We start from the raw sequence: 140,098 nt of genomic DNA on the forward strand, positions 1-140,098 counted from the left end.
GGTCTGGTGGGAGGTGTCCCTGCCCATGGCAGGGAGTTGGAACTGGATGATATTTAAGGTCCCTTCCAACCTAAACCATCCCATGATTCTATGATTTGCCAACCCAATTAAATCCATGCCTTAGGACACAATCCTTTTTTTTTTTTTTTTTTATTTACTTGGCCTCGTGCCAACTTCATGCTCACCTGCTCACCTCTGCAAAGCTCTGTGTGTGTTGTATGTGCTCCCACAGAAGTGTTTAATATCATGATTGCCTGGATTCGCTTGGTTTTAGGACTATTTTCTTTCCTACTGCAGGTTCTCTTGTAACTCCTGGCATCACGAGCTAAGAGTTCTTCCTTCCCACTGCTCTGTTCAGTTGGAAAGGTGCAGAATCATTCTACATCAATGCAGCCCTGCCATGAAGTCACCTAATCAGTGCCTTTGTTTCTCTGGGCAAACGATCGTGACTACAGTCATGATCACAACAGGTGACCAGAGAGTAGGACCACTCTTTCAGGCCGGCACAGGTCTCATCGGTTTGAGGTTCAACAGATAAAGCTTGTTCTTTCTTGGCTTGGAGAATTTCAGTGCAAGTTCCTGCTTATTTTATGTCCTTTACTGATATCATCATGGGGGGAGCGGGGAGGGAAAGGGATGGGATAATTGCTGCAAAACCCTCTTCAACACAAAGGTTTCCACTCCAGTCCCGTTCCCTGTCTCAGTTTCATGTTGTTTTGCAAAATCTGAGCAGCAGTGGCTTAGCAGCTAGATTGCTTGGCAACTTGTGAGCAAAACCCAGCAGAAAGGGGAGTCTGAGATTGGATTTGTGTAGCAAATCACTAGATAACCATGCTCATCATTGCCAGTTACCAACGCAAGATGGACAGATACATGATGCTTGTAAAAGGTGATGTAGGTCTCACTCTCTGGCAAGCCTTACGAGGTGACAGAGGCCAGGAGTAGAGATTTCAGAAGTTTGAAAAAACAAACAAACAAACAAACAAAACCAACCCCCCCCCCCCCCAAAAAAAAAAAAAAAAATAAATTATACGGGCAAGTTAGAGAGAAGATAAACCAACCCTATTCATTTACTGGAACAGGGAACCTTGGCCATGATACAAACATACTGTGCTTACTAAGAATGCAGATAAAGCGGAAACATAACACTTTGCACTGGCAAAACCACTAAAAGTCACTCACTGAAAGCTTTGCCCAGAAAACGGTATTTTGGGTAAAGCCAACTCAGTCCACAACGCCCAAAGAGCATCAAGAGCCAACTTGGTCCACAAACCCCAAATTAAGCCCCACTCAAACATATTTTTAACTTCTTGTTGAAGTTACAGAAAAAAAAAAAAAAGTGGGGAAACTGAGCTAGTTTTCTGAAGGAAAAATATATAAATAAAAGGAAAAGAAAAGTTACACAGAAAGCAGGAATGGCTTTGTCTGAAGAGCTGAGGACATGAAGCTGTTACTTAGCAGCAATAATAGCAAAGATGGAAAAGAGTGGCAAAGGCAGAAAGCGTGGTTACTTTCTGGTGCTGAGTCTGGCTGGTATCTTCTCAGCTCCTGAAAGCCAGCACCAGCACATGGTCCCATCCCATCAACAGCTCTGAGCCCGCAATCATCACAGACATTCTAAACATTTGGGTTTTTTTGTCACCACCTTGAAACAGTGCTGTAGAAGATGCAGATTTGTCCCACACACCTTGACTCTTCTTAAGCACAAGGTAAAAAATGATATGAGAAAGAAAAGAAGAAGAATAGGGGGAAGGAGACAAGGGAAGGAGATCAAAAGTCTCACATTTTACCCCATGATGGTGACATGGGAGTAGGTTTCTGGTCTGATCTGTCAGGCCATCCCCCAGGACAGCCAGAGCTCACAGCTGATGTGGAAACTCACCCCATTATCTGTAACCATCATGCTGGCACCAAACCACAACCACAGATCCCCACAGGACTGACCAGCAAATTGCTCACCCCCTTAAAATTTTGCCTGTTAGGTCTAACTCTCAAAAAGCCACGTCCACTTCTGGCTTTTCAAGCCATTGCTCCTCTGGCTTACTGAGCACAAACACAAACAGTTCTTGGGTTGTTCCAACCTTCTAGGTTGCAACCTTTGCATTCTTTACATATTTAATTTCTGAGCACTTTTAAAAGCAATGATTTTATGGAACAGACTGTAGACCCTTTGAACACCACCCAGGAGCATCTGCCTGTTATCAAGGGTCCAGAGAAGCCTGACACACCTGCAGGCCAACACATCCACAGGTCAATGCATGGGTCTGGAGGAGACATCCACCCAGGTTCACATCACTGCTGTGCCTCACAGCCCATGCTAAGGCAGGGGTCTCTGCAGCAGAATCCCTCCAACATCCCAGGAGAGCTGCTACACACCAGGATCCCTGCTCGAGCTGCCAGAAAAGGCACAGCCAAGGGGAAGGGAGAGCAAGGGGACATGGAAAGGAGGTCAAGCAGAAAAGGGAAGGGATAGGAAAGGCCACAGGGCTCAGATACCAACCTGGGACCGTAGGTTGCTTGGCCTAGTAGCTTGCAAGAAGGCACTGCGGGACTGCTACAACACCTACAGCTGTGTCTTCTCCTCCTGGTAAAACAACCGAGTCCCCAAAGGCTGGACTTCAGAGGCAGAGATGCCCAGCTGGGCACCCAGGGGCTGGGACCGTTGCTGCAAGGAGAAGGAAAACAAGCAAAGCCTTTGACAAAGTCTGGTCCTCAGCTGTGAGCTGTGCTTGCTCTTGGTGCCGATATGAGTGTGCTGTTTACAAGAAGCATAAATTCGTTTGCCATGTTCTTAGACTGCTGGGAATGAAAGTCAACCACCTGCCTCGTCACAAAAGCCAGCATCTAAAAAACAACCAGACTCGTATTTACAACCAGCTGCACTCTAAGAACAATGCCATTAGAAGGAAATAACCCTTGTTGATCATTTAATTTAGAAACAATCCCCACGTGGAAGTGCCTGCCTTCCTGAGAGGTGTGTGGTTTGCAGCTGGTAGCGCCGGCTGCAAAACCTCATGACCCATGGGTGAGACTTCCTTAATTAGCTGCCTTCGCATTTTCTTGATTAGTTAATTCACCCAGTTAAAACCACTCTTAGGGTAAGTTGATGGGTGTTTAAGAGAAATAGCACAGCAGCTTACACCCGTTTAGCTGCAATGAACCCGGCACCCAAGTAATTATGTCTGGAGGGAGAAATGTAGGCTAGTTTTCTCCCCACAAAACAAGTGAGGACAACCCCGCGGGTGAGGTTTATTGAGAGGGAGAGAAATAGGTCAGGAGCAAGAACCGGGGCGTGCAGAGTGCGATTTCCTGGTCAGCGGTTACTGTAAGAGGAGAGCTGGTGTTACGCGAGAGTGCGCCAGAAGACGCCCCCATGGGTTTGCTCTCCACCACATGAAGAGCTCGGTGGTCATAATGAAACAGCTGCTGCCACAAATGAGTACAAGTGCTTGTAACAGAATGAGATGGTTTCCCCACCACCACCACCAGTTGCCCATGGCTCGTTGAACTGGCTCCCAGTGACCCACAGGGCAGGGAACGCACCCAGCTCAACAAACAAGCACCAAAAGAGTAATCTGGACCCAATGACTCATTTGACCTATCCAGGGGATGAAACCTGGGGTCTACCTGCACCAGGTGTATCTAATTTAAAGTAGCTTCTGTGCAGCCAAAATGAAATACGAGGTTTACCCTGGTTTAAATGCAGGTGAACAAGGAAATACAAGCTTAAACCCTCCACCAGCAGAAACCAAAGTCAGAGGTCTGAGAATTTGGCTCAGCTCTGGACGAAAGATGAGTATTGTTAAAAAAAGAAACACTGCAGCAATTTCATAAAATAATTGGTAATGAGTCTTGCTGGGCTGTGCTCTTTGTGTAGTTAAGGGAGAAACAGGGCAATTCCTCCTTTCCTCAGCTCAGCAGTCAACTCTGCCCTGGAGGTGTTTATTCCTTGTTCCCTGGATGTGGAGGGATCCTCATCCACCACTTCAAGCCCAACACCTAATATTTGGCTGGTTCAAGAGCGGTGAGATGAAACCATCTTTGCTCATTTCCCTGTGTTCCTGCTCAGCCAACCATCCAACTCGTTGAGAATTTGGGGGCTCATAACGATGACACCTTGTTTGGAAGAGGATGGGACTTTCCCAGCCCACATGAACCGGGCTTGATGCCCATCCCAAATTTCAGCTGCAGCCTTGTAGTGCGATGTCTCCCACCTCTTTACCCACCATCCTAGAGACCATCCCCAAAGTCTAGAGAACCTGATTCCACTGCGAACTCCCCCAGCGCTGCCTGTATAACCTCAATTCACTGCTTTCAGCCCTTTTTTGCATCTATTTAAGCTGCAAGTTCTCTTGTGCTCCTTCTTACTCATATCACTGCACCGGAAAAAGCCTGATGTTTGCTGAAATTGCTCGGTGTTACTGCAGCACAAGCCTATTCTCTGTGTCTGCTTTCATTTTGAGCTACCATAAAACAACACTCTTTTAAATTAAATACAAATTTTATTCAGTGGATAAGTTATTGAATAAATACAGATAAATATTTATCACTTTTGGATACTCTGAGCACATATAAAGCCATAAATATAGTCATAAATAGAACACATAAATAGAAATACAAACGCTCCCCGTGGAGCAGCAGTGAGACAAAATCAGAGTGTGATGAGGATCAGGCCTGGTGGCTTTTATGTCAGATTTACACTAGAAATACACCAGTGAGCAGTGACGGCCAGAGAAGGAAAAAGGGCTATGGGGATGAGGGAAGGAGGGAGAAGGTGCAGGAGGAGAGATTTTTTGTGGCCATGCTGGTTGGCATGTACACAGTAGGGCAATTTACTGCTGAGAACAGCTTTTGAAACTGTAATTCATTTGGTTCACCAAACTGATGTAAGCCACAATGAAAAAAAAAAAAAGAAAAAAAAAAAAAGCACTGCTTTACCCCCTCCCTGCTCGGAGTCACAAACAAAACTCTTCCTCCATCCCCCTCTGTCCCCTCCATCACCAGCCACCGGTGATTCCCATTCTAAAATCCATAAATAAATAACAGCAAGGATCAGTTCTTCCAGAAGGTAATTTGCTCAGATTTGGAAACGAAATGTCATGTTGAATTCCTGGGATGCAAGGTGGGCATCTGCGGAATTTCTCCAGAGGGATGCTCATAGGAGACATTTCCTCTTCCCAACATTGCCTCCTCTTCTAATCCCTCCTAGGATTGGTGGTGGACGACTGGAGCAGCACACGTGCAGCCCACGGTGATGACTTTCTTCTCCAGGCGGTAGATGGGCTGGCAGCCCTGCTGCTCCCGCCGGAGGACAAGGATCTCCTGTCGGATGGGGACGGAGTTAAGGCTGTGGTCCTCCTGCCCCAGTGGGTTTACGCAGCCAGAGAGGCGGCACTTGGCGTCAGCAATCACCTGGGGGAAGCGGTTGGGGTCCTCGTCAAGCCTGGGGATGGTGGCACAAAAGGGGTTTATGCACTTGCACAACACAGTTTGGCAGGATCTTCTTATTTATCTCCATGAAAGGCCCATACTATTTACCTCTGTGTCCTCATTATGAGACAAAGCCAAAGAATTTCCCTATCTTCAACATTTTTAGAATGATTTCGTAGAAACGGAATCAATTTTGGGAGGGTAATGCTGCCACATCATTCTTTAGGAGATGATGAATGGAGCAGAGCTGGGTGAAATACGGAACTTGTCACAAGTGAACTATTCATTTTTGTTTGGTTTTGTTTTAATTTCAGCATTCAAAAATATCTTTCAGCTATGAAAATGTAAAATTACAAGGTACTGACATTTTTCTTTTCCTAGAGTAATAATTCTTTGACAAATATCAGTAAGATGATTAGAAAACGTTCCAATGATGTCCCCTTGCACTGCAAACAGTTTCTCTGTCACCCAACATCAAAACGTAAGTGTGTGTCCAGAAGTGTTTGCAATATTCACAGGACTCTAGGAACATGCTGAGAACCAGCCATCATCCACCAAAAAAAGACATAGCTGCGCTGCTCAGATATCGCAATATAGATAATAACTAAATAGTTACCTGTAGTCCCAAGGAGCGAGAGACCGGTTCCTGACATCGTGGATCATCCTAGAGGCACGATCCGAGTTGCTGATACGAATGTCAACTTTCACTGTGGTAGGGAATTTGAGATCCTTTTGGTTCGGGCAACCTTCTCGAAGCCTCACAGAGCCACCATCCCTGCTGGGTCGAGGATGAGCCACCCTCCCATGGGGTGAGCTCCTTACGGTGAGTGCTAGAACCAGCACCAAAAACAGTGATCTGAACTGGGAGAGAGAAACGTGTCATTAGTTGTGCTCAGTCAAGAAAGAGAGAGCACAAAGAGCCAAGTCTTGACCGGTCTGGACCATCAACAGCCCATCTTCGTACTTGTATTTGGAAGGGACGAGCCAGCACGAGCAAATAGCACAATGGCAATGATACTCATCACAACAGATGCTGAACTCTAATTTAAATTCTGATTCATAGCTGGCTCTGAACCAGGAAGAGCATCTCTCCAACAAGCATTTCTCCTCCTCCGCAGTCAAACAGCAACGTCTTATAATCTACAAGGTGTGGTAAGGACTCAGCTGACCTAAGCCTCAGCTTTTCTAAGCCTATGCTTAGAAACCTAGTGAGCCATATGCTTTCTCAGGACAGGAAACGTTGGCCACCAAGCAGACATCTGCTGGAAATAACCCCTTTCTTGATGAAATCTGAGATTTTTGGGCAGTTTCCAGAAGCTAGGGTTTTAGGAAAAGAAGACAGATAAATGCATAGCTCTTAAGAAAGTCACAAGGGTTGACAGTGCTGCAAATACTACCCAGGTTGAAATGTAAATGCACTTCACAGTGACATTTCAGCAATTTCGATAGCACGTTGCCTGAGAAAAGGACCGTCTCTCCCAGTCCCACATCAGCAGTGCTGCCCTTGCAGATAAATAATGGATAGTCCATTGCCTCCTTGTCACCAACACCAAACCCACTTGCAAAAGCTCAGGACAGAAAGCTGTATCAGACCCAGCAACCCATTCAGCTCCCACTAAGACCAGCAAGAGTTGCTCCTAGATGACAGCATCTGCCTTCTGCTTTTTCTCTTGCAGCAAATATATCTTAACACTCATAACAAACATAAGTACTTACCAGCCCAGCGTAGTTGGCAAAAGCCATGGCAACCTCTCTGCTGCTTTAAGAGGATGCAGACTGTGAGAGAGCACCAGAGTTCTCCTTCTCCAAGACCTCTTCCACTCTGTGTGTGTCTCAAAGCCAGATGTGGTCCCCTTTTTATAGTGAAGTTCAAGCCCTACCATCCTTTCCATTGCAGCATACAACCGGCTTACCTGACCCGAGGTTAGGAGCTGATATTTCATTTTCTAGCCCACTTCCTTCCGTCTACCTCTAGAAAGGGGAGGGCAGAGACTGTCATCAGAATCCCAAATCAGCCAATACAGTTTATTCAGGCAGATAAAGAGATAAGGGAAGAAAAGGAGAAAAAAAAAAAAAAATTGTTCAAGAAGCTTTTTTTATTCATCCCCTTCCCACCCCCTCTTTCTAATAGTAATCACAATTAAACACATCTGTGGGTGCACTTCCATGTGCCTCCTACAAACCAAAGAGCAGAGATCAGCAGGCTGCAAAGTCAGGCACCCAGCAAGGGTTTCAAAAGGAGGACAAGACATAGAAGTTCACAGTTTAACTTCTCTTTGCTTCAATTGCACAACCCACCCCTGCCTCATCTCAGGGATCCCTGTGTCCTGCAGTGACCGGGCAGGTGAAGAGTAGATGCCCAGGGGATGTCCTCCAGGGGGACCTCAGGTTACCAGGAACTGGGATGCCTTCCCCACTCATTGCTGAGATCCCATGTTGACATGTTCTGGAGAGCACTTTAAAAAGCTTATGCGTGCCCTACAAGGGCCCTGAGAGGGCACTAATCAGCCTTACTGGCCTTGACCAGCATCACCATGGGTTTCCCTCCACAGCCCATCACCAGGAGCCCCATTTCAGTTCAGCTTTGGGCCCCGAGTCCCTGCCTGAGCTACACTGTAGGAGTGCTGGTTTCCTGCCCCTTCTCTGGCTTTGTCTATTGGATGGACCTCGGAGTAGCATTTCTCACGGAAACCTATTTTTATTGCAGAAAAAAGACCATGTAACCAGTTTGATCAGCTTCTCTGTGGAGAAAAGGCCCCCGAGAAGCCTCTCCCAAAGTCATGTAGCCAAGCTGGAAGAGGAGCACTGAAGAGTAGGACTCCTCACACAAATTCATCGTCAGTCCTCCAGAAAAAGAACAGATTCATGGCATTTTCAGTCCTGCAGAAAATCAGGAGCCTCTTACAGATTCAGGGCACTTTCAAACGAGAAGCGACTAATCCGGTCCCTGCTCTATCACCTCTCTTGAATAATACCAGCAGAAATCTCGACTGATGTTCTATGTCATTGCAGGATGTCATGATTTTGCGGTCTGACTCATCTGACACTTCAGAGACCAGCAACTCATCTCACATAATTTTTTTCACGTTTCAGGTTACCAAATTCACCTGAAGTAATAACAATTTTGTGACACATCTTCCTATTCTGACTGTTCGCATCTATAACCACGAAGAATCTACCGAGAGGCAGAGCGTGGAAGACCAACAGAGGGAAGAATTACCAGAAATCCACTTTTCTAACCCAGAAACTGACCCCTTTTTTTTCCCCCTGAGCCCTCACAGTGAAAGGAAAAGGGCATTGCCATAAAAATGGGTTGGATTTTGCAGGTATGGGGTTAAGCGGAAATTGTTACATGTGATGAAGTAATGATGTCATCGCGCCAAATACTGGGTTATTAGCCCCAACCACCACTTTCCACTCACATCTTCTGCCTTCAGTGGCTTGTAACTTCAGGAAGGATTCCTTCTTTGACCCAAAATTTCCTACGACTGAACTTTTCTTTTGTTGAACTTCGCTGAAAATTTGATCTAAAAGAGGTCACCTAAATATGAATCATTACAAGGGAGGAAAAATATTTGCTGTTTGAAAAAGCTGTTCACTCCCATGTTGCAAGGGTTTGGAGCAGAGACGGGGGCTTGGAAATAAAAGAGACATTTTTAATTTCACCTACAAGAACCCTTCTACACTTGAGTTGCTATAAAGGAAACCACTGTTTGCACTGCAGGATTCATTACATACTTAAGTTATGCATTGAAGGGGCTTCAGACATAAGACATGCCTCATTTCAGGTTGGGCTTGGATGCCACATCCTTCTAAGCTCCTCTGGACATTTCAGCTTTCCCACCTCACAGGAGGCACCTGTCCCACCTCCGAGGAAAGGCGGAATTAAAACTCTAGAGCAGACAGAAGCCAGAACTACTCAAATGCTGTTGAACCCAGAGGAGCAAACTCCAGGGGCTGAACCGTGACCTGCATTTCACTGACTTCGCTACTGGGCAAAGGCAACGCTGCGTCTCAGCTGCATCTCTGCAAATGTTCATAGCTGGAAGTCACGCTTCATAGAATCATAGAATGGTTCCAGTTGGAAGGGACCTTAAAGATCATCCAGTTCCAACCCCCTGCCATGGGCAGAGACACCTCCCACCAGAACAGGCTGCTCAAAGCTCCATCCAGCCTGGCCTTAAACACTTCCAGGGAGGATGCTTCCATGACATGATCATTTTCTGCTTTGGAAGCAGGTGCCCTGCCATGTGGGAGGGACTAGAGATGGCTGGAATCCTAATAAATTAACAGGATATATCTGGAAGTAATGTTTCTCTATCATTCTCTGCCCCACGACCACCCTGTCCCGTGGATGGAAGCCATCGGACCCAGTGTTGGTGTCTGCACCCCAGCAAGCCACCAGGAAGCTGCTATGAGAATAGGCAGCAATTTGAGGGCAGGTGTCTCAGCCAGCTCAGCTGAAGAGCATCAGAGGACCCTCCCGTCGCCTGCAGCAGCAAAGGAGGTAACGGGGCTGAAATCGCAACCCCTGAAATCTCTGGATGCCAGGGCAAAATAAATATTTCAGAGCTGAGCTCACCAGCCAAAGCACCTCCAGCAGCTTTCTCCTGCCTCGCTGGCCACCCCAGGTTTTCCCCTTCGTGATGAGCGGCACCATAAAGTCACCCACCTTTTGATTTAGAGAGCTGGCTGTATGCACCCATGCTTACCCCCCACACACACCGGTGTTTGCTGACAGCGCTTTATCGCCTCGATGAGGCTCGTGACCAAGTTGCAGACCGCAGCCCAGAGACGTGAACTGGAAAGACCAAATTTTGAGGGGAAATGTGGCTGGCCGAGCGTGCCACAGATACAGGCAGCAGAAACCTCTGTACAGGGCCGTCAGCATGCTCTGCTCCAGCACGACAGCGACCACAGCTCGGTGTCACCATTGGTGGCTCTCAGAAGGAACCGGCAGCACCTCCAAGTTCCTTCTACCGATGGGCAAACCTCATTTTTAGCTGTCACCCCTGGCTCGGCTTCACACTTTGGCCAGAGCTGCGGGTTGAGTGGGAGGCAGGGATTAGTTGATGCTGATGGTGCTGGTGTGGGGATTTCACTCCTATCCCACACCTGGGGTGCTCACCCATCCCGCAGCAGGAAGGTAAATAGAATCATAGTGGTTTGGGTTGGAAGGGACCTTAAAGATCATCGAGTCCCACTATCCTGCCATGGGCAGGGACACCTCCCACCAGACCAGGTTGCACAAAGCCCCATCCAGCCTGGCCTTGAACCCCTCCAGGGATGGGGCAGCCACAGCTTCTCTGGGCAACCTGGGCCAGGGTCTCGCCACCCTCACAGCAAAGAAGTTCTTCCTAATATCTCACCTCAATCTCCCCTCTTTCAGTTTAAAACCCTTCCCCCTCGTCCTATGGCTCCCATCCCTGATCCAGAGTCCCTCCCCAGCTTTCCTGGAGCCCCTTGAGGGACTGGAAGGGGCTCCAAGGTCTCCCCGGAGCCTTCTCTTCTCCAGGCTGAACCCCCCCAACTCTCTCAGCCTGTCCTCACAGCAGAGGGGCTCCAGCCCTCCCAGCATCTCCGTGGCCTCCTCTGGCTCCGCTCCAACAGGTCCATGTCTCTCCTGTGCTGAGGCCCCAGAGCTGGAGACAGCACTGGGGGGTGTCTCCCCAGAGCGGAGCAGAGGGGCAGAATCCCCTCCTCTCCCTGCTGGCCACGCTGCTGGGGATGCAGCCCAAGGTGCAGGGGGGTTTCTGGGCTGACAGCGCATGTTGAGCTTCTCATCCACCAAAACCCCCAAGTCTGTACTGTTATCAGAGGTTGCCCCGACCCACATGCAGGACCCTGCACTTGGCGTGGTTGAACCTCATGAAGTTTACACAGGTCCACTTCTCGAGCTTGCCCAGGTCCCTCTGGATGGCATCCTGTCCCTCAGGCTTGTCAGCCACACCACTCAGCTTCGTGTCATCTGCAAACTTGCTGAGGGTCCACGCAATCCACTGTCTATATCATTGATGACGATACTGAATAGCACTAGTGCCATTGTGGACCCCAGAGGGACACCACTTGTCACTGTTCTCCATCTGGACACTAAGCCATTGATCACTACCCTCTGGATGTGGCCATCCAACCAGTTCCTCATCCACAGTCCCCACACCAACCACCCCACAAGCTGTGGACCATCCACAGACCCACCAGCCAAGTCAACTTCTCTCCAAGCTATTTGCTACATCCTACCACCCGAGTCTATAGGATAGTAAAACAAACCAGCGCTTTACCTACCCTGGAGCTCCTCCTGGTGTCTTGTCATGGGAAATACAATATTAGCAGTTCCCCAGCTGCAAAGACAGGGAAAACACAAAGGCCCCAGCAGAAGGAGATGGCTCCAAAAAGCCACTCTGCCAAATGCCCTCACTGGTCCCTGCTGTGACCTGCAAAGAGGAACACCCTCCGAAAGTCAGGGAGAAGTGAGGAGAGAGGAAGGAAATGACAATATCCCCACTCCTACAAGCCAGCATCAGAGCAGCAGAAATTGCTGGGGAACTTTTTACAAGCACCCAGGGACCTTTCCAGAAGAAAAGGGTTGGTTCCTTTGCAGACAAATGAGTCAGTAAGAAACCACCTACACCCTGAAAAATGCACCTGGATACATTTGGCCCATCGCTCCTGCCCAGGAGCTTTGCAGCGTGGAAAGCACCACGGTGGTGGCCATGCAGGAGCAGAGCGTGTTGGCTGCCCAGAAAGCTCAGTGGTGGAATAAAGCCACTGAGACAGAACAATTCTGACCATCTGTGTGTTTAACTCGCCTTCACCAATCTTTGCAGTTTTATGAGCCACACACTGGCCATAGGTCTGAGGTCACTCTGCAGAAGCGCAATACATCCAACCAGAGATCTTTAGGAGGCTGCAACCACGCAAAATTCCCTCCAGACCTGAAAATCTGCTGTCACAGCTGTGTTGGACGAGGGGAGCTCAGAAATCAGGTTTTTATAATTCAACAGGTCTGTTTGCAGAGAAAAATAGGGGGTTCCCCTCCTCCATGTGCAATGAGATGCTACCAAGACCTCTTAGCCACCAGGACGCGTAGCTCCAGGTGGGCAGAAGCCACAAATCTGCTGTGGATGAGGCGGAAGTTGCCCACAACTACTACCCAGCCATCCCAAGGGCATTTCCGCAAGTGCCTGGTCCACCAAGGCAAAGGCACCGTGGTGGAAGGACGTGTCCAACACCAACCCCAAGCCCAAAGGGGGAGGCAGATGCCTGAAGGCTTTCCATACCAGCGCAGGTGCCCAGAAGACCGCAGAGTTGCATCCCCAGAAGTGGGAAGAGTTTAGACCCAAGTAAGCAGCAAGTCATGGGTGAAATGATATCTAGACATTTTTATTACTCAAATCAGTATTTACGGCATCCAGAAACAAGGACACATGAACTGTACAGGCGCCTGGAGACAGACAGAGACAAGAGCAAACAGCCTGTGCTGATGAGGGTCTTCTCCAAAGCTTAACCTCAAACTTGCCAAGACCAAAAAGAACACAACCCAATTAAAAAAAAAAAAAATCCCAATTCAGCAGCTCTGGCATCACGAGCAGCCAAGACTGGTCTGACTGCACGTTCGGCTTTTCTTGAATACCATCCCAAACCATAGGAGCTTGGAACCATAGGAGCTAGGAACAAGCTTTTTCCAGGAAATAGGTGACGATGTTTTCACAGAAAGCAAGATGATACAACCTCAGTAGGTGGTGGTTGCCAGCAGGACAGATGCAGGATCCCAGCTTCCCATAGCTTTGATCTTTCTTTGCTACAGGGTTTTGCCCATTTGTGGTGGCCCCGTTATATTCATACAAGCACGATCCCAGACTGGAGGCAGGAGCAGCTGGAGACCAAACCCACCTGCACCAGGGACATGTCCCCTGGGCAGCTCTGAGCATCCCAGGTCCTTCCCACCCACTCTGTGCCGAAACTCCCACAGTAGGGCTGTGAAATCTAAAAATCAAACTGACCCTCGGACGATGGAGTGGGTCAGACTACACTTGTCCCCGCATCACCAGAAATCGTCTTCTCCAAGGCGGGTGGCAAAAGAAAGAGGCTGGTCATAGCCAACAGGACAGGCATTAGGCATCTCTGCTTGCGAGACAACCAAATCTAGGCTACGTAATGGGAAAAAAAGGGAAAAAGGGGGAAAAATAAAAGCTTCACTACTAACAGTGGAGCTTCCATAATGGTTCTTACCACCACTGCTACTGAAGGCTGGATTCCTAAATCCAGATATTATTTTTTTTTATTTCAAAGGCTGGAACTAATATGACCAAAGCTAAAAACAATACAATAAGAACAATGATAACTTGCACTTAAGTTTTTCCTTTCAGCTCCTTGCAGAAACAAACCTCCCCAATACTCCAGTTTGGAGGCAGCAACAGTAAGAGAGCTTCCAGAGCTCCTGGCTTTTTTGGTGCCAGCAATGCACAGCGAGGAAGGAACGTAAAGTGCACAGACTCGAGCTCCCCAAAGTTCACCTTGGCCAGATGAAGCGTTCAGGAGAGAGTGGAAGGCAAACACAAAGAGTCTCCAGACTGAAAGTCCATGAGACTTTGGGCTCTCCCACCCAGAGGCTCAGATCAAGAAGATAATGTCATCAGACACCATGATCTGGTTGTCATCCTGCATGTGGGCCAATGCCATCTTCACTTCAGCCAGTGAGAAGGGCTCAGGGTTGTCACGGTTGATGGACTCCATCATGCTCTTCAGACCCACGGACTGGGCATGGGAAGCTTTGAAGACGTCCAGGAGGGCAGCCTTGAATGCTTTCAACCTGGTCAGGAAGGCAAAGAAGTAATCTCCCCCTCAGAGACCACACACACAAGTCCTTCCCCTCCCTTCCCAGCCCAGGATGCCCCAGCCCTTCCCCGTTCTGAGTGATCCAGAGCTGGGACCACCCACCACAGATGCATCTTCAGCATTGGACAACAGCTTGGACCCCCCAGGGTGGGGTGGGACACGCAGGGACAGACACCTCCTCCAGCCCCCGCTCACCTTGGCTCAGCCAACTCCGGTTTCTTGGCTTCGGCAGCAGCTGAGGCTTCGGGTGTCTTGGGAGTGTGTGCCTGGACTGGAGCAGAAGGAAGAGTTACCTTCAACCTGCCTGGTGTCCAAGCACCCAGAAAGCAAAAGCACTTAGCCACAGGACGGGGTGGACGATGCCAAACTCCCTCCCAACGTTGTTGCTTCTGCAGCGGTTTGGAAATGGATGGAAAAAATACAACTCTCCTGTCGCACATGGACATGGAGGGTTTCAAAACGAATTCATCTGGATTTGTGGGGCTGGATGGTGCCGCACAAGGGACCCCAAGTGACCCCAAGGCATTGGTGCTCCCCAGGGTGTGCAGACCCACCAGGGCACCTCGGGAGTCGGGTGCCAGTGAAACCCCAGGGACTCACCCTCCGGCATCTCCTCCTCAGCATCACTGAAGTCGTAAGGGTCGTAGGAGTCTCCCTCGCCTCCTGTGCGTGCCTTCTTTCTCCTGGGTGGGGGAAGAAGACATCACCCCTGCTCCAGCTGAACTGCAGACCTCAGGATCACACACCAAACCCCAAACTCTTGGAGATACTTGGCCAAGACCACGCAGGATAGCTGCAGCTCACAAGTCCAGCCACTAAGCCCTGCCCATGGCGCCGGACCCAAAACAGCACCAGCCCTGGTGGTTGTGGCCACAACCAGAGGGTTATGGACTGTGAAGGATCACAGAAGGGTTTGGGTTGGATAGCCCAAACCCCCTGCCGTGGACAGAGACATCTTTCACTAGATCAGCTTGTTCAAAGCCCCATCCACCCTGGCCTTGAATGTTTCCAGCGATGGGGCATCTACCACCTCTCTGGGCAGCCTCTTCCTGTGTCTCATCACCCTCATCGTCAAACATTTCTTCTTGATGTCCAATCTAAGTCTACCCTCCAGGTGGGGTCTCACCAGAGCAGAGTAGAGGGGCAGAATCACCTCCCTCACCTTGCTGGCCACGCTTCTTTTGATGTGGCCCGGGATGCAGTTGGCTTTCTGGGCTGCCAAGCACACGTTGGTGGCTCATGTCCAGTTTTTCACCCATCAGTACCCCCAAATTCTCCACCAGGCTGCTCTCAATCCATTCACTCCTTAGCCTGTGCTAAAGCACATCAACTGCACCAGTCAGTTTGGTGTCATCTACAAACTTGCTGAGAGTGCACTCAAGCCACTGTCTATGTCATTAATGAAGATATTAAATAGTACTGGCCCCAGTACAGGTGCCTGAGGGACACCACTTCTTACTATCTCCATTTGAGCCGTTGACCGCAACTCTTTGGACATGGCCAACCAGCCAACTCCTTATCCATCAAACAAGGATGTCCCCATATTTCAAATGTGTGGGAATGATCCACTAGGTTGAGCAAAACGTGGACTATTTCCCCAAGGCCAGCCCTGCCTGACACAACCTCAGAAGAGGATGGTGACCCTTGCAAGGGCCTTGCCCTGGCACCCACCTCCTCATGCTACGCTCCTCCTTGGGCTGTGACTCCTGGTCCTCCTCCTTCTCGGTGTCCGAGTCATCTTCCGCCTGCTTTCTGCGCTTCTTCTCCTTCTCCAGCACCTGGGTGGCAAAGGCAGGATGGACTCAGCCAATCAAGCTGCTTTTCAGGGGCCAACCCTGAGATCCCAAGATCCCACCACTGCCCCATCCCCATGTGGTCACCAGGAGAGGGCCCCATGCAGCCCAGGGTGCTCAGCCTGCACCAAATGACAGTTTTAGAACCTCTCGAGCACCAAGGGACACCTTCCCCCTACCTTTTTGAAGTAAGCGAACTGCACCAGCTCCAACGCCGCCTCAGCATCCTGCAGATCAACCGTCTTGCTCATCCTGGCCTTGGCGTGGGCCGTGGAGAGGCGAATCAGGGTCTCCAGGGTACGGGCCGTGACGGGGGAGGTCTGGCGGGAACAGAGAGGCATCTTTGCAATGCTGATCCCCACGGCAGCATCCCACCAAGGGTGGAAAACACCCGTAAGGGGAGAGGGGAGGCTGTGCCTCAGTTTCCCTTCTCCTGGCATGAGAATGAGCTGCTCCTGGGGCTCACCCTGGCGATGTCCGAGTTCATCTGGCTCTGGCTGCGCAGGCGAGAGTACTCCTCCGCGATGTAGCTCGCTGACTCCTCCGTCAAGACTGGCTTAATCATCTTTGCAACATGGATGTACTTCCTCATGAACTCCATGCTGACGATCTTCTCCCTGCGGGGGAAGGCGTGCACACCCATGTCCTCCAAGGTGGGGATGGGCAAAGGGTGTTTGCAAAAATGGGGGCTGCAACCCTGAAAGAGCGGTACTCTTCATGGGCATCCAGGCACATGGGGAATTCAGCTTGAGGAGATGTTCCCTATCTGCCTGGCGTGAGAGATCAAGCCCAGAGCAGGGCTCCCTTGGCATCCTGCCTATATACCTCCCCGCGGACCACCTGGAGCATTGCTGGCACCAGCTATCAGCCACTGCCTGGATGCTCAAGCCAAACCCAACAACTCACAGTGCTGGAAACCCCCAGGGAGCTCCAGGACACGTGGGATGGAGGACTCACTTGCGGCGGTTGGGTCCATGCAGGAGGTCATCATGTTTCTCATACACTTGGAGCTCCTGCTCCTCCTCCTGCACAAAATCGGGATCCTCCGTAGCCAGGATCTCCACGGCACTGCCCAGGGGCATGGCTGGAGAGGGAAGGGTCACAGAGAACGGGCTTTTAGCCTCTTGCAGTATTGCTGGAGTGACTTCCAAAAGCCACCAAAAGGAGCTTTCAACAAAGTCAGGGTTGCTGAACCCAATGAGCTCTCACTAAGAGGTGACAACCCACCAAGGAAGGACAGGACCAAGCAACAAGGCAGCTGCACAATTAAAGGTGACTCACCGTCCCCGTCCTGCTCATTGGGGTTGCGGTAGCGGTGCATCCGCAGGACGTGGTCTGAGATCTCCCTGTCCTGCTCGGGGTCCATCTGGTCCAGCACAATGAAGAGCAGGTCGAAGCGGGAGAGCAAGGAGTCCTGCAGGCCAATGTTCTCCATGGGCGTCTTGTACTGGTCATACTGCAAAAGCATGAGACAAGGGGTTACAGGAGACCCTCGTGGGCCAGTCTTGGCTGCCAGCAAGGCTGGGAGGACATCCTCAAGCCAGGCCTTAAAGGATGGATGTCCAGGCAGCTGGACACCACGCTAAACCCAGCAGTAAGGTCTCTTTTCCCCATCCTGGAAGGTGGGTGTAGCTCTCGTGTGCAAGGAATACACATATTTTTTGTGATCCCAGATCAGACACCAAGATTGAGGCTTGTCACCAGGGTAAGAGTCCACTGGGCTGCCTTGAGACACCCAACAGAACTCGGCAGAACCAAGCCAGGATAAGAAACCCCATGAGCCCCTCTCTCCTCCAGGAGGGCCATGAGCAGCAACAGAGACCAAATCAACCAGGTCTTCACTGTCCTACAGATCCCAGTTCAAGCAAGAACCAAGTCACTTGGTTTGGGGGATCTTTTGGGATCTCCTCCACCAAGACAGCTCCCAACATCCCTCCCTATGGAGAGGATCGGCAAATGCCAGCACTCACCCGGCCATAGACAGGGTTGGCCGCCGCCAGGACGCTGCAGCGGGAGTTGAGGCGGGCGTGGATGCCAGCCTTGGCGATGGTGACACGGCCCTGCTCCATCACCTCATGGATGGCTGTGCGGTCGATGTCGGACATCTTGTCGAACTCGTCAATGCACACCACCCCCCGGTCAGCCAACACCATGGCCCCCGCTTCCAGGCGCCGTTCACCTGGGGTAGGAGAAAAAAGAGGGTCAACCACCATTCAGCAGCTCCACACATCTCCTGCCCTGCCACCCTCCTCCACCACAGCACCACCTCCTCTGTCACTAGGCTAAGCCTCAAAGACCAGCAGCACCCTTCAGGGCTGTCCATCTCCTACCCAACTTGACAGTAGAAGGAGGACACTTAAGGATGAGGAGCAAGCCCATGAGGAAGACAAGATCCAGGATGCTGCTAGTCCTCACATAGGGTCCACCAAGTAGAAGAGGAGTGGAGAAGACCACCACCTAACAGAGGTGGACTAAATACCCTGAAACACCACTATCATTGCCATAAAGCTTCTGGATGGATCAAGCGTCTCTGCAGAACAAACAGCAGCCCTGGATCTTGCAGAGTCCCTTCCAGGTACTAACAAGCATCCCTCTGCCAGCTCCCATCAGGAACCAGTCTGCTCCTCACCAGTTTCTTGGTCCGTGGTGACAGCGGCTGTCAGGCCAACACCAGAGGAGCCTCTGCCAGTGGTGGGGATGGCACGGGGCGCAGTGCAGAGCACGTACCGCAGCAGCTGAGACTTGGCGACGGAAGGATCTCCTGAAATGGAGAAGACTGCATTCAATAATCACACATCACCTGGATAACGTGTCCAGTTTGGGGCTTCTTGGTGGGGGAAAAAAGAAGGGGACAGAGAAGTGGGTTTGTTCAACCTTCAGAAAGGAAGGTGACCAGATGTCTCCTTGCCTTCCTCAATGGCCCAATGGGAAGAATGCATGGTGACGGGACCAGACACAACAGGGACAACTTGGAACACAGGGAATCCCAATTGGATGGTGGAAGAAAAAGAAATCTCCTTGAGGGTGGTCAAATGTCAGGGTAGTGGCCCACAGAGTTTGTGGGATCCCATCCCTGGAGATGTTCAAAACCAACCAGACAAGTCCCAAAGCAACCAACCTGATCAACTAGTGACACTAGCTCTGCCTTGTGCGCATGCTTGGACAAGAAGCCTCTGGAGGTCCCATCTAACCTCAATTACTCTATGAAACTAAGTCCAGAAAGATGCTTCTTCATTTCACTCCCCAACAACAACTGAGGGTGCCTCTGCCCAGCCTTTCCAGACCTATCAGCAGGATGTTGATGTCTCCTCGGATGCGGCTCCCATTCTCCAGGACCTTCTCCACCCCTCCAAGCAGCATGCAGAGAAGAGCCTTCTTGATGTACTCATGCCCATGGATGCTGGGAGCCAGGGATCTCGCCAGCTGGTTGAAGATATCCTAAGGCAGAAGAGACACGGCACAGCCTGTCAGATGGACTGCAGCTAATAAGAACAAGGAGCAATGGTCCACAAATCCATTTCAGAACAAAAGAAGGGGTTAATTCCCATCATAGAACCACACGGATGAAAATTATTTAGAAAGGAGAAGACCGTTTGCCAGAGTTTTCTTTCAGTGGGGGTCTGAGGTCCTAGACCATCCTGACTGTCACGGTCACCCAAGCAAGCGCCGAAGCAGCAAATCCTGTGAGAGCAAGGCTTTCTCCTCTCCGCACTATGAAGCGAAGGCATGAGCAAAGGACCAGTCTGGGGCAGACACTTATTCCCTCCATATCTCATTCTGGTTTGGGGTTTGCAGAGGAAAGAGGGAGGTGTTCCTCCTGCAGAAGAACTTCTCTGGCAACCAGCTGGCAGGGTCAGGAGACACACAACACAGACCAACTTCTGTCCCAACAGTATTCTGTCCAGCAGGCAGGAGGGATACTCTGCGAGCAGCACAGAAGCAATGACAAAACCACCAAGGACCTAATCAAAGCCTAAGCAGAAAACGCAATGAAAACAAGTGGAAAAATCCAGCAACATCACTAAGAAGGTTGAAGAGTTACTTGGAACCCAACAAGACACCTCCATAGACACATGTCAAGCCTTAAAGCTGCTCTAGCTGAAGCCTCACGCTTGGCTACAAGCCCGCCTCCTAGAACTAAGGCTTAAATACCTTGGAGTGACTCTTGCTGAATCTCTTGATCTTGGCCACATCAGCAGCAGAGTAGAGAGGCCGGACATCTTTGCTCATCTGCTTCACATGGCAGGCAATAAGGATAGTCCTGGAGAAGGGACACAGCCACGATCAGGTCTGAAAACCCCAAAGAGCCTACAGGTCACAGCAAAAACACAGAAGAAACTTCCACAGGGTCATCATTTGCTCTGGGAAGTCCTGGGGTAGGGCTGGAAAGCTTCAAGAGCTGTAGTCCCCTCTATCTGACTGCACCAGGCCATCAATGGAGCATCTTTTAAGAGCATCCAACCCCCTCTGTGCATGGCTTGGAGCTCACTGATGCTAAGGAGCAAGGTGCAAAAACACTTCCAAGTGATTTAAGCCAACGTTTGGCCCAGCTCTGTGATGCCCACCTGCCTGCCCTAGAATCATATAATTGTCTGGGTTGAAAAGTACCTTTAGGATTGAGTCCAACCATCAACCTCACACTGACAAAACCACCACTAAACCATGTCCCTCAGCACCACGTCTGCCTGACTTTTAAATACCTCCAGGTATGGCGATTCCACCACTTCCCTGGGCAGCCTGTTCCAAGGCTTGACAACACTTTTCATGAAGAAATCTTTCCTAATATCCATCCTAAACCTCCCCTGACACAACTTGAGGCCATTTCCTCTTGTTCCTTTGCCTGTTCCTTGGGAGAAGAGACCGACCCCCCCCTGGCTACACCCTCCTTTCAGGGAGTTGTAGAGAGCGAGAAGGTTTCCCCTCAGCCTCCTTTTCTCCAGGCTGAACATCCCCAGTTCCCTCAGCTGCTCCTCACAAGACTTGTGCTCCAGACCCCTCACCAGCTCCGTTGCCCTTCTCTGGACACGCTCCAACATTTTAATGTCTTTCTTATAATGAGGGCCTCGAAATCTCATTCCCTCATTTCTCATCTTCCAGAGATGTGACCCGACTGAAAAGGGTGGGAGGGTTGAAGTCAAGCCAAAAGAAGGCTCACCTGAAAGTCCCTGAAGTATAACCCCCCTTCTTTCCTGGCAGGCAGCGGTACGTCCCCACCACCTGGATGCGGTCCCCAGGCTTCACCTTGTCCACCAGGTCATCATCCAGAATGACATCCACCGAGCGTGGCAGCTGCCCTGCTGGTGCCTTCTCAGGCATCTCCTGGATAGTGATGGTCTGATGGTCCTTGTAGACCGAGAGGCCGAACTCTGTCTCCAGGGGGTTATTCTCTTCATCCTAGAGGAGGAACCCCAATAAAAAAAAGGCTAGCACCATTTTTCAGGAGCACGGGGAGAAGAGGTGGGTCAGCTGAGCACTGGGAAGACAGGCTGCATCACCCAACATACACAGGACTGCTAGAAAGGGTTGCTTCATGAAGACTTGTGGAGGCTAGGGTTCACCTACTCCACAGCCCCCTCCAGTCTGAAGCTGCCAATACCTACCACGCCTGGTATGTTAGGTCTCTCCAAGCCCTGTCCCTACTGCAGGCAGTGGTGACATGCCACCCACGCAGAAGGCTGCGTGCAACAGGGACAAAGCTCAGGTCAACCTTCTTCCATTCCCTAATACAGGGAAAACACTCCAGGACAGCACAGGCCTACACTGACCTGGGTCCCAGGAGCAGCAAGACTTGCTGACACCCCCCCAAGAAACCACGCAGAACCAACATCATAACTAACATCTGAACTAGGGGGTCTGGTGGCTTTGTGTCCAACAAAGTCTTTCTTCACATGTTGCTAGTAGCTCTCTGGGACTGTCACACATGTGATGTGCCCCCTCTCTCTCTCTCTCTCTCCAAGGGCTATGCCGGCAGAGGGAGAAAGGATGCACACAGATATGAGATCCTGGGTTCAAAAATGGCATGTTCTCCGTGGAGGAACCTGCTGATGCTTCCCACAAGGCTGCTTCACCTCACCTTTGTAGGGTAGATGGAGCTGGATGGGAAAGCATCCAGGGAGGTCATGTCCGTGTATCGACGCTCAATAGTCTTCTTGGTAGCTGGGCAATAATGGACGCTCCGGACGATCTTTGGACGAACCAGAGAGCCTGGGGTTGGAAGAAAGAAGAGTTGGAGTCAGGGATGTCCCACCCCTCTGTCAGCAGACAATCCCCAAAAGGGTCTCCACCACTGAACTGCACTTGGGACACAATTTGCTGTCAACCACGGCCAGGATCTGCTGAGCTTAAAGACCATCCCAACGCTCAAGACCTTCTGCCAAGCCCCCTGTTTCCTTCACCCAGGTTACCAGGATGTACCATGGCTCCTGGGCGATTCCAGCCCCTCCGCAGCCAACACCTGGATCCACCACCCCCAAAGCCCTTGGATCTTCCCCCAGGCTCACATTTTGTCACGATGCCCTCCACGCAGACAATGCAGCTGAGGAAACAGGCCGTCAACGTCCGCGGTGACACGTGCTTGGAGCCAAAGCTGCCCTCCAGCCCGATGTAGAAGTCCTCATACTGCTTGGCGTAGGTGGCATCAACGGAGGCGACGAAATCCTTCAGGGCGCGCTGGAAGGCGATCAGTTCCTCAAAGGCATTGCTCAAGAGCCTGCGACAGAGGGAGGCGACGATGAGGACCCATCAGCAGCCCCTTCTGCCTTCCTCCTCAACGCCTATCCGTAACCTCCACACGCTCTGAGAAGTCACTAGGAGCAAGAGGCAAAACCACCCCAAAGCCCATCATAGCTCTGCATCAGGTCCGTTGCCACCAACGGCCGGGAGCTGAACAAACCCAAGCACACCTGAAAAAACTTCACGTGTCCCTGAGCAGACAAGCCTGGTCCAAAATGCATCCCCGAGCATCCCAAAAAAAAAGATCCACCTTTTACAAGGAATCTGCTGCACAGGACAAAGTTAGGACCTTCCTTTCCACAAAGGAGCAGCAAAACTAGGGCTGGACCACTGCAAACCCACCGAGGGCTCGGTGGGAACCACCACCACCACCACCCCTCCCCCGGCCCCACACCCACCGGCTGGCCCTCTTCTCGTTCTTCCGCCGCAGGTCGTTGATGCTGACGAGGAGGCGATACTGGTTGTCGCTGATCATGTCCCGGACTTTGCTGTGATAAATCCCTTGATCTTCCTGCGAGAACGGGTGGGGGAAAAACACCCCAAAAAAAACCCCAATTTACTTCGCATGCCTGAGCCATCCCTCCCTCCCTCCCTCCTTCCCTCCCTCCCGCCAGGAGCTGATCCCTGCAGAGCTTCCTTCCCTTTCGTCCCACCGACCGAGTACCGGGGGGGGGGGGGGGGGGGGGGGGGCGGGAGGGAGAGAGGGACCAGATGCTCCCCGACGCCCGGGGACACTTGGGGGTGGAGGGGGGGGGTGGAGGGGGGGGGGTGGGGGGGGGTGGGGAATGCAGCACCCCCCTCTCCCAGCGCACCCCCGCTCCCGGCCTCACCTCATCGTCCAAAAAATCGAGGTAGTCGCGCTGCGCCTCCCGCAGCTCCGCGTCCTCCAGCCCGCCCGCCGGTGCCGCCATGCTGCCGGCCGCTCGGGGAAGCCGGTGCGGGGGGGGGGGGGGGGGTCCGGAGATCCCGGCGGAGATCCCGCCGCGGCTGGAAGGGAGAAGGCGGTAGGAGCCGAGAGGAACCGGCCTGGCCCCGGCAGCACCCACGATCCGATCCGACCCGCCGCGATCCGCGCCCCGCGCTACCGCTTGGCGCCAAAACCCGCCGCCTTTCCCGCCACCGCGAGACCGTTCCGCCTCTCTCCCGCCCCGCGGCGCTTCTCATTGGCCGGCAGCGCCCCACGCCCGCCAATGGGGCAGCGAGACAGTGATGCGCAAGAGGTCCAGCCAATCAGAGCGCGGGGGGGCGGGGAGGAAGCCCGTGGGGGAGTCGCGCGCTCTTCTGCGGCCGCGTGGGCTGCGGCGGGTGGGAGGGGGCCGGGGCGTACCGGGGATCGGCTTCGGGGTCCCGTTGGCCCCGGAGTCCCGGGGGTCCCGAGATCGGACCCAGAGTTCCAGGGACCCCTGGAATCCCCGGGATCGGTCACGGCGGTTCCCGGATTCCCGTGATCAGTTCCGGGGCTCCCAGGGTTCCCGGGATCCCGGAGGTCCCGGAATCCGTCCTGGGGCTCCCGGGGTCCTGAGGGTTCCGGGGATCCCGGGATCGGCCCCAGGGTTTCCGGGGTGCCAGGGTTCCCAGAATCGGCCTCAGGGTCCCGGGGTTGCTGGGATCGGTCCCCGGGGATCCCAGGGGCCCGGGGTCCTGGCGATTCCGGAGGTTCGAGGATCCCGGAATCGTGTTCGAAGGTCCCGGGATCAGGTCCGGGGGGCTGAGGGTCCCGGGGATCCCGGGATCGGGCCCAGCAGTAAAGGGATCAGTCCTGGGGGTCCCAGGGGTGCTGGGGCCCGGGGTCCATCCCAGCGTTCCCGGGGTCCCTTGCCTCGCTCCCAGGCACTTGAAAGTCACCAATCGGCTGAAAATACCATTTTATTTTAAAAAAAAAATAACAAACGAAAACCACCAACCAAACCTACTTTTTATTTTCCTATGGCATTTTGGGGAGCTCTGTTTCCGGGCGGTTTTGCCCCAAAGCATGCAGCCCGGGCATCGCTTTCCCCCTTCACATGGGCCGGGGCGAATCCAGGGGTTTGGGGCCAGAGACACAAAAGCACCAGGTTTTGAGGTTTTTGCTCCAAAAAGGACCATTTGGGATGCATCCGAGGAGATGTGAAACCATGGGAAAGCGGGGACAGTCTCCGGGCGGGAAAACCGGCCGTTCCCCCTTAAAAAATATTTTCGGTATCCCTTAAAAAATCTTTATCTCAGTTTAAAAATAGAACAAAGAACCAGACAAAACTATTTTGATGAGCGAGGCATTGAGATATTTGAACTTGGCTGAGTCCCCGGCACGATTTTACGGCTAAAAAGCAGGTTTTCCAGGGTTGGTAGTAAATATTCCCCCCGGGAGCCGTGTAAAATTCCGAGGCACAAGCATTCCCGCTGCCGGATCTCACCCGAGGAAGCCGCTTCCACTCGTGTTTCGGAAGAGGAGCAGGAAACAGCCTCTGCCCTGTTTCCCATTTTCCTTTCGTCTGCCTGGACCCAGATCCCGGTAAAATCATGGGAGATGTTGCCGGTAAGGGCCGCGGCCGGTTGAGGACGGGGTCAGGCCCAGTCCTGGGTGTCTGTCCCGCTCCTGCCAGGTTTGCTCACGTTGTTCTGCATCACAGTAAAAGCTCAGATTTTCCTTCTCAGGCGCTTGGAGCATTCCATGTGATGGAGCCGTAAATTTGGCAGGTTGGCGGGAATGAAGGGTCTTGTGTTCTCTTGCCCTTTTCTTTCTTTTTTAATTTTCTTTTTCCTTCTTTTTTCTTTTTTTTTCCTCTTTTTCTTTTTTCTTTTTCTTTGAGTTTATTTTTATTTTTTTCTTTTTATTTTTTCTTTTTCTTCTTCTTTTTCTTTGAGTTTTTTATTTTTATTTTTCCTTCCCTTTTTCTTTTTCTTTTTCTTTTTATTTTTATTTTTATTTTTATTTTTATTTTTATTTTTATTTTTATTTTTATTTTTATTTTTCCTTTTTTATTTTTCTTTTATTCTTTTTCTTCTTTTTCTTTTTCTTTTTCTTTTTCTTTTTCTTTTTCTTTTTCTTTTTCTTTTTCCTTCTTTTTCTTTTCCTTTTTCTTTTCCTTTTTCTTTTTCTTTTTCTTTTTCTTTTTCTTTTTCTTTTTCTTTTTCTTTTTCTTTTTCTTTTTCTTTTTCTTTTTCTTTTTCTTTTTCTTTTTCTTTTTCTTTTTCTTTTTTTTCTTTTTCTTTTTCTTTTTCTTTTTCTTTTTCTTTTTCCTTCTTTTTTCTCTCTTTTATTTTTATCTTTTTCTTTTATCTTTTTCTTTTAGTTTTTTTCTTTTTCTTTTCCTTTTCATTTTCCTTTTTATTTTTCTTTTTTTTATTTTTCTTTTTAAATCTCCAGGCTGTCCTGCTAGCCCCAGAGCCTCTCTCCGCAGCTGGAGAACCCTCCCTTGCCCCTGCACACTCAGCAGCACCCGTTTCCCTTCACGTGCTCCTCAAATCCACCTTCTCCCCTGATTTCCTGGAGTTTTCTCGCTTTCATTGCAGCTGGCGTGAGCCGGGGCGGCACAAGGAGGAGTGAACAGAAAAAAACCTTTGGTGTGGCCGTGCCACACTCACGGGGTCATGGCAAGATACTTCAGTGGTCCCATCAGCTGTGAGGATATAAACTGGCTGGAGGAATCAATCTGTGTAAGTCTCCAAAGGAAACATAATGCATCCTATAGAAGTTTTCAGAACCCGGCATGAGATTCCACCTCTGGAGACAGTTTTTCTCTCTCTGCAGTAAACAGGCGATTAAATCCAGCAATGAACACATTCTGCGTGCTTTACTGCAGATAAAATATGGATGGAAAAGATAAAAGTATGGATAGAAAAAATAAAATATGGATGCAAAGCAACCTGTGAGTACAGCTGGCAGTGCACAGAGTGGGGCCAGGGTGGGATTCAGACACCTATATCTAAATCACGTATAGATCTCACCTACATTACAGAATCACAGAATAATACGAGGTTGGAAGGGACCTCTGGAGATCATCTAGTCCAACCTCCTGCCAAAGCAGGTCCACCCAGAGCAGGTTGCACTGGAACGTGTCCAGGCGGGTTTTGAACATCTCGAGAGATGGAGATTCCACCACCTCTCTGGGCAGCCTCTTCCAGGGCTCTGCCACCCTCAAAGTGAAGAAGTTCCTCCTCATGTTTAGATGGAATTTCTTATGTACAATTTTGTGCCCATTTCCTCTTGTCCTGTCCCTGGGCACCACTGAATAAAGACTGGTCCCATCCTCCTGACACCCACCCTTTCAGTATTTATAGGCGTTGATCAGATCCCCCCTCAGCCTTCTCTTCTCCAGACTAAAAGGACCCAAGTCTCTAGGCTTTTCCTCGTAAGAGAGATGCTCCAGGCCCCTCATCATCTTTGTGGTCCTCTGCTGTACCCTCAACAGCAGTTCCCTGTCCTTCTTCAACTGGGGAGCCCAGAACTGGACACAGAGGGGATCCCAGAACTGGACACCTACATTTAGGTGGTCAAAATGAATCCCAGCCCATAAAGACATGTCAAATCGCTGCGGTGCTCCTCCTGGCGAGCTCTGTGTGAAGGGAGCTGGTGGGGACCCATCGCTCCCGAGCGCAAGGTAACAGGAGTCAGGGATAAAAATAGCCGCCTGTTGTTATTCATGAGGGTGCCCTATGGCAACTGCTGGCTCCTGCCTGAATAATTAATGGATCAGGCCAGGGAGGACAAAGGGATGGAGAGAGATGGAGAATGGCTGGGATAACAGGCGCCTTCCCTTTTAGGACTCCCTTGGATGCTGCCCAAGATCTCCAGGGATTCACCTTCCAGCGGTTACGGGGTGGGGAGTGCAGAACAGGCTCTCAGAGATGTGTAGAAAACATCTGGAAAAATGGGAAAAAACTGGGAATTTCCACTGGGAAAAAAAACAGTAATTAAGCACCTAAACAGACAGAGGGCCGGGGCCGCAGAGCCCACAGAGAAACAGCAGAATCATGGGTGGGTGCAGGAGTAATTTCCACGGGTGATTTGCACAGGCAGGAGTTGGGGTGCTGGCAGGAGCACCCCAACTGCCCCTGTTCACAGGCTGCGTTTTCTCCTCCCTTCCTTACATCTCTGCGCGTCTCCATCCACACGTGCACTAGGTTTCTGAGATCGTGCTATTCAGAAATAAGAAATAACTGGGCTCATTTTTAATTAGGGAGGAAAAAAAAAAAATTCCCTTTACGGGTACCCTGCGGTCCCTCCCAGACTCTTTTTTTTTTTTTTCCCTTCAGTTTAACTAAAAGTCAATTTTGAAGCCACAAGTCAATTTTCAAGTTGCCACCTATTGGCTTTCCCTTATGCTGAGCAACCTCGTGTGACCCACGGAGGGGAAAGGAGCAGCTTGTGGCTCATTCACAGCTCCAAAAATAGGGCGAGAGTATCCCGAGTTGAATGGAGCGTCAGCTCATCGTCGAGCAACACGTTGGAGCTGAGGCTACAAATATATTTGTAGTAAACCAGCAGGATAACAACACGGAATGAAATGTTTCGAACAAAAAAAAAACACAAACCCCTCACTTTTTTTATAATCGAAACAACATGGAGAAGGGAGACCACCTATGAGTTGGTTTTGTCAGCGTGAATTTTAAGTTTTCCAAGGAATAAAAAGTGTGTCTCCCGCGGCTGCACTTGCAGGAGCTGAACCCAAATCAGGGAATTGGCTCTCGCAGGAGGAGACTCGTCCTGACCACATGCGGAAGACGTATAATTTAATGCCAAAGGAACTACTTCTTAATCCTCTAATCTGCCCTTTTCCCTAAGACAGGCTGGAGAATTTCACCCGATCGCATCTGCACCCAGCTCAGGCATTTCTGACGTCATTTTCTTGAAGTATTTGCTATTCCCACGCACTCTGGTAAATCTTTAAACTCATCTAAGCTCGTTTTTTTTCACTAGCGCCGGGGAAGAAAAACACGAAAAACAGCTATCGGTGAATATTAATGGAATTTCTTTACTCAAATGCACGGGGAGCTGCTGGTATCTCACCAGCAGAGCAGAGTAAAGTGGGTAAGAAGTTAAGACTCTGACCTTCAGCGCGTTGGGATGGATCGGAGCCACCTTCTCGCTTCCCAGAAGAGGAGCGGGGCGTATACGGGGCTGGTTTTCCTCCCGGATGCCACCGGCACGGTCTCCCCACCGCAACGGGAGCGTAAAATCTTGTTGCGGTCCTGTTCCTGACGCACCAGATCCCGCGGGCGATTCATTCTCTTCTCCTACCGTGCAGAAGATAAATAAATAAATAAATAAATAAATTTAAAAAAAAAAAAAAAAGAAAGCAACAAAACAAACCCACGCAGGCCCGTGCCCCCAGGCCCTATGAAAAATAAATTTGCTCGGCAAACGAAACCGGAGGAGCGGCTGAATCAACAAAGCTCCGGGGAGCGCGGCCGGGAGCGTGTCTGTGTAATGTGGCAACCTGTTCCACGTTTCCAGGGAAGTCCGAAAGACCCAGATATAGATCGCCCGAGGTTTGGCGTTGCTATTTCCGTCTGCTCATCTGCTCTCATGAGTTCTGGCCGTCACTAAAGACAGTGACAGCTGTTTTCTTTTTTTTTTTTTTTCTTTCCATTTTTTTCCCCCTCATTGTCTCCACCCCCAAGCCTGGAAATCACCCGTCTGTATGGAAAGCATCGTCCCCTCTGTGTCAGGATCTCTAGGATCCGCTTACAGCCACAGAGCAGGATCCGCTGGTCACTTCAGGAAGCGGTGGCCAGCTTTGGAAGATGGGAGGCTGCAGCAATGCCTGTAAACCACATTAGCAATCGTCATCTGACTGTCACGATCTGACTTCCCTGCTCTGGGGAAACCACAAAGAGGCAGGAAAGTCCTGACCCCAAATGGCCACATGTCCCTTGTGCAACATGGGGGGAGCAGCTGAAGGTGGCAAAATTAACTAGATCAAGTGGACGAGGGGTAATGGTTTTAAACTGAAAGAGGGGAGATTTAGATGAGATATTAGGAAGAAATTCTTTGCTGTGAGGGTGGTGAGACCCTGGCCCAGGTTGCCCAGAGAAGCTGTGGCTGCCCCATCCCTGGAGGGGTTCAAGGCCAGGTTGGACGGGGCTTTGAGCAACCTGGTCTGGTGGGAGGTGTCCCTGCCCATGGCAGGGGCTGGAACTGGATGATCTTTAATGTCCCTTCCAACTCTAACCATTCTATGTTCTAGGGATGCTCCATGGCTGTGAGATGGAAGTCATGGCATGGCTTCTCCTTTTCTACCTGACTTTCCATCATTGCTCACGTGGGAGAAGTGGGAACACTCAGCTGAGCACTGGCGATGGCCACGGCAAGGCTGGAGACGAGGTGAGAAGAAAAGTACAACCCAAACAGAAGGGGATGGTAGGGTGGGACATCCCAGCCACAACATGCCCAATGCAACGCTTCTGGGTCACCTGCCCTTCTTTTCTGCTTTGAGTAAAGGTTTTTCTCCCATTTAAATTCATGGAAGACCCTGGGGCAGACTTGAGAAAGGTGAAGGGCAGCTCCGTGCAGGGATAACTGCTCTCCTGGGTGGGTGCTGACAGCGTGTTCTGCACACCAAGCTTGGTGGATGCTGCACAGAGAGACCTTTTTGATCGCTGACTCCATGACCTGCTCCCAGGTGACCGGTACCTGCCGGTACCTGCCAGCACCAACTGCCTGCTCTGTAGTTCACCTCAGACTCGCCCTGCTGCGCTGCAGTCCCTGTTACTCCCTATCTTTGACATTTTACACCCTGAAATGAATCACCCAGTTCCTTTCAAGGCATATCCCAGCTGTGGTTGTGTTTGCCCAGGAGGTTGTTCCCAGCAGGCAGTAAGGACTAGGTTGTACCAGGCTGGGCTCTCCCTACCCTTCACAGTCATCTGATACGACCCAAGCAGGCTTTGCACCCTCAACCAGCCCCTCAACACCTTCATTCTCCACCCAGATCCACCTGCACCCGCGCTGTCACGCAACGCAAACCCCTCTTCTTTCAGGCTGCAATCTGGTTGTCCCATTATGGGACTTTGAGCAACCTGGTTTAGTGGGAGGTGTCCCTGCACATGGCAGGGGGGTTGGAACTGGGTGATCTTTAAGGTCCTTTCCAACCTAAACCATTCCATGATTCTATTTTGGGCGCTTTGAATTATCACCCAAAAAGCGGAGCTTGTTTTGGGGATGGGGGTCTCTCTTCGTCAAGATGCATCCGAACCCACCACATGCAGGTGGTGATCCTCAGCAGCAGCTTTACACCAAAGACAACTGAGATACTGAAAACACCAAACCGGTTGCAGAAACCAGGATGAGTCACCTTTTCCCTGTATTTGCTTGTAATAAAGAATATTGACCTGTTGTTATCATAACTAGGTAAAAGAGATTTTTTTTTTCCGCCCCCTGCATTGCTGTCTGTTGAACTCCTTCCTGCTGGACAAGAATTGATACTCGTGGTTTGTCAGGTTTTAGACAAGATCGTGCAGATGCATAATATTGGGGAGGGCAAAAAAAATAAAAAATTAAAAATTACAGTTTTGGAGAGGATATAGACCTCCTTGCTTCAAGATAAAATCTCCAGCTAACAGGGCTTAGGAGGGAAATTTCTTTGTGATCCTCAACTCTTCTATGGGGGTTTCACTGAATTTCACTGAATTTTTTTTAGAGTTGGAAGGGACCGTATAGATCATCTAGTCCAACTCCCCTGCTGAAGCAGGATTGCTTAGAGAATGCTACTCAGGACTGCATCCAGGCGGGTCTTGAAAATCTCCAAAGAAGGGGACTCTACAACCTCCCTGGGCAGCCTGTTCCAGGGCTCTGTCACCCTCACCGTGACGAAATTCTTCCTCATATTCGAGTGGAACCTCTTATGTTCCAACTTGTGCCCGTTGCCCCTCGTCCTCTCACTGGGAACCACTGAAAAGAGTCTGGCTCCCTCCTCCTTCAACCCACCCTTTAGATACTTATAGGCATTAATAAGGTCTCCCCTCAGCCTTCTCTTCTCCAGGCTAAAGAGTCCCAGCTCTCTCAGCCTTTCTTCATAAGGGAGATGCTCCAATCCCCTAATCATCTTTGTTGCCCTTCGCTGGACTCTTTCCAGTAGTTCCTTATCCCTCTTGAACTGGGGAGCCCAGAACTGGATGCAATACTCCAGTTGTGGCCTCACCAGTGCAGAGTAGAGGGGGAGAATGACTTCCCTCAACCTACTGGCCACACTCTTCCCTATGCAGCCCAGATAGGGCTTTTATCTTCCAGTTTCTTTTACCTTCCTCTGTAATAACACACGCCGGCAGGTCTCAGGGCGATGGGTTACATGGGTTCCTTGCAATTGTTTTGAATCTTACTTATACGCTTTCTTTAATAATTCAGAAAAAAAAAACAGCCCTAAGAACCCTGACTTACCAAGCCCGGCCCCTGCAATCAGAGGGAAGCACTTAGAATCATAGAATGGTTTGGGTTGGAAGGGAGCTTAAAGATCATCCAGTTCCAACCCCCTGCCATGGGCAGGGACACCTCCCACCAGACCAGGTTCCTCAAAGCCCCGTCCAACCTGGTCTTGAACCCCTCCAGGGATGGGGCAGCTGCAGCTTCTCTGGGCAACCTGGGCCAGGGTCTCACCACCCTCACAGCAAAGAATTTTTTCCTAATATCTCATCTCAATCTCCCCTCTTTCAGTTTAAAACCCTTCCCCCTCATCCTATGGCTCCCCTCCCTGATCAAGAGTCCCTCCCCAGCTTTCCTGGAGCTCCTTGAGGGACTGGAAGGGGCTCTAAGGTCTCCCTGGAGCCTTCTCTTCTCCAGGCTGAACCCCCCCAACTCTCTCAGCCTGTCCTCACAGCAGAGGGGCTCCAGCCCTCAGATCATCTTTGTGGCCTCCTCTGGCCCCGCTCCAACAGGTCCATGTCCAGGTCTTATGTTGGGGGCCCCAGAGCTTTAGACAGCGCTCCAGGTGGAGTCTCACCAGAGCGGAGCGGAGGGGGAGAATCACCTCGTAATTTAAGGAACAGAGAGGGGTGACAGAGCAATATTATGGGTATTATAAGGGGAGGTATATTAGAGGGGTGGAAAATGAGTGCAAGATGTCACTGAGGAGTTGGGTCATATCCAAACCCCATCCCTGAGAGAGATGACATGGAAAAATGGAGGTCCCCTGCCCACCTTCTTCACCTTAGAGGTTTCTCCTCCTCACTTTGGGAGCGCTGGCTCTCCTACATCCTGGCAGGTGGGCACCAGGGTGTGCCAGAGCTTCACCCAGGCTGGAGTTATCTTATCAGAGACAGAAAGTTCCATTCCTGGGCTGTCTCTTCTGCCATCTTCTCCCTGCAGAACAAGAGGTCCTTCTGTTTCCCTCGTAAACCCATCAAAAAAATGGATTGAGAGAGACTGGAAAAGAAAAACACGCATGAACAAGCAGACATGGAGACAAGAGGAGGGAAATGGGTCCTCCATATTCATAAATTAACCCGCTCCTGGGGTTGTGGTGACTTTACAGCTGAACCAGTTGTCGTGGTTTTGGCACAGTTTGGTCCCAGGCATAGTTCAAGGGTCCAGAGACAGCTTCTGAAAGGCCATTTTGGTGCAAACCCCTCTTTTCCTGGAGGCCAAAGATTTTGGTGCTGGTTTTATGGCATAAACCTCACTGGCCCGGTGGTTGGCTCAAGGCCGTATCCTCTTTAGGCTGCAGATCCGGGGGAAAATCACCCTCTCCTCCATGTTTGCATGTCCACAGCAGCAAAAATCAGGGGGTTTGCCTCAAATGGGAGCCCAGAAACTGGGCAGTCGGCAGCAGAACTTGTGTTTTTCTTCCCATTTCTCTCATTTTTACCTCCACCGGTGTCAGCTTGGGGTCATCATAAAACCAGCTCTCAGGACTAGGAGTTTTTTTATTTGACACCACTGTCCTAACAGTAACACCTGGAAACCTGGAGCTCCAGCAGTCACCACCCACCACTGCATGGAGCCCTCCCTGGCCTCTCTGCTGCGTCGTGCAGCTCCTCAGCTCAGAATCACAGGATGGTTGGGGTGGAAAGGAAGCTCTGGAGGTCATCTGGTCCAATCCCCCTGCTCAAGCAGGACCACCTAGAGCTTGTTGCCCAGGACCATGTCCAGATGGCCTTCAAAGATCACCAAGGATGGAGACTCCATTATCTCCCTGAGCAACCTGCACCAGTGCTTGGTCACCCCCACAGTAAAAAAGTGTTTTGTGATGTTAGAGGAACCTTCTGTGTTTCAGTGTGTGCCCATGGCCTCTGGTCTTGTCTACTTTGAGGATCTCCATTTTTGGGAGAGATCTTAATCTGTGAATCTCCATTCGTGTGATCTCCATCCTTGGGAGAGATCTTAATCTGTGAATCTCCATCCATGTGATCTCCATTCTTGGGAGAGATCTTCATCCGTGAATCTCCATCCGTGTGATCTCCATTCTTGGGAGAGATCTCCATCCGTGTGATCTCCATTCTTGGGAGAGATCTCCATCCATGAATCTCCATCCATGTGGTCTCCATCCTTGGAGATCTTCAAAACCCATCTGGACATGGTCCTGGACAGCTGGCTCTGAGCCACCACTATATGTAAAGAAGAATTTTTTTTACAATGAGGGCGATGAGACCCTGGCCCAGGTTGCCCAGAGAGGTGGTCGATGCTCCATCCCTGGAAACATTCCAGGTCAGGCTGGACGAGGTTCTGAGCAACCTGATCTCGTTGAAGGTGCCCCTGTCCCTGCCCCTGTCCGGGGGTTGAATTAGATGCCCTTTAAGTGTTCCTTCCCGCCCAAACCACGTTACGATTTATGACTCTCCACCCCGGACCGCTCGGGCTCGGCGGGGCTGGGCCGGGGCCACCCCGGGGCGGGCCGCGCATGCGCGGAGGCTCCGGTTGGCGGCGGCGCTGCCGGAGGCGGCGGCCGCGGGAGTCGGTGGCTGCGGGGCGATCGCGGGCGAGCGGTGAGTGCGGGCGCAGCCGCCGGTCCCCCGTCCCCCCCCCTCCCACCGCGGGCAGCTCCTCTCTCCCACCCCCGGGTGGTGGGGACGACACCCCGCCGTGGGGGGATCCGGTACGGCGCTTTCTATCCCCCGGGGGAGCGAGCTCCGCGGCGTCCCCGCCCGGGTACCGCACCGCGCCGCATCCCCGCCGCGGCGAGGAGCATCCCTTCCCCGCGGGGAGCCGGGGCACGCAAGGGGACGGGGAACACCCCCGAGGCCACCCCCAGGGTGGGTCCCCCGCGGGGGTAAAACACGCGTGGACCTCGAGGAGCAGGGGGGATGCGCGATCTTCACCCCCACCAAGCACAACCGGGGGTCCGTGGAAGCCGGGGGGGGGGGGGGCGTCCTGCGGTGGGGTGGGCGCTGGGGGAAGAGGGGAAGGAGGGGAGGAGAAACTTATTTTTTGCCCTAAAATTCCCCCTCAACCCTCCCTGACCCGTATCTCAAGGGCTTCCTGGAGGACAGAGGTGGGCAGTGGTCGTCCTCAGTGTTTAGTAGCCTCGGGTGGCTTTTCCTCGCTTGACTTTGACCCCTGGGGCGTTCTGGAGGCCACGGCGAGGAGCCATGGTGTAGTTCAACCTTCAGCTGGGTGAAGAACCAGCTCCTGCTCTTTGCTTCGGAGCTGGTACCTGCTCGCTTGGCTTGACGTACCCCAGCTCGTGTCTCGGAAGGGTCGGTTGAAGGGTTGTTCCCTGCTTGTCTTCTCCAGGACACTTTGGGGATTGTCGGTCGTATTCCCCTAATTTCCCATCTGGATTTTTCCTGAAAACACCACCAGCATCTCGCTTTTTTGGGCGGGGGGGAAATTGCAGACAGTCTTGAACCATTCTGGTTTTCATCGAGAAAAAAATATAATATCTATATTATATATAAGTGTGGGTAAGCGTGTAACAGTCGTTTGCTCAGTGTCAAACCTACTCATCCTTGGCAGGAGCAGGGTTGGGTACGGAGCCTCCCGGTCGCTGTTCCGGGGTGGGAAACGCCACGGATCAACTGGCTCTCTGGGTACGCAGGACCACGGGTCCCGCACCCGATGCCCGTTTAATAACCGGGCATTTCCAGCCCTTCATCCCCAGGCTGCTTTGGCTGGAGCACGTGGCTTTTTACTGCGCTGCAGGATGGAGATGAGTGGTTGTCATCGGATGCTGCGGGATCATCGCGGCAGAGCTGGGAAACACCCCGGGGTCCTTCAGGTGCCGTGAGTTGCGGGGGTGGGGGGAATTGCCAGCCACGGGGTTAGGATGAGGGTGTGTGTGATGCCGGCCCGGCAGCGACGGTTGGAAAAAAAAAGAGTGAAATCATGAAAAGGTGATGAAAAAGGATGAAATTCATATGCAGGAGTGAAATCCAGTGGGTCTAAAGTCTGGTTTTGCTCTCTGCTGGGGCAGGGAGAGGATGGGCAGCCTTGAATTATACCGGCAGACAGTGCTCCTGTCTTTATCTTGGGGTGTATCTTTGTGTCGGGGTGTGTCTTTGTGTTGGGGGGTGATACGTGTTGCAAACAATTCCTAGAAGCCCAGGGGCTCCTCGGGTTGAACCACAAGCCGTTACACACTTCCTCCCGCCCAGGCGGTGAAGGTGTGGGTTTAACGGCCCCGCTCCCTGCGGGATTTTCTGGTTTCTGGGCATCATTGCTTGTATTTATTTACGCTGAAGCCGCGGCCGGAGCCTCTGGGCGAGAAGAAGTTTGTGTCCCTCCGGACGCAGGGAGGGAGCTGCCATCATCGGGTCACGTGCGGGCACTTGCAGCTACTTGCCCGTCTTGAGTCATGCACCGGCTTAATTTTTAGCTGCCGGTATACGTGATAACCCCCCGCTCCCGAGGTCAGGCGAGTGGCCTTTCCATTGCAGTATCCATTTATGCTCAAGAAATTCCTCCAGAGGAATAAATTCCCAGGAAGGCTCCTGGAGGCTACGCGTTTGGTCTGCAGCTGGCCGTACCTTGTGTCCTCCCATCCTTCGGGCATGGGCAAGTAGAATCTCGCTCCTGGTTGCTTTTTTATTCCCCAGCGGATCCGTGGGATCGAGTAGGGATGTATTGATGACGCAGCACAACCCACATCCCTTGTCTGGGAAGGAATCTGCCGTCTAGTCCTTGCTGGGGGCTTCGTAGCCCCCCTGGAAGGGTGGCTCTGCTGGCACTGCCAACCTCGAAGCTTGCTGGGAGAGGTCACGGGATTAAATAGGAGGAGGTCCCGGATGGGGGACAAAGGCTTTCAGCGCAGGGAAGAGAAGAGCTCGCAGCTCCAGGGGGTTGGCACAGAGCTGCAGTCTCTCCCCGGCAGCCGGCTCCCTGCCCGCAGCAGCGGCGGTGGTGTGCATGATTTATATACATTTTTTTCCAATGACCGAAGCTCTAAAATCTGCAACCTTAAAAAAAAAAAAAAAAAAAAAAAAAAAAAGATGTGTTTTTTTTTGTGCAACAGGCTTTTGTGGATGACAGCAAAGCTAAGCAGCCTCAGCTCCTAGGCTCTGGGAGATCTTTTGGCAATGGATCCGGATCCCCAAACAGCGCACGGCCAGTTTGGTTCGGCGGCTCTGCCTGCAGGCACAACGTTCCCTGAGTTGTCCCACCAGCAGATAGATCTGAGCAGGGAGGGATTTGCCGGCTCGTTGAGGTCTCCCTGTGCTATCAGGAGTTCCCGGCTCCAGCAGATCTGCGCTGAAAGATTTGTCCCATTGGCTGCTGGTCCTGTGGCTTTAGGAAAGGCTCATGGCAGTGGCCTCTTGCTCGCAGGGTATGGATGCAGCTACTCGAAGGTTGAAGGGAAGGGTGCCGTATCCCACAGACCTTGCAGAAGGAAATTCATGAGGTGAAAGCTGAAAAAAAAAATCTAGGCTTCTTTTTCAGTCAATGGGGGGAAAAAAAACCAGGCACAATTCCAGTGTTGGTACATGAAATGGGTCAGTCATCCCACTCCATCGGTGGTCCTTGCGCGACTGAATACAGCAGGCGGGGACCGGGGTGGATGGCTGGACCGAAGCCATGCCCGGGAGCGGGCTATCACTTCAGGAACCTCACGGTCACCCGTCACTGACCGGGACCATGCTCTGGTCTTGATTACTCAAAACCTGTAAGCATGGGTGCCCCACCCGGGGATCTCACACCCACCCAAAATCCAGCCCCAGAGAGCCCGGGGCTGGGTTAGTGGTGTGTGGGAAAAGAAAGCGGTGAGCTGAGCCGGGAAGTGCAAAGAGCAAAGGTTTACTGAGATCAGGAGGAAAAGCTGTGGAATATTGCCGCGATCTTGAGCAATTTTTGATAGGGGAGGGATGGATTTGCCAGAGGAGGTAATTCTTAGCCAGGGTCTACGGGTAGAAATAATGAATATTAACATTTTTGCATCTGCCTAGTGCTCCAGATGCGTTTCCTTTTTCACACGTGGAGTGTGTTGCCTGTGTTATGAGCAGCATCGCCGAGTTGTAACCCTGGTTACAAACCAGGAAACTGCAGCTGTGTTTACGGCAGCAAATCAGGAACGTGCCATGGTGACCCACACCGTTCCCCAGCACGGTTTGGGAGTTACCACGGGCCAGGAGTTGTTCCTGGCAGACAGTTTGCATCTGGCCACCCGTTTCACGGGTGTCACAGCATGGGAACATCTGTGCCCACCCAGCTGGCCTTGGGACCAAGGACTCAGCGATGTCTAGCTCAAGGTTTGGACTCTTGCAGTAAACCCAGGAGACTCGTGGAGTCTTCAGCTTCCTAACTTTGGATTTCCACTGCCCTGCTTCAACGACACAAAGTTGGGCAGGACTGTTGATCTACTGGAGGGTAGGAAGGGTCTACAGAGGGATCTGGACAGGCTGGATCGATGGGCCAAGGCCAGTGGTATGAGGTTCAACAAGGCCAAGTGCTGGGTCCTGCACTTGGGTCACAACAATCCCATGCAGCGCTACAGGCTTGGGGCAGAGTGGCTGGGGCTGCCTGGTGGAAAAAGACCTGGGGCTGTTGGTCAACAGCCGGCTGAATATGAGCCAGCAGTGTGCCCAGGTGGCCAAGAAGGTCAGCAGCATCCTGGCATGTATCAGGAATTGTGTGGACAGCAGGACTGGCGCAGTGATGGTCCCCCTCTACTTGGCACTGGTGAGGCTCCACCTTGAGTGCTGTGTTTCGGGCCTCTCATGACAAGAAAGACATTTTGGTGCTGGAGCATGTCCAGAGAAGGGCAACAAAGCTGGTGAGGGGTCTGGAGCACGAGTCTTGTGAGGAGTGGCTGAGGGAGCTAGGGGTGTTCAGCTTGGAGAAAAGGAGGCTGAGGGGAGACCTTCTTGCTCTCTATGACTACCTGAAAGGAGGATGTAGCCAGGGGGATCGGTCTCTTCTCCCAAGGAACAGGTGATGGGACAAGAGGAAATGGCCTCAAGTTGCCCCAGGTGAGGTTTAGGATGGATATTAGGAAAATCTTCTTCACCAAAAGGGTTGTCCAGGGAAGTAGTGGAGTCACCATCCCTGGAGGTATTTAAAAGCCGGGCAGACGTGGTGCTGAGGGACATGGTTTAGTGGTGGTTTTGTCAGTCTTACATCGATGGTTGGACTCGATGATCTCAAAGGTCCCTTCCACCCTAGACAATCCTATGATTTTATGCTTTGCTGCCCCAAACACGGCAGGACCTCGTGGGTCCTGGTGGGACCTTGGTGGGATGCTGTTGACTCCCCTGGGCTTTGCTGCAGGGCCGTGGTATCTGCCAGCAGCTTTGTTTTCCTCTGTCCCCTCCGAGCACAGCGTTCATCGCGCCGTCTCCGCTGCACTCATCCCCTGGAGCCATCCCAACGTGCAGGCAACACCGAACCCATGTCAAGAGGCACTTGCTGCTGAGCACGGCTGAGCTGGCTGCCGGCCTGGCATCACTTCCCGGCCAGAAATCACAGGGGAGCTGACACTGCCGTGCCTTCCGTGGGGGATCCTGCCATCTCCTGCCAGCTTTAATGGCTCATCTCCCAGCATCACGGGACATTCGTTTCCTGATTAATACATGCTTGGATAAACCCCCCCCTCCAGCTACACGCTGGGTGTTTGCATGTGTGTACACAGAAAGGTAGAATTTGAGCCATATTATTTTATTTGAAATTTTCTGCAAGGTTGCTCTGACCCTTTTTCTTAGCAGGTAAGGTTTTTTTTCCAGCTTGTTCTTCAAGGTCTCCAGTAAATCACATTACATCACTTTTTACCTTCCAGAGCAGAGTCCCTGTTGGATGAGTGCTTGTAATACCCCCATTGGGCTGATGTAGATGTGACTGGGTACTTAAGTGAGTCAAGAGAAATAAAATATTCTGTGTAATGCACTGTTAAGTAGTCCCAGCAGTGCCTGGTGCGTTACAGCAGTCCATTAAGGGTCCAGTATCTTGTTCTCATTGGGCAGATGAGGACCGGTATCCCCGTTTAATCAATGGGGAGGTGGAAGCCCAACTTACAGAAGTCCCAAGCAACTGGCCCCTCTGTGGTTGTGGGGATTTCCAATTCTGTGATGCTGGAGTGTAGATCAGTCCTTCATACCCAGGGCTCATCCCTGGCACAAAGCACCAAATGCCACCCCTTCCAGTTTCTGGCCTCTGTGACACCCCCATAAATTCCAGTAACTCCCTGCGGAGGGGATCTGAGTGCTGTGTGTGTCTGTCGAACTTAAGAGGAAGGTTAACGCTGGCAGGTTTAGGTGCAGCAGGAGAAGGAAGCAGGAGTCCACAGGAATTGCTGCCACGAGCCGGTCCATGGTCTCTTAGTTTCTCATCCTTGGTGGAGCGTTTCCAAAACACCAGGCAGAATGGGATGGGGGAGCTGGCATCGTGCTCCCAAGCTGATCTGTCAGAGCCTGCCCCGAGCCCTCAGCAAGTGGTTTAGTTATAGGAGGAGATGTTTGTGCTCAAGTAGAACCAACCTGCAGGCAGCAGGCTTCGGGATGGAGCTTATCCACCACATTTCAGCTGGGTTCAGCCTCTCCCAGCCTCTACCACCCTGGTGCTGTAGGAGCGGCGACACCAAAGTTAACCCCGTTTTGGAAAGGGTCAGAATAAAACCCCAGGTTTCAAAGAGTCTCTCCAGGGAGTTTTGCTCACCTCCCAGAAGAGAAGGAATTCAGGAATTAATCACCTGCAACTCTCAAAACTGGCCTGTTGCCCACTGCTACACGATCACTGCTGTTATTTTCATGCTATTCACAACCGCTTTTATTAAAGATTTCCCCATAGCTGAGTTCCCGGGTCCTCTCTGCTTTGTTTACCAGGAATTACTGCCTTTCTGGAAGCCTGTGTTAACCTCTAACGCCTGAATACTGTTCTGCAAGCAAATACATCACACTGGTACAGCCTCAGCCCCAGCCAGTTAACGCTGAGGCCAGACTGGTGGGAAAATCAGCCGTACCCTGTAGGAAATTTTCTCATTCAAACCCTTCCATCGGACTGTGACCAAAAAGCAAAAGAGCTGGGAAAAGCTCAGGTTTCCAATTACTCGCTTCAAAAGGGAGAGGAAAAATTGGCACGGGATCGTTCTCCTCCTGTGCGGCGGTTCTTATTGTGGCTGTAATGATACAGCCTGGCCACCATCCACACCCTCCTTCTTGCCTCGAAGCTCCCTCCCCGAAACAAACGATACTTGGTTGCCGTTAATTGGGAGCAGCCAAAATAACTGAATCCCCCGGAGATGGCAAGAAGTTGGGGGGGGTGTGTGGGGTGTGAGGACAGAATCTCAACGAGATGCCTTGCCGATGAATGTGGCTTTCAGCCGCTCCTACGCCCCCGTGAAGGGAAAAGAATAGGGGCTCTGTGAAAGTGAAACAGCCAGTGCTGACCTTGGGTTTCTGGGTTGGGTGGTTGTTTTTTGTTGGTTTGGGGTTTTTTTTCCCCCCCCCACCCCTTTCTCTTTTTCTAACGTTAATTGCTCCTCGCTTTGTTCATCACATGATCGCTGGAAATTGCCAACTTGTTCTCACTCGTTAATGTCACAAGTTCGGTTTAAAATAAGCACTCTACCAGGTTCCTGATTTAGCTCTGTTTATCCGAGTATCAGATGTGTTTCTTGTGATTTCGGACTATTATTTTGAAAATCTCTTGACTCTCCCTCCCTCAGCTTGTTAAAAAACTGGCATTTTCCAGCTCTGAAAGCCTGCCCGGAAGAATCTCTCCTGTTGGCTGCTCTCGGGGAGATCTGGAGTGTCTGACCTCTCCCTAGCTCTGCTCAAAGGCGATGCTCGCTGTATACGCTGAGCTCTCGGGATGCGAGACCGTGGCAAAATCCTGGCGCTGGCACACACAAGCTGGAGCCAGCCTGTGCCTGGTACGGAAGCTGCCTGTCTCTCTCGTGTCCCTGTCAGCGTGCAAAGCAGGCAGGCCACGGACGGCGGAAGGGGCGATGTGCCCCCTCCCGTTGCCATGCATCCATACACCCAGGCTTGATTGCCGTCTTCCTGGGTGTCTTGTGGTTGCCTTTGCTCTTTACGGGCAGGTTTCAGCGTATTTCTGCCTCTCTGTATGAGATGAGTGCTCCAACCCTGCTTCTGTGCAGCTCACCTGCCCAGTCTGTGCCATATCCGAGATGGTTTTTGGTTCCTAATGTTCTGGGGTCCATATTGCATTAGCCTATGTTCTCCAAGAGGTGGGGAGTTTCCGAATGACCTTTCTTCTTGTACCTTGCCACCGTGATCCCCATCTCCAATACTAATGCCTAAAAACCTTTTTGGAGGGTTTTCCAGCATCGTGCTGGGGTGAACTGGGATGAAGATTCAGCACTGAGCCCCCTGCAGTGGGCCCAAATCCTTGTACCACACTTAGTTAAAGGGAAGTTGGGATATGGTGAGTGGGGGTCCAAGCCCTCTTGCTTGGGTTTTATCACAGAAAATGCTGGAATTGGTGTAAAACACATTATGGCAGATTAATGGACAGGGCAGAGGAGCTTAGGACACACAAAGCACTTCAGATTCTGTATTCACACCTCTGCACAGGGCAAAACCTGTAGATAAGGCCTGGAGATCATCAGCTGGAGATGTCAGATGTCTTGGCATTGCAGTGAAGGATATGCAGTCCTCAGGAGAAGGGAGCTCTTTGTGCATCTACACCAGGAAATCAAACACTGTCTTAGTACAGACACATCCGTAAGGCCTCCCTGTCCTTCCCACCCCAATGTGCTCAGCCTCCAGCCAAGTTCTGGCCAGATCATCCAAAGGAGATATAGGACAATAGAGGGTGAGTACTACAATGCTACATAGACAGGGATGGTCTCCTTGCCTGGGCTTTGCCTTATCCTTAAGCTGAGGTCTAGAGTAAGTTGGATGAACGAGTTTTTCTTTCTCCACTGGCTACAAGGAGTCAGAATAAATTGGCTGTTGCCCCTTTTTCACACCATCTTCTCATAGGAGTGCCCCAGAGTCAAGATTTTCTTTGCCTTCCTAAATTTTGGCGTGCACCCCCAGAGATCCGGAAGCTGCTGAATGAATTGCCTGTCCCCATCCCAGATCCGGACCCCACAGGCTCTTAGGAAAGAAAAACAAAGTCTTTGTGAATATGCACAACGTCAAATCCCCCCAGCAAGGGTGCTGTCTTCAGTCTTAGGCATCTGCAAAACTAAAATACCATTTGCAGAGACCATCTTCCGCCTTTTGTTGCTAAGGCAGCTCCATCGAACTCGGCGGGCAGATTCCCCTGTGGCAAACAAGGTGAAAAAACAAAACCCAGCCCTGAGAGGTGCTCAGGGAGAAAGCCTGGGAAGCGCAGGGAGAGAAAGAACTGGCTGGAAAATGTATTTCTAAGTTATGACAACTGCCATCTGCTAGAAAACGGAAGCGACGTGAAAATATTTTGTCTGTTATCAGGGGCTTTGGGTTGCGAGAGGAAGTGGGACTTGCAACCTGGTGCAGAGTCTGCTCTGACTTTGCTCTTTGTGCTGTCTCACCCTGGGACGGTTTGGTCGGTCCCATCTCTCTGCTTTCGCTCTCTCTCGGTGTTTAACACCCTCCCATCCTCTGTATCTCCAGCCTAGCATGGGTCTCCCGTCATGCGCCCGTGCAAAACTATTCCTCTGTCTCACCTCTGGCAGCAGCTGGTAACTGATGCAACGGAAGAAAAATAAGCCATTTCCCACACTCAGGCAAAACACTCATTTGCATGTACTTATTTTTGACCACCTTCATCCACCGCAGCTCTCGTCGGGCACATATAAGCTTAGGAGGCAGGCTCTGCTCCTGCAAACACGTATGTGTTGGCTGCACAAGGGTAACCACAGCCCTGCAGAAACTGGTGGGGCTCCATCAGCATCAATTTCAGTTCCAGCATGAGCATCTGTGCGACGAGTTCTCCTCTTTTTCGTTTGTGTGGCAGCAGGGAAGAGAAATATCTAGGGTAGAAGGGAAACGGAGGGTATTGGGAGTGAATTCAATGCTGTGAGGTGACCTCCAGACATTAGGATCCTGCTGTGCCCTGAATCTGAATCTTTCCAGCCAGAGCTTAGCAACTCCGGAGGTTGCCAAGGAGCAGAGCAGGCAGAGGAGTGCCCAGCGCTGGGGTTTGGCTGCTCTGAGCATCCAGGCACATCTCGTCCTGCAGGCCCTCAGCACGGCTCCGCAGATGCTTCCAAGGCTTCCATGCCATACCCAACCTGCAGCCAGGACCCTCTCGTTTCTCCGTCACCTCCCAGTCCTGCTGCTTCTTACACGTGGAGGGAGGAAGGCTGCAGGTTGGGGACTGTGGGCTTCTCCCCTTCTCCCTCTGGCCCACTCACTGCAGCAGCGCCAGGCGTGCAACCCGTGTGCGAGTCGTGTGGCAGGAAGCCGAGCTTATTTGTCACCTCCACAATTTGGTTGGGACCCTCTTCACGCAGGTGCAGAAAGGCAGGTTGTCCCTTAGATGAGTAATTACATCCCAATTTTATCCCTGAGCAGTTTGTTCTGGGGAACGGGGTGAAAAATCCCCTCCACAAATCATCAGGTGCTTTCTTGACATCTAACTGCTTCTTGTACCCTCTTATTGGCAGCTCCTGGCTACTCCTGAACATGCTGCAAGCTGAGTGGCCGAGGAAGTGGGGAAGAAGGACAGGCTTGTGACATGGCTGTGCCCATCTGACTGCAGGGACAGGGCTGTGCCATCCTTCTCCAGACTGAATTTAGGTCTGACGAGTCAAGAAAAGCCCCTTTCCCCTAAGGGAAGTGTCTTGGTAGCACCATGGCTCATCCCACCCAGGAAAGGCAGCACGTTCTTCTCCCTGATGCATCACTGTTAATGTCTCTTTTTATTCCCCTTCCTGCAGGACAACGAAGACGACGATCCCCAGAGCCGGGCTCACAGCCACCGCACACAGCGAGATGACAGCCATCCTGGAGCGGATCAGCACGTTGTCCCTCAGCGGGCAGCATCTCAGCCGTCTCCCCAGGCTGCTGGAGGATGGTTTCCCCAAGATGCCTTGCACAGTCAAAGAGTGCGAGGTGCCGCAGCTCTTCCGTGAGCCGTACATCCACACCGGCTACCGTCCCACCGGCCAGGACTGGCGGTACTACTTCTTCAGCCTCTTCCAGAAGCACAACGAGGTGGTCAACGTGTGGACTCATCTCCTGGCAGCGCTGGCTGTGCTGCTGAGATTCAAGACATTCGTGGAGGCTGAGCAGTTACCCGTGGACGCGTGGTCCTTGCCTTTGCTCATCTTTGTCCTCTCCTCCGTCACTTACCTGACCTGCAGCCTCTTGGCTCACCTGCTGCAGTCCAAATCGGAGCTGTACCACTACACCTTCTACTTCGTGGACTACGTTGGAGTCGGCATCTACCAGTATGGTAGTGCCCTGGCTCATTTCTACTACAGCTCCGACCAAGCCTGGTACGACAAGTTCTGGCTTTTCTTCCTGCCGGCAGCTGCTTTCTGTGGTTGGTTGTCGTGTGCCGGCTGCTGCTACGCGAAATACCGGTACCGACGGCCTTATCCCATCATGAGGAAGATGTGCCAGGTGATCCCAGCCGGGCTGGCCTTCATCTTGGATATCAGTCCCGTCGCTCACCGGGTGGTTGTGTGTCACCTAGGGGGCTGTGAGGAAGATGCTGCTTGGTACCACACATACCAGATACTGTTTTTCCTCATCAGCGCTTATTTCTTCTCCTGCCCGGTCCCTGAGAAGTACTTCCCTGGCTCCTGCGATATCATTGGCCATGCCCATCAGATCTTCCACACCTTCCTGGCCATCTGCACCCTATCACAGCTGGAGGCCATTCTTTTGGATTACAAGAACAGGCAGGAGATTTTCCTGAAGAGACATGGGCCTTTCTCCGTTTATCTCTCCTGCATCTCTTTTTTTGGCCTGGCGGCTTGTAGTGCCATCACAGCTTACATCCTGCGATGCAGGATCAAGGCCAGCCTGGCTAAAAAGGACTCCTGAGAGTCACAAATGTGACAGGCGTGACATCACCGGGGTGGTGAAAATCAAGAAAAGGGGCATAACATATTAGAGACTGTCTTACTTGCCTAACACGCTGTGACTAACCGGGACCCTGGGCTCGGGCGGAGGGCTGGAGACTTCATGCTGGATGCATTTTCACAGCAGGGAGTGCCCTTTGCCATCCAGGGGGACATGGGGAGTTTGAAGCCAGAACAATTCATGATTTAACCAAGGATGCTGGAATAGGCAGAGGTTTCTTGTTCATTCTGGTAAACCTGTGGGTGATATCTTGCTGAATGTCAGGGAGGGCAGCGTGAAGGCTGTGGGACTGTAGAAGGGTCTGCCAGGGCTAACAACGCAGCGGAGAATGCTCTGTGAGGACCACAGCTGGATGTGATGACCTCTCTGGGTTTTGCCATTTCTGCTATCTGTGGGAAACCTGTTGCTATCAAAGGCAGTAGCAAGGTTTCAGGAGGAGTCTGCATTTCTGGAGTTCAGCTGCAAGGGCATGTGTGACACAGTGGCTGGTATAATCCTTCTCTTACTCCAGCTGGGCTAAGCCTGGTTCTCTCTACTGTCCCCTTGTCAAGTATCTCAACGCCAGGTTGCTGAGGTGGCTTTGGCAAAGCATGTTTGAAGACTTAGGCCTGACCTTGGGTCCTCTAGGAGGAACTGGGTCTGAACCTGAGCCCTGTGTTTGCTGGTGACTGGTGTGGGTCCAGCACAGGTGGAGATGTTAGGTCAGTTCCATCTTCTGTTTCTGTATGACTGCACCATTTACAGTGGAGCTCCTCAAAACCAAGGAGTCACACCGTTCCAAGGATTACTAACAGGAGATGGGGTCTTTCTCAGCATGAATTTGATCTAAGGTAATGGCAGTCCTGATGGCTGTTTGGTAGCCTACAAGACAGGTCTTCAAAGGTTCCTAATTTTCATTTTAAGTAAGTGCTTAGTTGCCTTTGAGGAACTGGGCCTGAGTCAGGTTGGAGATGGTTTTGAACCCTCCTCAGTAGCAGTGGCAGAGGTTGAGCACCCCTGAGGCCATCCTGGCCTCAGGAGGAGACATGCTTTTGATGCTGGGTGCATCATTTTGGCTGCTTGTGTGACGGGTTCATGCATTCCTTTATGGACTGACTCTGTATCATCTGTCTAGGGAGTCTGCCCTCCAACGCTGTCCATGCACTGTAGAGCAACTTGGGTGTGACCTGTCTGATACGGGAAAGGCTCTGGGCCGTGGGCCTCCAACAGCCCTATTGTGGTCATGGCCAAAAGGGTATGAAAGTATGAAAGTCTTTATTCCCCTCTCAATGGTGCTTTTCAGGACACCAAGAAGTCCTTGGTGGGCCTTGTGGGAAAGCTGACCTTGAAGCTGCAGGGTTGATATTCTCTGACCAGTGGGGTTGTGAATCTGGCACGTTTTTATCAGCACTAGAAGAAGGTAGAACGGCTAAAGGCAGGAGCAGGGTGATGGTATTAGGGTCCTATGCAACCTTGGGATGGGTTTGTCCTTGAGATTTGGTGATTCCTGTGTGAAGTAGCAAAAACAGTGGTCAGGGACACTTAATGTCCATGGGTCAGTCCTGTCCAAGGTATAGAAAGGGTTGGTTTACTGCGGCCCCCGCTAGATGAGTCTCTTCTGTGCTTGCTTGGGGGGAACATCAGGGGGGAACATCACTGTTGCACTGAAGTTGGCGGCACTTGCAGGTCAGGATGCTCAGAGCCAATGCAGAGATATGGTCCATGCAGCCCAGACACCTTCTGCTTCACCCACTGCTTGCTTTCCACGGTAAATCCTGGCATGGCTCCTCCCAGCTATAAAGACCTGCAACCTCAAAGGCCTTGACGTCTGGCAAATTCCTGGGAGGTATGAATCTTTGCAGAAAGCAGGGAAGCCATGGGATCTCTTCCAGCCGCAGATTTGTCTCACTGAATCCAAGGGCAGGCAGATGAATTGTGATCGCTGGGTCTGAGCAGGCAGAGTTTAGGGTTGGGGATATGATTTGTCACGACAAGCACTGATTTCTGCACTTGATCTGCTTTTTTTTTTAACTTTTGAGATGTGTGTGTGTTTGTGTATGTGCGCGCGCGCATGGTTTATTATCCAGGAAGGCTTTCCTTTTGGCTTTTCCATCTGCAGAGACTTCTAGTTGGGTCAAGATTAGCCTGAAGGAGACAGTGCTGTGGTGCTGGAGCAGCAAGGTGGGCCAGACAGCGGCGTCTCTGCAGACAGATCTGTTAATAGGTGGTTTGCTGTGTCCTGTGTTTTGTGCACAAATTTGAAACTCGTGGCCCTATTGACAAATATTAAATATAAAGGGGGAGGGAAGTAAATTTTGAGTACAGGAGAAGAAACCATAGGAACACCTTCAGGAGGTCATCTAATCCACCCGTTCACATCACTCTAGGCCTCCTGGTTTACATCCAGTCCTGCTTAGTAATTAATTACTTCATTTCCTGCGGTGTATTTTGACGGTACAGCCATGCTGACCTAACAGCAAATTTCCTTCGGGGGAGTGGCAAGTGGGGATAGTCCCACTTACACCTCATCATTCCCCTTGCCTTGCACAGAAGGTCACCTTACCACAGAGCGAGCCGGTGCCGGGCGCTGGACCAGCAGAAAACCAATCCTACAGAAAAAATGTCAGTAATTTTCTGCTGGTTTTAGCTTTCAGCCAGCTTGGACAACGCTGCTGCCTGCAGGGAAGGGCCGGAGCAGAGGCCAACACTCCTGCCAATAGCAAACCCTGCTCTGCTGCTCCCTAGAGTTATACTGGTACCAAAGGAAGGGATCACCCAACTGTTTCCTTCTCCAAGGGTTTGAAAATAGATGACATGTCCTGCCCTTGTCAAAGGAGGATGAGTACAGTAATGCCATCTAGTACAGGGACAAGTAGAGGACGTGCCCACATGGTTCTTCTGAGGTATTTCTGGTCACGGGTCCTCTCCTCCCTGGTCTGGCAGAAGTGAAACTTCTCCTTCTGGAGCAATTGTGTGACAGTGGTGGTCAGTTTTTACATATTCTCATGTTGCACCTCAGGTGAAGCCACTCACGTCCCCATGTGGCCCTGCACTCAGACCTGGAGTTGACCTCCTGGTTACTATGATGGGTTGGTTTAGCAGGGAATTTCAGTGCAGATCGCTGCTGCTGTGAGGATGCACCCTTGTGTCACAAGGGGCTCACCAACACTGGAGCTTTCTTCATCCCTGTCTCCATCCTCCTCCTCTTCCTCCAACCAGCTTCTTTCTTTCCCTCTTTCCCGGACTTTATCCTTGTGCCTTATGCACCTGGTTGCCAACCTGGGCAGACTCCACATGCTGTGCACCTCAACCAGTCCAGGACTGGAAAGTGGCTGCTGATGCCCTCCTGAAAGCCCCACCGTTGATCTGGAGGAGACCGGGGCTGGGTCCGGAGAGAGTCAAAGTGCCGCTGTGATAAATGCTCAGCTTGTCTGAGAGCTTCTAAGGGCCTTCTCCTTGGGCTCACAGCTTGGAACATGCCTCCTTCCATCCTGGCGTTCCTCTAAGGAGGCACAGCTTGGTAGGGGTGTACCAGTGGCAGGGTTGGTGAAGAGCTGACCACCAAAGGTTGAACATATCCGAGATCCTGAGGGGACAGAGGTCCTAACCCTCTCCCCCAAGAATCTCTGGTCCTGAAATAGTATTTTTGCAGATCTTGCAACTTGGATCTGTGCAGGACAACTCCTGAAAATTCATCCCAATGTGCCTTATGCTATTCCTTTTTTGGGATTCATGCTGAAGGAGCCTGAGGCTCAGAGACAGCCTCTTTGCCATCTGCTGGTCGATGGTTGCTCTGAACAGCTGATCCCCACCGACAAGATTTGCTTGGTGTCCGGAGCAGAAGGGGAGGATGGAGAGAGGTGCCTTAAACTTGTATTTATGCCTAATGATTTGTGTAACAAGGCAAGGATGGGTTCCTCATGTGCCTTGCTTTTACTGACAAGATGATTTTTAAGCACTGTTTGTTACTAAAGAGAAGTACAAAAGAGTTTGTATTTTTTTTTCCTTGGAAACAGGGAAGGGTATGAGTGTTACACGTTAACCCTCCCCTTCCCAACACCCATCTGCTGACTTTGTATTGTTGAAAACATTGACAATATTTTAAGCTTTGTACTGTACTGATCATTATTTAAAAACATTAGTGAAAAAAAAGAAAAAAAAGAAATCTGTAAAACGATTGGTGTGGTGTGAAATTCCCAACTGCACAACTACAAAAGGTTATGAGTCATTAGGAAGAAAAGTGGATAATAATTATAGAGTGGATAATAATTATAACAGTAATGAACAATAGGGTGTGGGTTTTTCTGTGCATTTCAAAGCACTTTCCAGGTTTCACAGTAACTGTGATTTTTGTTCCCTTTTCACAAGGGAGGTGCAGAATGGCTGCCCTGACACTGACACATCATCCACAAATCTATTTTGCTGTCCAGTTTTCCTTAATTTCTGTCAGAGGTGAGTATATAGTGATTTGGTGGCCTGGCCCTGGCCCAAAGCATTGCAGTTTCAGTAGCCAAGTTGTGAATAGATGTGCCCATTCAAGGAAATCATTTGAGCATGTGCTTAAAAATAAGCCAAAGAGACACAACCGTTGGTGGACAGAAGGATATCGATCAGTTAGACATGAGCCTACATGAAATAAGGCCAGAGCTTCTGTTCTTTTGCTGATAGCTGTGTAGATTCACAGAATGGTCATGGTTGGGGGGAACCTCTGGAGGTTATCTGGTCCAACCCCCCTGTTCAAGCAAGGCCACTGAAAACTGGTTGCCCAGGACAATGTCCAGACAGCTTTTGAGTATCTCCAAGGATGGAGACTCCACAACCTCCCTGGGCAATCTGAGCTCGGTCACCCTCACAGCAAAAAAGTGTTTCCTGATGTTCAGAGGGAACCTCCCGTGTTTCAGTGTGTGCCCATGGCCTCTGGTCCTGGCACTGGGCACCACTGAACAGACCCTGGATCTGTCCTCTTTGCACTCTCCCTTCAGGTATTTATATGTATTTTTGAGATCCCTCCTGAGCCTTCTGTTCTCCAGGCAAAACAGTTCCAGCTGTCAGTCTTTCCTCATAGGAGAGATGCTCCAGTCCCCTCATTATCTTCATGGTCTTTCATTGGACTCAATCCAGTATGCCCGTGTCTCTCTTGGGACTCCTGAAGGCTGGTCTTGCTAGTAAAGACTGAGGTGAAGAAGGCATTCAGTACCTCAGCCTTTTCCACATTCTGTGTAACCTGCTTCCACATCTTGCTGAGCAATGGGCCCACATTCTCCCTAGTCTTCCTTTTGTCATCTATGAACTTCTATAGAAGCCCTTCTTGTTGTATTTGACATCCCTGGCCAGATTCAATTCCAGTTGGGCTTTGGCTTTCCTAATCTCATCCCTGCGTGCTCGGATAATGTCTCTGTATTCCTCCCTATCCATGTCCTTGCTTTCCCTGTCTGTGTGTTTCTTCTGTGTTTGAATTTTGCCAGGAGCTCCTTGTTCATTCATGCAGGCCTCCTGGCATTTTTGTCTAACTTCCCAATCACTGGGATGGACTGCTTTTGAGCTTGGAGGAGGTGATCCTTGAGTATCAGCCAGCTTTCTAGGGCCCTGTTTCTCCCCAAGCCTTATCCCATGGGACTCGACCAAGCAGGTAGAGGTCTTTGAGGAGGCCAAAGTCTGCTCTCCTGAAGTCCAAGGTTGTGAGCTTTTTACCCTCCTCCCTCCCCTTGGGATCCTGAACTCCACCGTCGCATGGTCACTGCAGCCAAGGCTGTCTTTGACCTTTACATCCCCAGTGAGCCCTTGTTGATCAGTATGATGTCCAGCAAAGCACCCCTCCTTGTTGGCTCCTCTCTCACTTGGAGGAGGAAGTTATCGCTGCACTCCAGGAACCTCCTGGCTTGCTTATGCCTTGCTACATTGTGCCTCCAGCAGATACCAGGGTAGCTGAAGTCCCCCATGAAGGCCAGAGCCTGCAAACATAAGACTGCTCCCATCTGCCTGGAGAAAACCTCATCCACTTGTTCTTCCTGGTTAGACAACTTATAGCAGACACCCACTACAGTGTCACTCATATTGGTCTTCTCGTTAATCCTTACCCATAAGATCTCAGTTGGTTCATCATCCAGGCAGAGCTCCATGCGCTCCACCTGTTCCCTCACATAAAGGGCAGCTTCCCCTCCTCATGTTCCTGACCTGTCCTTCCTAAAGAGCCTGTATCCCTCCACAGCAATACTTGTCATGGGAGCCATGCCACCACATCTCCCTGATCCCAGCAAGATGACAGCCCCACAGATCTCTAACTCATCATGTGTAGTCCCTGTGATTTCCCTGAAGGGGTTTGGGGGATTTCTCTTATCATAAAGGTGCCTTGTAGGCACTTCTTTCCTTACATGCAAATGCTGGAGGCGACCCCACTAAAGCCCTGTTTTGTTGATTTTATGATCCCTTTTGTCACATCACTCCGGGCCCTCTGCTCATCAGCCTTGTCCATCACTCTGACGAGGCTGCTGGTAACTCTATTCCTCTCCAGTCAACTAGTTTAAAGCCTTCTTTAGCAGGAAGATCATGTGTGATCATGCACACACCCCGTCCCCCAGGATATACACTCGGTGTGAATTTCAGTCCTCTAAACCCCTGCTCTTTTTCCTTCTATTATCACCACACTAATAACTTTAATTATTATTTCTTAATATGCAGACCAAGGCTTCCATACCGTTATGTTTTTCCCCACCAGAGGGCGAGATGACTTCATCTGTGGCCGCAGAGAGGCCTCCAGTGCCACGAAAGCAGAGCCTTCGGCGGTAACTCTCCAGACAGGCTTAGGAAAAAATGCTCCCATTCAAGCAGGCGTGCAGCCAGCTCTGCAGAGAGATGCATTTCTGAGCGAGGGATGTGCTTTGCTGACGTCTTGCCCTCCATGCAAGTTACAGGGATTTCACCAAACGAGTTAGGCCAAAGTTTTAAGTTTCCGTAAAGTAAAAGCTAGAGAGGAATGGGAGAAGATGCCAAATACAGAAAACCAGGGCTGTTAACTTTTTAATCTAGAAACAAAAATAGAGACGTGGTATGCTGAGAAGAAACTGCTTGGTGACAGTCTTTTAGGGAACATATTTACTACATGCCCGTCCTTATCTGATATACTCACACAGCCTTGATGTGTGAAAAGCCAGAGATGGTCCTTAGCGAAACAGGGAACCGGCCTGTCCAAAGCACGTGAAGCCAAATGCAAGAAGTTAAAGAGCTTCCAAGTCAGAGGAATGAGGCATTTTGTTTTGGTCATTTTGTGTGTCACCAGCCAAAGAGGAGAGAGTGGGAGAGAAGGTAATGATTTTTACTTCAAGCACCAAATACTGCAGCAGCGAGTTGCCTCAGAAGAGGTTCTTTTAGCCAACGGCAACCTTTATCTGGTCTTATCCTTGCAGCTCGCTGATAACGTGGGCTGAGGCAGAGCGTTAACCAAACAGCTCTAGAGTGAGACGGTTCCTTGTTCTGTTAACCAGCTCTTGAAGATGGTCTCAGGGACTGGGTCAGGGAAAGAATGCTTCCCAGTGTTTCCTGCTGCTCCTGGTGACTTCAGAGAGAGAAGTGGAGCCTTAGGAGCCCTGGAGAAAAAGAACTGAACATGCCCAAAGTTTAAGGCATGAAGGTGCCTGCTGTGTCTTAAGTTTGCAGCTGTTCGCTCTGCTGGCTTATCCGTTATCCTGTAGTTCTTTGCTTTGTTCTGGCTGAAGGTAAGACCTACTCTCAGTCCAAAACCAGTTCCTCTTGCTAGGAAGTGAGGAGTGCTAAACTCATTCCTTAGCATTATCCCTTCTAACACACCTGTACCAAGTATTTGGCCCTTGGATGCCAAGAGATGGGGTGGAAAAAAGGAAAAAATCCAAGCTCGCATTGCTTCATCAGGGTGCCTCGTTGGACAAATGCTGGCTACGATGCCAAAGCAGTGCAGAAAGTGGTGTGGGGAGAGCAGTCTGATCTCTCAGTCCCTGAATACTTCACTACACGTGTGGATACTCGGGCAGAAAATTTGAGCCTACTGCCAAAGAGCCTGGGCTTCTGAGTGTGTTTTAAGAGACGCGTTAGAAGTAGTCCTCGGATCTCCCAGACCACAGATAGGGCCAGCTGAAACATCCACTCTTCTTGCATGAGTCACAGGTCGGACTTTTCATTGCTGTGTATTACAGTAGCTTATATACACATAATAGCACAGTCTTTCCTCTAAAATACATAAGCCTTAAACGGGTAAGAGAGAGGAAATCTTGATAAACAGACTTCCTTTTCCCCTTCACGAATAGAGAGCAGCGATGCAGGAGGTTAAAGAGGCTTGTCTTAACCTCAGCAAGTCGGACTTGCCTGTACAGAAATTGATGTCAAAGATGATGCTGAATCCAGATGTTCTGAGTTCCACTTCAATCCTTATTCCCTGTTCCTCCTCTCTCCTGCTTTATGGTCACTATTCCTAAGAAAGTACCAGCTTCTGCTATGGCTTTCCTTAATCTTTCTTTCTTCATTCCCATCTCCCTTAAAACACACAGGATGAATGCACTGGGGTCACAGTCTTCTGATACTGTCCCTGCTTGTATCCAGAGCCTAAGATCCTACTTTGTGACCCCCCAGATAAATCCCCTGGCCCTCATTCCCCCAGAGGGGGATTGCAGCGCTCCTGCCTCATTGCAAGCTGTGCGCAGGGGCACTCTGCCGGACAGCCTTGTTAAAAAGTTGCTGTCACTCTCCTAGAGGATGACCCGTGGGCCATGGAGGCAAGTCTCCTTCTCTGAGGAAGGCTCCGGCCCTCGCTAAGTTGATGAAACCTGCTAAAGAGTGCTTGGACATTACAGCAGGAGAAATCAAAGAGAGAGCTTTGGTCTCAGCACCTGCATCTGAGTCAGCAGTCACATTAGCAGCTTGCTGTCTTTCGGATCCAGCTCTTTCAGCCCAGCTTGGCCTTCAGTCTGTTATTTTCCTTTCTAAGCTCATCATCAGACTCATTCGTTATCTCCCACCAGCTGGCTTTCTTCTCTCTCCTACACCGTGCTTAGACAGACGGTCTGGCTGCATTTCTCTCTGCTTGACTTCTGCTTACAAAACTCTCGGATCCTGCTGCCTGCCCTTGAATCGCAGCCTGGCCTGTTTTGTGTACCCTTGATAAAGAGACCAAGGGAAAGACATACAAAAAACTCCTTTTTTTTTTTTTTTCCTATGGCGATTGCATGGCTTTCTTTTATCTCTTAGGTTTGGGAGTGACTTTTGCACAACCACCTTTTCCTTGATGCCCCCCCTGCTGCTTCTTTTTGCTGCTTGGATATTGTGTTTAAAAGAAACAAAGTACATCAGTGCTACCCATGAAAGAACGCTCTATTTCACAGCAAATATATAGATAGTATATACGTAATAAACCCAGCAAAATCACATCTCCTGTTAAAATGTTTTAAGGACTTCAGGTATAGATTTGGTCCTCCGTGGCTGCTCCTCCCCCTGGATGCACCAGAGGGCAAGCACAATTCTCCAAAAGCGGCCTGGATGCCACCACCCGTTTTGGAGATGTTAATAACACAGACACAGCCCAGCTGTGCCGAGGGAGTGAGGGCCTGCCAGTGGCAATACCGAGTTTACGCTGTGGGAAGCTACAAGTCCCCCGCTGGGCGTGAGGGGGAGGAGGAACATGGCGGCGGCCTGCGCAGGAGCAGGCCGAAGAGCGCTCAAATCCGTAAGAAAACAGGATTAATGCTTTCCACTGCTCCCGGGACTGCTTCTTTTCAACACTGTGGGGAAAAGCCCCTTTCCGAGCCCGCTGGGGGAGGCTCGGCCACCGCGGCCCCCGCCCGCGGTTCGGACAGGCCCCACCGACGACGCTCCCGCCCTCCCGTTGCCACGGCAACCCCTCCCTGCGCTCGCCGCGCATGCGCGGAGCTCCGCCCGGCTCAATGCGCATGCGCAAGCGCCCCGGCGCGCCCGCGCACTGGCCGGGCCGGCGGTTGCCATGGAGACGGCGTCGCCGGGGCCCGGGGAGGGAGTGCCGCCGCCGCCATGAGCTCGGAGCCGTGGCCGGGCCTGCCTTTCCTCCCAGGCTACGCCTTCAGGGACCCCATGGTGAGCGCAGCCGTCCTCCCGGGGACTCCCTGCCCCCATTTCCCCGGGAAACCCCCAATCCCGGCCCGGCCTGGCCTGGCCTAGCACAAACCCCACTGAGAGCCCCCCTGAGAATCCCCCTTCTACACCCCCCACCTGCTTCAGGGTCCCGTCGGTGACCTACGCCCCGTCCAGCTCCCCCCTTGAACACACCTCCAGGGAACCTGGTACTCCTTTAGCCCCTCCTCTAACTCCCCAGGAGACCCGATATCCCTAAGATCACTTAATATTCCCCCAGGGGACATGTTACCCCCTAAACCCACCCCAAGGGAACCATCTATTCCCTCACACCACTGTCTAATTTGCCCAAGAGGTCTGGTACCTCCCAAATTCACCTAATTTCTCTGCGGGGACTTGTTGTCCTGTGAACCCATATCCCAGGAACCTTCAAATCCTTTAAACTCACCAGACACCCTTCAAGAGACCTGGTGCCCTGTGAAGTGACTCCCAAGGGACCTGGTGCTCTGTAAACTCACTTGATGCTCCCCAGCAGACCTAATACCCACTGAACTCTCCCCCAGGGGACTTGAGGTTTCCCAAAGCAAACAAATATCTGCTGAACTCACTTCTGGGGGACCTGAACTCTCTGACCCCACCCGGTATCTCCTGACCCCACCCACAGCAGACCTGGTACTCCCTAAAGTCTGTTATCATCTAAAGTCTGTTCCCAGGGGATCAGGTATCCCAGAGTCCACCCTCCAGGGCACTTGGTACTCTTAATCTTGTCCCCAAGGAACCCATTGCATCTTGCACCCATCTGATAACCCCTGAAGTTGTCCTGATAGCTTTGGAGAGGTAAGTTCCCCCAGCCTCATTGGAGTCCCCAAAAGCTTTCCCTGTAACTGCAGAACTACTATCTGCAAACCCATCCCATGGAGATCCAGTACCCCTGAATCCATCCAATAGTTACCCCACCAGTTCACATGGTACCCCAAAGGAAGGAGGATCCCCGTATTCACTTTACAGTCTTGAAACCTGATTCTCCCAGGGAAACTCTTGTTTCTCTGAACCATCTCAGTTTTCCCAAATTGATGTGTTCTGAAACTACTACTCATTCTGATACTGACTTGAACCAGGACCCTTAAATGCACCTGATAACCCCTCAAGTGACTTGAACTGAGGAGAACAAACACTGTCCAACACTCAAGCAGTCTTCCACTAGGAATTAATCCTCAACCCCATCGCTGTACACCTAGGGAAACAGGTATGTCCTGGACCCATCCACCACCCTTAGTGGGACAGATACATCCCAAAGTCACCAATCTCCTGAGCAACCAATACTCTCCTGATACCTCCTCCTCCAAAGCTCTGATACTTCCACAAATGCTCTCTTGGTATTGCCTGCAGAACTGAATCCTTGATAGTCCATAGGGAACTAATGGTCTGGAACTTGAGAACCTGATAGTCTTCAGAGAACTGGTAAACCTCCACAGAACTGTTACCACCACAGCCTCCAGGATCCTGCCAAGGAAGTGAGAACCCCTCAGCTTCTCAGAAGAAGTTCCTCAGAAGAAGTAGTGTTACCCTTATCCTCCACACCTGAATTGACACCTAAATGAGGAAGCAAGCTTTCCTTTTCCCCATTCCCAGTGGCCCACACACTGAGGATCTGATAACACCAGATCCTTCCAACATCGTCTTGAGGAAGCAGTACCGCAGATGAGAACTGATAGTCCCTGAGTTCCTTCCAGAACTGTTTCAGAGCAGCTGATAGCTCTGCTCTTCCTTCTCCCTGGGGAACGAATATCTTGAGTCTTGACATCATTGCTCAACTTCAACTCAATGCTACTAATGCCAGTGTGAGAAACCAATACCCTGACTGCTCCCCTCAGAAGCGATGCTCCCAGAATTTTGTAGGGAACAGATCGACCAGGCCATGCCTTACATTTCCCTGGAGCTTAATAGCTTTAAGAACAGGCTCCTCCCTTTCCATAAGGTTCAGTGTTCCAGGTGAGGCCCCTTCTTTCTCTGTCTCCCTCCCAATACCTCCAAGTTGCCTGGTCATCAGGAAAACAATGCCCCAGTGTGCTCTGGTGTTGCAGGATAAGGAACCTCGTGTACTTGCACATGAACATTTGACATAGGACATGCTCTACTGCAAAAAAAATAGAGACGTACTTTGGGACAGTACTCCTTGACCTTGATATTCCCATTGAAAACTGACACCTCCAAAACAAGTATTTCCATGTCTTCCTGATACCTCCCCTAGATTGTGCTCTACAGAAGAAAGAACCTCTTACCTATCCAGTCTACCCTTTGGCAAATCTTTTCGAGGGATGGTGAGCAGGTCAGCCCACTCTGCTGTTCCCATATCACTTAACTTCCTGGGACACAGGCTTCATGCTTATTTGATTTTCAGTGGAAATGCTTATTCTCCCAAAAGAGGAAAGCTTCCCTTCCATCTCCTGTCACCACAATGCTCTTGATATTTCTAGAGGACACTACAATATTTCCTAGGTATCCTTGTGACAGAAATTTCGGTAACTCTTGATTGCTCCTCAGACGGAGTGGGGAGGAACCTCTAGAAGATCTTAACAACACTGAAGAGATCTAGTACTCCCTTAGGATGATATTGTCCTATGTTTCTGAGATCAGTGGTGGTATTGTCACTAATTCCTGTTTTACAGTTGTGTGATGTGCTCTTGACAAGGGCTGTGTCATGATGGGCTTTGGTAAACCCTGTCCAGATCACTCTGGATGCTTTTGTGGGACCCCAGTTTTTTCTGTTTTCCTAAATAGGACCCTTTATTTTCTTTATTCTGCTTGTGTGTGGATTAGGGTTACCCAACGATAAATTGTCTCTGTACTGGTCTTGGTGGTGCCTTCCAGCATGAACGATCAAACTATTTTCCAAGTCAGCACCGACTGAGTTCTTCAACGGGAAGTGGAGTCATTCACTCGTAATGAATACTCTTAATCATGCAGTAATAAAGGTTATCTCAGAATTATTCTCATCTTAATAATATTATTTGCTCGATATCATTTGTAACGTCTCGGAAATCTGCAATGCAAATTTCTGCCCCTAGCAAAATATTATTTCCTCTATCAGTAAAATCCTGCCTGCTTTAGTCATGTGAATGCTTCTACTGACTTCAGCAGTGCCGTGTGTATGTAAGAAACACCCACGGGATTTAGCAGAGCAGAGCGTTATTTTAGAGTAACTTGAAATGTTGGTAATGTTTTAAGGAGATCTGGACTCCAGAAATGGCTTTGCAGTGTTCCTCAGGACGAGCCCTAGTGAGTAGCCCAGCAACTCACTTTGCCTCAATTTTCCGGTCTGTAAAATGGGCATAGCGATACTTGTTTTCCAAGTGAATGCTGAGAAGTGCTGAAGAAAACTTCTGTGTTCAAATAAAATGGTGTTGTTATTGCTTAGTGTTTGTGTGACAGAGGAACGGAGACACTGGGAGGGGGAACGGCCTTTGTACGAAGCGTTATAGACTTGGCAAAAAGAAGGACTTAATTCAGTGGAATTTCGTCAGATATGGACTGGCAGCAACTGAGATCAGGAGTTTACATTCTGGGTTTTCCCTTTTAAATTTACGTTAGTCACCTGATACTGTGAGATGTTATCTGGCATCCATGCTCACTTAGGAGAGCCTATCGACTTTGGGAGACTTATGAGTTTATGAGATGTTTTCTTTAGGCAACCGTGGGCCCTTAAAAGCCCGTGCACTTCTGACAACACTGATATTGCCCAATTTAAAGCCAAACTTCCTGGTTTTCCTTGATTTTTTGGTTTTTTTTTTTTTTTTCCCCCACAGCTCTCCCTTGGTATTTATTTAACAGAAGGAAAGGGCAGTTCTGTGGCAGGGCTGATGTTTATAGGACATTCTGTTAATGTCTTCAGTAAACTCTCTTGTTTTCACCTGAACCTGTTTTCCTCACTGCTCTGTCCACAGCACTGCAAGATCCGTAGTACCAGTTTAAAGAGAAAGCAGGCAATTATGTGCAATTCAAGTGGGGCCTTGAAGGTATAAATAAGATTAGAGGCTTAACCGTAAGGGGTGAGAGCAGGGGGGGAGAAGTGGTTCGTACGCCTGAGGTTGGACTGATTGCAAGTCTGGGTCTGTAAAAGGAGCTGAAGCTTGTTCCTTCAGCGCTAGAAATGTGTATAACTCTGTTTTACTTGGCAAAAGTCAAGGTAAAGTCAGGGATTTTATTAGCAGGGACTCACAATTTCTCCTGCTTTCTCTGGAGCATTAAGTGTTGAAAGCCCAGTGGGATGTGTTATTTTAAATACTTTCAGGGTTGCAGGTGAGCAACCAGGCATGGTGGACTCTACAAGTTGAGTAGCTTGGTGTCACTCAAGTCTGATCCTAATCTTGATTATGGTTCTGTGATTCTAATCTTCAGTAGTGAAGAACAGGACTGGGCTGACAGACATCAGGTCCTATTCACTGACATTTTCTTGTGTTGTGTCCTTAAGCAAAGCAGGGATCTTCCTGTGCCATCTGGATAATTATTTAGCTTGAAGAATGGCTCAGTAGCTGGTGTCAGGTAGGTAGCAAAGATAGATGAAAGGCTCCAAGAAGCTCAAAACCAAGGTTAAACCAATAAGAGAAAAAATAGCAGGTGAATCCTATAGCCAACATTATACAGTGCTTGCACGGGTACAATTCTTCTTGTCTTATAAGGCTTCTCATTAATGTGCTATAGGGGCTTACGCTGTGGTTAGGACAGGATAGGATAAACTAGACTAGACTAGACTAGACTAGACTAGGATAGAATAGAATAGAATAGAATAGAATAGAATAGAATAGAATAGAATAGAATAGAATAATTTCAGCTGGAAGGGCCCTACATCTCATGCAACTGCCTGTGTGACCCTTGCAAAAACTGTGGAGAGAGGTGGTGAAACAGCAAATGTGCTTTGGTACGTTTCATAATTGCACTTCTGTGAGCACGACACACCTTGGTTTAGCCCAGCGAAGAAAATCCTGTGGATGTCATCCCCAGGAGAGGGCTAACAAAATAAATAGTGACGGAAAACACAGAAGGTGCACAGGGTGTAATAGTCAAGGGAGCACCAAAAGGCAACAACAGAGTGAGGTTCTGTTATGTTCTGTACTGCCATAACACGGAGTAGGGAACAAAGAGTTTGTAAGATAAATACTGGAGTAGATAAAATGCTGTCACCCCGTTCTAGGCACTGAGAATGGTGGCAATAGGGAAATTAAGTAATTTAAGCTCTTGGGGAATCTGTGTCAGTTCTGCGTTCACTCTGATGCTTTATTCCTCCAGCCTCTTACTGTTTTTTCAGCCTTCTTTTCAGATCTAAGTCTGAAATCTGATTGTAAATAACTGCTGCAGTAGGTTATAATAAAATGCGGGGGGGAGAAGGCATTCTGCATATTACACACTTTTACTGTTTTTCTGTGCTTTCAGTAACCATACCTACTAAATGCATGCAGTATTTTAACAGCTGGATTTCCTTCCACAGAAAACATCTTTCCATCGGTCCCAGACACTGGGCTACAGAAATGGATTTGCCTTTTTTCGGCTGCCAACAGTGGGGATCGGTGGGGAGCGACTATACGTGAATCAGCTTTCTCAAGCTGAATTAGACGAATTATCCAACGTGAGACCCACGCTGACCTATGGGCCGGCCAGGCAGGCTCCACCTTCAGGCTTCGTTCCAGCACACGTGGCTTTTGACAAAAAGGTATAAAGAAGCTTATTCCAGGAATATCGCCGGCCAAGTCCGGAGACATAAACAGTCAGCTCCAGGGTTCACGGGACAGCGTACAGCAGTTTTCAGATGCCATAGCCCTTAGTCAGAGACAGCTGAACCCCAGACTGAAAGAGGCTTTCTTTGCTCGGGAGGAGGATTATAATACGTAAACGATGTAAGACATTCCCCACAAGTTACGCTAGAGCATTTCCAGCAGGCGTTGGAAAAGAAGTTTGATTAACTCTGAAAAGCTTCAGTTTATAACCATTGCCCTGTAAACCACAGCCTGGCCTTCTGCCTTTCCAAAACTATATTGAGATTGCAACTGAGCTTAAACTGTAAAGGACAGTCTGCAATGGGGACCTTGTCAGACCGTTAAACTGTGGTCTATTTATGCTTATGTTTGTCATCACAGTGTGTTGCGGTCTGTGTTGCTCCCTTAGTGCTCCCTGTGTTATATCTTGGTGATCGTATGGGACTCGGAGGTGGCCTTGTGTCTGCTTTGAGCAGTTCCTCAGCTGACCCTCGATTTTCCATGGGCCAGCCGCAGAGGCGGGACGCTGGCGAGTGCAGCCGCAGGCAGGGACAGGGCAGTCGCTGCGGAGCGTGCGAGGCTTAGCAGACCCGAGCGTGCACAGGGCTTGGGAAAGGCAGCTCACAGCCAACCCTCGGCCCATCTGTGAGACAGTCTGGGGAACAGATGTGCCGTGTTAATTACTGAGGCTATTCCTTTGGAGTAATGTAGATGTTGCCGTTTAATCTGTCAGATGCTTCTCTGCCCCTTCATTCAAGCCAGAGGAGCAGCAGGAGCCCCAGTGCTGCTGGGGGAAGTCATGGTCCCTTTTGAAGCACTTTTGCTAGATAGTAGGGACTTGCTGGCTTTATCATCACTTAATTACCGAGGTCTGTGGGCTGGTGTAGGCTGAGTATGCAAGGCTTGATTGGTCTGCAAAGCTGACAATAGTAAAGAAAGTCATGTATGTCAGAAAACTAGATTATTGGCAGTAACCAAGCCCTTGGCAGTAGGTGATCAGGGAGGAGTAGGGAAAAGGCTGTATTTTTAACACCTGTCTCAAAAGCATCAAATTTTCAAAAGGCAGGTTTTGATAAAAGCCCTCACAATGCCTCTGCCATCAGTCACAGATTAGGCTACATTTGGCTTTGGTGAGTTTATAGATTACAATCCAGTAAATTTGCATTGGCAAAGCATATTACAAATAAATTATTTGTCTTAATAGATTAATCATGGTCTTCAAATTGTTTCTCTCTTTCTCCCTTTGGGAAATCCCCCGTTTGGCAGATTTTGAAGTTTGATGCCTATTTCCAAGAAGATGTTCCTCTCTCCGCAGAAGAGCATTACCGGATCCGTCAAGTGTGTATCTATTACTACTTGGAAGATGACAGCATGTCCGTCATAGAGCCTGTTGTGCACAACTCTGGTCTTCCTCAAGGCAAACTTGTCAGACGCCACCGGGTGCCCAAGAATAACCATGGGGATCCTTACCACTGGAAAGATCTGAATCGGGGCATGAACATCACCATCTATGGCAGGACGTACCGCATAGTCGACTGTGACCTCTTCACACAGGTGTGTTGCTTGCACAGAGAACACTGACACCAAGAATCCTGGGTGTTACAGGTGGACAGACCCATTAGACTCCAGTAATCTGCATCTGTATCTTTCACAATATGGTTGTCTGCAATCTTTCCTTTTGCTTTTTGTGAAGACTTCTTTCTTCAGATCAATGGGGGGTTCAAGGAATGATATTTGCTGAGGGCATATTAATTGCTCAGTATTTTTGCCCCAGGACCACTGGGAGTCCATCCTTTGTCCTCAGGACTTCTCTTTACAATACAAATTCTACACACATTTCTGTAGAGTCCGGATGAAACGTTGTGCATACATGAGCGGAAAATTACTGATCCTAACTCTTTTCTGACTTCATACTCCTCTGTTAAGAATAGGGGAAGGGAATGCAGTCAGTAACTCTGCACCCATCTACAGCCAAGCCAGAAGAGCAGTCATGATCTGTGGGTTGAGAATCGTGGTATGAACTGACCTTTCTAAGAGAGCTTACTCATTGCCTGTGTTGCTATTTCTGGCTATTTCTGTACCAGTAATGAAATAATAACAATCCAATAACAAATAATAAAAAAATACCAGTATAATGGTATTCTGTTAGGTTGTCCCCGGTATAATCTCAGCCTTGGTCAACTACTATTCTTCCAAGCAGTTCCCAGGAGCAGTCCAGCAGTTAGAATGCTCCAGGGACCATTCCCAATAGATGAGTTACGTGCAGCCCACCTGTCCTGGAGGCTGAGAGGGTTTAGATGCACGCGGTTTCTTGCCAGTTGGCCTCAGTGCCCAGGAATATTTCCAAGCATGTGTAATATATTGGTATATATGGGGCTGTTGAGAACATGTGGGGCCAGCTCTGCTGGTCAGTCAGTTGACATCAAATAAAGAGCTGGTTCTCATGTTAATTTTGGTTGGTTGACAGAGAACATGAAATGAGCTAGATGGGTCTGCATCTCAAGGCCATCATTAACTGGCAACCTCCAGACAAGAAAATAGTGAGTCTGGAAGTGTGAACCTGCCTTGTGAGTCCTCAGGGTGATCTCACATGCCTGTTGGAGATGTTTTCATAGGTGCTTCCTTGGCTGAATGTTTTCATGGGCCACTTCCCAAGGCCAAAAAGGGAAGAAGTCCATTGATGGATTGTTTTGAGTGACTGATGCGAGTACACAAGTAATACCCCAGAGTTTGTTGATGTATCTGAGGCAAGCAAAAAATATCTTCATCAACAAACATTGTCCTCTTTCTGAAGGAAAAGTACTTCTCCTGAACATATCCTCATGGCCTGAGGGGCCTCGGTGGGCCTGGTATGGGTACAACTAACTTCCATGGTCTGACGTATTGGGGAGCCCTAGGTCCCTTGCAAATTCAGACTGACTACGTCCACAGTTATGCACTAATTTAATCTTTTTCATTTAAATGAAGGAGACCTACTGACAGTTTTCCTCCATTTAAAGCCCTAAGGCCAAGCAAAACTTGAGATCAAGTAAAATCTGACTTAGGGTGCTGTGGACAGGACTGCCCTAAGTAATTAAAGGGTAAGCAAAGCTTAAAGAGAAACATCTTGGTCATCTTCTATTGTATTTGCTATTGCAGTAGAACCGATACTCCTGCAGCCTGGTGGTCTTAGTGTTCCGTCAACGCTCATCTCGGCCCGTCTGTAATCTCTAGTTACCTCTTACGTTCAGAACTCATGGCAGCATTAATAGCTTAGATGACTTTTCCTAGGTGTTCCTGGAGAGCCAAGGAATTGAACTGAACCCTCCAGAGGAAATGGTTTTTGATCCTTATACCGAACTGCATCGAATGCCTACACGCAAGTACGTCACGCCATCAGATTTCGACCAGCTCAAACAGTTTCTGACCTACGACAAGCAGGTGAGAGGTCTGGTAGTGATTATCCACATCACAGACTATAAGTGTTATTGAAACCCGAGTTTTGTGATTCTAAAAAAATCTCAGTCCACTGAACAGAATCCTGTTTTGCTCCTTTCTTGGCTTTTGTAAGAAAGAAAATATTTTATCTTTTTACCGGGCTTTGGGCCTTGTGAGCAGCTTCTCTTTGGATTGCAGATCCTCCCTCCCTCTCTTGCTTTCTGTTGGGGTGAGATAAGCCACCTGCCTCAGGATGTTAGAAGATAGGGCCAGATGCAGTTCTAAAACAAATGGGTGTGCGGCATCCACTCCTCTCTTACACCAAAACACTGATGCCAGGTGCCAGAGTGAACAATTTCAGACAAACACAAATGTCACTTGCTCTGACTGAATTCTCCCTCTGAACACAGTTGACTAATGCTCTCCTCCCTGCTCCTCTGGATCCTCTTCACCTAGCAACAAAGTAAGAAGCCCTATAGACTACATCTATACTAGAGAATAAAACAGAGCCAGGACACAACCTGAGTTCTGCGTATTGTCCCTGACCAGCTATCAATCAAACAGTTCCTGCCCATCAGCTAGGTGTTAGTTAGCACAGGTCAGGGTCATATCCAGTTGTGGCTTTGGATATGGTCCTCCTGTTTTGAGGGGAGGTGACAGTTTTGCTGTGTGGATGCAAGCTGGGCCATGCCTGCCATTTTACTGCCTGTTTAACCTTAGTGACTCAAGCCTGTGTTGGGCTAACTCTGCCCGTGACAGCTCTTGGGCTGCCTGTTTAGGAGCTGTACCTTGGGGAACTTACAGAATCACAGAATCATAGAATGGTTTGGATTGGATGGGACCTTAAAGATCACCCAGTTCCAACCCCCCTGCCACAAGCAGGGACACCTTCCACTAGACCAAGTTGCTCTTGAGCATTGAATCGTGAAGTTCTATTTCTGTGGCATTTCAAGATGATATTTCCACTCAGCAGAAATAAGATGGTGTCTGCAGTGAATGCAGCCTCCCCAGGACTGCTGAGTGCCTTCCCCTCTGCCTTCCTCAGCATGACAGTAGTGAAGAATTGGCTGTGAAACCTGTAAGAGGTTTAAGAGTCAAAACAAGATTCTGCCTTGCTGTGTTAAGTCTCATTATAAAAATCACTTCCCTTAGGACTACTTCCCTACTTACTCCTGGGCAATTATTTTCTGCTACTTTTTAATCATTAGCCCCCCTCCCATTTTTCTTCATTCTTCCTGAACTAAGTTTCTTGCCTTAGCATAAACTGTTCTCTCGCACTCTCTGCTTTCAAGGTAAGCCAGGACTGTCCAGCTTTCCAGACCCCTGCTGCCATTCCCACTGCTGCCTCAACCACCCATTCATCCCTGTACACACAGTACAAGGGCTCGGTTCTTCTGTACCTGGCAGAGAAGATTGCTGAGATGCCTCCAACCACCCAACTCATTTCCACCCACTTCCTTCAGACAAAACATTAGTAATTCTAATCCATGGTTGTTTTCTCTGGCTCCTTTTTCTCCACCCCAGGTCCTTCGCTTCTACGCCATGTGGGATGACACTAACAGCATGTTTGGTGAGAATCGGCCTTTCATCATCCATTACTATTTGGCAGATGACACAGTGGAGGTTCGGGAAGTCCACAAGCAAAATGACGGTAGAGACCCATTCCCAATACTAATAGGACGCCAACGCTTGCCCAAAACCTTCGTGGACAAGAAAAGTAAGTTTAAAGTGGCCAGAAAATCTGTGCTGAAGTGTCTTGGTGGGTAGATACCACTGAATCTGGAGAATTTTTGCTGAGAACACTCCAAGTGTTGTCAGGTTTTGGCCAAATAAAAGTTCTTTAAATGATCACTAAATTCTTTATCTCTTGGGAAACAGCGGGAGGACAGCAGTACCAACAGCTTGCTTTCGTTTCCCTTTTCACCAGGAAATGTTAACATCGACCTGATGGATTTATTTTTCCTTTTGCTCCCTTGTCCTTAGAGACCTTCCCAAGCTGTGTGATGGAGATCTCCGATCACGAGGTACTTGAGTGGTTCACAGCTAAAGATTTTGCTGTTGGCAAATCTACCACCCTCCTTGGACGCACCTTCTTCATCTATGATTGCGATGAGTTCACACGAAACTTCTATCGTGACAAATTTGGCATCACAGACTTCCAGCCAGTGGAAATAAACAAGAAACCACTTGAGGAAGTTCCACAGGTACTGCAAACAATTCCTCAAAGGACAGGATGGAAGGAAGCAGTTGGTATAAGTTCTTACAGTATAGGTTCAGCATACTAAGAAACTATAGTAAACAAGTTCAGCCTAAAGAAAAGAGCAAATAACTTGAAAAAGACAGGGCAAGAATGGTCATAATCGACATTAAAGTGAAAGTCCTCTGAAACTGTTGATTTCTAATGCTGTAAAGCACTCGCTAATGGTGAGAGAAGAACTCCAGTTATGTCTATACTAAAAAATTAAACAGTGTCAGGGTTTGGTTTTGGCTGGGAATCCAACTGGCACAAGTCTGGCCGCACTCATACTGTAAAACTCTCCCTCACTCTCCAAAACAGGGTTGGCAGGTCCAAACTGCCTACTGGGGACAGTCACAGCCCTTGTTACCTCACAGATTGAGCCTAGGAATGGTTTGAAGAACTAGCTGGCCTAAACCATAAACATGATGGGGATTAGGATAACAGTGTAACCACGTAGATGATTGAGTTCCTGTGCACAGGAAGGTTTAGTTATTAGTATAGGCATAGTCACTTTATTCTGAGAAATTACCTGGCTTTCTGAATTTCAGATTTTCTTAAATATTTTCCATAAGTTAGGGGTCCAACACATGGCCAGGCTACTAGCATCTCTACTGGGCAGGATTTCACAGCTATTGCTACCTGGTGACGGAAGATTTCTATCCAAATAGATGTTTTCTGACAAGCAATCCTGCAAATAATAGTCTTGTTCTTAGTTTTGGCTGTTTATGATTGATATCTCCTCTGGATGCAGGTAATTCCTCCCTATAATGGTTTTGGCTTCGTTGAAGACTCTCTTCAGAACTGCTTTTCTCTATTTCCAAAGCCTCCCCGGAAAAATATAATTAAGATGCTAGAGAATCACCTCAAGGTGCTGCGATACCAGGTAACCCTGGTAAGTGCTTTCCTTGACAGTATAGTGCCAGCTGATGTTGTAGAGACAGAGGATGGGAGGAAAAGACAAGGCTGTTGGCAAATTCTCCTCTGTGCCAGTGTGAAAAGAGAGTTCCCCAAGCCGCCACGAGCAACCCTCAAGTGCCGTTGGGTTATTGTGTGCTTGCTGTGACAATTAGTAGCATGCAAAGGTAGGAAAAAAAAAAAAAACAAGGCCGAAAAAGTACAAAACAGTCATGCTACAAAACCACAGCCATTTATGGAAAAACTCCCACTGACATCAGCACGTGACAGATGGCCCTAACTGAAACAGCATTGCAACTGGGCGCTGTGCCTCTGCCTGCCTTCAACCACCACCACGAGTGTGAGTTTGCTGTCTCCCTGCTGCTGGCTCCAGCACCTTGTCCTTCTCCAGGCTAGTCCTGGCTGCAGCAGCCAGCAAAGGGCCGTGCGAGGAGAGCAGCCGAGTGCCAGCGCAGAAGCCGGGGAGCCCACGGGGACGGTGCTTTCCACCCACGACAACGGCATTCAGGCCCCCTGGCCTTTGTGCCAGCTTTTACAGTTGGTTTATGCAAGGAGCCTCTGGCACGTCCAGCGGCAGCGATGGCATTTCCTGCGCTGCCTGGTGCCTGCCCTCTCCAAACACTCAGGGTGAATGAGGGCTGATTTCTTTTCCCTATTGTGCAGGAGCTCCTAAAGGTCACAGCTGACGAGTTCAGATCCACTTAATTTTACACTAAGCAAGTAAACCCACTGGCGTGTCAGGGGAGTGTCTTCCTGTGACTAAGAGCTGGCACTCTCTCAGGCACCCATTATAATGAAAAATATAATTTTAATACTGAATTTTACAGCCAATCTCTCTCTGGGATGAATCATTCCATATAGGATATTCCTTTCTCTTGGGTTACTCAGCCTGTGGAAACACTGAATATACTTGTTCACTGTGGCCCGGAATCTGCTTCTCTTAGCCTGACTAGAGCAAGTAACCTTTGAAATTCAGATACTTAACACTGCCTAGGGCTTTGTTATGCTATTTCAGCACATCTGTAGCTTTTGGCCTACATCAAGAGCTTTGGTTAGTCAGCTCTAAAAACTGCTATGAACTCTGGGTGCTTATGAGCGGGTTACTAGGTGCTCCAAAACACCCCAGGAAAGAAAAACCTGGCTGAAATGTTCTTTTCCAAAGCCACTCCCTTTCCTCTAGGAATCACCAAACCCCGAGGACAGAAAGCGTCGTTTCATTCTCTCTTATTTCCTCTCCGATGACATGATCAGCATCTATGAACCCCAAGTCCGTAACTCCGGCATCATTGGAGGAAAATACTTAGGAAAGACCAGAGTTGCCAAACCAGGTTCTACTGTAGAGAATGCCACGTACTATGGGCCCTCTGACTTCACCATCGGTTCTACAATTGAAGGTAAAATCCAGCCTGGATTGATAATACTCTCTGAGCATTGCTTTTTAGTGCTTGCTCTGATATGTCATTTATTGCACAGATAGTGCATATACTTTTCTTCCCTTGAAAGATCTGTTCCTTCTGGCTCTCATCACGTTTCAGTTTCCAGATCACCAGCTGGTGTACATTGATATAACTCTGTTACTGTCACGTTTGGACCTCTGACATAATTAGGAAAAGAGTTACATTCTCCATAGTATGTGTTCAGTTTACATTTTTGGGCTGGCCAAGATTCACAAGGGTTAAAGCTATCACTACCAGCAGCAAAGGCCATAAATCTATCCTGTAAGGGAAATAAATGTAATACTGAAATATTTAGAAACACACCAGTGCTAATGGGGGAGTCATTTTAGGCCCAAGCACAGGGACTTTGCTCTCAGCAGCTGCTTTTCTTGCAGCAAAACTCCCTTTGATTCAGTGAAACTGTTCACATTTCAAGGACTGAAACAAACAGCAGAACTCGCTCAAACCTGGAACAGAGGAACCGTGCTCTCTCCTGGACAATGAAGTGACTTACCCGTGCTGAAGGGCAAGTAACGCTGCTTTCTTTAATGCCTCTTCCCCAGTGTTTGGCCACAGGTTTGTTATCACTGACGCTGATGAACACGTGCTTAATTATATGGAGAGCAACGCAGAGAGTTTCCCTGCGGCAACGCTGCAGTCCCTGAGGGATCATTTTCGCCCACGGCAGGTGGCAAAGGAGGCTGCCAACAGGTAGGCTTCAAAGGATGGAGTTGTGGAGCTAAATAAGACTCAGGGTTGACATCTAAGGGCATTTCCAGCAGCCTCCATGGGCCCCAGCCCATGTCTAATGGTTCTAATGGTTTCTCAGCTGGTTATTCAGCTCCAAGAGCCTGTGTCTGGACACATACGGAGGGGTTCAAGTGGGCACAATGTAATGTCGTGGCTGCTGCTGACTCAAAACCCTTGTGGGACAGCTCTGGCTCAGCAGCAGAGATATTTTCAGCTAAAAGTTATCTTTTTCCAAAAGACAGCCGCAGTTAACTGTAACAGATGCTGCTAACAGTATCTGCCTGAGCCACTAGATAGTTGCAGGCTCAGTGGAGGGTTGGTGGAGCCTTTTTTTTATTTCATTTGCTCTGGCTGTGTTTATCAGCCCATCAGAGCGGAGACCACATCCTCTTTTTCAGCTGTCTGGACGCATTTGGGGTGACCCAGTAACAACCCGACTGCCTCATGTGACACTTTAGAGTCAGTTACTATCTGCACTCACAGACTAAAGGGAAAATCGTTTCACAAAATCATAGAACGTTTTGGGTAGAAGGGACCTTAAAGACCATCAAGTTCCAACCCCCCTTCTACGGGCAGGGACACCTCCCACTAGACCAGGTTGCTCATTAACCATTGTTTACCTAATGCTCCAAGATGAAGACTGAGCTTCATCTCCAAGTCCAAGTGGAGATGGGTTTGCCATAAAAACCAAGCACCCCAGAAGCCTGCTGTCTATTCAGAAATACAGTCTGGCCAGCCATGGTGGGCAGCCAGCACACAAATGTCACAGTAAGGCTGCCAGAAGTAGCTTTTACATGAAATCCTCTTCTTCTTTTCTTCTACAGTGACAGCCCCACACTTGGGACCGGCAAGCGGGAACTGGATGAATTAATTGGGCAGGTTCGGGAAGAGCTGAAGCTCCATAAGTCCTTGGATGGCAAGATCATGCAAGAGGCGTTTTGTCAGTGCGATGAGGATGGCTTTGGCATCCTGGACAAAGCCAAATTTTTAGCCCTTTGTGACAGCTTGGGTGTGCCAACCAATGCCTCTCTGGTTAACAAGGTCAGAAGGAAGGGGTGCTGTGCATATTGAATTCCTCTCTTGTAGTTCTTCCAAAAGTTCTTCTACAAACCAACCCTAGCAAGGTGAGAAAAAAAGCTGCTCTACCTACAGAGGGGAACAGCTTCAAGAAAAGGGCAAGAGAGTCCCAATTCAGAAAGGCCTCTGAGCTCTTGGACTGAGCCTGTGTCTTAAAGGAGGAGATAATGATTGGTGTAAAGGGAAGACATTTTACCCAGGTTGCCCCCAAAATGAGCACCCTAGTGTTTGGCTGCCCTGTTGTCATAGAATCATAGAATGATAGAATGGTTTGGGTTGGAAGGGACCTTAAAGATCATCTAGATCCTCCTGCCATGGGCAGGGACACCTCCCACTAGATGAGGTTGCTCAAAGCCCTGTCCCACCTGGTCTTGAACACCTCCAGGGATGGGGCATCCACAGCTTCTCCAGGCCACCTGGGCCAGTGTTTCACCACCCTCACAGTAAAGAATTTCTTCCTAATATCTAGTCTAAATTTCCCCTCTTTCATTTTAAAAACATTCCCCCTTGTCCTATGGCTCTAATCCCTGATCTCTCCCCAGCTTTCCTGTAGCCCCTTTAGGGACTGAAAGGCCGTTATAAGGTCTCCCTGGAGCCTTCTCTTCTCTATGGTGAACACTCCCAAGTCTCTCAGCCTGTCTTCACAGCAGACGTGCTCCAGCCCTCGAAGCATCTTTGTGGCCCTTCTCTGGACCTGTTCCAACAGGTCTATGTCCTTGCGCTGAGGCCTCCAAAGCTGGACACAGCGCTCCGGGTGGGATCTCACAAGAACTGTTATGTGGAGCCTGAAAATACCTGCTGGCCCAGGTCTCAGAGATGAGCAGAAGAGGTTGTATATCACGATAGAGACCAGGCACAAGCTACTGCAGAGCTACTGAGGGTCTGTCATGACTTAAGCACACCTGGGCTTGAGTCGAGATGACACTGAGGTGCTGAGGGAATCAGCCTTAGGAAAGCTTAGACGCATTCTGAGTTTAACAGCAACTGAATTGAAGATTTGAGAACTGAGTATTGTACCAAGAAATAATAACAATAAAAAAGAAATTAGAATCATAACAACTTGGTTAACACAATTAAAACATAGGCTTGCTGGGCACTATGAGCCACCAGCGTGTGGAGATCACAGAGCAGAAAATGTGAGGGAAACTGAAGAGAAAAATGCATCCAGTGGGGATGGAAGATCCTTTCAGGAATATGACTGGCAAGGATGCTTTCTTAGCATAATGTGATACGCAGTAGATTAGTGGCCGATAGAGGCAGACTCGGAGTTTAAAGAAATCTAGAAACCAGAGGGAGTATGTCCCTTGCTAAAAAAACCCCACATTTTCTGAACCAGCCAACTGTGAGCATCACAGCTGTGGTTAGAAAGGTGCCCAGGCCATCTATGTCTCTGAATGGGCACTGAAAAAAGGCATTTGACCAGCACCCAGGGCTTATGCTGTACTAGAATTCACCGGGGACCACTCTGCCCTGAGGAATTCAGAGGGTAGTGACAGTCCTTTCTGCTCCCACTCCGAGAATGGGAGATGCGGTGACGTGCCCAAGAGCATGTGGGGAACCTGTGACAATTGAGGCCAAACCTTCGTGTCTGAATCCCCACCTAATCGCTAAAAGCATCCCTCTTCTCTCTTGAGATCTTAATAACGGTGTGGTCAGAGCCCTCAGAAGTGAAACATATGGGAGATGATGGTTAACTGCTGCCTGGATGGAGAGGAGCACAGCTGTCAGTCACACAAGAGCAACCCCAGTAAATCTGTCTCCAGGCGACGAGGGGAAGAAGAATCCTTTCAAGGAGCTGTGATATTAGACCTTTTCCATCTTCCTGGGTGTCAGAAGGAGATTAGTTATGCAATTAAAGAAACAAAACCCCTCTTTCTTCCCCTTAAGCATACAAAGGCTATAGCTCTGTAACACAACGCAGGGTCAGGCCTGGATACCAGGACCGGCTCATTAACATGGCTGGCGCTGAGCTCAATTACCTGTGTCTTTGCTTTACGCCATGTGCACACACCGAAGCGACATCAGAGACTGGTAACTCTTCAGATATGCTGATCCCACCCCGCTTCTGGCAGGGATTTCTATGGGGTTTCTGAAAGATTTCCTGTGCCTGTGTCGGTCTGTGGTCATGCTTTAGTTTTTTTGTGGATTTATAGATTCATAGATTGGTCCAGGCTGGAAGGGACCTCCAAAGGTCATCTAGTCCGACCTCCCCGCAGTCAGCAGGGACACCCCCAACTAGACCAGGTTGCCCAGGGCCTCATCGAGCTTCACCTTGAATATCTCAAGGGAAGGGGCCTCAACCACCTCCCTGGGCAACCTGTTCCAGTGTTCCACCACCCTCATGGTAAAGAACTTTTTCCTAATATCCAATCTAAATCTCCCCTTCTCCAGCTTAAAACCATTGCCCCTCGTCCTGTCGCTTCAGGCCTTTGTAAACAGACCCTCCCCAGCCTTCCTGTAGCCCCCCTCAGGTACTGGAAGGCCGCTATGAGGTCTCCCCGGAGCCTCCTTTTCTCCAAGCTGAACAACCCCAGCTCCCTCAGCCTGTCCTCATAGGAGAGGTGCTCCAGCCCCCTGATCATTTTGGTGGCCCTCCTCTGGACCCGCTCCATCAAGTCCGTGTCCTTTCTATATTGAGGGCTCCAGACCTGCACACAGTGCTCCAGGTGAGGTCTCACCAGAGCAGAGTAAAGTGGCAGAATCACCTCTCTAATTTATTATTAGATTATTTATTTATTATTTATTATTAGATTATTAGCGGATTTATTGCCGCTGTGGTGCTACTCAGAAGGCAATCAGGATGAAACTCAAACAAAACACTTTAATTCTTCTCCTTGCATAAATTAGTCTCACCTATAAGCATTCAATCTTACCTGTGGTTCAGGGCTAATGAGGTGGTAGGCTCTTCCACAGAGGGGAATTGGATCTTCTGCTCTGTCACACAAGGGGTACATCTGGGCACTTTCCCCGAAAAAAAAATATTTGTAGCTTCTTCCAACTCTTTACAGTGTTTGTTTTTTTTTTCCCCAGCTGATTGACCTATGTTCTTGTGGAGAAGACAAGATAAACTACAATGACTTCCTCAGAGCCTTCGCCTCGTGATCTTCGCCCAGAAGTTGAAGCACAAGACCAGCAATACAACTCTTAGCTGAGTTGACTTGAAGACACCGTACCTCAAAAAGGACGCTCTAGTCTTCACCTTTGCTTCGCTCACTTTCTCCCTCCCCTCCTCACCAAGCTAATTGCACCCTTACTTCGTTAACCATTGTTCCTTCCTAACCTCTCCCTGCCCTTTTAGCTATCACCGAACTCGACCTCACAACTGCTGGATATTGAAATGAAACTCACGGCAGAAAAAACTGCAGAGAACCAAAGCCAAGTTCTCCTCTTGATCTCTCAACTTTTGAATGCAGAACAGCAAGGCTTTGCTAGAGCTGAAGCCCGGAGTGATAATGACTTCAGATTTCTCTTTCAGAGACGAAAGGGGCCTTTCACCTTCAAGCAGTGCAGACTGCCAGTTTAAATTGTTATTTGCAACGCGAGAAGATCTAAGAGCCCTGCCGTGGACCATGATAAACTCACCCTTGCTAGTCTGAATGGAAGCAATGCATGGCTGTTATAAAAGTGTTAATAAATCTGCTTTAAATAGAAGTACCTCAATGGCTGGAATAGCTAAGGATTAAAGGGAGGGGGAAAAAAAACCCCACAAAACTGTCATTTTGTGTTTACTTGAGAGGGAATGGTGAGTTTAGCTGTCACATAGCTGTGGAGACAGCAGGTGTCTGTACCCAAATTGCTGACAGCAGCTTTGCATTTTTTTATCCAAAGGTTGGGAGGATGGTTTGGGGGCTGAGATACCATCTAAACCCATCTTAGGCAACCTGTCATCTCACCAGACAGGTCCGATGAAAAGGGAAAAGTAGCAATTGGCATAGCAATAGAGTTATGATACTCGTGCTCCACTTAAAGTCACATTGCTCATCTCCCCGTGAAGGTGAATGTGGCAGGGACCTTCTCACCCCGGATGACACCTGCCAGGTCTTGCCATTGAGCGCGTATGAAAGACAGCCACCACGCAGACAGCAGAGAGCAAAGCTCTTTGGAACAAAACGCTGATTTAAATCAGCTTTTGTGCTGTGGATTCCCACTTCCCCTCAGACAGCGTAGGGTCTCCACATGACAGCCCCCTCCTGCCTGCTCGGAAAGGTCACCCCTCTTCCCTTCTGGGCCCATTTTGCGCTGCTGCTCGCTGCCACCGAGAATTGCTACAGCTCGCTCTGGTCCACCTCGGACTTCAAAGCGTGGCTTGGCATCGCACGAGGTGCCTTCCAAGCAGCAGCTGACAAAAGGCTAACTTCTAAAGGCCACCTTAATCAGCTTTCCCAGAGACCAAGAACTTAAGAGATGAAATTACTGGAGCTGTAGGCTGTCGAAAAGAAAGTCAGAAGCTGTTCTCTGCGCATGCTATGAAACTGTAACCCAATACTCAGCCTGGGGCCAGCTGCAGAAAGTATACAATTTAGCTCACCATAAAATATGCCCCTAAACCACATCAGATAAATCAGATCCTACACATGCCCTCATCCTCCCCTCCCGACGATGAAGGCAGCCACAGATAACTCACTCAGAAGCAGCTGCCCATGGTGTGGACACAGGAAAGGCGAGAAGATGAACCCCAGCTGTGGGGAACATGAGGACACAAGAGGCTGCACCAAAGGGACCAGACTGGTCTGGTGTGACACGAGAGAGAGAGAGAGAGACAAGTCAACCCATCACAGGCTGCTTTGGAAACGCGCAAAGCTCAGCAGGGCGATAAAGCATCAGCGGACAGCAGCGATGGAAGAAATCTATGCCTTTTATTTATTTATTTCAGAAAAATACTTTTGTCGAGTTTATCACAAAAGTCATTTAACAACAAACAACAACAAACAAAATCCGTACAAAACTTTTAAGTGACAGGAAGAGTGAAACGAACGGGATAAAATATCAGAGACTGTTACTTCCCCCCCCTCCACCCCCCCTCCCCTCCAAAATTAGGAAATTTGCACTAGAGTATAAATATGGAAGAACAGAAATTTTCCTCAAGTTCCTTTGCTGAAGTTTGGTCCTTCAAGTTCAACTCTATTCGAAGAAAACCTACGTGCCTCTGCCTGGCTTCGACAGCAGCCGCTCTTCCCCGCTGCCAGCAAAACCCCACACGCAGCCCCAGGGCGAAGTAACATGACTTCACAGTTTAAAGCCTGCCAAACCATCTAGGACATACTCGTGAAGTTTGGCAGAAGGCTGTAAAATCCAACCCCATGATCTCCATCTCCTGCTGACGCAAGTCGGGGTCCATCTACCAATCCTTCATCTAAGGCAAGAGCCAGAGGCTGCTGTAAAGCCCCACGTGCTGCATTAAAGGCAGGGTATCTACAGGCTTCGAGAGTCACTTGGAGGCATCCTAGAGTAGAAGTTCTTCCCTCCAACCAGGAAGCCCGCCAAAAATACATTTTTAAATGGTGAATTAAAAGTAAAGGGGACCTACGGGGGAACCGGAACTTGTCTTCTTGACTGCTAACCCAAACACCATGAGTAAGAAGAAAGAATCCTAAACAAACAAAAAAAAATCCCAAACAAACAAACAACTGCAACTGTAATGCCCCATGAGAGTCACTCAAAAATATGTGAAATGCTACATCTGCTCTTCCTCTGCCCCTTTCTCTTCCCAAGCCTATTCCCCAACTATCTAAGACAAAAAGAGAGAACTACTGCTGGTATTTCACGGCTCTTCTAGGCTAGGGCAGGAAACCACTAGGTTTCACACCAAAAAATCGCAGACTACTCAACCCCTGACCTTCTTAGGTTGGATAATGGACACAGACTACAAAAGGAGCCTCAAGGCCACAGGAAGGGTGCAAGCAATAGCGTTACACTGAAAGTAAAGACTTACAGAGTCTCTTAACACTTGCTGCACTGTGGTGGACAACAGCTCCTGGTCGGGGTTGGACCTTTTTGGCAGAAGACACTGAGCTTGTCAAGATGGGGCACCAGAAGAGCATCCACTCAAAGGAAGTGGACTCACGGCATCTTTGTATGGAGAGCGGTCAAGGAAAGATCGACCACTAAGGGCTTGCTACGAAAATACTCCCAGTTTGGGAAAGAAAAAGCTCTTTGGGTTGAAGAGAAGGCTCGGTCTGCTGAGAAATGACACAGACGTAGAAGCAGCCAAGGGATGGTGCTGGCACTAGAAGACAGAGACAGAAGCAGCCCGTGGCAGCCCCTCCAAGGGAGGGTGGATTGCAGACCTCTGGGATGACAGCGCATATTGCCTTACAGCAAAGGCTCAGCTCAAAAAAAAAACTGAAAAAACCTGCCACGTTTGGGTATAACAGGAGAAGGATGGGGATTTCTGAGGACTAAGGATAGGGAAGGGCAAAAAAAGCCCCATCATCTATAGGTTAAGATAAAAAATAAAAAAAAGAACACATGGAAATGCTTCCAAAACAAACTGTCCCTTTTACTGGTAGCTCTATCAAAAAGAAAACAAAAAAAAAAACCCAAACACATAAATGTAGCATATGTTGTACATACGTTGTAAAGAGGGAGGGCGTTCAGCTACTGATATAGTACACAGATCAAGCGTACGGGAGACTACATGGCAACATAAGGCACTTGGGATACGAAGCGTAATTAGCTACTTTATGAAGACGCGAAAAAAGTTGTGCAAGTGGAAAAGCCGCCTGAAGCGAAGCAGGCAGGAGGAGGAATCATTCAGCAGCCAGTTTGTTTTGTTGTTTTTTTTTTTTGGAGGGGGACTGTATGTGTCACCTGTTAACAGAGTCAATACCTCAGCTGCTGCGAGGCACCGGCTTTGCAGAAAGGACCGGCTGAGGCTCTGGAGAGATGCCGGCCAGCAGTCGCTCTCGGAGGGCACGTGGCAGTGGGTGGCTGGGGATGGGAAGAGGCAGCAGAAAGGAAAAAAACCTCTCACATTAGACTTTTTCCACGTCCTCCCTAACGTAAAGCTCTTCCTCCCTACCCCGTCATCACATTGCACTGCAGGTACCGTCGCTGCCTCTGAGCCAAAAGGTGTATTATCCACCCAGCAAGGGTGATGAGGAGCAATGGAAGATACCACCAAGGGCTCTGCTCCAAAGTCTCCTTCTTCAGTTCCCCTGAAAAAGGGAAAATCCCTCTCCCGGAGTCCTGCTGACATCTCTTGTTTGGGACTCAGAGGTCGTGGGGATGGAGGAGCAAACAGAATTTGATCAACTGTCCTCGTGTCCCTGTGTATTTTCTCCTACAGGTGCCCAGCGTGAGTTGGGGCTCAAGAAGGGGAGGGGGAAGAAGGGAGGAAAGACACCTATGGAAGGAGGAAAAAAACACCTGACCCAACTCAAAGAAGGGCAGAAAAATCAACTGTCACCCATTCCTCAAAACAGGAATGATGCAAAGGACGACTGCGCCAGCCTCAAGCTAGACTTGCACTCGGACAGAGCCAGAGTTCAGCTGCCCGAAGGGCTGAGCGAGAGACACATGAAGGACCGCCCGCAAGGAAGGTGGCCCTCAATCCTGGCTTGCACATCCAAGAGCACCCGAGCTCCCCGTAACCCTGCGCCCCCTCTTCTCGCCCAGACGAGGGACAACACCGCTCGCCTGCTCCCGCCGTGGCGAAGAACGAAAGCTAGACCCGGCTTTGCTGCACAAGAGGCACCAACAGCAAAGCCCAGCTAGAGAAATGGCCCTGGAGGAGAGCTGTGGGGTGAGAGATGCCCATCTACCACATGCCTACCAAACCTACAGACTGGTGCATGGCACCCCAAAGAAGCTCAGCGAGCTGGCACTGACCCACAAAACCCTGGGCAGGAGATGCTGCTCCCCAGCAAAGAGGCGGCAAGGGACTGAACTGGCGGGATCCGGGGTTCCCACGAATCTCCTGCCACCACGTAGAGGTGGCAGCGGGCAGGAGCAAGCGGGGAAAGTGGTCTGCAGCAACAGATGGCCTCTGAGGTAGATTTGAGACAACTCCATCTGCCAACGGCTATGAGTCACAGGTCAGGCTTCTCCTAATATGCAAGCTGCTCCTCGCAGCCCCGGCTTCCTTCCCCTTCCCTGTCATCTCGTTCACAGCTCAGAAAGGGATGAAGGGGCTGGGTTTTTTTTGGAAGAAACCCTGCATTTGATAGCACCTTGGGTGGATACAAGCTCTGTATCCTTTGGAAACAAAGAGTGAAGCTGGTGGCTGCCGATGGCATGGCTGGACTGGTACGGTAGGGATGAAGAAGGCTAAGGCGACAGTCCCATGGATGCAAAAGCCTTTGCAGCAGCTAGTTTGTCATCTGGACGTGGTCACAAGCCATGAGAACACCAGGTCCACGAGGCACAAAGCAAGCTGGCAAAGGGCCTGGGCTGACAGGAGGCCGGCCAGTGCTCACAGCAGGGCAGGACTCAAGGTTTCACATGGACCTGAGGACGCTGCTGCCCCACGACAAGGCACTGAGAGCTGCGGAGCCCCGAGCCCAGCTCCTGGGGATGGGAGGTCCAGAACAACTACGGGGCAGCTCATCTCCCGCAGCCAAGAGGGTAAGAGGGACCCAGCTGTACCAGAAGGGCTGGGGCAAGCAAAGGCTAGGACATGAGTCCTATATGAAAAGAGAAATTCTCTCCCTTCTCTGCTGCCCAGCTCTCCAAAATTAGCTCAAAACCAGGGGTCAGAAAAACCCCACTTGACCAGAGGTCCCCATGAGGCAAGACATGGTTGAGGTTCCTCCCTCGGACCCTGGTCTCTGTTTGCAGCATCACCATCCTGCGGCACTTGCCAAGCACTGGCCAAACGTGCCCCAGGAGAGGCCACCCTCGCCTGAGAGCACCCCTGAGCCTCAGGGTCACAGACCCCCAGCACATTCCCCCAGGAGCCCGTTCCCACAACAGACACATGGTGCCTTCAAGCCACCGTGGGCCCTGACCCCAGGGCTCAGGGAAGCACCATGGAGAGAGGGGAGGAACATGCTGTAGAAGGGAAAAAAGGATTGTTCGGAACCATCTGCGATGCATTTGTAACAATAACCCAAAATAACCAAACACTAAAATAGAAAAAAAAATAAAAAAAAATTGCACGCTGATTTATGATGAAACAGAGGAAGGGAAAACCAGGAAGGATGGAAAAGGCTCCTAACGAGGGGAAGGGAGCAGGGGAAAGGGACCTTTTTGGTTTTATTGCAAATGGTTCAAGAGAGCAAGAAAGGAAGGGAGGAGAGCGAGAGACACCTTAGGAAGATGAGCAGTTTCCAAGCTGTTCAAGGCGACGCTCGTGAGGACCGGGAGGAGGGGCCGCTTCTTAGTCCTGGTATCTCGCCCTCCTCCCTGGGAGACAAGCCTTTGCTTCTACGGTGATTTCAGCTTCTTGGTTCGCGGCGAGGTGCCGTTCTCTGCTTTCACCACTCCGTTTTCATGGTAACCTGGGGATGGAGAGAGAAAACTTTGTCCCTTGCACAGGCCAAAACCTTAACCCTCTTGGGGCTGGCCTACAAACATAGGGAAACCCCCCCCAACATGGCACAATCCTGCTGGGGACCCCCTGGGCTCAGCACAGAGCAGGAGGCATCACCACAGCATCAGCTGCCCGAGGGGATGCTGTAGAGAGAATTGAGGTCGGTCTCTTCTCCCAAGGAACAGGCGATGGGACAAGAAGAAAAGGCCTCAAGTTGCGCCAGGGGAGGTTTAGGATGGATATTAGGGAAAGAAAGGGTTGCCAAGCCTTGGAAGAGGCTGCCCAGGGAAGTGGTGGAGTCACCAGCCCTGGAGGTATTTAAAAGCCAGGCAGACGTGGTGCTGAGGGACATGGGTTAGTGGTGGTTTTGTCAGTGTTAGGTTGACGCTTGGACTCGATGATCTGAAAGGTCCCTTCCAACCTAGAGGATTCTATGATTCTGTGCTGAACCACAGGACTGATGGCTCCCATGGTGCCATCCCACGGCACGCCAGCCCTGGCACTCACCCGAGTCCCTCTTGAGCGGCTTGGCTGGCTGCTTGGCGCCGGCAGCGGCTCGCTTCCGACTGCTCTGCTCGTTCCAGTACTCCCGCCAGCGCCGCAGCTGGAAGTGGATGAAGCGCCACATCACCGAGGCCTGGAAGAGGCACACCAACAGCAGCACACTCATTCTGGCAAGGGTGGAGAAGAGGCAGGCTGAGAACAGAGGAGCGAAGCCACCACCAGCCCAGTCTTCCACCCACACCAGGGCTGGTGGCCAAGGTCTCCCTGGGTGGGAGGTGCCATCTCTCCAGCCACCATCTCCGCTTTCTGCCATCTCGGGGCAGCCACTTTCCTTTCCCTCCTCACTACAAAGCTCTCAGGTGCTCAGGGCATTGCTGGCTCTTAAGACTTTAGAGCAGGAATGGACGAGTAAGGATCACCCCAAGCAGCACTGCCCAAACCACAGTCTGCACGGTCAAGGTAAGATGTCCCCAGTTGCTCTGTACAACTAAAAGGCGGATGTGGTTGGAAGGGAGCTAAGGAAGTCCCACAAATCCTCAGGCGTCCCCACAATCCATAGCACCAAAAAGCTTGGGAATGACCAGGCATGTGCCCTAGCAACTTCTGAACTGAACCTACAGCTGCCGTACGCGTGAGAAAGGCTCCCAGTCTTGACAGACAGATTGCAAGGCGTGAGGAACCCATCCCATCCCCTGCTTCCCACGCCAACAGGCAGCAAAACACGTCCAAGCAGAAGGGAAAACGCCTCTTCATTGACCACATCCCTGTACGTGCAGCTACGGGTGCAGAAGGGAAAGCCTGCAAGCTTTTCTCCAAGATAGACTCGCGCTTTATAACGTCACTCAATGAACAACTTATTTGCTGGCTTTTCCCTCCCGTTGTGGCTCCGCAGCCTTTAACCTCTTCTCGCTCCCTCCACACCTTCCCAGCTCACTAGGACCTTCCCTAAAGGGAACCTAGATCAGATCCCCACTGCAGTTTCCAAACTCAGCAAAAACTACCCTGGGATAACACAACCAAGGAACATACGGGAGAGGTTTCCACAATTCCACAAAAATAAAGAGGGACGCTTGATCAGGGAGGGGAGCCATAGGACAAGGGGGAATGGTTTTAAACCAAAAGTGGGGAGATTTTGATGAGATCTCAGGAAGAAATTCTTTGCTGTGAGGGTGGTGAGACCCTGGCCCAGGTTGCTCAGAGAAGCTGTGGCTGCCCCATCCCTGGAGGGGTTCAAAATCAGGTTGGATGGGGCTTTGAGCAACCTGGTCTGGTGGGAGATGTCCCTGCCCAGGGCAGGGGGGTTGGAACTCAAGGGTCTTTGAGGTCACTTCTAACCCAAACCATTCTATGATTCTAATTCAGTCTTCCTTTGAAAAGATGCACTAAAAAAAAAAAAGGCAGTAGATATGATAGGGAATTTTCCTACCTGAATAGGATATTGTTGAAGAGAAAGCTGAAGAAGTTCCCTCTCTCGGGGTCCAGGGCCTGGTTCTCCACCCGTGGTAGCCCAAAGCCGATGACCAGAATGTACAAGGTGAGGGTGAAGAGCCTGGTGACCACGAACACAACGGCCCAGACATTAAACCTGCAGGAGGGCAAGCAGAGGTGTCAGCAGGAGCAGCCTCCAGTGCTGAGCTGGAAGGTGAGAGCGAGCCCCCATCATGCTGACGGCTCTCCTGGGCACTGGAGGATGGAAGCCGTGGCCAGCTCGCCTGCTTACAGCTTCTCGTTGTTCTCATCCGTGAAGTAGACCAGCCGGGCCATGTGGAAGAAGAATTCGGCCAAGTACTGCAACAGCAAGAGGATCAGCCCCAAGCGGGTTAAGCTAGGAGGTAAGAGAAGAAAAAAACATCACTGGGCTGGTCAACCTTGGTGCTTCATATCCAGCAACAGCATCTCCCCTGCCATCCCTGAGCTGCAGCAAGCACCAGCCCAGAGCTGGACCTCTCTGCAGCAACAGAGGTGGGATTGTGATGGGGGAATCCCTGTCCCCAAAACATCAAAGCAGCCCAAACCAGTAGCGGAGCTGGGATGGGTCTGACACAAAGCCCCAGCCGCTGGCATTGCTGCTCTGTGCACCCACTCAGAGGAAGGATAAAAGGGATTCCAGTCCCTAAAGGGGCTACAGGAGAGATGAGGAAAGACTCTTGGTCAGGGAGTGGAGCAATAGGATGAGGGGGAAGGGTTTTAAACTGAAAGAGGGGAGATTTAGACTAGATATTAGGAAGAAATTCTTTGCTGTGGGGGTGGTGAGACCCTGGCCCAGGTTGCCCAGAGAAGCTGTGGCTGCCACATCCCTGGAGGGGTTCAAGATCAGGTTGTACAGGGCTTTGAGCAACCTGGTCTGGTGGGAGATGTCCCTGCCCAGGGCAGGGGGGTTGGAACTGGACGGTCTTGAAGGTCCCTTCCAACCCAAACCATTCTATGATTCTGTGATTCCCATGACATGCTAGGAGAGCACCCCAGGGTGCTTCCCCCAGCCAGGGGAGATGACCCCATCAGCCTTGGTCCCTGGTTAACATTTCCTTTGCAACGCGTTGTGAACAGAGACTGCCTGTGCACTCGCAGAACATCACTGAACTTCAAAAATCAGGTCTGTGGGTCTGTGAAAACTGTTTGACTAACAGCCCACGGGGTCACCTTCGAGACCACCTGCTTTTCACACACTCGCCTTTATTCCCCTTAAGCCCTCCAGCCCTGCTGAGGAGTCCCGGATGATTTGCACAGCAAAAGGACCTGCTCAGCCCCATCCGTGGTGCAAGACGGGAAGCTGAGGCAGCCCACTTACTTGAGGAGGTACGCGCCGGCGATGTGTACCAGGTAGAGCGCGATGCACCGCAGCTGGCGAGGAATCTCCTCCTGGATGGGGCAGAAAGCCACGTTAACCCCTCGCTCCTCTTCGCCCGCCCTCTCTCAAAGCTTGCTTGCCCCAAAGCCCGGTGGGCAAACTGCCTCGAGCATCCCCAAGGCACAGGGCAGCACCCTGCCCACCCGGCTCTCACCTTGCGAACTTTTTGGAAGTAGAGCTCCGGCAGGGCGTGCAGCCAGTACGCCAGCTGGCACAGGTAGAAAAACTTCACCTGGAACCTGAAACGCAGGGACGAGCCGCGTGAGCCAGCCCAGGGCATGGCAGGACCCCGGGGAAGTGCCCAGCCGCACAGCACCAGGCCATCCCTCCACCGCTTTCAAGCCACGGGATTTAGGAGGCATCATTTCTAGGCTGAAATTACAGGTTGAGCCAAGCGAGACATGCCTGGAGTTTATCCAGATGCTTGCGCTGCGGTCTCCATGCTCTCAGCAAACCTCACACTTGCAAAGACCCAAGAAGGGAGGATCATCCCCCCACTTCGTGTCTACTATGAAAAACGAACAGCAAAGTGACTTGCCCAAGGTGAGGCAGGCAGGAAGCAGCCAGGATGAGTAACCAAGCCCACAGGACCTTCCTCATGGAGGAAACCCTCTGGGAACGCCCTCCCCGGGGCCACAAATGAGATGTCCACCACCCCCCGGGATGTCTACCGCGGTGTCCTTGCAGCAGGGTGCCTGCAAAGGGTGCTGCACTGTCAGCACCCTTGCTCCCAGCCGCAGGGAAAACCCTAGAGAGGAAGGAAGCGGTCAGCCCGAGAACGAAATGCCCTCGCGAGTGCTTACGGAAGATAAACATGCGGGTAGTTTTCCCACAAGCTCCTGGGGTTTGATACGTATCCTTCCTGTGAAAGAGAAAAGATGCAAGCCTTCAGCAAAAGAAACCAGCAGCGCACGGCGACGACGGGGCAGGGTAAAGCTACAGCGAAACGAGGAACTGGGGGTGACACCCGAGTCCTTTCAGCCCGCGGTAAAAACAACGCGTTCCCCTGCACAAGGCAGGTCTCCAAAGCTCAGCCACGTTCATGGCTCTCTAGCACCCCGCTCAAGTTTTATGTTTGGGGGTTGCTCGGTTGCACAGAGGGTCCCAAGTCAAGGATAGGATGTTTTGGGGCCCGGGCAATGCAAGAGGGATGCTCTGGAGCTGTGGGGGTGAGATGCCAGCAGCGTGGCTACAAGCCACCGTGTGCATGGTCCAGGGGTGCTTCTTCCCCACCGGCATTTCCAACCCAAATATCACTTAAGCGAAAAGAAGTACTTCTGAAAAGAAATGGGAACACAAAACACCTACAAAAATAATTAAATATGCACTGCATAGTTTAATTTTCCACCTGCCCGCATCCCCCTACAGCCTCTTGCCTTAGGCTTGCAGGGCAGAGCACCGGATGGGGCTCCCTTCTCTTTCCACCCCAGCACCGCTCCTGCCACAGGGGTCCTGCACCGGGCTTTGCAAAGAGATGCTGGCATGGAAAACTCATGCTACCCAGGACCTATGTGTCACCATCGCCCGAGCTCTGTCTGCCCATAGCACTTTTTTAGGTTGGGGGAGCTCTGGGGAAGTGCAAGTGCTGCAAATAGTGACCTACTCTGCACATGTGGAGGGCCACGGAGATGCTGGGAGGGCTGGAGCCCCTCTGCTGTGAGGACAGGCTGAGAGAGGTCGGGGGGTTCAGCCTGGAGAAGAGAAGGCTCTGGGGAGACCTTTGAGCCCCTTCCAGTCCCTAAAGGAGCTCCAGGAGAGCTGGAGCCTGGAGCAGTGCCAGTAGATCCCCAGAAATGCTGGCCTGGAGGGACAATAGTAGTCCTCTAAGGAGGGCTGATGGGACCCACAAGCAGCAGGAAGGGGACCTGCTCCCAAGCATACATCCCCAGGGCCACCAGGGACCACAGCTGGACCCCAACAGCTACCGGTGGCAAAGCATCAGCATCACTTCACACTGCCAAAATAGTTGTATCTCTCCACCGCTGCCTGTTCTTCCCTCCCTATTCCTCCTCAAAATGAAACATTTCCACTTCCAATTTTTCTCCCAGCGGTTATGGGTTGAAACATCTCCAACGCAACCCCAGGCACAGCATGGGTTCCCTGCTCCCAGCATTCCCCTCACCACCAGCTCACCAAGAGAGGGATCACAGAAAGAAGGATCACAAACATCTGCCCATTCACCCCACATCTCTGTAAAGGGCATCCGAAAATCCCTACTCAAATAAGGAGAAAAATAAGACTAAGAAAGAAGGCAGGTCCCGGAGCAGCAGATGGAGATGACAGGGACAGGCAGGACTTCTGGGGTCCAGCTCTGAAAATTTTTTACAGCCCATTTGCTTCTACCTCGCAGGAGAAGGATGCTCTGAACTTACCCTCACTCCATGGCTGGAAAGACCCACCACACTTGTAAACTAAATTTGCTGAAATGTGCCCCATCTTGGCCCACTGCGGCCAAGGGGACAGGCTGGGGACCCACCAAGGCTCTGATTGGGGACTCTCCGCTGCCACTGGGGTTTTGTGCTCCAGAACCCCCAAATCCCACCCAGAGAAGCCAAAGCCCAGCCAGCCCCGTGCCTTACCGTCACCACGACGTACAAGCACCAGACCATGGAGGTGAGGTGGAAGGCAACCAGCTGACCCGATTCGTTGAACTTGCTGTGTTTGACCTTGGAGAGATGGAGACGCCTGTTGATTTTCTGGGAAGGAGCAGAGGGAGAGAAAAGGAAGAAGAAAACATGAGCCACCAGGTCAACAACCTTCCCTCCTCCTCTTCCTCCTCCCCACCCCAAGCAGCCCCCAGAGATGAAGGCTCATCATCACCCCAACCCCCAGACCACCTCCAGAGTGGCATTAAATTGCAGCAGGACTATGTCCCCCCACGGTATTTAAGATATTTTGGCAGCTCCAGACGCCAAACAGCACTCACGTCCAGGGCATACTCCTGCACCACCGCATGCAGGATGATGGCGATGAAGATGTAGAAGAGGATGGTGACCAGATCCTTCAGCCCGTAGTGATACTGGACCAGCTCCCCGTCTGCAAAGAGACCAAACATTGGGTCAAATCCCCAGGACCCAAACAATTTCCAGGCAAGGGCTTAAGGGTTAGTGGAAGTTCAGAGGGGAATTATTCCCAACACGCAGCTTGGATGGGGCCAAGCAGAAGAGTGACCTCTTTCTGGAGGCAGAAAGAGGTCATGGCTGTGTCAGTGGCTGCAGGGCTGGGAAAAAAGGGTCTAGCCTGGGTCAGTTAATTGGCAGAGGGTGGATGGTTTCCCCTCTAATAGTGACAACACCTCAGGGGAGGTGACAATCAGGCCACTTTAAGCTTCTCCTGCCAGAGGTGAGGGGCTGGGGACAGCCTGGCTGCGGAGACGGGGATTTATCAAGGAGGAAGACACGGAGGCAGCGCTGAAGCAAGTGATGGGCAGGCGGAGCTTGCTCCCACCTTCAGTGCTGGGATGGGATTTCCACTGCTGGGAGCATCAGGGCTCGGGATGGGATTTCCACCCCTCCCAGGTTATCATCCAACACCCTTCTCTCCCACTCACCCCTGAAAGCTGCTGGAGCGGGATTCAGGTCCCTAAATACAGATGCCTGGTGCTATTAAGAGATCCGAGACAGTGCCACGGGGCTGGCGGATGAGAAATAGGACCCATGGGTCTTTCAGAGACCCAACAGCACCCAAAATACCCCAGACGTCTGCCTTTAGGTGACTATTTGCAGCCCTGCAGCTTCTGGGGAAGAAGGAGAGTCGGGAAAGCTGCTGTCCTTGTGGCACAAGGGAGAAAGCAGCGCGATGCGGAGCTCAGCCCACTCCTGCTGCTCTCCTTTACCCTGATCCCATCCATCCTCTCCTAATGTCAATGCTGAGAAGTGACTTGTCCGTCACCGACCCTGTAATCCCTCAAACAAAGCTTCAGTCCAGATTTCTAAGACTTGAGGTACACGAATGAGGTTTGAATGGGATTTATGAAAACACCTGGAGTAAGGGTGGGAAAAGACTTGGTCCTTAGGAGCCCCTCGGCTGGGTGCAAACCCGGAGGTAAAATCCTTGCCTGGATCCCAGGGCTCGTAACCCCAGTATAGAAGAATTACAAGACAAAAGAAAATGACATTATGCCGCATGCGACTGCTCTGCCGCCTCTCCTCTCTCTAGGGCGTTTCAGGAGCTGCTCTAACAGGAGCCGTGCGTGCGCTGAGCGAGATCTGTGCCGACTGCCAGGCAACGGCATCCTTGTTGCGAGGGATGTGAAACAGCCTTGGAAAAATTCAGGTGAGCAACAACCCTTCCTGCCAGCAAGCTCGCCGCACCAAGGTCTCTCTCCCCACGGCCTCAGTTACCTCGTTCCCTATATCGACACCCCGATACCTGGTCCTGGCGAGGTGGTTATGAGCCCCCCCCTCCCGGCCCCGAGATTTCTGGTAGCAGGAAGGAATAAATCACTTAACACAAAGGCAGCGGAAGTTGTCTGGACTGTGCCATAGAGGAGCACGGACCACAATTTAATTTGGATGATTTCTTCAACCATGACACTCGAGGATTTTAAGGGCAGACCTTTTATCTTCCGCTTGCCTGCCTCATCCTAGTTTCACTAATCTCAACAACCCCGGCTCTTCCCTTGGATGATTACTCAAACATTTCTAATTAGCTGCAGTTTTCTGCCACCCAGCCAAGCGCCGTGCCCTGGGCGTTTGGCTCATCCTGAGCCCAGGGCTTTATCCAAACCACCTCCTGCTGCCCCCAGGCCGGTGCCCAGATCGCTGCCAGCCCCGGAGGGGCTCTCTGCCAGGAAGGTAACAACCAGCAGCCAAAATACAAACAGGGACCGAGCCTCCAGCCGCCTCTTGGCTGGGACCTGGGGCACGTCCTCTGGCCCACGGGGCTCGGACCTGCGCCAGCTCAAAGCCTGCTTGAATTACTCCCCATGTGCATCAGGACCATCAGCTGCCTGCAGCAGGGATGCTGTTGCACCACGTGCATCTCTGCACCCTCACCTTGCGCCGTATCCCAATAAATAAAGCCACACGGGAATTATCTGCGCAGTCCCTGCTGCTTAGCAAAGAGCTAAATCCCTCCTGCTCCTAGGCAGGGCACGGAGCTACTCCAGGCATGCAATCAGGCAATTTAATCTCTCCTGACCAGGCTTGGAGGTGGATCCTCACCCTGCAGAGCGCACAAAGCAGCCTGACTATGGCAGAAATAGGAGAGGAATCCCTAAACCCTCCGGGAAAGCATCTCTTCCCGAGCCCAGCCAGCAGCAAGAGGGCTGGCAGACACAATCAGTGTGCTCTGAGCCACTCAAACTTTGGTTTTCCCCCATATTTCTTATTTTTAAGGTCTCCTTTACTACCACACAAGGGTCTGTGCCTGTGCATCAGTAGAGGGTGAGCCCGAGCGAGGCTTTGGGGCAGACCACGACTCGACCCCCCCCTTTGGGGTGTCCGCAGCAGAAGCATCTCTTACCTGCTGTAGGCACACTGACGTTATACTGAGGTAAGATAAACAGGAAGGCAGTCTTGGCTGTAACCTGTCAGAGACACACAGAGATGGGGGGGAAAAAAAAAGCAAATCAGTTGTTGAATCCATTCCTGTGCCACCATTTACTCCCCTTTCCTACCACGCTGGGAAAGACAAATAGCCAGGGAGATGTGCAGGCACTGGCTTCACTCGCAGAAACACCTTTCAGCAAGGAGATTGGGAGGGAAGAGGTTTGCCAACAGGGACTTGGGATTTGGGAAGGCAAAAAGGGTGGATAAATGAGGGAGAAACCTGGAAAAGCAAGGCAGTTGTAAAAGCCACCAGCCAGCCTGACGGGGGAAGCTCCCCGCTTTCCCTCCTGTAGCATGGACCACCATCACGTGCGATCTGCTGCTCAGGGGACACCAGGAGCCTGACCCAGTGGGCCATTTGCGTTAATTAAAACCATCCCTCATTCCCATCCGCTCCAGGCAGCCACGCTGGGAGCCTGGCGTGGGTAGGGATGGCAGCACCCAGCATCTGAACAAGCTCAGAAGTTTCAAAGCCCCATGGGCTACACATGGATTTAGCCCCTGCATCTTTATGGAGACTTTTCTAATAACATCAGCCATGGGACTGGTGAGGTTGGACTCCTTCAGAGACCCCACAGGTGCTCAGGAGGGTGTCATGGGGCAGGGGAAAGGCAGCTTTGGCAAAAGAGCTGAACCTTGTGCTGGCCATGCACGAGATCCCAGCCACACGTCCAGCATCACAGGCTGGTCCATAAAGGCCAAAAAAAAGCCTGGGATGAGACGTCAGCCCCCCTCCAAACCAGGGCTGTGCTGCTCCTTCTTCGTTTATTGTTTTTAATTCAAGGGCATGATCCTTCCCCCCCAGTGAAACAGGAGGCTTTGGGGGGATGGGGCAGAGCATCCCATCCCCGTGCATCCGCAGGACGCCCCAAAGCGGCATCTCCGAGACCAACGCACCCTCGAGCTAGGGCCACAGACGTCCCACACCAAAAATGCCTTCATCCCGTTCCAACCCCAAGCCGGCAGCAGGTCACCAGAGATTCTGACCTTCTCAGTGGCTACTCAGCCACCTCTCCGTGGCTTCACAACCAGCCCAAAAAAATCCCGCACCCCTCAAACGCCGGTGGAGACGAGCTGCATTTCACACAGACATCGCTGCAACCGTTTGGGAGCTGCAGGCTATTAAAAACCCGGCTGGAAATATTGCTTCACGTCTTGTGGGATGTATCCCACATGTTGGGAGGAGGGGGGGGGATATGTGGGAGGGGGCTTTGCCAAGCGTTCTCATCCTGCCCCCACGAGCATTGAGCAACCGGCCGGCGGCTCCGCTCTGCCGGCGCAGGCAGCGCTGCCCATCCATCCTCTCGCAGCCTCGGCTGGGGGAAAGCAAACTCTGCGGCGTGTTTTCATGATGTTTGGGGATTATTATTGCTTTTTTTCCGCTTAAAAAAAAAAAAAAAAAAGGAATCCCACATGTTACGCTCTGCTTGCGGAGGAGTAGAGGGAGACCACGGGCAGAGTTTGGGGTGGTAATGGAAAAAGCGCGTCGCCTGGCCTCACGCTGGCTTAAGGAGACATTTCTGGCTCTTGGAAACCTTGTTGGCCAGGAAAGCAAAGTTGCTTCATCCCAGAGCGGTACAGCACAACCAGGACCTGGCCTTTACATCCAAACCTCATCACAAGCCAGCGCAGGGCATGAAACAAATGCATGAACCCAGTGGTGGCCGTGATGCTGCAGGGATGGGTGGCCTTGTCATGGATGTGCTGATGGCAGCAGACAATGAAGGTTTTGCATCCTACCTGAATACCTGGCTGATACCCAGACATGTAAACAGCTGGAAACAAGGCACCATCTCCAGATGAAGTCTCCTAATCTGCTGGAGGGGCCAGAAGCCAGACTTGTGGGTCCAAGAAAATGACCTTGGAGTGTCTCCAGGCTGGGGAGCAATGCCCACATGGTGCTTAGTTCCAACACTGTTTGCAAGGACTCTCCTAATCTTCTTTTCTAGAGGGTCCAGCAGGAAGGTTTCCTCCATCCACTCAAGGATCAACCAATGCTTTGTCCCATCTCTACACCTGCCTTTGCTTCCTGCAGGCCAGAGGACCACCAGCAGCTTCAAGGGCCACCTCTGCACTCCTTCACCCCTCCACCTTTCGCTACAGAGAGGTAGTGGGTTGTTTGCTAAAGATGCATAACATGTTTTATAGCCTAAGATAAACGTAACCTCCTGGATGTAGGCAGGCTCCTGACTGATTTCCAAAGACGAACTGCCTCTCTTCTGTCTAATGGATGGGGAAGCCCAGGCACACACATGCAGCCACTCACTAAGGGCCACCGCAGCAGCTCCAGCAGCCAAATTTGAACCTTCAGGTATCCAACCTCCCCATCCACCTCTGGACATCTCACAGACCTTACATAGAGGGAAGGTCTCCTCTTGGACATCAAAGGCGTTCCTTTCTACTGCAACCGGTCAGGAAGTGTTCTCACTGACCATGGAAATATCTGAACATGTGCAGGATTTCACCCTGGAAATGCTGCCCTGTGGGCACCAGGAGGACTTCAATGGCAGCATTTTCAGAGGTGGGTCCCAGGACTTTCCAAGGGCTCAAAAGACTGGTGACATCTCATTTTGTGAGCGCTTACACCTCCACACTTTCCTCGCTGCAGCAGCACAAGAAACCCAGAACAACACACTTATCATCCAGCTTAGCTCTGTCCTCCAGGACTCACCACCCACAAGGTCACCAGGGACCTGATCACACCACACACCCTTGGCCAGGTCACCTCCACCTCTTTGCCACCACTGCGAGGACATCTAAGTTCAGATAGGAAAAGAGCTGTGGTTTCCAGCAGAGAAGGAGATGGAGCATGAAACACATGGGATGAACCACCTTGAGCAGGACACTGGTGACACCCCTCCAGCCTTGAAGGTGAAGGACACCCTGCGTGCCCACAGAGGGACCCATGTCTTTTTGCCATTGCTCACAACATGCTCCTTACCGGCTGGCATGGAAGGAAAGGTGACCTGACAGAGGTCGTAACTGATCTCCATCAGGTCATCAGGCTCCAAAATCCCAAGCTGCAGCCATAGCATCTCCTCCACCACATCAACTGGGAGGACACGCAGTGCACCCATCGCCACACAGCCCTGTGTAGCGTACAGAGACAGAAACACCACCGAGCAGCTGAAGCCTCCTGGAAAACGGGGAACACTTGAACCATGACCTCCAGCAAGGCCACCTCCAGCTCCCCCGTCAGGCAGAAACCAGGTTTCCTCAGAAAGAGCACCAGGGACGGCAAAGCTTTAGAGCTCACATCGAGCCTTTCGCAGGCGGACAGAGAAAGGAGAAGTTCGTAACGGGAAGAGCAACGTGAGGATTATTCAGAGGCACAAGACTGTTTGCTGTGAAACAAGATGCTGGCATGGGAAAGGAAGCACCAGGCATGCTCCTGCCTCGCAGGGCAACGAGCAGAGCCGGAGCTGCCACAAAACTGCCACAGGGAGGGGCAGAATTGGGTGTCTCCAGGTATTATTATATTTTTTTGGTTACGTTGTGAGGCCACCTCCTCAGCCTGCTTGTTTGGTTTTCCCCTCTTATCTCCAGCCTTTTCTCAAGGCAGCCAGAAGCCCAAATCCTACAGAGCATCACCGTGACTCAGGTAGGGATCTTTAGAAGGTGGAAGAGGGATTTGTCTGCACGGGATGAGGTGAGCAGGGACCATATAGAAAAGGCTGTATATTCCTCTTTCGCTCCCTGCCCTGCATTAAGGGCACCTCTACACAACCCACCACTGCCTGAGGGGGTGATGGAGATGCTCCTCATCCTGCCTGGCATGACAGATGGGCCTGAACCAGCTAAATTTGGGAAGCAGTTGTCCTGAGGGCTCTCTACAGCCATGCAGAGGGAACAGCATCTTCAGCAGCGAGTGGGTTTCTGGTGACTAATGACACCAACCCAAGGACCAAAGGACAGCCAGAGAGCGAAGAGGCAAAACGCGACGTATCCATCAGGACCACAGTTCCCCGTGATGCTCGGAGCAGCCGGGACAGGGTTTGGGCTGTTTGGCACGGAATAACGCAGCCAGACATTAAATCAGCGCATCCCCCTCGTATCCCTCGGTGGCCGGGTGATGGATAATGCCCAAACAATCCCACCAGGTTAATGCACCTACTCCCTGATCATGCAGCGACTGGAAAAATTCACACCCCTGCTAGCACAGAGTTTGCTGCCTAATGCAAAGCAGCAAAGCTCCCCCCCTTCCTTTTTAGAAGATGCTGTATTTTTCCCCACCACAAAACACTGTAAGAGTCCAAAAAAAATCCCAATTCCACTTCCCCAGGAACGCAAGCTTAGCACTTCTCCCAAAATCTACCCGCTGCGACTCTCAAGCCCACATATTTCCAGGAGCGAGAGGTAATTCTTGAGCATCTTTCGCAGGGAGGTACCAGGTCACTCTCTGAAACCCGGTTCCCTTCCCGAAAGCCTCAGCTCGGTGGGATTGGCAGGGTCCGCAGTGTCTACACCCCGGCTGGGATCCCCCAGACACGGAGCCATCCCCGCGGTCCTGCCTGAGTTAAAACGGCTTCGGAGGAAGGAAGCGGCTCCGAACCTCTGGCGGGGGAGGCTGGGGGGAGTTTCTGCAGCCTGAGCCGGGAAAACATTTCCAGGGCTTGAAAAACAACTCAAACTAATTAAAGATAAAATGCTGCCCGAAGGCTTTTCTCACAACTTAGGGCTTGTTCCCCCCCCACCCCCGGAGCATTTATTGAAAAAACCCCTTGTTGATCCACGGTATGGATTGACACAAGCCCTATATGTAAACTCCAGAACAAACTTTGGACCAAAGCCTTTAAAAGTAAACAGCCGGCTTTGACAAAAAAACCCTTCCCGAGGGCGGCGCAGCCCCTCTGCTCCCACAGACACGCTCGTCCCCCGGCACGACACCACTATCATCGCCTTGTTTATTCCCTTTTTAAAAACAGACCTAAAAATCCGCTTTTTTTTCCACCCCCAACTATTCAGCCTTTAAGCCACCCGCGTGCCACAGTTCCCACATCTGGCAAAGACCGGGGGGGGGGGAGGCAGAAACACGGTTTGTTGTCCCCTCGTTAACGACGGGAAGGCCTTAATTTTTGCGGAGTACTACGGAGGGGACCGGGGAGGGGAAAGTATATTTAGCAGGAAGCCTGGAAATAGCAGCTCATTCGTCAGCTGCCTTCGTTTGACAGTGTCACAACCCGGTGTTTGGGAGACCGTGACTCACTGCCGCGGCTCCGTGCAGGGGGGGAAAGCCCGGCAAGGGCACGGCATCTCTTATAATATCATGTTTTATAACTTTTATTACCATCGCTCCACGCATAAGCATCGGGACTTGCCCTCTGCTTTGTCCCTGAGCTCGTGACAGCCAGTTCTGGGTGTAAAGGAGAAATAAGATTGAGCCTCAGTTTCCCCACCTTGCAGGGAATATGATGGCAGCCCCCATCTAATATAAAATCCCCCCAAACCAGCCAGGTTTACCCCAAACTCAACCCGCATTGAGGCTGATCGACCCCAAACCACGCACAGGAGCCGTCCCAGATGGGACACAGGTCACCGGGCAGCTGCAGGTTAAACCCAAGCCTGGCCCTGGCTTCAGTTTTCTGCAAAGCAGGGTGGAAAAAGATACGCAAAGCGATTTCTGCGCAAGGATGGAGAGCACCTGTTTCGCGCTTCTAAATGCAGTCACTTAAAATGGGTTTTGACCTTAAAAAAGAAAAAAAAAAAAAAAAGGGGGCGGGGGGGAGATTTTTCTTTCCAGGCTCCAGCTCGCTCCTGGATGAAGTGGTCACGAACACGCAGCAAAATCCCTCCCTGGCACCACGCAGACGTGCACTGGGTGTGTTTTCATACCCTGGAGGTTTAGGGCTGGCTGGGAAGGCAGAAAACCCCGCAGTTCCCAGCTCAGGGCAGTTCTTTTTGTGGGAGACCCCCTCCGAACCCTGGGTTTCCCTCCCTGAGCAACGCTATTATCACCTAAATCGCACCCAAGACTGGAATAATTAAGTCCAACACACCTGTATCACCGGCGAGCTGCCTCGTGTGCACATCTGGATGCCCACCCGCATCTGCACACACCTACTGTGCACATCTGGATGCCCACTCGCTTCTCCTGGTACCCCCTCCCTGCTGCGGAGAAATTACCAGGGTGGGGGAGCCCATTGACCCGTTTGGACAAGGAAGAGGTTGTGCATCCAAAAGGATGCTCGAGACGTATCTCACGCCGTTTTTCGGGATGAGGAGACCCCAGCAGGCCTGGAGCATCACCCCAAGCATGGTACGGGAGCAAGCAAGCACTCAACTCTTGGGGGCCGCCTGGGAAAAGGTTAAAAATCCCATTTGTGCCTTCCCAAAGAAACCTCCCCTGCAGGAAACGGCCTATTGTGAGCAGGATTCGGCCGTTTCCGCTGAGCCCAAGCTCGGCTGTGGCCACCGGCATTGGGGAAGGTGGGAGCCCAGCAGCGGGGTGGGATGCAGGAGGAGGAGGAGGAGAAGGGATGGGGACATGTCCTGCCCACCTTCAGCATTGAAAAGGCATTGAAAGGCAGAAATATCTGAGCTGCCACCAAAACTCACTGTAGAGATGGTGCAAATGGGCACGGATGGTTTGGAGGGCTGGGAAAGAGCCTGGTTTCTCCTCCAGGGGAAAAGCGGAATGAAGAAATGAAATGAAATGAAATGAAATGAAATGAAATGAAATGAAATGAAATGGAATGACCACAAGGACCAAAAGAGTTGTCCCAAACCCCATGCCAAGGAGAAGACAAGGGCAGATGCTATGGAGCGGGGATGTAGAAGGAGGAGCGCCGAAAGCCACCCTGGCACAGCGAGCATCGTCTCCCTGAGGTCTGCCAGGAGAGCGGCGGCACCAGTAGGAATGTGTTCCCTCTCCATTAGGGGAGATTTAATTAAAAGACATTAAAAAAAATAAATAAATAAATCAGAAACGCCACAAAACTCTTCCTGCCACCACCTCCACGGGGGGTTTCATCCCATCGCATTTCAACACCACCCTCGGAGCATCCCATCAACCAGAAGCCATGGCAGCAACGAGCCCGGGTACCACCTCTCCGGGACGGGGTTCCCAGCATACAACCAGCACCCCGAAAAAACCAGCTGCAGGGACAAACCCCGACGGAGATGCAACCTCGGTGAATTTTTTGGGGGTTTTTTTTTTTTTTTTTTTTTAGAAGTACGACTACAAAACTTGCAGCCCAACTTTGCAGCATTTGCATGTGGTTTTGGAATCCAGCTGGCTCTCTTGGGTTAGTTTTGAAACCTCCCTGATCCTTAAATAAATAAATATATAAATATCTATATATATATATGTGCACAATCGCATCGAAAGGTTTTGTGCACTGGAAGCGACTCGCTCATTCAGTCCATTTGCAGGGAAAAAAAAAATAAATTAAGGGGGGCGGGGGGGGGAAGAAAAAAGAAGGGGGCTGCCATCGGGAGGGTATTAAGGAAATGGATTTCCTCCTCCTGCGATTTGCTACAGAAGGAGCCTTTCCTCCTCCGCCAGGCCCCCCGGCCACCCCTTTCCCGTCCGGATTTGCTTTGAAACGTGGCACTTGCGCCGAAGGGGAGGGTTTGCGCGGGGGAAGCAGGGAGGGAGAGGGGGGGGGGGTCCGATCCAACCCAGTCGATGACCACGGCTCGTAGCCGCCCGAGGTGCCTCGGCGTAGGGTGGCGGGAGCCAGAGCGAAGCTGCAGGGTGGTGGTGGCCTCCAAGCCCTCCCCTGTCTCCTCCCCGAAAGAGGAGAGAGGAAGGGAAAAAAAAAAAAAAAAAAAAAAAGCAAGCTGGGAGGGAAAGGAGAGGGAGCAGGGAGAGAGCGGCATTCCCGGCATGGCTCCGCACGGCGGTGGGGGCGCAGCGGCCTTCCCCGGGGACTCCGGCCGCCCCAGCTGGGCGAAGGTTTCCCATTGAGGAGCTGGGGATGCCTTCTCATGGCCCGGGATGGCCAGGTTTGGGAAAGGCCAGGGAGCTGCTGGCATCTGCAGGAGGCCCAGAAGCCTCCGGTGCTCGTCCCACGGCGCGAGGGTCAGTGGGCTGCGGAGAAAACACCTGGAAAAGGGCTAATGTTAAATAAAATAAAAAAGGCAAAAAAATACTACTCTTACTTCCAACAGTTGGAAATACCAGCGAGGGCTTGACTTCTCCCTCTCCCGGGCAGCCGATGCACCCCTCCGTGCTCAGGAAGCGGCGCGGGACAGGGACCATCCCCAGCAGCAGTGGTGGGTTTGCAGGAGAAGGGGGTTCACCTCCCCCCGTGCTCCCCCTTCCACAGCCAGGGACCCCAGGCAGGGCTGGGGGTGGGAGAAGGATGCGCCACCCCAAAAACCAGCACCAAAAATCCCCACTGGCATTTTGGGGGGGGGGGGGGAAAGGGGGAAGGGGGAAGAGAGATGGGGAATGAATGGGGTGGCACTTGGTACCCCTGGGATGGAGGGGTTCCACACCCCAAGCGGGATGGGGTCACCTCACCGGGGTGCAGCATCCCGGAGCAGAGAAATTGGGGGGGTGGCGGGGGGGGGAAGAAGGAAGGAAGGTGGGGAAGCAAAGGGATGCCCCCTCCACATCGGGGGTGCACATGGGTGGGGGGGGGGGTGGGGGGGGTGGGAAACACCCAGAGAGCAGGTCCCGGGGTTGGGGTAGGGGGGTGGGGGGGAGGGCTGTCCCCCGAAGGGAAGGCGGGGGGGTGGGGGGTGGGGGATGCCTCACCTCGAACATGAGGGCGATGAGGACGCCGAGCACCAGGCAGAAGCCGATGTCGGCGTGGTTGTGGATGAGGAACTCCTGGCTGAAGAGCGGGTGGCTCTTGGTCCGCCGGCGGAAGGCCATGGCCGCTCCGGGAAGGGGGGGGGGGGGAGCGGGAGCCGCCGCCGCCGTTCCCCGCCGCCGCCGCCCCGCAAACTTCCCCGGGCCCCCGCGTAACTTCGCGGAGCTCCGCCACGGCCCCGCGCAGGCGCCGCCTGACCCCTCCCCGCCGCCCGCCCCGGCCCCGTTCCCGGCCCCCGCCTCCCCGAGCCGCCGCCGCCGCACCCCCCCCCCCCCCCCCCCCCCCGCCCCGCAGCGTCCGGGTCCCCCGCGCCCCGCACCGTCCTGCCCTCCGCACCCACCGTCCTCGGCACCCACCTCCCGTGCGCATCCAGACACCCCCCCCACACACACACACGCTTGTGCCCCACCTACTGTGCGCATCTGGGCACCCCCCCACAGCTGCAGCCATCTATTGTGCGCGTCTGGGCGCCCACCCACGTCTGCGCCCACCTACCTGCACATCTGGATGCTCCCCTGTATCTGCACCCACCTACCGCGCACATCTGGGCACCCACTCACAGCTGCGCCCATCTACTGTTCGTGTCTGGATGCCCACCCGCATCTGCACCCACCTACCTGCACATCTGGATGCTTACCCGTATCTGCACCCACCTACTGTGCACATCTGGATGCCCATCTACATCTGTGCCCATCTACCATGTATGCCCGGACACCCACCCACATCTGCACCCACCCACCATGAACATCTGGATGCCCACCCACACCTGCACCCACCTCTCCACGCCGTGACTGCACTCATCGTCCACCCATGGCCCAGCACCCACCTCCCCCCACCCTGAGCCCACTGAACCCCAAATCTCCCTCCTCATTAACTGGGGAGAGGCCAGAGGTGTGGGGCACCCTCCCCTCCCATCCCATCCCATCCCATACCATCCCATCCCATCCCATCCATCTTGTCCTATCCCACCCATCCCACTCCATGCCATCTATCCCATCCCATCCCATCCCACTCCATCTCACCCATCCCATCCCATCCCATCCATCTTGTCCCATCCCACCCATCCCACTCCATGCCATCTATCCCATCCTGTCCCATCCCACTCCAATCCATCCCATCCCACCCCAACTTGTCCCATCTCACCCATCCCATCCTGACCCATCCCATCACATCCCACCCATCCACCCATCCCATCCCATGCCATCCATCCCACACATCCCATCCCCTTCCCAAACCCCTGGAGAGAGGATTCAGCCGAGTCTCCGGTGCAGAGCAGTGGCAACTTCGCTGTGATTTATTGTAGCCAGTCCCTAAAAAAGCCCCCCAGAGCCCCCCAGGGAGGTCGAGGGACATTAAGGGGAGCGGGCAAGGTTCTTGGGTGGCTTTGCTTAGAAAAAGCAAGACGTGAAAAAAGTCTTTTTGGTTTAATCAAACAAAACGAGTGCCGGATCCTTCAGCTGGCGGGATGTGGCCCAGCTCCTCCAGCATCCCTGGATCCTCACGGATCCCTCCATCCCATCCCACGGCCGGAGGAGAGGAGCGTCGGAAAGGGAACTGAGCCGTCTCAAACCCGGCGTTGAGAGCACAAAGCGTTTTCCTCCAGCCAAATCCAGCACAGGAAGTACAGTCCCTGGGTTCTCATTAAGCTGTGGCTCCTATTAGGCAAGTCCTAATTAGCCGTGTTTACCCTCCGCAACGCCTTCCCCCCCCCTCCCCGTGTTATTGTTTAGCCTCAGAGCGATGGGCACCGAGATGCAGCCGGGGCCAAGCCATTTAGAGGAATAGTAAAAGACACCAAAAAAAGGATTTGAGACAAATCAAAACTGATTAATTAGGGAGGGGGGGAGAAAAAAAAAAAATGCCCAAAGTTTCAGCTTGGAAAAACCAAGCAAATAACAACAACCCCAGGGCAAATACTTACATTTGCTGTAATCTCCAAGTATTGGGCTTCAATATTTTTTTGAAGTTAAAAGATGGGTTTGTTTTTTTTTTTTTTTTCCAGGTAAATCTTTCCTGGGTTAGTTCAGGGCAGGGGTTACATCAGCTCAGAGCCGGAGGGAGTGTTTTTCACCGTGCGTTGGGTAAAAAAACGACCCCCAAAAGTGCCACCGGCGCTCGGAAATGGGAATGGGGCTGCGGAGGGAGGCGGAAAATGGTGCTGCTGCCAACCCTGGTGTCCTGCTGGCACCTTTCCAACCCGCTTTATTTTCTGTCACCTCGAAAGAGGGCCGAGAGTGACCCATTACAAACGACAGGGCACGGGGACGGTGCCAGCGGGCCGGACAGCCACGTCCCCAAGCCCAGGCCCTCGCCCAGGTATTGTTTGATGTATCTTGGGACGTAGCCTCCGTTCCTGCCTGTTCGCTCCTTTTTCCAGATCACCGGTGAGCGGCACGGCCAGTTCTCCTCGGCAGCCCGTGGGTCACTCCCTGCATTGTCAAAATTCACCTCTGATTCCTGCTCTCCGCTCCCTCGCTGCCTTTTCGCAGCCCATGAGAGGTCCTCTCATCGGTGGCCCTGGCCTCTCCTGGGCTGAGACACGTTCCTCTGCCTCTCTAACCCCTCTCTAAGAGGGTTTCCCTAACAAACAAAACAAAGCAAAAGGCCCATAGGAGGCAAATGAGCAGAAATCTTCCATTCTAAGGTAGGCAAGAGCGCAGGATGATCCAGCCAAGTTTGGTGGGATGGAGACATTCCCTAGTTCAGACCTTCTGCGAGTGGCTGAAGCCCAAATGCTGGTGATGAGCATCCTCCAAGGCTGGGTAGACCCTAAGGTCTAGCTCAGGATAGCATATCTCATCTGAAAAGAGCTTCATGGGAAAAGCTGAAGAAGTAGTAGAAGGTCTGGTTGGGTGCCCTCAAGTCATGAGGACATGAAGAGGAAACATCAGGCTCCCCTGAGCAGTTGGTTCATCGCCGCTCTGCTACGCTTTTCCCCAGCTGCAAGTTTTCATGCAGCTTCATGCCCTGGGCTTGGACTGGGCCTAGGATGACATTGCTCCCCTGACAGCAAGAACCTGGGCTTTGTGGGACCTCTGTTCACCACAGGTTGATGTGAAGACAGACCAAAGGGTGGAGTGACCATGTCACCCACCCAGGCACACGTGCTATGCTCCACGCATATGCCACCAAATATCAGGACTCAGCACCATGGTGGTGACAAATGGAGCCGGTTCTACCAAACCAGCAGGTTCCCATGCCGAGTCCAACACAGTTGGTGGCACCCCCTTGAACACCCACCTTTGGACCTGAAGTCACCATGGAATATTTGCAGATGGATATCACCCTTCCTGACCCGCAATACTACCTTGGAGAGACCCTGGCAGGGGCTCCCAAACTGTATCTGTGGCCTGGTGATGCCCGGGGAGGGGGAAGGAGCCTTCTGCAAGCGTGGCCACATTCCTCCAGGCACCGTATCTGCCACCTCCAGTATCCCAGAGCCCCACATTTCGCTCCCACCAGCTCCCATCTGCGATGCCACAGCAGCATCGGTCCCGTGCATCCGTCTCCTCCCATAACCTCGGCACTGGATGGTCACAGAGCGTCTGGAACAAGGCATCTGCTTTTGAGGCCTTGAGCAGCATCTCCCTCTGGTGGCCAAGGAACAAGGAGTTACGGGGAGAAACATCTCCCCAGCCTGACTTCTTCGATCTGGCAGCCTTGGAGAAAAACTGGATGTGCAGCAGGTCATTGGGGTATCTTGAGTTCCACCCATCCCAGAGATGGGAAGGGTGGGGAGGGGTATCTGGAGCTGTGATCTGCAGCTGGACTGTCCTCCTACTCCAAACAAGGCTTTAGATTTAACTAAATATAGAATCATAGAATGGTTTGGGTTGGAAGGGACCTTCAAGATCACCCAGTTCCAACCCCCTGCCATGGGCAGGGACACCTCCCACCAGACCAGCTTGTTCAAAGCCCTGTCCAACCTGGCCTTGAACCCCTCCAGGGATGGGGCAGCCACAGCTTCTCTGGGCAACCTGGGCCAGGGTCTCGCCACCCTCACAGCAAAGAATTTCCTCCTGAGATCTCATCTCAATCTCCCCTCTTTCAGCTTAAAACCATTGCCCCTCGTCCTATGGCTCCCCTCCCTGATCAAGAGTCCTTCCCAATCTCTCCTGTAGCTCCCCTTTAGGTACTGGAATCCCAACAGCCAGCCCTCCTGGGGCTGCAGGAGCAAAGTGGGGAAGAGAGAAAGCAGGTGATGTGGAGTCTTGTGCTGGAGAACAAGAAAAACCCTGCTCTATTAAACAAACAGCTTGACTGGGGGCAGGTAGAACCGGAATGGGTAGAAAATCTAAGGAAAGTGGAGTTGAGGAGGAGAGGGGAGGAGGCAATGTCACATCCAGCCAGGAACCCATGCAGCAGTTCACTTGCAAAGCAGCAGGAGATCAAGGTCCAACATCCCCTCCGGCAAGGTCCAGAGGACCTCTCCATGCTTACGTGCAGCCCCAACATGAGACACAGACACAGCAAAGCCTGGTTTGTTTTTTTTAAAGCATCGTTATACATTATCAAAGGTGGAAAAACAAACGAGATAAAAATTTCCATAATGCCAGGGCAGCTCCGCTGCCTTCTGTGTGACGCATGTCGCGAGGAGGACTCTGGAAAAGCTGCTGCAGCTGTTTCCTCCCCACAGAGAAGAGCTGCAGCATGATGGAGCCGGGCTCCAAATGGAGACACGGAGCCATCACCACGTCAGATAGTGGCTTCACTCGGAAACGACCACTAACTGGGTCTTCAGTGCCCAGAACAGCTTGAAGAAACATCTGGCCGGGTCAATCCTGAGCAGTGAATGCTCACGGAAGCATGCCTGTGCTTCCTGCTGCCTTTCCTGCCCTGTGGCACCACCAGAGTCCTGCCTGCAGAGGGACAACAGCTGGAGGATAAGGCCAGATGTGCACCAGATGGTACCCATGAGCTCTCTGGTGAACCCAGCTGACCAGACCTTGGGCACAAATTCATGTCCAACCAGTCCATGGTTCTAAGATCACGGTATTGAGGCTCCTATGTGGCCCCAGTAAATGGAGCTGGTAAAGCTCTCGAGGGAAAAATAAATCAAGTACTGCTGAGATTTACTTTAGGGCTTATTCTGCCCAGAAAGAAGGGCATCTGAGAGTAAAACTCATTATTTTTCTGGTTGAGGCACTTATTTGTCCTGAGAAGACTCCCGCTTTGGCCAGCGTTGCAGCTCCTGGAGGCAGCAGCCAGATCTCCACACTGGGACAGGCCAGCAGCTTGTAGAGGCACTTGTTAAAGGATGTGCTTCAAGCCATTGTCACAAATATTTCCAAGGCAGCATGTTCCAGCTGCCTGGCTTTTTAAGACCTTTGAAGCTCTCCAAAACTGCAAGTAGAAGATGCACCAGGAGGGAAGGTGATGTCCTGCTGATGGAGGACCGTGTCTGCCTGGCAGCAGGGGCACCATGGGGACAGTCTTCATGGCCTGCATTAACATCCCACCACCTCCTGCCATACCCTGCCAATGAGGCAGTCACCCCAGTGCTCACCCAAAGTGAGGGTGCAGCAATTTAAGGGTCACTCCAGTGACCCAGACAGGTCCGTCCCCTCTCCCAGCTCCTCCAGTCCTTGCTGTGGGCATCTAGAGTCACCCTTGGGGGTGGAGGTGAAGCATGGTGGCCTCAGCTTGCTCCTCACGACAGCCCCTTGTGAGCCACAAGGGTGGGTGTCCCGAGGGTGATGACACCCCACAAGGGCATCCTCTAGCCCCACGGGCTCTGAGACCTCTTTGTGGGGACCTGCCACCCCAAAGCTGCTCATGCTGCCGAGGGAAGAGCTGCTCTGCAGATCCTTGTGGGCACAAGCGCCCAGGATTGGGCTGATGCTCACCATCCCAAGGGATAAATCCTCTCCTCCTCCTCCTCCTTCACCCAGGCATCTGGGGGGAGGCTGGGCTTCGCTGTCCCGTTGCACCAGGGCCAGGTCTGCAGCTGTGGTTGTCCCCACACCGGGAGAGGCGATTCCTCCCGCAGTCGCGCTGAAATACACAGAGGAGCCCTCGGCCGGATCTGGGGAGAAGTCACTGGGAAAGGATACGGCCGAGTGAAAACCAGGCTCCTGCCCTGCTCCATCCTCCCGTGCCGTTCTCGCAGCGCTGTCACAGGATTTGCCACCTCCTCCGTTCCTCACTGCCTGCAGTTTCTCATCGGTCAGACCAGATTCAACACCCCGAGGACCGATTTCCCTCGTGGGGAGGGAAAGGTGGGCCCCAGGCTCAATGCCGTCAGGTTTCTCCATCACCCACCCTCCAGGATGGACCTCTCCCACACCACCATCTCCAAAAGCTGCGTTGATGGTGGACATATCTCCTGTCTTCAAGGCCAGCTTTACCAGCAGCCAGTGGTGATGGTTTGCCCAGCTGTCCTCCAAATGCTCTCCGAATTGCAGGAGCGATGAGCTGTTCCTGGTTTTGGGATCTGCTGTGGTCCCTTCCCCTGCCAAGGACCCGCTGTGTCCTGAAGTTCCCAAGCTCTGCTCTTCTTGGGAGCCGTCTCCAGCAACCTGGTCATCATCTGCAGCTGTAGCACTGCAGGTTGTTTCCAGGAAGCCCTGCCAGATCTCGGTGGACTTAGGATGGAGCAAGCTGTAATAAACCACCAGAGCTGCGGCACCTGAAAAAGAGCAGAAAAATGTCAAGGGATGAGTCCCAGCAGCGTTTCGGTGAGATGCGGAGGAGAGATCAGACCTCGCTGACACCTCCAAATCAACAGGCCCTCTGAAGAGATGCTGCTGGGCATCAGGTGTCCAAGCAAGAACCCATAAAGTCACTGCATCACCCTCCTCCATTCCTTAAACTGGGACGTGATTCTCCCTATCTACTTCGCTCTGGTAAGAACCCTCCTGAAGTACTGTGTCCAGCTCTGGAGCCCCCAAAACAAGGACATGGACCTGTTGGAGCAGGTCCAGAGGAGGCCACTAAGATGCTCTGAGGGCTGGAGCTCCTCTACTGTGAGGACAGGCTGAGAGAGTTGGGGGGGGGTTCAGCCTGGAGAAGAGAAGGCTCCAGGGAGACCTTAGAGAAGGGGGGGGAAGGGCCGTCTGTCGGTCCGGTTTTGGTAAATTAGGCCAAAACCACAACAAACATGCAATCCAGGCCCTAAAACCCAGCAGATCTTACCTATGACAGACCCTGACATGACGGCCCCCGTCACGCACAGGCTGCTCCTCAGCTCTGCCTGCAGGAACCGGGTGGCCAGCAGCAGCAGGAGAGCGTTCTCCATCAGCATTATCTGCAGAGCAGAGGGAAGAAAGACGTCACTTTTATGCTTCTGATGGTTTTAGATGTGCTTCCGACGACAGAAAACACCCAGTTTCTAGATTTTGCTGGTTTATTGTGCACCTAAGTTGTCACTTAGAACGCAAGGGTGGCTGAAATGAACTTTCTGCAAGGTCTCGACTGAAAATGAAAATAACTCTGAAAAATAACTCTGGCAGAGCAGCACAGCCGCTCCGGTGTTACTGAGACATTCTGTGGCTGGTGCTAAGATGACAAAGCCAGCACAGAAGGTGCACCCACCCTGGTGACCACGCGGCTTTGTCAGGACTCGGGAAATGCTGGATTTTTATCAAGAGGCAACGCGAGAGATGAGAAAGGAGAGTCTGAAGCCACCACTACTCTCCAGCAACTGCATCCACGTGGAACATTGAGTATCCTGGGTACTTACTGCATAAAACACGGCCACCCTGTGCTTGGAGGGACCGGGTCGGACGTTAATGTAGCAAAAGATGTAAACGGCTCCCACCAGGCAATTGAACAGCCTCCAGCGGCAGGGTTGGGCCACGATGTCCGTCTGCTGGGCCACCAGCCAGAAGGCCATTAGCAGCCAGTGGACACCTGCAAGGGGAAGGGACCGAAATCCGTTCCTGGGGGAGGCTGCAAAGCTCTCCAGTACCAGGAGCATCCCTGCGTCTGACCAGCAGGATGGGACACGGGGAAGATGATCACAGGTCTTACCTGCCACAGCAAAAACCCAGAAGGAATAGAGCCTGGCAAAGAGCACCAGGGACAGGACCCTGGTGCCCAGCATCCCAGTCCTCCAGAGCAGCAGGCAGAGGATTGCCGTGGCCGGCGGGCAGAGGTGACCAGGTTTCAGCAGGCAGGAGAAGCGGCTGTAGGAGACCAAAGCCCAGGCAAGGGAGAGGAGGGACAGCCCAGCGCTGACACCTGCACGGGGACAAGGGCAGTCAGGTGCTCTGAAGGATGCCAACTGTGTTGTTGGACCATATCTCAATGCTAAGGAGCTGTTGGTAGCATGGCACCCCAATACAAAAACCATCACTAAATCACATCCCTCAGCACAACGTCTACCCATCTTCTGAATACCTCCAGGGATGGTGACTCCACCACTGCCCTGGGCAGCCAGTTCCAATGTTTGATAACCCTTTCAGCGTAAAATTTTTTCCTAATATCCAATCTAAACCTCCCCAGCAACTTGAGGCCGTTTCATCTTGTCCCATCGCCTGTTCCTTGGGAGAAGAGACTGACCCCCCCTGGCTACACCCTCCTTTCAAGTAGTTGTAGAGAGCGAGAAGGTCTCCCCTCAGCCTCCTTTTCTCCAGGCTGAACACCCCCAGCTCCCTCAGCTGCTCCTCACAAGACTTGTGCTCCAGACCCCTCACCAGCTCCGTTGCCCTTCTCTGGACACGCTCCAGCCCCTCAATGTCTTTCCTGTCATGAGGGGCCCAAAACTGGACACAGCACTCGAGGTGGGGCCTGACCAGTGCCGACCAATTCCTGCTGAATCCGGTCTCCTCTGCATGCTTGGCATCTCCCTGCTTAAATCTTCTGACTGTTCTCTGCCATGGGCAGAGCTCTGAAGCAGCAGGACAGGTCCATCTCTGGTCACTGCAATCGGATCAGAGACCGACACTGATTTAAGCATGACCTTGCGCACGCCATGACTCCACACAGCCCAGCTTCTCTCTCTGCACACCTGAAAGTTCACCTATTCTACAGAGCAGCCCCAAACCCCAAAACACTCAGCACTGCACTGTGATTAGGGCTGAACCACCAATAGGAACATGTGTGTTGGGTTCAAACCCAGCCAAGGCACTGTCTGGCCATGGAGGTTCCCTGTACGGGGTACTGACTACTGGCTTGGAGAAGCCACGGGTAGCTCGAGACTCCTCCAGGTTCAGCCACAGCAGATCTTTAAGCCCCATTTGTTCATACCCGTGACGTTCAACCAGGCCAAGTGAAAGGTCCTGCACATGAGTTGGGGCAATCCTAAACACAAACCCAGGCTGGGTGGAGGATGGATTGAAAGCAGCCCTGAGGAGAAGGACTTGAGGGTGTTGGTGGATGAGAAGTTCAACAAGAGCCGGCAACGTGCGCTGGCAGCCCAGAAAGCCCCCCACACCCTGGGCTGCATCCCCAGCAGCGTGGCCAGCAGGGAGAGGGGGGGGATTCTGCCCCTCTGCTCCGCTCTGGGGAGACCCCCCCCAAGTGCTGCCTCCAGCTCTGGGGCCTCAGCACAGGAGAGACATGGAGCCGTTGGAGCGGGGCCAGAGGAGGCCACGGAGATGCTGGGAGGGCTGGAGCCCCTCTGCTGTGAGGACAGGCTGAGAGAGTTGGGGGGTTCATCCTGGAGAAGAGAAGGCTCTGGGGAGACCTTGGAGCCCCTTCCAGTCCCTCAAGGGGCTCCAGGAAAGCTGGGGAGGGACTCTTCATCAGGGAGGGGAGCCATAGGACAAGGGGCAATGGTGTTAAACTGAAAGAGGGGAGATTTAGATGAGATATTAGGAAGAAATTCTTTGCTGTGAGGGTGGTGAGAACCTGGCCCAGGTTGCCCAGAGAAGCTGTGGTTGCCCCATCCCTGAAGAGTTTCAAGGCAAGGTTGGACGGGGCTTTGAGCAACCTGGTCTGGTGGGAGGTGTCCCTGCCCAGGGCAGGGGGTTGGAACATGGTGCTGTTTAAGCTCCCTTCCAACCCAAACCATTCTATGATTCTAGGATCTGCCCCTGCTACTTTGCCTTAGGGCTTCCCAGCCCCTTTGCAGCATTCTCCTCCACCCAGAGCCTGCCCTGTCCCATGCCAGATGCCTACACGCGTCTCCCATCCAAACATACCACCCCTCTGCAACTTGCAGCATCCTCCTGGCAACTCCCCTCTCACCAGGGACGAAGCCTGCTGGCTCGACTGCCACTACGATGTAGGCCTGCAGCAGGAGGTGAGGCAGGGTCTGCAGCAGGGCTTCCAGGAGCCGCAGCACACACGCGTCCCCGTGCTGCGTCACCACCTCCCCGGCACAGGCACTGCCGCCCGTCTTCGCTGCCATCCGCAAAACATCCCAGTACCTGCAAGAGTCACCGTGATGGGATGTCCACCCTGGTTTTGGCAGATTTGGGACTGCCAGCTGGGTTGGTTAGGGGCTGGATGGAGCATGGGGAGCATCTCTCACCGCTTCCAGAGGCCCAGCTGCAGGAGGTGGAGCACCAGGAGCCAGAACCCAGGTGGGCGGCCGTCTGCTCTGTACCAGAGGATGCTGAGGAGCTGAGCGGCGTAGCCGGGTACCACACAGGCGATGGTCAGCCCGAACCAGCCCAGTTGCCCCCGGACAAGGTAGTGGATGATGGCGCAAAGCCCTGGAGAACGGCAGAGAGGGACCGCTGAGGGATGCCAAAGGTGCTGCCCACAACCCAACCCCAAATTCACCTCCCAGCTGCTGAGGGGGGTTCACAGTCCTTGTCTCTTGTCTTATCTCCGGCTGCCGGCTCCCAGTGTCTTGTCAGCTGTGGCACAGCCATCACCACCGAGGGGCCTGGCCCAAAGAAGGGCTCTCTGATAATAAGCCCTCATGCTCCATATAAATAAATAAATATACATTCAACTTTTCAATTAAAAAAAAAGGAAAAAGAAAAAGAGAAAGAAAAAGAGAAAGAAAAAGAAAAGAAAAAGAAAAAGAAAAAGAAAAAGAAAAAGAAAAAGAAAAAGAAAAAGAAAAAGAAAAAGAAAAAGAAAAAGAAAAAGAAAAAGAAAAAGAAAAAGAAAAGAGAGAAAAAGGCTGGGGTGTGCGTGGATGCGGAAAACCCGCGCTGCCGTCCGTGAGTCCCAGGGGCGGAACCGCGCACCCTCCGCGGGGGCGCAGGGACGGCCACCCCCCCCACATCCACCCCCGGCTGGAAGGGGGCGGGGGGTGGTGGTGTCGCAGCCGCCCCCGCACGGCCTCCCCCTCCGCTGGTGCGTAGCTCCGCGCAGCCTCACTATCTCCCCCCCCCCCACCCCCAACCCGCGCATCCCGCGCGCTCACTCACGCGCTCCGCGCTCCGCCGCCAGCAGCGCCAGGCAGAGCCCCGGGAAAGCTCCGCGCATCCTGCGCGCCCCTTCCCCCCGCGCAGGAGGAGGAGGAAGAGGAGGAGGAAGGAGCCTCCCCGCCCGCCCCAGCCCGGCCCCACCGGGCACCTCCCCCGGAGCCTCCCCCCGCCCCGCGTCTCTCCCGCCGGGCAACGTGACGTCACGCTGCTTGCGTCACGCGGGCCACTTGCCGGCCACACAAGTGGCACCAGCCCGAGAACCCCCGGGCTGTTGTGCCCCTGCACAAGCCCATCCCGATGTCCGTCCCCCCCCCCCCCCCAGGTCGTTGTCTTAACTTGCGCAAGTCCACCCTGATGTCCTCCAGGTTCTCGTGCCCCTGCACAAGCCCGTCCCCATGTCCCCCAGGTCGTTGTGCCCCTGCACGAGCCCACCCTGATGTCTCTGAGTCCTTGTGCGCTTGCACAAGCCCGTCCCGATGTCCCCCAGGTCGTTGTGAGCTTGCACAAGTCTCCCCTGATGTTCCTCTGTTTCTTGTGCCCCTGGACAACCCCATCCCGATGTCCCCCCGCTTGTTGTGCCCCTGCACAAGCCCATCCCGATGTCCCCCCGGTTGTTGTGCCCCCGGACAAGCCCATCCCCATGTCCCCCCGCTTGTTGTCCCCCTGCACAAGCCCATCCCCATGTCCCCCCGGTTGTTGTCCCCCTGCACAAGCCCATCCCGATGTCCCCCCGCTTGTTGTGCCCCTGGACAAGCCCATCCCGATGTCCCCCCGCTTGTTGTGCCCCTGGACAAGCCCATCCCGATGTCCCCCCGGTTGTTGTGCCCCTGGACAAGCCCATCCCGATGTCCCCCCGGTTGTTGTGCCCCTGGACAAGCCCATCCCGATGTCCCCCCGCTTGTTGTGCCCCTGGACAAGCCCATCCCGATGTCCCCCCGCTTGTTGTGCCCCTGGACAAGCCCATCCCGATGTCCCCCCGCTTGTTGTGCCCCTGGACAAGCCCATCCCGATGTCCCCCCGGTTGTTGTGCCCCCGGACAAGCCCATCCCCATGTCCCCTTGTGCGATGCCCAAGTGCTGTGTGCATCAACCGCGGGGACGAGCACTAGGTGGCACCCGGGACGCGACGTGCACGGAGCCGTTCATTAATTCCGTTGGTTCCCCCCCCCCCCTCCCAACGCCCCCGTCACCCAAGAGATGAAACCTTTGTGAAGTGTGACCCCAACCGTTGGTGGCTGCAGGTGCCCTGGTGTGTGCAGAGACCTGTCCCATCTGCTTGTCCCCCAACCTCCAGCCCCGCAGACTCCGTCCCCTGAGAAGCCCAAGCTTTTTAGAAAATAAATCCTCCGCAAGTTGCTACGGGAAAAGTCACAAAGGGGTTTTTAATTAGGTCTAAATCTAATTGAGGATTTTGTCATTGCTTTTGCAAAACCGAGCAGGGAGCTCCCAAAGCTTTGTAGATCAGCCGGGCTGTCGGGACGTGTGTGTGTTTTGGGGGCTTTTCCGCATTTACTGCTGGTTTTTTGAAATTTTAACGAGCTTCCACACCTGGAGTATTGTGTCCAGTTTTGGGCACCTCAATCCAAGAGAGATATGGAGGTGCTGGAGCGGGTGCAGAGGAGGGCAACGAAGCTGGTGAAGGGCCTGGAGCATAAATCGTACGAAGAACGATTGAGGGAGCTGGGACTGTTTAGTTTGAGGAAGAGGAGACTGAGGGGAGACCTCATCACTCTCTCTACAACTACTTGAAAGGACATCGTAGAGAGGTTGGTGCTGGGCTCTTCTCACAAGCAAATAGCGATAGAACAAGAGGGAACGGCTTCAAGTTGCAACAGGGTAGGTTTAGACTGGACATTAGGAAGAAATTCTTCACAGTGAGAGTGGTCAGACACTGGAACGGGCTGCCCAGGGAGGTGGTTGAGTCACCATCCCTGGATGTGTTTAAGAGTCGCTCAGATGTGGTGTTGGGGGATATGGTGTAGGAGAGAACTTTGTAGGTAGATGGTTGGACTCGATGATCCCAAGGGTCTTTTCCAACCTAGATGATTCTATGATTCTTTGCAACCCTGGGAACAGAGCCTGGACTCTGCTGCTGAACAGGACCAACGCACACTTTCAGCGGCCACTTTCTGAAAGATGAAAGCTCAGTTTCCAGGGTTCTCTATAGGTCCCCGGTACGTTATGCCTGTCCCTGCCATGCTCTATAACACCCACCCCTCTTCGATATTTGCATGTGAGCGATGAACTAAACATCCTGCCCGTGCTCAGGGCCGTGGATGTGCTGGTGGCCGGGAAGTCAAACTGCTCAGAGATGTCATTGGCTGAATGTCCCTCCTTGAGGGAGCATCACCAGGGGCTCCGCTTGGTCTCCAGCACTGGTTTTTACCAAGCATGAAAGAACTTTGCACCTTTGCAACCCCAGCTCCAGTGTTTGGATTTGGTGGCCAGTGGGTTAAAGAAGTCATGAGTGGGAGGGATAGTCTACCCCTCCTCTTGTCTTGCTGCCACGTCCCTGTTCAGCAAAGTGTTTCATTAACTAATGATGTTGAGCTGTTGGGCCCAGCTCCAGTGAAGCGAAGGGTGTAAACAGGACTCTGGAGCCAAGTGAAGCTCAGTCTTGGCTGTCTCCAAGCCACGTCCTCCACAATTGACAGTGCAACAAATACCACGGCTGCCAAATGACCCATTCCTAGAAAACCCAACTTTTTGCATGCAAAGCCCAGCGAAACCTCTAACGGGCACCAAAACCTCTTCCAAAGCTGAGGATGGGCTGCTCAAGAACCGTCTTTGCTCACAAATCCAGCAGTGAGGAAGTTGCACGGGTTCAAGGTGTCTCAAAGCCTTTTCTCAGTCTCAAAGTGACTGATGACAAAATTGGTCCCTCCTCCTGCCCAAAGGCTTTGTTCCAAGCCAGGAACAAATTCCCATGCCACACGAGACATGCCATTACTGCCCTGAAACATTGCAAAGCAGAGAAGGAGACAGCCAGAAAGCCTTCCAGAAGATATTCCCAGAGCTAGCCACCCTCCCCAGTTTCGCAGCCAACTCCCGGTTCCTCTGGCTGCCATCCAGCCACTGGTTTGGCTGCGCTTTTCTCTGCTGGATTTCAGTGCCCAGGAGCCTCTCTTGCTAAAAAAACCCTTAAGGTCTCCAAAAAAGCTACATGCAGAGGATGGGGAAGTCACCTCTCCATATTTTTAGTGAGCTTAGCAAACGAAGGTCCTCCAGCTCCTCCATACAAAGCTGTTTCTCCAACCTTCAAGTGATTTTTTGGGAGGTGGCCCAAGGTGGTTTGCTTGCAGCTCAGCTCATTTCCCGAAGTGATGCTGCAATATTTTGAAAGTGATACCTCAGTTCCTCATAGGAGGATTCATAGGACCTCCCCAATGCTCCCCAAAGCTGCGGGGACTCTGATTGGCCACCAGAAGGCTGCGAAGATCAAGCATCCTTCACCGCTCCCCAGAAACAGCATAAAGCCAAGCTCTGCTCCTTCATCTTAATGCATCTGGGTGGCTGACACTGATCCAAGGACGGTTCCAACCTAGAGCATCCTCTTACCCGGTAATGATCAAAATCTTCTCATTATTCAGCCTCTCTTCAAAGGTTCTGTCCTTCTTAAATGGGTTGGAGACTTCATAACTTTCATGTATTTCTCTGTTGCAGCCCTTACTGTGCAGTGACTCTGGTCTGCCAAGAGTCAGCTCTAGAGATTTCCAATATCGATAAGGGAGAAGAGGTTTTTTTTTTTTTTTGGCTGCGGGAAGAGACCCGAGAGGAAACACAAACACACATAAATTTATCTTGGAAATCATGCAATTCTCGAGGTGAAAGAAAAGCAACAGCCTCTAAGCAAGAATAGAGAAAAGCAGGATTTTAACTTAACTGTGAAGGAACTTTTAACGCTTTTTTTTTTTTTTTATTAGAAAAGCTTGGGAGCCCACATTGGGGTTTTTGTATAAATATAGCAAAGGTTGTCTTATTTTTCTTTCTTAATTAACAGCTTTAACTTCCGTAAGGCAAATCAAACTTATTGCAATGTACTACAAAGTATCAACCAATCTAGGATAAATATGTGGTTAATTAATATAGTAATTAAAAGGGAATTTAAAAATATATTTTTCTGCCAGGAGTTTCATCCTGCGCCACAATCCTATGTGTGCTCCAGGGAAACCCTAGGACAACAGACATTATTCTAAAGAAAGCATGTAATAGCTCTACTAGGTAACGCTTGGTCTTGAAGAACATTTCTTTGTGTCACTTCCCAGCCCACTATGATTGTGGAGGGACAACCCCCTTACTAACGTCTTGGTCTCCTTCCTCTGTAGCGACGGGAGCCCCCAGTCCACCCTCTGCCATGAAAATCCTTTCCTTTCTCTTTGCTCTCCTCTTGGTGGTGTTTCATGGACCTGCAGGTAAGGTGTAAATGAAGATGGGGGGTTATATAGAAGGAGATATCGGTCTTTTATGAGGGTCTCCTTTGGGAAGTCCCCAAGCCGCTTCTGGCAAAGAAACTTCACATGTATCGTCAAAACTTGTTGGCAGATTAATACATGAAATTAGCAGGCAAACACTCCAATCACCAATTCAGAGCTTTTGCTACTCCTCTGAAAAACCAGTCGCAGTTGAAAGCACTAAGGAAAAGCCCAAAATGCCATTCAGCATCGGCATTTTCCCCCTTCAAGCTTGCTGACTCTGTACTTAAATTACTTGCATGGTCTCTGCGTCACCCTACAAGAAACCATTCATAACCAAAGATTCTTAAGCCACACAGAAAGAAAGGAATCTGGTCCCATGCTCCCCGAATATCCTTTGCTTCAGGACCTTGTACTTGGGGTGGGGAGGCAGAAGATCGTGAGTTAAGATTGAAATGCTTACTGCTGGGTGGAGAAACTTGTGCAACCACAAGTGGTGGTGAAAGGCTGTGCCTGTTGAGGGGATGCAAGGGGAGTCTGGAAGCCAAAACCCACCCTATTGTCTAGAAAAAGGGATTGTGTTTAAACACCATCCCTGAAAATGGCACAATTACAGCGCACAAACAAGTACCAGGGGAGTTTTGGGGTTGATCTCGATGGGAAGTGCCCTCTGGAGGAGTAAGGATGGGAAAAGGCTGTGATGAATTGCAGAAGACCAGGACCATGGGAGAAGTGTCCTATAGACTTGCCTGATCTTATTCCTACCTGGGCCTCTCTTTAGGGCCGTTCTCATGGAAAGACACTGGGCAAAGTGTTCTTTTTGGTCTAGACCAGAATGGTTGTTTCATGACCTTATTTGACATACAGATACACATGGTAGACATTCGGGTTGTTTTCAGTAGGATCTATCTTCTGGGTATGGTAAAGCAAGAAATTTATCTGGAAAAAAAGTGTTTCTGAGAGCTGAGACTGCTCACAATTGTCTCTGCAATGTCCCACAGACAGATAGTTTTGGTCTAGAAGTGGTTTATTCAGCCTTTCCAGCACTCCTGTATTGCTGCCTGGGATTTTCTGGGTACTGCTGTGTGTGTGTAGGCACCACAAAACTCATGTGCTGTGAATCTAACGCACCAGGGATGCACTGGATCTACTCTACATGCGTAATATTCGTGGTCTGTTTGCAGAAACAAGCTCGCTGCTTTCTGGGTATGCTGGGCTTGGTGCGGTTGCATGGGTGAGCTGTGGAACTGGAATTAATGGGTTGATGCGCAATCAATCGGGTGCATCCAGAACGCTTCAGCCTGCCAGGCTACATCTCTGTTAATCGACCAAACGGGGGCAGGCAACGTGCTGCCTAATTAGTAGTCTGCTCCCTAGGGTAATTTTGACCCCTGACAACTAACGCTTTCATGGATAAAACCTGTTCTGGGCATAGCACAGGCTGGTGGCCATTCCCAAAAGGCAGTTTGAACGTGGATGTGCTATTTTAAGGGGGAAGAAAGTTTATCCACGTGGATAAGGGCAATGCCACGCTGCTTGGCCTCAGACCATGCCTGGAGTGCTGTATTTCCTAGCATGGAAGTGGTCATTCTGCATGCATTATTGAGTTTATCCATGTATGGTGGCCATCTATGTGGACTGTTAGACACCAGGATCTGTTTTGAGGCCTGGTGGAATTTATACAGAGGGTATAGGCCAAATTTATGGAAATCTGGATGCACAGAAATCCTCGTCTTTCTGCCTCTAGAAGTGGCAGCCTCCCAGCTGAGCTGCTGCATCTCTCCTTAATTGTGACCTACAAGACTTTAAAAGCTGGTAAGTGTCCACACTGCTGTTTTTTATCAGGTCTCTGGTGTACGTCCCTGAAATCCAAGTTTCTAAGGGAGTCCTGGGCTTGGAGACAGAGTTCTTACATCTGCAGAAGAGATTAGACCATTTGCTTGATTGTTCTGCCCATAGACCTCCTCCTCTGAGGGTTACGTTAGGACTGTCATGACTTTGGGCACCTGCATGGCATGGTGTCAGCGACCAGAAATGTAGGAAAATGCAAAACCTTGCCAGAAACAACTGAAAGAACTGTCTCCTGTTTTTCTTTCTGTTTTTTTTTTTGTTGTTGTTGTTTTGTTTTATTTGTTTGTTTTGTTTTTGTTTGTTTGTTTGTTTGTTTTTTATGGCCCAGGTTTTGCACGATCTCCAAGACCATTTATGAGATGTGGATATCGTGGGACTTTCTGCTTCCCTGGGAAATGCCCTCGTGGCAACGCTTATCTGGGGATGTGTCGTTCGGGTCATTCTTGCTGTAAATGGTAAGTTTAGGATTTTACGGGGGCAAAGATGACTTCCTGAATTTTTAAGTTCTGCGTGGCGGGGTTTTCCCCATGAACATAAGCCTGAAAACCCTGAAATATTCTTTCCTTCATGTAGGTTGTAGCGTGGCTAATTGCACAGGATCTCCAGGGCTCTGGGGAAGATGGCTTCTCACATCATTGGATTCAGGGAACCGTTGTACCAGTCATCAAGGATTTGTCATTCTTCATTCAATAAATGCAAGGTCTGGGGAGGATGTACAGCTGCTGTGTGTGGTGGTGTCATTCTTTTCTCTAGAAGGGGTATTTCCCTTTAGAAGTTTGAAAAAGAATTCTGAAATCAGGTTAAACCTACCAGGAGCGCTTAGTTCACCAAAATATTTTCCCCTCTCGGACTGCTGATTGAGTGCTGGCATGTTCTCCACCCATGAATCCTAGGAATCCTCTCCCGTGACCGAAGCTGGGGTCAGTCACCGTTTCTGTGAGGAGCATGAAATTCTTCTCCAGTGTGATGCTTCATAGCACCTCTTACCTACCTCCTGGTCTAGAGTGTCCAGACCTGGGAAAATACTCCTGTTTTGTTATGTGAACTAAGGAGACACTGAGGAGAACAAAAGGAGGCAGGTGACCACATTTTAAGATTTGAAACCTGGTTTTACCCTTGGTTATTTTGGCTGACATAAATTTGGAGTAAATCTGCAAAATTCGTATCAGCTGCAGTAGCAAAACAGGAGATCAGAGCTAGACCTACATCACTGCTTGAGACAATTACACAACATGTATGAAAGGCCAACATTCCTCTTACTTTAATCAATTCTCTTGCAAGAGGTTTCTCCTGTCCTGCCCTGACCCCTAATAGAAAACAGAGAGAGGCAGGTTCCTCAGTGAGCTCCTGTCTCTGGCTTGGTCAGGAGCATCCTTGTGCAGACAAATCACCCTTTGGACTAGCACTTGGTGGCTGCAGGCAGTAGATAGTTTTCTGTTGGATGTACAGCCAAACTCAGCCTCCAAAGCAGGACAACCTCAGCATGTCCAAAACCGTCCTGTGCTCATGTTGTCCCCTGTTGGAGCGGGGCCAGAGGAGGCCACGGAGATGCTGGGAGGGCTGGAGCCCCTTTGCTGTGAGGACAGGCTGTGAGAGAGTTGGGGGGGTTCAGCCTGGAGAAGAGAAGGCTCCGCGGAGACCTTGGAGCCCCTTCCAGTCCCTAAAGGGACTCCAGGAGAGATGGGGAGGGACTCTTGATCAGAGAGGGGAGCCATAGGATGAGGGTGACAGTTTTAAACTGAAAGAGGGGAGATTTAGCTTAGATATCAGGAAGAAATTTTCCACTATGAGGGCACTGGAACAAGTTGCCCAGAGAAGCTGTGGCTGCCCCATCCCTGGAGGGGTTCAAGGCCAGGTTGGACAGGGCTTTGAGAAACCTGGTCTGGTGGGAGGTGTCCCTGCCCATGGCAGGGGGTTGGATCAAGATGATCTTTAAGGTCCTCTCCCACCTAAACCATTCTATGATTCTCTGGGTCCTGCCCAGCTCTTGCCAGGGACTGAGCCCAGACCAGCAAGCCCTGTGCCAGAATAACCCTGGGGCTCAGCACAGGCCAAGGACCTTTCTGAAACCTCAGGCTGGATGTAGCCACCCTTCTCCACAATTTAGTAACAGAGATGGCCACGCTGGGCTAGCTGCTCTTAGGGCGCATCTTCGGGGATAAGGGGAGTACGTGCATCTCTGAAAGACAGTGGGAACTGACCTCAGCTCTCCCGTGGCCTGTGTGGAGGGCAACATCGATGCTCAGCAGAGGCAGGAGCAGCGGTAGTTGGCTTTTTAAGGGAAAACAACCAACACAAGCGCCTACATGCAAAGGGCTGACTCAAAGCCCCGAGCCTGCCATTTGTTGCAGAGCATTTGGCCTCCCTTCAAAGCAGTTGTTTCTGCAGATGATTCTGCCACCATTGAAACCACAGCCTTGTGAAGGGCAGGAAACCGGGCCAACGGCCACCTCGCAGGGATTCCCCTGGATGGGGAACCTGAGGAAGTTGCCAAGTGGAACCAAACCAGCAATTTACAGTTTATGTCCTAAGAAGTTTTGCACAATCAGCAATAGGCGAGTGTTTCTTTCACAAACTGGGATGGCACAAGAAGTTTTGCTCAAGGACTGAGGACCTTGCAGAGAGGGTTCAGCCCTTGTTATTTTAGGCTGGAGATGGTCCAGTATCTGTAGTCAGCATCACACAGAATACTGTATCATCAAACTTTTAACTCACCCCCAACAAATAGCTGCCCTTGCGTTTATCGCTGGGGAACGGCTCCGAGAACCAGCTTAGAGTGAAACACGGGCTGAAACCTCACTCCTTTGGATCCTTGCTGCCCGTCTCCTCCCTGCTTCTTACCCCAGTTCCACCTCCCCAGCACCCTGGGCATGTCTGAATTCATCTCACAGCTCTTCCCAGGAGGCAGAGATGCTGCCAAGGGTGGAATAGAAAATACCGGACAGATAGCAGCAGAGCTGGTGGAGTGGGACTGGCCACATTAAATGCAAGTGTGGGCAGCAGCTAAAGCTCATTTCAGACACACATCAAGCCCTTGCTGGAATGGCTGGTCATGCAAAATCCCAGTTTGTGCCACCAGGACTCTACTACATCCCCCATTGGCATTGCTGTCACTCTTTTAGCACAGCCCCTCTCTCTCTGCTCAGGTCCGAGAGAGGACATTGTTTCATGGCACAAAGGCGTGAAGAATAGGAGACCTGCTCGCCCCAGTGCCCCAGCAGCCCTCTTTGCATGTGAAGCTTCACTGGAGAAGACGGAAGCTCCAGCACCTCCCTGGAGGCACAGCAGTGTCTGGATCTTTCTTTTCCATTGTATTTTTGCCCAGTCACAGCTTCTCGTTGTGGACTCCCATCTATCATGGACATGATGAGTGTGGAGCAGGACGTGGAGTTGTGAGCTCAGCCTGACCTCAGGGTGAACACACACACGCCTTCAGGGAGGGCTTGGGTGCATGTGGTGCAGGACCAGTCCCCATAAATAGTTTGGATGCTGCTCCCAGGTTTAAGACTGAGGTGGCCGGCCCCAGGAACAGGCTGGTTTAGTGTTGGTTTGCATGACTCCAAAATATCATGGGAGGTAACTGACTTTCAGTGTCCTTCTTGCAATCACAGCACACAGGAATAACGTTCCCTTAGAAGTGGGCTGTGGAATTAGCAGTTTTCTTGCTTCAGGAGGGACTGGCGGATAGATAGGATGCCATCTGAGGTGATTTCATCGGAACTTTACATTAGATGACCATCACATCTGTATCAGAGCTGGTCATACCAAGTTCCCTTCATAGACCACAGCAGAGAAACAGGAGGTTTTTAAGTGAGATTTGCCAGGACTCTTTGGGACATCACCATAAGGATGATGTGACTTGTGCTGTGTCTGCTGTGGAAGGAGTGGGAGGTGAAGAGCTCAGCCTATCTGCTTCATCACTGCAAAAATCCGCATGTGGCCAGCTGAGTCCTGCACCTGGAACGTGGTGACAAGTGCTCTTTTTTCAACTGTATCACCTCAGTCCCCTTGCGCACAGCAGCAGGCATTGGCAAGCTGCTCTGCTAAGCAGGATGGTACTTTGGAAGAGTGACAGCTGGTGGCCTCTTCCTGGACCCTTCATGGCTCCCAACCTTGTGTGAGTCCCTGCGAGAAGACATCTGTCTCCTGGCAAAGTCCTGGACCAACCTGCTGGGTCCTCTGCTTCTTCCAAACATGCAGCGGCTGTCTTCCACCATTTCTGCAGTGCTTGGATTGCACAGGCACTTGGCATCTCGACGAGGTGGGAGAAGGAAAGGCCCAGCTGCTGATCCCCACTGCTGAAATCCCCAGCCCCTGGTAGCTGGGAGGATCACGAGTACTCTTCCGAACATCAGAAGAGGCAACCCAAACCTCAGGGAAGAAGCACAGCCCTCTCCAGACAGGCAAGGACTGTCACTTGTCCTGGTGACACACTGATCCTACAACTACAAGCAGAAAAAGGGCTTTGGCCCCTATTATTTTTATGTCTGCTGACCTTTCATGGCACGACGACATGCTGAGACCAGCTGCGTCTGGTGGTCAAGCTTCGTTAAGGTGGCAATTAACTACATCACTGCGCTGTCGCTCTTCAACACATGCACTAGCTCAGTTTTGGGGTGGTGGAGGAAATGAGAAGTTGTCTTGAGCTCCCTGCTCCTGACCAGCATGGCAGAGTAGCGTCGGCTGCCAAAAGATCCCCCCCTAAAGTCAGACCTTAAAGTACTTTGAGCAATTTCCCTCACTGGGGAGAGAAATTGAGGCAGGAAAGAGCAATGAAATATGATGAGGCATTGGGATAAAAGATGTATTCATGCAACTACTCAGCGAATATACATTATGTATGAGTATGTTTTTGTATATATACACACACATATGCATACACATACGCTTGATGAACGTGCAATAAGGCTGAAAAATTATACGAAGATGGCACCATCAGAATGCTGAGAACCAATAAAGGGTTACATCCAGCAAACTCTTATCACAACAAAGTCACAATTAAAGCCTGTCACTCATGGGACTGCCAGTTGGACGGGGATGTCATCCCCAGTGGCGTCTTCCCAGTTATTTTCAAGTGAAGCATAGAGACCACGCTTCACTCGGGGGGAAGAATACAGAGCTCCTTTGTGTTGCGAAAGCGGATTGCTTGCCAAGGTCTAACGAACAGGGATGCAGTGTGTCCTGAGACGTGTCCAGCAAACCACAGCGCTGAACAGCCCTTACGCAAGTCGAGATGACACAAGATCCCGGGCTGGAGAACTTGGGAATCCTTCTCAGAGGTGTCAGAAGAGGAAAAAGTTGCCTCATTTTCTCTGGCGGCGGGAGAAGCAGGAAAAGGAGCTTTTGGGTTGGATATTTTGAGGTGTCAGCCACCCCAAGGGACAGTTTGCCACGTGGGGAGACCAGCTGGCTGGGACCAAACTGCTGCTGCCGGGAGCTGAGAAGCTGCGGGACGCTCCTACCCCTGGGCTTTTGAGAGTGAAATCCCACTGGTGACTGGTCACATCTCCTCCTGGACGGGCTGTCCCCTCTCCTCAGCCCCATCTCTGTGCTGGTGCTACGCAACACGCAGGCAGGGACCCTCTCATTCATCTCTGCCTCCTTTCTCTTCCCCCCAGAGCTGTGTCCCTGCCGGCGACTCCCAGCCATGCGGATCCTGCCTATCCTCTGTGCTCTTCTCTTCCTGATGTTCCAAGCAGCAGCAGGTAAGAAATGTGGGGGGGTGGTGGGTGAAGGGTTTGTCCTTTGTCAATATTTTGTAAGGAGGATTTGCCAGCTGAGACGATGAGTCACATGCGACTTCTCCTGGTTTCTGTGGCAGTCCCCCTGGGGTGCCTCACACCCCATACCTTTGAGAAAAGGCTTCTGCTGCAGGTTTTGCATCTGGGACCTTGTAACAAAGCTCTTGCGCTCCACAGATGAGGTTTTGCCACCATCTCCGTACCTCCTGGCCCTTGCCTTTCCGAGTCAACAGCACTGGGCACAGCAGCCCTGTTGGAGAGGAGGAGAAGGGAGGAAGGCAGATCCTACTTCCACCCTTGGAGCCCTCCCTTGTGTCAGGAGGGAGCCAGTAGACGTGTTGGAGAGCCTCTCCCAGAGGCTGCTGTGGGATGGTAGAGAGTGTCTCCCATCCAAGGGCCACAAACATCACCTTGATTTCTGCTGCAGATGCCCACCTGGACATTTGTGGCAGGGGACAGTCAGGGGTGGGCTAATGCTGTCCACGCAGGGACCAGGGGCTGCTCTCAGCATCTCGGCAGGGCTATTCTGGAGGTGTCTTCTTTCTGTGCTCTGCAGGGCTGTACCGCGCTCGAGGATCACCCCAGGACTGTGAGCGCCGTGGGGGCTTCTGCTCTCACAAGTCGTGCCCTCCAGGGATCGGTCGTGTTGGCATTTGCTCTGAGCAAGACTTCTGCTGTCGGAGGTAGGTCAGGGCTGTTGGAGAAAGAGAGGAGAATACGCAGCCCTAGGGCACGGGGACACCCCTGAGCCCTCACTGCTGCCCTGGTTGGGACAGGCACTGATGGACCTTTCCTCCTGCAGCCGATGGTATCCGTGATGGTCTCCTGGGTCCCTGGCACCGATCTCCGAGCAGTCCTCTGAGACCACCCTGTGCCCTGCAGTGTGGTCAGGACAATACTGTGTGGAGGCACCAAACACTGCCAGGAGTGGCAGTAACCTCGGACAGCCAGACCGTGGTCCCATGGGAATCCTTTACCCCAACATTCCCAATACAAGGTGGTGGTTTGCATTCCCACTGCCGAGATGTGTGTGTTTTTTCCTGGGGAGTAACCTGTGGCTGTGTGTCTCTTCTCCATGTGTGGGGAAGAGCAGAGAAGACAGGGTGAATGCCTGATAGGCACGGACAGCCCCCCCACACCCTCACCTGTCTTCTCTAGAAGTTGGCCCTGACCCACAGGGACCCTAACACCAGCCTTCCCTCTCAGCAAGGGAATCCCCACACCCCACACTGAGGGTCAGGGATGGGGGCGTGTGTTGCTATGAGCCCCCTAACTTCAGTGGGTGCCTGCTGGTTGTCCATTGGGTCTCAAACTGGGTCAGGAGTCCCTGTAGGGCTCTTTCACAGGATATGCCACTCTGGTGGCCTTGGATCCATTCCCAGCTGTGATGCATGGCACCAGGGGGTGTTGTAAGGTCCAAGGGTAGCTAGGGGGTGGAGGAAGTCATCCTGTCCCTGGGGAAATAGGGGCTGGTGGCAGGACCACGGGGACACTCAGGAGCTTGAGACTGAGTTGGGGGTCAGAGCTGTGGGGGGGAGTTCAAGACCTGGGGTTGGGCTGAAGGAGGTCAGTTAGGAGCCTGGGGTCAGGCTGTGCATCAGCATTGCACACGAGCCTTGGGGCAGACTGATGGTGCTCAGATCAGGAAGGCTGTGGTGGGGGCCCCTGCATTGCCATGGGGCATTCAGCATGGGCAGTGGGGCTGGGAGAAGCCTCAGCCTGGGGTATTGGACACCTCTGTGGCATTGGCCAAAGCCAGGTGGGTACGTAAGTTGTAGGTCAAGGACAAGGTCTTGATCAGCAGGACCAAGTTACAGCTCTGCTGCGGTCCAGTACAAGACCCCCAGCACAAAGCAGCTCCCTGTTGACCCCAGCCATGGCCTCCCTCCTCTCCATACTATAAGCAGCAGCCCCTGGCTGTTGTGGCCCTGGAGGGGTCCTGAGCCTGGTACCACACCTCCAGCAGTGAGGATGCTCCGGGGACTCTTAGACCCACAAAGACACCACCACAGACACCTATTCCTCCTTTTATGGCTTGCTGCTTGGGGAAGATCCCCATCACAAGAATCTCTCTCGTAGGTGGTACCAGACCCTTGGTCTCTGCTGTATCCAACCTGAAGACCCTTTGTCTCTTCAGCATCCAGCTCTCACAGCTTTGGTCTCTCTGGCCAATGGACAAGCACTCTTTGTACTCTCTCCCTTACCCAGTATTCTGGCTTGAAGATTGCTAGAGGACTGCACAGCCTTGCGGACACACCACAGACAGATTGTTTGTCCAAAAAATCATTAGAAATAAAGTTTACTAGGAATATAGGACAGATCATGATAATCAGGTGTAGGGCATGGCCAGAGAAGCCAATTGACCATCAGCCTGCTTACATGAGCTTAGCCCCTTTCATCCCTTGCTTCTCTCTGTTTCTCATGACCCGTTCTTCCATGACCCACCTTGATCTTTACCTTTCTGAAGTATCACATAGTCACGTAATTCCTATAAATCACAGAATCAAAGAATGGTAGGGGTTGGAAGGGACCTTCAGAAATCATCTAGTTCAACCCCCTGACAAAGCAGTGTCACCCAGAACAGGTTGGACAGAAACGTGTCCAGGTGGGTTTTGAATATCTCCAGAGAAGGAGACTCCACACCCTCTCTGTGCAGCCTGCTCCAGTGCTCTGGCACCCTCACAAGAAAGAATTTTTTCCGCATGTTGACAGGGAATTTCCTGTGTTCAAGTTTGTACCGTTGCCCCTTGTCCTGTCACTGGGCAACACTGAAGAGTCTGGCCCCATCCTCTTGCCACCCGCCCTTTAGATGTTTATAAGCATTGATAAGATCCCCTCTCAGTCTTCTCCTCCAGGATGAACAGCCCCAGGTCTCTCAGCCTTTCCTCATAAGAGAAGTACTCCAGTCCCTTGACCATCTTCATAGCCTCTGCTGGACTCTCTCCAGTAGTTCCTTGTCTTTCTTGAACTGTGGAGCCCAGAACTGGACACAGTCCTCCAGATGTAGCCTCACCAGGGCAGAGCAGAAGGGGAGGATGAGCTCCTTTACCTGCTGGCCATGGTCTTTTTAATGCATCCCAGGAGACCAATGGCTTTCTTGGCCACAGGGGCACATTGCTGGCCCATGGTCAACTTGTTGCCCGCCAGGACTCAAAGGTCTCTCTCTACAGAGCTGCTTTCCAGCAGGTCAACCCCTAACCTGTACCGGTGTGTGGGGTTATTCCTCCCAAAGTGCGGGACCCTGCACATAAATCCATGAGCTGCCTTGATCAAGTCCACATCTCCAAGACCTAATATGTCCTATACACCTTCATTGAAGAGTCTGTCTTAGTTTGCATATCTTTACAAAGAGACTTTTTTCTATTGAACCACATTCGTGAATTTTGTACCAGGAATGACAGGTTTAGGAGCAGTGAATTCAGATGGTTTTAGGTGAGCTGTGGTCTCACCTGATCTTATGTTCACCATTTGTTTATCCGAGCAGCCATCAAAAAGGTAGCCGTACAGTTGTCACTTTCTGGCATGTCAAATGCAAATCACCTTGGCAAAGATGAAGCTCTTCTTGTAATGTTAAAAGAGGAGAAAACGAAAATATTTTTCATGATCCTCGATGTCATACACCACCTGCTTACTAAGTAAGCTCAGAAGAAAGGAAGAGACAAATATTTTATCCTTTTATGGGACTGCTGGCTACTGGTGTCTACACCAACCACTCTGCTTTGTCCATCCCAGGCAGTTCATGCCTAGCCATTGCAGCTGTGGTGTCACAAGAAGTATTGCATGAGGGTAATGGTGAAGGTTGCAACAGCCCCCAGGAGGCACCTCAGCCTCTCCCATTGCTTCAGAGAGGGATAAGATGCAACCCCATTGTCCCCACATAGATGGGTTGCTTTCTGGTTGGGCTAGGGCATACATGTAAGCAGGAATATGCGCATGTTCCACCCACCAGCAATGACATAAAACCTCAGAGATTTAGCCAAAGCAGTACGCCTTGGATCCAAGGACATCAGGACACCAGCAATTCTTGTTGGGACGTTACTGCCTGAACACTAAGACCTTCATCAGGTAGGTAATTGCAGGGTCTGGAAATTTGCAGGTGGAAAACTGCCCCTTCAACTTCTCTGTTCAACCCCATCATCCAAGACTCAACTAAATAGCAAAATGCATGTAGTTAAGCCATCAGAGATGCCCAGGAAAGAGAATAAAAATCTTCCTATGAGTCTAAGAGCCCACAACATGTAGAAGCTGGAAGTAGGGGTTTCCTAACTGCAGGAGAGACTGGAAAGGTGCCTGGATACTTGAGGAGGGACCCAGAGATCTTCCATTCTGAAGGACTGGGACTTTCCTCAGCAGCATAAAGAGATACTTTTCCCACAGCAGTACAGAGATTTCCCAACCTTTCAGGTTTTCAGTTAGCTCAAAAGGCTGTTTTGTGTTTCCATTTCAGGCCACCAGGACACTTCCATCTTGCTCCGCCCTGGGTCGGTGCTGCTTGGGGCAGGGGCAGTAATTGTGGGGCTGGGGAGTGTCTCTGCTAGGAAGCCTGGGAATGCTCTTGAGCTAAACTGGGAGGACTGTCTTGAGCCCAGGTAGAGGTGACTGGGTAGGATGTTTAGGGCAGCAAGCTTTGGACAGGCTGAGGTGATGGAAAACAGTGGCTAACCCTTCATAAAACATGTCATCTCCAGGAACATGCATTTGCTGAAATTTCAGAGCCTGGCTCCGTTCTTTCCCATAGGCTGACTATGGACAGGGCGTTGAGTGTTGGCAGAAGCATCTCCAGATGTGCAAACCTTCTCTGCTCTGGTCTGTGGTTAAGGAGAGGCAGAAATGAGAGAGCAAAGTAGTACAAGCAGTAATTCTGATTTACCTGAAATCACGCATGTTTCATTCCTTAACTGGGGACAACCCAGGAGACAGACTGATTCAGGCCATGGGAATTTAGCACCTTCAGAGAACCCTGGAGATTGTGTCTTTCCAGCAATCAGGGAATATCTATCTATTTTGATAATGGGAAAAGTGTTTGATACACAAAGCAAGAGGGAGTAAAAGTTCATTAGTTCCGTAACTTCCAATGGATATTTTATATCTGCATTTTCCAAATTTCACTGGACATTGTTTTGATTGAATTGGCAACAATTGGCCCTGAGGTCTGCAGTGTATGCTTTGGGTAAGGTCTATGGAGGACATTTGAGAAAGTTAATGAAAAAGCACTAGCTTAGGTAATCAACTCCGAAGAAGTTGAGACGTCATGAAATGCTCCGTAGATATGCAAGGTGGTACAGACCTAAGAATTGTTCTTAAGCAAAAGGTAGAGGAAACATCATCTGCTTTAGTGGGAGGTAGCAGTTTGCTATACTCTGCAATTTGCAATTTGCAATTTGCTATACGAGACTGCCCAGGCTTCTGCACCACCTAGGTCCTCCATGTCCTCATTGTCTTGGTGTCTCCCTCTGCAGCCACGTGAAGACCTAGGACAGGCATCAGCCATGAAGATCCTGTACCTGCTCTTCTCCATCTTCCTTCTGTTGATCCAGGGTTGTGCAGGTGAGAGGGGAAGAAGGGAGGCAGGTGAGGTTTGAGTGGCCATCAGAGGGGTTCCTTCATGTGCCCGTGAAGTGACCACATTAGTTGGAGCAATGCAAAGGTTAGGGGGGATTGAGGAGAAGGAAATCTCTAAGTGCCTTTCCAAGCAGACATGGACTGTGGGTGGGGAGAGCGTGTGGAAACAGAAGTCTGGCTTCTTGTGTGCATCAGGAAGGGGATTGGTTTCAGGTTCCCACCATGTACTCAGATGTTCCTCTTTGCGTGTCTCTGGAGGATTTTTTTGCTGTGTAGAGATGGGAGAACCCCAGGATGGGAGAGAGTTTTTTGGCTCTCTGGGTTTCCTGGGGCACAAAGCAGTCCTTTCTTGTCTGGTGGCATCTCAGCTGAGGGTCCCAAAACCTCATTTCCCCAAGGCATGATACCTGCAAGGGCTGGGCAAGGTCTTTCCATCAGAGATCCCTCCAAGGCAAAGGTGCAGCCAGGACAGGGACGTGCGCTGTGTGGAGTGACCTTCTTGCCATCTCTGCTGGTCGAGGCAGTGGTGAACACACAGCTGGGAGCCAGCATGGCTGTTCTTTGACCTCATGCTGGTCCTTCCCACTGTCTCTTCTTGTGTGCACCCACTTGAGAGTGAGAGAGTCCTTCTAGGAGAGACATGTTGACCTTGGAGCTGTGGCTATGGTGAGGTTGAGGCTGAGCCCATCAATTGGCCTGAAAGGCACAGGGAGTGTCAGCCTTGCTGCAACCACACACGGCTAGACCAGATGATCTCTTTCATTCTCTTTTGTGCAGCATTCCCCATGGAAACAGGAAACCAATTCGGATGCAGACAAAGAGGGGGATACTGCACTTTGGGACGCTGCCGCCGCCCTGCTATATCTCTTGGAAGATGTTCAATATTTTACGCGTGTTGCAGAAAGTAAGGTCTACATTTCTGGCTAAGGAAGGAGTTTCTTCCTTTCTCGACAGAAATCTCTGTTACAAATTTCTTTCCGGACAATGTCTGGTAAATTCTTTCCTGCATTTATGCTTTGTGGGAGAGGCCCAAGGAGGAAGGGAAAAGCCCTTGTGGGCCTGGACCTGCCTGCTGTGGGTCTGAAGGAGCCCAAGGTCAGCCAGCACCTCCCAGCTCTCCTTCAGTCCCATGAGACCCATTCAGGCTTTGCAGAGGGCTCTCCCAATGCAGCCAAGAGCAAAGCATTCACTGACCTTCATGATCCTGGTTTTGCTGCATCGACATAGACTTGGAGCCAGGGCTGCCAACACTAAGAGAACATGCGTTCAAACTGTCTGCAATAAGGATGGAACCTCACCTCCATTGAGCGTGATTCTCTTGCACCGTAGACTTTCTTGTCATTGCAGGGGAGAGGGGAAAGAGTGGGAGGAAAGGAAATGCATGTTTCATCAGGTGATGTGCTTGTCTGCTTTCTTCGTACAGTGTCTGAGGTTGAGACCCTGAACTCTGCAAGCAGGATGTCCCCCTTGCTTCTGGCTGCTGGAACCATCTCCTGATATCTTTTCCTCTTCCTGCCTCTGCCGTCCCCATGTGGTGTGACAGCAGGAGTGGAAGCGCTGCTCCTGCTGGGTGCCCGGGTGCTCGTGGGTGAGAAACATCCCATCCCGGACCTGGCATCATTGGGTCAGAGGCTGCTTTTCCTGGCTTGAATAAAGATGAGCAGTTTGGCATTGCAGTGGCTGGGACGTGTGCTTATTCTGTTGTGGTAGAGGCTGTGTCGCACCGGCCGGCTCTGGTGGTGTTTTCGGTGGGGTGATGCAGGAAAATCGCCTGGCAATGCCGGTGTGCACCATGGCTCTCCCTGGGATGCTCTTTCCTGGCAGTGGTGTGGGGACATCTATTTGGTTAGTCCCTGCTGGCCCGGGTTTTTTTGCTGTGGATATAATGGAGACCTGCTCTGTGGATGGTCCCTTCTGCGAAGTGGGAGCCCTGTCCTCCTTCTGCCAGTCACGGGTGTCCCTTGTCCCTGACAGCCATGGCTTCATGCACAGGGCTGTGCTGGGTGGTGTGTCCCTTGGGTGGGCATGGGCAAGGCTGCCCACCTGACCTGTCCTAGAGGCTCTGGCATTACACCTTGTCGTGCTCCAGCATGCTGCATCCCTCCTTGCTGTGGGCCATGCGAGAGCTGTGTTGCTCCACACCCTGTCCCACCAGGCAGGAGGAGGAGGAGGCCATGCAGCTCCTCTTCCAGGTGACCTGTGAAACAGTTCCCATTGACTGTGGCCTGGAAATGTCCAAATTTGTAGTCCCACAGGGAGTAAGCAGGGTGGCTTCTCATCTCTGCCCACCTGGAGGCAATCTGGGATGACAACAGAGGTCATCCTGATGCTCTTCTCCATCAAAGGCAGTGACCTCCACCTATCTGCAAATGTTAACGTCACGCTTTGGGTTCCCTGAGTGATTCAATAGACATATACATCTACACACATATGCCTGTGGGAGCAACTAGTGACGCTGGCTGTTTTGGTGAAGGTTTTCCCTTCCAAGAAGGCAAAGCCTTCACTGCCATTGCTTTCCTGAACGGGGAATGTAGTGAGGAACATTCAGGTCGTCCCTGCCTGCCATGGCCTTTCCTCCACCTGTGCTCACCTCTCATTATATTGAGCCTGCAGCAGTCCCCACAAGCGCTCTTCATCTCTGTAGCAAGAACTTGTTCCACTTCCACAGGAACTCCTTGGCCCAGAATGTCTCAAACCAGACTGATGGTGTTGTGGACAATCAGTCATGAGTTTCAGAGTGCAGAGAGAGAGGAGAGAAAGGGAAAGAGGAAGGAAAAAAAGAGAAAGGCTACCTTTTATCTAGAATACATGACCTTTTCTGCTTTCTGTCATGCGTGGGATGACTGACTGTCTATACAGTTATCAGTGGTTAGCAGAGCCAAGAACATGCTGAAAGTGAAACTGGGTTCCCTGACCACAGGAGGGACTGGAAATGTGTCTTCAGGCATGAGGAAGGTTCCTGGGAGCTCATGTTCTGGGGCGCACGGAGACTGTCCTGGACAAAGTAGGGAGATGTTATTCATGCAGCACTACAGAGATTTCCCATCCTTTCAGGCTTACGCTCAGAAGGTTGGTTGTACGGACCATACTGGTCAACAGGGGACTCCCTCAACAAAAGCTGGGCATCTCCTGGTACATTTACCTCAACTCCAGAACCTGGGTCGGTTCCCGATCCAAGTTTGACTATTGACATTGCGTTGAGTGTTGGCACGGGCACCTCCAGATATCAACCTTCTGTGCTTTGGCCCTTGGTAAGGAGAGGTAGAAGTGCCAGACCAAAGGCAGGAGCAACGTGTCTGCTCTGGTAACTATATTTGGGGAGCAAATAGACCATCAGCCTGCTTACATGAGCTTAGCCCCTTTCATCCTTTACTTCTCTCTGTTTCTCATGACCCATTTCTCCATGACCCACCTTGGTCTTTACCTTTCTGAAGTATCACATAATTCCTAGAAATCCACAAACTCTCTTGATCAAGTCCACACCTCCAAGGCCTAGTAAGTCCACAAGTCCAGCTTAGTTTGCATAATCTCTTTTCACCATTTGTTTACCTGAGCAGCCATCAGAAAGGTAGCATTATGCTTTTCACTTCTTGGTGTGTCAAATGCAAGGATGAAGTTGTTCTCTGAAGTAAAATGTTTTTCATGATCCTCCATGTCACTTGCCACCTGCTTACTAAGCTGAGAAGAAAGGAAGAGAGAAATATTTTATCCTTTTATGGAACTCCTTGCTGCTGGTGTCTGCACCAACCACTCTGCTTTGTCCATTCCAGGCAGTTAATGCCAAGCCACCGCAGCCAGTGCGACTGCTGTATAGTGGGATGTCACAAGAGGTGTTGCATGAGGATAACGGTGAAGGTTGCAACAGCCCCCAGGAGGCACCTCAGCCTCGCCTGTTGCTTCAGAGGGGGATAAGGTGCAACCCCATTGTCCCCACACAGATGGGTCACTTTCTGATTCGCCAAAGGGCGCATGTTCCACCCACCAGCAATGATATAAAACCTCAGAGATTTAGCCAAAGCAGTACGCCTTGGATCCAAGGACATCAGGACACCAGGAATTCCTGTTGGGTTGTTACTGCTTGAACGCCAAGACCTTCATCAGGTAGGTAATTGCTGCATCTCTTTCTGGAAAACTGCCCCTTGAGCTTCTCTGTTCAAGCCCCATCACCCCAGACTCATCTACATGGCAAAATGCTGGAAGTACCCATGCATGTAATTAAGGCCATCAGAGATGCTTAGGAATAAGGAAAAATCCCAAGGGATGCGGGGTGGTACAGACCTAAGAAATTTCTTAAGCAAAAGGTAGAGGAAACATCATCTGCTTTAGTGGGAGGTAGCCCCTCTGCAGTTTGCTATATCAGACTGCCCAGGTTTCTGCACCACCTAGGTCCTCCATGTCCTCATTGTCTTGGTGTCTCCCTCTGCAGCCCCGTGAAGACCCAGGACAGGCGTCAGCCATGAAGATCCTGTACCTGCTCTTCTCCATCTTCCTTCTGTTGATCCAGGGTTGTGCAGGTGAGAGGGGAAGAAGGGAGGCAGGTGAGGTATGAGTGGCCATCAGAGGGGTTCCTTCATGTACCCGTGAAGTGACCACATTAGTTGGAGCAATGCAAAGGTTAGGGGGGATTGAGGAGAAGGAAATCTCTAAGTGCCTTTCCAAGCAGACGTGGACTGTGGGTGGGGAGAGCGTGTGGAAACAGAAGTCTGGCTTCTTGTGTGCATCAGGAAGGGGATTGGTTTCAGGTTCCCACCATGTACTCAGATGTTCCTCTTTGTGTGTCTCTGGAGGATATTTTTGCTGTGTAGAGATGGGAGAACCCCAGGATGGGAGAGAGTTTTTTGACTCTGCGGGTTGCCTGAGGCACAAAGCAGTCCCTTCTTGTCTGGTGGTGTCTCAGCTGAGGGTCCCAAAACCTCATTTCCCCAAGGCATGATACCTGCAAGGGCTGGGCAAGGTCTTTCCATCAGAGATCCCTCCAAGGCAAAGGTACAGCCAGGACAGGGACATGGGCTGTGGGGAGTGACCTTCTTGCTATCTTTGCTGGTCAGTGGTCGAGGCAGTGGTGAACACACAGCTGGGAGCCAGCATGGCTGTTCTTTGACCTCATGCTGGTCCTTCCCACTGTCTCTTCTTGTGTGCACCCACTTGAGAGTGAGAGAGTCCTTCTAGGAGAGACATGTTGACCTTGAAGCTGTGGCTATGGTGAGGTTGAGGCTGAGCCCATCAATTGGCCTGAAAGGCACAGGGAGTGTCAGCCTTGCTGCAACCACACACGGCTAGACCAGATGATCTCTTTCATTCTCTTTTGTGCAGCATCCCCCATGGACGCAAGAAGCACAATTGGATGCAGAATAAGAGGGGGATACTGCACTTATGGCCGGTGCAGCTACAATGCAAGACGTATTGGAAGATGTTCAGGACTTCAAAGTTGCTGCAAAAGGTAAGGTCTACATTTCTGGCTAAGGAAAGAGTTTCCTCCTTTCTCGACAGAAATCTCTGTTACAAATTTCTTTCCCGACAATGTCTGGTACATCCTGTCTTGCATTTATGCTTTGTGGGAGAGGCCCAAGGAGGAAGGGAAAAGCCCTTGTGGGCCTGGACCTGCCTGCTGTGGGTCTGAAGGAGCCCAAGGTCAGCCAGCACATCCCAGCTCTCCTTTAGTCCCATGAGACCCATTCAGGCATTGCAGAGGGCTCTCCCAATGCAGCCAAGAGCGAAGCATTCACTGTCCTTGGACAGCATTGAGGACACCATCCTGGTTTTGCTGCATCAACATAGACTTGGAGTCAGGGCTGCCAACACTAAGAGAACACGAGTCCAAACTGTCTGCAATAAGGACGAAATCTCACCTCCACTGAGCATGATTCTCTTGCACCATAGACTTTCTTGTCATTGCAGGGGAGAGGAGAGAGAGTGGGAGGAAAGGAAATGCAAGTTTCAACAGGTGACGTGTTTATCTGCTTTCTTTGTACAGTTTCTGGGGTTGAGACCCTGAACTCTGCAAGCAGGATGTCCCCCTTGCTTCTGGCTGCTGGAACCATTTCCTGATATACACTGCCCTCCCTGCCTCTGCCGTCTCCAGGTGGTGTGACATCTGCTCCTGCTGGGTGCCCGGGTGCTCGTGGGTGAGAAACATCCCATCCCGGACCTGGCATCATTGGGTCAGAGGCTGCTTTTCCTGGCTTGAATAAAGATGAGTAGTTTGGCATTGCAGTGGCTGGGACGTGTGCCTATTCTGTTGTGGTGGAGGGTGTGCTGTACCTGCTGGCTCTGGGGATGGCAGTGGGTTGGTGGCAGGAGAAGCACTTGGGGATGCTGGGGGTCACCATCATGGCTGTTCTTGAGCATGCTCTTTCCATGCAGCAAGAGCCTTGGGGCAGACCGATGATGTTCAGGGAGGCCATGGCACAGGTCAAGGCCAGGCCAGGATGTCAACAGTGAGTCAAGGACCAGGTCTGGATCAGCAAAGCCAAGCTGCAGTTCTGGTGGGGTCCAGCACAAGTTCCCAAGCTCAAAGCAGCTCCCTTGGACAAGGGCTGGCCCCAGGCATGGCCTCCTTGTAGTGTGGGCTGGAAGCCCTCTCCCCCTCTCCACACCATAATCAGCAACCCTTGGCTCTTCCGCCCCTGGAGGGGTCCTGAGCCTGGTACCACACCTCCAGCAGTGAGGATGCTCTGGGGACCCTTAGACCCACAAAGACACCACCACAGACACCTATTCCTCCTTCTATAGCTTGCTTCTTGGGGAAGATCCCCATCACAAATCTCTCTTGTAGGTGGTACCAGACCCCTCTCTCGTAGGTGGTACCAGACCCTTGATCTCTGCTCTATCCAACCTGAAGACCCTTTGTCTCTTCAGCATCCAACTCCCACAGCTTTGGTGTCCCTGGCCAATGAACTCTTTGTACTCCCTCCCTTACCCAGTATTCTGGCTTGAAGATTGCTAGAGGACTGCACAGCCATGTAGACATATCATAGACAGATTGTTTGTCCAAAAAATCATTAGAAATAAAGTTTACTAGGAATGTAGGACAGATCATGGTGAACAGGTGTAGGGCATGGCCAGAGAAGCCAATTGACTATCAGCCTGCTTACATGAGCTTAGCCTCTTTCATCCTTTACTTCTCTCTGTTTCTCATGACCCACCTTGGTCTTTACCTTTCTGAAGTATCACATAATTCCTAGAAATCCACAAACTCTCTTGATCAAGTCCACACCTCCAAGGCCTAGTAAGTCCACAAGTCCAGCTTAGTTTGCATAATCTCTTTTCACCATTTGTTTACCTGAGCAGCCATCAGAAAGGTAGCATTATGCTTTTCACTTCTTGGTGTGTCAAATGCAAGGATGAAGTTGTTCTCTGAAGTAAAATGTTTTTCATGATCCTCCATGTCACTTGCCACCTGCTTACTAAGCTGAGAAGAAAGGAAGAGAGAAATATTTTATCCTTTTATGGAACTCCTTGCTGCTGGTGTCTGCACCAACCACTCTGCTTTGTCCATTCCAGGCAGTTCATGCCAAGCCACCACAGCCGGTGCGACTGCTGTCTAGTGGGATGTCACAAGAGGTGTTGCATGAGGACAACGGTGAAGATTGCAACAGCCCCCAGGAGGCACCTCAGCCTCTCCCACAACAGCAGAGAAGGGGACAAGGTACAACCCCAGCATCCCCACGCAGATGGGTCACTTTCTGATTGGCCAAGGGGAGGTGCGGCATGCAGGAAAGAGCCTGTCCCACCCACTGGAAACAGTGTAAAACCAGGGCGGTTTGGCCAAAGGGATACTCCCTGATCCTAACACTTCTGGGTGCAAGTCATCGCTGGTGGGATTGTTACAGCCTGTTTCTGCCTTGGTGGACTCTGAACCAAGACCTTCATCAGGTAGGTGACTAAGGAGCCCCTTCCAGACTGGCCACCCATTCAGCCTCTCGGTGCAAACCCATCTTCCTGGAAGCACCTGAATGACAAAATGTTGGAAGTGTCTCTGGATGTAAACAAGCATCAGAGCTGCCTGGGAAAGAGAATAAAAGCCTTCGTATGAGTTTTAAGAGCTCAGAACATGTGGAAGATGGAACCAGATTTTCCTAAGTACAGGAGAGACTGGAAAGGTGCCTTGATGCAGAGTTCTTTGCTGGGAAGCCTGGGAATGGTCTTGAGTTGAAGATGGGTACTCCCAAGCCAAGCTGGGAGGACTTTCTTGAGCCCAGGGAAGCAGAGGTGACTGGGCAGGGTGTTTTGGGCAGCTGGCTTTGTACTGGCTGAGGTGATGGAGAACACCTTCTAACTCTTCACACAGCACGACATCTCCAGGTACAAGCGTTTCCCTAAATTCTTGAGCCTGGTTTGGCTATTGGCAGGGCACTGAGTGTTGGCACAAACATCTCCAGACGTGCAAACCTTCTCTGTTCTGGCATTTGATTAAGAAGAGGCAGAAGGGAGAGAGTAAATGGCCTGGTGGTAAACCTGGCCTGCTGACTGTTGTTGGGACGTGTGTCTTGTGTTACCCCTTGATCCTGTCTCTCTGGAAAATTCTGCTCAGGGGACAAACACACGCTCTGTAGAAGTTCTGAGGGACTATAACTTGTAAAAGTAGTTTTTCTCTCCTTGCAATCTCAGTCTCAGTGCATGTTGTTTTGAGTAAAATGCCAACAACTAGGCACAAATCGTCCAGCCCATGTTTTGAGGAAAACATCGGGAAGACCTGTGAAAAAGACAATGAAATAAACTCCAGATTGTCCAACAGGCTGGTGCTTCCTGAAATGCTCCCAAGACACCTCAGAAATTGCAATACTAAGAATTATTATTATCTCTTTTTTGTTGGAGATTGAACTTGTGCATTTTGGCTCACCCTAGATAGCCAGCTTTGTCCATGTCCTGTCTTTGTTGTCTTGATGTGTCCTCTCTGCAGCCCCGTGAGGACCTGGGATAGGCATCAACCATGCGGATGCTGTACCTGCTCTTCCCTTTCTTCCTCCTGTTGCTCCAGGGTGCTGCAGGTGAGAGGGGAAGAAGGGAGATGAGGTGAGGTGTGAGCCCCCATCAGTAGGGATCTCCATGTCCTGGGAAACGACCAGATTTGTCAGATAGAGAGAACGTTTGGGAGAGATTGGCTCTGATGAATGGCCGCACAGATGAGGAGCCAGCACGGCACCTCCTGGATCTCACACTGGTCTTTTCCTATGACTTTCTCCACACACACACACATGCTGCAGAAAAAATAACCTCCTTCTGGACGGGTACAGATGTTGGGCTTGGTGCTCAGTGCACGTGGGAGCCTGAGATCCAGGGGCAGCATCAGTCTCTCTGGAACCACGCTCATTCTTAACAGTTATCCCATAGTCACTTTATTGGACCTCTTTCATTGTGCAGGGTCCACCCTGGCTCCAGGAAGTAAGAAAGAATGTGAACGACAAAAAGGTTTCTGTTTCTTTCTGAACTGCCCTTTCGGCTTTTTCGTCAATGGGAAATGTTCAAGGTTTCTCTTTTGCTGCAAAAAGTAAGTTTTGAGAAATAGAAATGCTGCTGTGATGGCAGAGTGGCTTCTGTGTTTAAGTGCCCATGACTAGTTAACAGCTCAGTGCTATATCTGCTGCAAGGCAGAGGCCAGGGGAGGAAAGGAAAGGTGGTTGGAGCTGCTCTGAGTAGGACTGAAGAAGCCAATGTCAGCCAGGACCTCCTAACTCTCCCTCAGTCCCATGAGACCCATTCAGCCTTTGCAGAGGGCTCTCCCAATGCAGCCAAGAGTGAAGCATTCACTGTCCTTGGACAGCATTGAGGACACCATCCTGGTTTTCCTGCATTGACGTAGACTTGGAGTCAGGGCTGCCAACACTAAGAGAACACGCGTCCAAAGTCTCTGCAATAAGGATGGAACCTCACCTTTGTTGAGCGTGGTTCTCTTGCACCATAGACTTTCTTGTCATTGCAGGGGAGAGGGGAAAGAGCGGGAGGAAAGGAAAAGTAAGTTTCATCAGGTGATGTGTTTGTCTGCTTTCTTCATACAGAATCTGGGGTTGAGACCCTGAACTTTATGAGCAGGATGTCCCCCTTGCTTCTGGCTTCTGGAACCATCTCCTGATGTCCTCTCCCCTCCCTGCCTCTGCCATCCCCATGTGGTGTGGCAGCAGGAGTGGAAGCGCTGCTCCTGCCTGGTGCCCTGGTGTCATTGGGGCAGAGGCTGCTTTTCCTGGCTTGAATAAAGATGAGCAGTTTGGCACTGCAGCGGGTGGGATGTGTGTCTGTCTTTTCTGAGTGCCCTTCCAAGAGGACATGGACTGTGGGTGGAAAGAGGCTGTGAAAACAGAGGCCTGGAATCTTCTGTGGATCAGGAAGGGGTTTGGTTTCAGGCTCCAATCCTTCCCCCAGCTGTTCCTCTTTCCATGTCTCTGGAGGACCTGTTGCCCTGTGCAGGGACGGGAAAGCCCCAGAGGGTTGTGGGCTCTCCGGGTTTCCTGGGGCACAAAGCAGTCCCTTCTTGTCTGGTGGCATCTCAGCTGAGGGTCCCAAAACCTCATTTCCCCAAGGCGTGATACCTGCAAGGGCTGGGCAAGGTCTTTCCATCAGAGATCCCTCCAAGGCAAAGGTGCAGCCAGGACAGGGACATGGGCTGTGGGGAGTGACCTTCTTGCCATCTCTGCTGGTCGAGGCAGTGGTGAACACACAGCTGGGAGCCAGCATGGTTGTTCTTTGACCTCATGCTGGTCCTTCCCACTGTCTCTTCTTGTGTGCACCCACTTGAGAGTGAGAGAGTCCTTCTAGGAGAGACATGTTGACCTTGAAGCTGTGGCTATGGTGAGGTTGAGGCTGAGCCCATCAATTGGCCTGAAAGGCACAGGGAGTGTCAGCCTTGCTGCAACCACACACGGCTAGACCAGATGATCTCTTTCATTCTCTTGTGTGTAGCATTCCCCATGGAAACAAGCAGCTTGTTGGGATGCAGACAAAGAGGGGGATACTGCACTAATACATACTGCCGCCGCACTTCCAGAATTTTTGGAAGTTGTCCAAGATTGCAAAACTGCTGCAAAAGGTAAGGATGTGCCTAAGGAAAGAGTTTCCTCCTTTCTCGACAGAAATCTCTGTTACAAATTTCTTTCCTGACAATGTCTGGTACATCCTGTCTTGCATTTATGCTTTGTGGGAGAGGCCCAAGGAGGAAGGGAAAAGCCCTTGTGGGCCTGGACCTGCCTGCTGTGGGTCTGAAGGAGCCCAAGGTCAGCCAGCACCTCCCAGCTCTCCTTCAGTCCCATGAGACCCATTCAGGCTTTGCAGAGGGCTCTCCCAATGCAGCCAAGAGCGAAGCATTCACTGTCCTTGGACAGCATTGAGGACACCATCCTGATTTTGCTGCATCAACATAGACTTGGAGTCAGGGCTGCCAACACTAAGAGAACACGAGTCCAAACTGTCTGCAATAAGGACGAAATCTCACCTCCACTGAGCATGATTCTCTTGCACCATAGACTTTCTTGTCATTGCAGGGGAGAGGAGAGAGAGTGGGAGGAAAGGAAATGCAAGTTTCAACAGGTGACGTGTTTATCTGCTTTCTTTGTACAGTGTCTGGGGTTGAGACCCTGAACTCTGCAAGCAGGATGTCCCCCTTGCTTCTGGCTGCTGGAACCATCTCCTGATATACACTGCCCTCCCTGCCTCTGCCGTCTCCAGGTGGTGTGACATCTGCTCCTGCTGGGTGCCCGGGTGCTCGTGGGTGAGAAACATCCCATCCCGGACCTGGCATCATTGGGGCAGAGGCTGCTTTTCCTGGCTTGAATAAAGATGAGCAGTTTGGCATTGCAGTGGCTGGGACGTGTGTCTACTCTGTTGTGGTGGAGGGTGTGCTGTACCTGCTGGCTCTGGGGATGGCAGTGGGTTGGTGGCAGGAGAAGCACTTGGGGATGCTGGGGGTCACCATCATGGCTGTTCTTGAGCATGCTCTTTCCATGCAGCAAGAGCCTTGGGGCAGACCGATGATGTTCAGGGAGGCCATGGCACAGGTCAAGGCCAGGCCAGGATGTCAACGGTGAGTCAAGGACCAGGTCTGGATCAGCAAAGCCAAGCTGCAGTTCTGGTGGGGTCCAGCACAAGTTCCCAAGCTCAAAGCAGCTCCCTTGGACAAGGGCTGGCCCCAGGCATGGCCTCCTTGTAGTGTGGGCTAGAAGCCCTCTCCCCCTCGCCACACCGTAATCAGCAACCCTTGGCTCTTCCGGCCCTGGAGGGGTCCTGAGCCTGGTACCACACCTCCAGCAGTGAGGATGCTCCGGGGACCCTTAGACCCACAAAGACACCACCACAGACACCTATTCCTCCTTCTATAGCTTGCTTCTTGGGGAAGATCCCCATCACAAATCTCTCTTGTAGGTGGTACCAGACCCCTCTCTCGTAGGTGGTA

The 140,098-nt window shown here is 51.3% G+C and overlaps 6 protein-coding genes across 6 annotated transcripts; 2 read left to right on the forward strand and 4 right to left on the reverse strand.

The window, feature by feature from the left end:
• Positions 1 to 5,205: 5,205 nt before the first annotated feature.
• LOC141468444 (interleukin-17F-like) lies at positions 5,206 to 7,173 on the reverse strand. The gene is made up of 3 exons (XM_074153533.1): positions 7,147 to 7,173; positions 6,047 to 6,291; positions 5,206 to 5,443 (listed from the first exon to the last, which is right to left on the reverse strand). The coding sequence occupies exons 1-3, from the start codon at positions 7,171 to 7,173 to the stop codon at positions 5,206 to 5,208; spliced, it is 510 nt and encodes a 169-aa protein (XP_074009634.1).
• A 5,617-nt stretch (positions 7,174 to 12,790) lies between these two features.
• On the reverse strand, positions 12,791 to 23,899 carry MCM3 (minichromosome maintenance complex component 3). The gene is made up of 17 exons (XM_074153363.1): positions 23,621 to 23,899; positions 23,189 to 23,301; positions 22,559 to 22,767; positions 22,132 to 22,262; positions 21,214 to 21,452; positions 20,211 to 20,319; positions 19,343 to 19,496; positions 18,688 to 18,819; positions 18,029 to 18,237; positions 17,340 to 17,514; positions 17,016 to 17,142; positions 16,525 to 16,675; positions 16,238 to 16,378; positions 15,937 to 16,043; positions 14,866 to 14,948; positions 14,461 to 14,536; positions 12,791 to 14,239 (listed from the first exon to the last, which is right to left on the reverse strand). Exons 1-17 carry the CDS (start codon positions 23,699 to 23,701, stop codon positions 14,041 to 14,043), a joined length of 2,436 nt encoding a protein of 811 aa, XP_074009464.1. The 5' UTR covers positions 23,702 to 23,899; the 3' UTR covers positions 12,791 to 14,040.
• Positions 23,900 to 44,374: 20,475 nt separating this feature from the next.
• Positions 44,375 to 46,073, forward strand: PAQR8 (progestin and adipoQ receptor family member 8). Its single transcript, XM_074153757.1, has 2 exons — positions 44,375 to 44,550; positions 44,998 to 46,073. The coding sequence occupies exon 2, from the start codon at positions 45,015 to 45,017 to the stop codon at positions 46,071 to 46,073; it is 1,059 nt and encodes a 352-aa protein (XP_074009858.1). The 5' UTR covers positions 44,375 to 44,550; positions 44,998 to 45,014.
• A 10,026-nt stretch (positions 46,074 to 56,099) lies between these two features.
• Positions 56,100 to 74,845, forward strand: EFHC1 (EF-hand domain containing 1). The gene is given in 11 exon segments (XM_074153534.1): positions 56,100 to 56,162; positions 61,645 to 61,866; positions 63,176 to 63,463; positions 65,180 to 65,329; positions 66,851 to 67,043; positions 67,310 to 67,530; positions 68,317 to 68,457; positions 69,661 to 69,874; positions 70,480 to 70,649; positions 71,519 to 71,707; positions 74,774 to 74,845. Coding segments are annotated over 11 exon segments (1,923 nt in total).
• A 6,037-nt stretch (positions 74,846 to 80,882) lies between these two features.
• Positions 80,883 to 98,943, reverse strand: TRAM2 (translocation associated membrane protein 2). The gene is made up of 11 exons (XM_074153475.1): positions 98,824 to 98,943; positions 90,034 to 90,097; positions 87,494 to 87,603; positions 87,147 to 87,263; positions 85,371 to 85,429; positions 84,722 to 84,806; positions 84,508 to 84,578; positions 83,440 to 83,544; positions 83,146 to 83,304; positions 81,723 to 81,886; positions 80,883 to 81,183 (listed from the first exon to the last, which is right to left on the reverse strand). Exons 1-11 carry the CDS (start codon positions 98,941 to 98,943, stop codon positions 81,110 to 81,112), a joined length of 1,128 nt encoding a protein of 375 aa, XP_074009576.1. The 3' UTR covers positions 80,883 to 81,109.
• A 5,472-nt stretch (positions 98,944 to 104,415) lies between these two features.
• Positions 104,416 to 110,209, reverse strand: XKR5 (XK related 5). The gene is made up of 7 exons (XM_074153818.1): positions 110,152 to 110,209; positions 109,299 to 109,482; positions 109,013 to 109,194; positions 106,853 to 107,062; positions 106,563 to 106,732; positions 106,016 to 106,127; positions 104,416 to 105,509 (listed from the first exon to the last, which is right to left on the reverse strand). Exons 1-7 carry the CDS (start codon positions 110,207 to 110,209, stop codon positions 104,416 to 104,418), a joined length of 2,010 nt encoding a protein of 669 aa, XP_074009919.1.
• Positions 110,210 to 140,098: the final 29,889 nt, after the last annotated feature.

Source organism: Numenius arquata, chromosome 9 (genome assembly GCF_964106895.1).
Source record: "Numenius arquata chromosome 9, bNumArq3.hap1.1, whole genome shotgun sequence".
NCBI lineage: Eukaryota > Metazoa > Chordata > Aves > Charadriiformes > Scolopacidae > Numenius > Numenius arquata.

What these genes read in the sequence shown, in the direction of transcription:
- MCM3 (XM_074153363.1), bottom strand. Translation starts at nt 23,701, where the DNA reads ATGGCGGCACCGGCGGGCGGGCTGGAGGACGCGGAGCTGCGGGAGGCG. An exon ending in TCGATTTTTTGGACGATGAG is followed by an intron (nt 23,302 to 23,620) that starts GTGAGGCCGGGA and finishes CCGTTCTCGCAG; the next exon opens with GAAGATCAAGGGATTTATCA. An exon ending in AGTTCGCTTACTTCAAAAAG is followed by an intron (nt 16,044 to 16,237) that starts GTAGGGGGAAGG and finishes TTTGCCACCCAG; the next exon opens with GTGCTGGAGAAGGAGAAGAA.
- TRAM2 (XM_074153475.1), bottom strand. Translation starts at nt 98,943, where the DNA reads ATGGCCTTCCGCCGGCGGACCAAGAGCCACCCGCTCTTCAGCCAGGAG. An exon ending in TACCCGCATGTTTATCTTCC is followed by an intron (nt 84,807 to 85,370) that starts GTAAGCACTCGC and finishes CCTGCGTTTCAG; the next exon opens with GTTCCAGGTGAAGTTTTTCT. An exon ending in GATGAGAACAACGAGAAGCT is followed by an intron (nt 83,305 to 83,439) that starts GTAAGCAGGCGA and finishes GCCCTCCTGCAG; the next exon opens with GTTTAATGTCTGGGCCGTTG.
- XKR5 (XM_074153818.1), bottom strand. Translation starts at nt 110,209, where the DNA reads ATGCGCGGAGCTTTCCCGGGGCTCTGCCTGGCGCTGCTGGCGGCGGAG. An exon ending in GGCGGCGGAGCGCGGAGCGC is followed by an intron (nt 109,483 to 110,151) that starts GTGAGTGAGCGC and finishes GCCGTTCTCCAG; the next exon opens with GGCTTTGCGCCATCATCCAC. An exon ending in CAGCTGGGCCTCTGGAAGCG is followed by an intron (nt 109,195 to 109,298) that starts GTGAGAGATGCT and finishes TGACTCTTGCAG; the next exon opens with GTACTGGGATGTTTTGCGGA.
- PAQR8 (XM_074153757.1), top strand. Translation starts at nt 45,015, where the DNA reads ATGACAGCCATCCTGGAGCGGATCAGCACGTTGTCCCTCAGCGGGCAG.
- LOC141468444 (XM_074153533.1), bottom strand. Translation starts at nt 7,173, where the DNA reads ATGGCTTTTGCCAACTACGCTGGGCTG. An exon ending in TTGCCAACTACGCTGGGCTG is followed by an intron (nt 6,292 to 7,146) that starts GTAAGTACTTAT and finishes TCTCTCTCCCAG; the next exon opens with TTCAGATCACTGTTTTTGGT. An exon ending in CTCGCTCCTTGGGACTACAG is followed by an intron (nt 5,444 to 6,046) that starts GTAACTATTTAG and finishes CACCATCCCCAG; the next exon opens with GCTTGACGAGGACCCCAACC.